The sequence below is a fragment of the Rhinolophus hipposideros genome (assembly GCF_964194185.1).
Source record: "Rhinolophus hipposideros genome assembly, chromosome: 11".
In the NCBI taxonomy this organism is placed as follows: Eukaryota; Metazoa; Chordata; class Mammalia; order Chiroptera; family Rhinolophidae; genus Rhinolophus; species Rhinolophus hipposideros.
Window position 1 is genome coordinate 66,085,275 of NC_138057.1, and position 114,264 is coordinate 66,199,538.

General features: G+C 48.0%; 1 protein-coding gene across 6 annotated transcripts; it reads right to left on the reverse strand.

Moving 5' to 3' along the window:
* Positions 1-8,978: 8,978 nt before the first annotated feature.
* WHRN (whirlin) lies at positions 8,979-92,202 on the reverse strand. 6 transcript variants are annotated; one of them, XM_081065149.1, is made up of 13 exons: positions 90,753-92,202; positions 66,347-66,565; positions 57,423-57,548; positions 32,537-32,739; positions 31,410-31,446; positions 30,011-30,223; positions 29,003-29,212; positions 25,993-26,025; positions 14,515-14,586; positions 12,759-13,272; positions 10,782-10,960; positions 10,148-10,270; positions 8,979-9,859 (listed from the first exon to the last, which is right to left on the reverse strand). In XM_081065149.1, exons 1-13 carry the CDS (start codon positions 91,368-91,370, stop codon positions 9,677-9,679), a joined length of 2,730 nt encoding a protein of 909 aa, XP_080921275.1. In that variant the 5' UTR covers positions 91,371-92,202; the 3' UTR covers positions 8,979-9,676. The 6 variants fall into 6 exon arrangements, with proteins under 6 accessions (XP_080921275.1, XP_080921274.1, XP_080921278.1 ...); XM_081065148.1 differs by having other exon boundaries at positions 10,782-10,963; XM_081065152.1 differs by lacking the exon at positions 66,347-66,565 and having other exon boundaries at positions 10,782-10,963.
* Between the last annotated feature and the right edge of the window lie 22,062 nt (positions 92,203-114,264).

A 114,264-nucleotide genomic window follows, 5' to 3' on the forward strand; every position in this document is an offset into this window, starting at 1 on the left:
CCAGTTCTTTAACTCCACTTGCCCACACAGGCAGAAATGCCGCGCTGATGCTACAGGGCACACGAGTTTAAGGCACATAGGCTTTGTGGGTAGTCAGAGACCTCCAAGCCCTCGCTTAAAAGCTGTGTGGCCTTGGGAAAGTCGCTTACCACTCTGAACCCCCGATTCCTTATCTGCAAGATGGGGGTAATACTGACGTCACAGGCTCCTTGGAATTGATAAATGAGACAACGTATGTGCCTGAAGTCCTGGCCTAGGACCCAGCTGGCACAGAGCTCACATATAAATGACTTTGGCCATATCCATGAATCGCCCAGATGGCTTGCTCCCTGCAGGACTGTTTAATTGTCCTGGCTCTAGATCTTTCCCAATATCAACCATAGCTCTAGCTCTGGGTCCTATACACAAAAGGAGAGAGCCAGCCCTCCCAAGTAGAGAGAAATGCTACTATCTCCCTGAGACCCCCTTCCCTGTGGCCCCCAAACCAGTTCCAGGCATCACTGACCCAGCTAGAAATGCATCCCCATCCTGAACACTTAAGGAGAGGAGGAAACAGGCCTTTCTCAGCCAACTGAAACGTGGGCAATAAGGAGAGTGTGGCCCTACTGAGGAAAATGCAGACATACAGACACACACACATTCCCAAACGTGTGCTCCATGAAGACAGAAACATGTGCACGTGCCAGGAATGCGTTGCTAACAGCAACACTACATTTACCCATTAAGTAAAGGCCTTTCCATGGATTTGGATCTCATAATTTAATTCTCATACCAGTCCAAGGAGGTAGGTATCATTATGCCCATTTCACAGGAAGGGAAGCTGGCTTCGAACCAAGCTGTCTGAATCCAGACAGTATCACTTAATCACTTTGCAACCGAACCTTGCAGTAGGTGAAAAGGTTGCAGTGTCCAGTATTAGGGGGTCACTGAAGTAAATCATATTTCCCCTCAAAAGAATATTATGCAGCCATTAACGATCATATTGCAGGAGACTATGAAGTGATATAAAAAATGTGATATGTTAAGTGAACAAGCCAGTTATAAAATCATATATATCTAATTTGAGTCCTTGAAAGAAAAAAAAAACACCGTAAAATGTGGAGGAAGGGAAGGGAAGGAAGAAGGAAAGGGGGAGGAGAGGAAAAGGAAAAAGAGAGAGAGGTGCTCTAAAATGTTTATAATTATTATTAGGTATGAGTTCTAACTAAGGCAAGTTTACTCTTTTGCCTTATGTGTATTTTCTAAAAATAACAGTTGCTTTAAAAATAAGAGTAAAATGAGCATTTACTATTCTTAAAAAGAAAAGCTACCACCACACATCTGTGTAGTGCTTTGTTCTGAGGAGACCTCGGACACACCCTTCTCGGTTTCCCCACCTATGCAAGCTGTGAAGAGTGACTGGGCTCTTTGAGGCCCTTTGCAGCTCTGACATTCTGGGGCACGCTGTAACTCTCATCCCACACCTTCTCTCTTCCTCTTTTTAAACTCTGATACTATGTGTTTTTTCCTACACATATAGCCATTATGCAATATGTAGAACAGGTGAAAATCACAAAAAGGAAAGGAAGCAGTCCCAGCCTTAGCTACTCAACATTTTAGGACATGGCATGATTGGATCCTCATAACTGGACATTTAAGGATAAGGAAAGGCACAGAGAGGTCATACAACTTGCCCCAAATCACACAGCACATTAGGGACAGAGCTGGATCTATATCCACAAGTACAGTGTTACCCTCCAAATGAATCCCTGACTTAGAAGGGCTGAGTGCAGCCTCCTGGACACTGAGGCCCTTCCCGGTCCTTGGTCCTTGGCTGCGGTCCCAAGATTCCAAAAGACTGACAGGTGGGCATCCACTCTGGCCTTGATGACTGGCCCCTCCTCCAGAATAGCCTCAGCCTTGGGATAAGGTAGGGGGAGGGAGAATGCCAGCAAGGATCTAGGGGCCAATGCTGGACCATCCTTGGGAGCAGGGGGCCTCTCTCCACAACCGAAATGGAGTTAGGCTGGCACTTGGCAAGAAGATCTGAGTCAAGATGGGACTGTAGGCTGAAATGGATGCGGGGATGGAGAAATTGAAAATGCAAAGGTTTTGGGGGCAGAAAGGCCTGGTCCAGATCTGGTAGCTCTGACCTTACAAGTGTTTCTGAACCTCCCCGATTATCAATCAGTACCCTTACTGAGTAAGGGTAACACTTTCCTCAGGGGTGTGCATGTAGGATAGTAGGACAATATGTTTGCAAGGCTTAGCACACAGAAGGTGCTCAAAAGACACAGGAAGGGTGCTATTGGCTCCCCGGGTCACCTAGCACCTCTTCCCACTGTCTCATGCCTGACTCACGCTCCAATCCCTTTGGCACATACTGTCAGATAAATCTTAGAGCATCATTCTGGTCCAGCCTTTCCTTGCTTAAAGACGATCATCGATGGCTGCTGTCACTTTCAGGTTAAAGGCCAGACATTTGGCCTGGAATGGAATTCAGGCTCCTATCTATCCGTTCCCAAATCAGAGGGTTGCTGCACTCTATACAACTCACAGCACAGATGAGGAGCCTCATCCATAAGGTTTCCTTCCCCAATTCCACACTTCAGGGGAGCTGCAGTGGTTCCCATTCTGGCCTGGCTCCCCTGGGGCTTCCTACATGGCCAGGAACCCTCAACTCCTGGCTGCCATGTAGAGTAAGACTGGCATTCCAGCCCCCAACACCATTCACATGCAGCACTCTAAAGAAAAGAATAGAACAGAAAAAAAAAAGTCCTGATTTGTGGCATTTACTGGTTTCCATAGTGTAAATACCCTTACTATAGTCAATTTCAAGCTACCAACATGATATCACTGAGCACAGCACTGGGAAGAAATGTGCACAACTAGCTCTCACCAGCTGACACACCCCTGCAACATTCCAAAGTAAGGACCACTAGCCCCAAAGAAGAGCTGTGTGACCTCAGGTGAATGACAACTTCTCTGAGCCTCAGGCTTCTCATCTGTAAAATGAGGACAGCAATCGCACTACTCTCACGGAAATGATATGAACACTAAGTGATATAATCTAGGCAATCAACAATGTACTGAACACCTACTATATGTAGGGTTCCATACTGGGCACTGGGAAGGTGACGGGAGACAAGATAGACAAGGGCTCCTGCCTTCCCAGACCCCGCTCCTTGCAGTAAAACCCTTGGCACAGTGGCTAAAATACAGTATTCAATAACCATTAGTTATTACCAATAGTAATATTGTTGTTATTCCCTTCCTCTGGGCTTCAGTTTCCTCATTTCCAGACTTAGAACGTGGGCTGCACAAAACTCTCTAGGATGCCACCTCACTGGAGCCTTAAAATGGCACTGAAGTGGTCCCTACCATTACCATTTCACAGATGGGAAAACTGAGGTACTCAGAACTTAAGACAGGCTTGTGATTTGAACCAAGGTCTTTTAATTCCTGGTCTCCAGGTCTGTTCTACCTTCCAGGGCTGAGAAAACATAAAAAGGACCTAGAATTCAGCTGGTGATTCAGCTGAATGCTTTAAAAATATTCTTTCTTCCCCCGCTCATAGGGGTAAATTGAAATGTCCTTGGCATGCACCAATTTTCCAAAATACCCTGTTAGCGTGACTGCCTCAATGCCTGGACCATTCCCAGGCTCTCTGGAAACCCCAACCCTTGCACCCCTGGAGGGCTGTGCAGGCTGGTGGGAGCTGATGAAATTTCCTTGCAAGAAATGGCCCAAATCACATGTTTTAAGTACCAGCCGCTGGACTCTGGAAAGCAAAGGCCCCACATGCGCACCTTCTGCCTCCTGCAGAAAAACTGAGACCATTCCTGGGAATAAACCCAAGCAGACCCCAACAGCCCGGGGTCCATCTCCCTATTGGTAAGTAAGCCAGACTTAGGCACCCTCAAATGGATGGGCAGAAATTCAGTTTTCTTGACAAAACAAAACCAATCGCCAATAAATAAAACCCACCAACTCCAGAGGAGGCGCCTGGAAAATTCTCTTGGGAAGTCCCTGTATGTATCTAACCTCAGTCCTTCATGCTTCAGTTTCAGCCATTTCTTCTCATTCTGTTCTAGAGGACAGGAACAATGTGTCTTTTCAGTGCAGTCTGTCTCAGCTTCTCTTCTCAGATCCAAAGTAGCCCCGGTTTGTTATCCGCAACTTTCCTTTCCAACTTGCTCACTCAGAAGCAGAAGCTTTTGAAACATAGGTAATGATCCGCTCCAATCTGTCATTTCTCTCAACAAAAACTGGGGAAAGGAGTCTCATCCAAGGTCTTACAAAAAGCAGAGCTCTGGCTCTGCCCCATCACACTGGAGAGAGGCCAGCTCTGCACCTGCCCTGCTGTGCGCCTTTGGGCAAGCCGCACCCCCTTTCTGGGCCTCAGTCTCCCATCTGTACCAAGAGGGGCTGGCCTTATTTCTGCTGTCTATTCCAAGTCCTACCACTGTCCATCCCCATGCTGGCCCTTGCTCTACCTCCCTCCCCCTTCCAAAAAGGGGAAAAGAAACTTGCGATAGGAGTCCGGGGAGGGCGCGCGGCTCCGAGTTGTCAGGGTGCGCGGGTTGTTGCCGGGTGAGCGAATCTCACACAAATCCCAGGGCAGAGAAGTCCCACCTCCCCGGTAACCACAGCTACCCGGCCACACCTCCAGCCCAAACACAGCCCGAGGCCCAGCCAGGGACCACCCCCGTATTCCCTCGGGACCGCTCCCCTCCCTGCGACCAGCCCCAGCCCCGGAGCGTGAGGAAAGGTCAACGCCCCCATTGTGCGGAGGTGGAGACTGAGGCCAGAGGGTGGAGGCCGCGGAACTCCGCAGCCGGCAGGGTTTGGACTCGGACCTAATCGCCAGTCCCAGTCTCCCTCCCGTTCCCGGAGCTAGGATCTTCTTCCTGTGCAGGGGGGTTTCCACGTGGGAGAGACCGAGAACAGCACTGTCCCTGTGGATCCGGGCCCATCGGCGCTGTCCACCCTCCCACCCCATTCCCGCGACCGAGAAACTGAGACCCAGCGAGGGGCCGGAACCCGCCCCGGACCCACTATGGGCCCCTCCCCGCCTCTCACCTGCTAGCCGCCGCCGCCGCCGCGAGGGGTGGTTTCCTGGAATTGAGCGGCAAACAAAGGCCTCCAATCCGGGCGCGGGGCGAGGCGATTCCTTTTTGCATAATCCCCGAGGCCAGCCTCTGAAGTGCGAGGTGCGGCCCCAGGAGGCGGGGCCTCGGGAGCTCCACCAATCGCAGACAGGCGGCTGCCTGCGGCCGGTCCTCAGAAATTCAGACGCGGCTCCGCCGCCGAAAATCTCCAATCTGGGGGATCGCGTGTCCCTCCTGGAGCCTGTCCGACTGCAGGCGCGATGCTGAAGCTCCGTGATAACACATGTGTGCAAGATCGCAGTGAGGAAGAAATCACAAACTCTCATAGAGGAAACGGACTGCTCCATAACAGTAGTAAAAATACTGTAATTAGCTTTTCTTGAGCACTTATTGGGGATCAGGCACGTGAGCTCTCACTGTGCCCAATCCTGTCCTATGAGATAGGTAGGTGTTGTCATTACCCCCAAGTATCTTCTAGTCCCAACCACCCTTAGGCAAGCGGGGAAACCCAGTCCTGGAGAGAGACAAGAACTTGCCCAAGGTCCCTCCGTGAACACAGGACAGCAATAATCCGTTGTCCACTAAAAGCGCACCTTGGAGGGGGGTGGTGTGAGATGTCAAACTGGCCTGGGCTCTCGCCCCAGCTCTGCCACTGGCTGCCACTGAGCTTCAGGTCAACGGAATTCACAACTCCTGCCTCACAGGGTGCGAGGGAAGTAAATAAACATAGCACCAGGTCTATAAGAAACAAATCAATGGCACTCATTTAAAGAGTTCTCCGAAGAATTCTATTTCACAGGGGGGGTTAATAGGCCCAGAAACGAGAAGTGACTTTCTCAAGGTCCTGCATCCAGCTGTGTTACAACCCAGCGCTTTCCTCTTGGCACAAAGCTCTTCCCAGCTCCCCCGGTTGCCAGTGATTCCCTTCACATAAATCTAATGGTAATCATAGTAACAGCTTCTATTTACTAAAGGCATTCTCTGTCTCAGAGACAAATATTTCAGCGAACCCTTAACCGTAACTCAAGTTAGATTAATATTATGTTCGCCATTTAAAGATGAGGAAACAGATTCAGAGAGGTTAAGTGACTTGCCCAGGATTACACAGGCAAGAAGTGGAGTGCAATTTGATCCTGGGTTTCAGATAGTGAGGTGTGGACTCTTTGAGCTGTGCCTTGTTCTCTGACCTTGTACTTCCCACACTGGGCTACTCCATTCCCCACCAAGCAGAGAAGGCTCCAGGTAATCTGAAGGCCAACTTAGCACTTGTTTGGGCAGGCCTCAGCTCAAGCCAAAATCTCGCCCTTTTCCTGTCTTCTTCATCTAGCAGCTGACCGTGAGACTCTAGCCGTACCACCCCCTTCAGCTCTGGCATCATGAGTAAAGATGTTAGGGTCACAGGTACATGTGTCCAGATGGACCTCTGGTCCCTCACTCTCCCAATATTCAAAGCTGTCCTAGCCCATGTATTGGGTCCCTTTAAAAAGATGACAGGAGGAGCCAGCCGGGTGGCTCAGGCGGTTGTTGCTCCGTGCTCCTAACACCAAAGGCTGCTGGTTAGATTCCCACATGGGCCAGATGGCTCAGTTGGTTGGAGCGCAGGCTCTGGACCGCAAGATTGTCGGTTAACTCCTCCATTCCCGCAAGAGAGGGTGGGCTACGCCCCCTGCAACTAACAAAGGCAACTGGACCTGGAGTTGAGCTGCGTCCTCCACAACTAAGATTGAAAGGACAACAACTTGACTTGGAAAAAGTCCTGGAAGTACACACTGTTCCCCAATAAAGTCCTGTTCCCCTTCCCCAATAAAAATCTTAAAAAAAAAAAAAAAAGAGAGAGAGAGAGATAGAACAGGACATGTGCCTGTCCTGGGGTTTCATGTTGTCGATCTCAGGCTGCCATGGGTTCAAATCTGTCCTCTCCCACTCACTAGCTATGCAACTTTGGGCAAGCAACTTGATCTTTCTAAGCCCACCTGCAAAGCACATTTTTTTTTTTTTTTTAGGTTTAAGATTCCATAGCCCCAGAGTCAGGCCCAGGGATTTCATAAGCTACAGTTCCAGAAACTCATTCTTGTCTTACTTTTTTCAGACTACAGACATGGGACCATGGGCATGCAGCTGCTGGGGGGATCTCCGTCCCCCGGGGACTGGAAAAGGGGTGGCGTTTATAAGATCAGAGGGCTCCTTTCTTCATTCACCATCATCCTGACTGCACTTTTCTCCCTGGGCCTGACTCTGAGCCTGATGCCGTGGTCCACACACAGCGTCCCGACCTCCATCAGGCAAGCAGCATCTCCATGGATTGGTTTCCTGTGGCTGCTGTAACAAATTACCCAGTTCATGACTTAAAACACTATTTTGTCCTCTTACAAAGAGAGGTCAGAAGTCCAAACTCAATCTCATTGGGCTGAAGGCAGGGTGTCAGCAGGGCAGGTTCCTTCTGCATGCTCTGAGAATCCATTTCCTTGCCTCTGAGCTTCTAGTGACCACTTGTATTTCTGGGCTCGTCCCTTCCTCCAGTTTCAAAGTGCATCACTCCAACCTCACTTCCATCATCACAACACCCTTTCCCCTTCTGTGTCAAATCTCTCTCTGCCTCTTTTACAGGAAACCTTGTGATTATATTGGGCCCACCCAGGTAATCCAGGATAACCTCCCCATCTACATGCCTGAGTCACATCTGCAGTCCTTTTGCCCTACAAGGTAACATTCACAGGTTCCAGGACTGGATACCTTTAGGGTTCATTATTCAGCCTACCACACCCATTTTCCAGATGGGAATTTAGGCTCAGCAAGGTAAAATCTCTTGCCCTTGATCACACAGGATTTGGAATCTGATGCCAGGAGATCTGGGGCTGGACAAAGCTCTCCTGCAGCCAGGTAAGGGTTCTTCTGTGCAGAGGTATTAGGACTAGGGAAGGGCATACAAGTCCCCTGGGAGGGGCTGGGGCCTTCAGAGATACTGGCTGATTCAGAGGTCAAGTGGAATCCAGGGCTCTGGCCTCAGCTAAGAACAGGATCTGGTGCAGGTCTGTGGAATCAGCTACGCCTAACCCACTTCTGGCAGGCCCCTGGACACAGAGCTAGACAAAGCAGGATATCTCAAACTCTTCTTGCCCCAGAGGAACCTGGGGATGAAAGAAATGTGCACTGGGACTGGGGAGCAGACCATTTCTTGCCACCACCCCCTCCCTGTCTCCCTTCATGTATTTTTGCTTCTAACACCCACTGCCCTTGGCTCCTAGAACAGTGTGGCCTGCAAAGGTAGAGGATGGAAAGTTATTGAGAGTTTACTGCCTCCCTTCTGTCCCCCAGGCCTTGTCCAAAGACTGACAGCATGAAAGCTCTGTCCCCTGGCCCTGAGTGGGGACAATTTTAGGCCTAACTTACACTCTGGTGTCCCTGAGGGATCACGGTGCAGCCACCCTCCCAGGACTATGCCTGAAATCCCACCTTTCTGGGTTTCCTCCGTTTCCCCTCCTGACCCCCTACTCCTTTACTGCCCGCCCCTCCCCCAATGAATCTTTCATACATATACTCATCTGAGTCAGTTTCTGGGACCTCCCCTAAGGTGGGCCACCTCTCTATGTTTTAATCCATCCACATACATTGTGAATTTTGCCCCATGACATACATATCAATGCCTTTTAATCTAAAAATATAATTGCAAATAACCTTCAGGTAGGGTGTTCCAAGGTGTGGGTGTGATTCCAGTGCGCTTGCACTCTCCCGTGGGTCCCAGATTGAGCCATGGGGGTCCGGGGGAGAGGGGGGTGGTGTGCGGTGCTCTGATACCTCCACCTACCTAACCCACCCCTTTCCATGTCAAGTAATCAAGATCCCAGCCGCACAGGCAGGCCACACACCACACTGGACCCCAACCTTGTTCAGATCGCTTTATTGAAAAATTAAAGTCATAAGCTCTGTATATAAATACACTGACATCGCTGGTCACCTGCAAGGCCTCTGGGATAGGCTGGGGGTGCAGTGGGAAGCAAGGATATTGGGGTCCCCAGGGGTGTGGAGAGGGAAATAAATAATAAATACCATGGGGTACAGGGAGCTAGGAGGAATGCGGGTGTGAATGGGGGAGAGGGGTGCTTGATGCTTATTTGTGGCACTAAAGGTCCTGCAAAATGCCCTCCTGGCTGGCGGCCGTCTCCATGAATTCTCGTGTGACCTCACTCCAGACAAAGGCCCCAGGCATCTGGGGATGGGCCTGGTCCTAGAAGGTTGGGGGGATAGCAGTGCCCCCTAACCAACCCAGAGTAACAGGCCCTGGCAGACCTCAGGTGAATGTGTCCAGGCGCTCCGCCCTTCCCCTTTCTCCCCTTCCTGAAACCCACACGTGTATTGAGTGCCTACTGTGTACTGGGCATGGTACTAGATCTTGACCTGACCTTCTGGTTGCCTCGCCCAGCTCCTTCTTCTGGTTCTCGCCCAGTGGGCTGGGAAGAAGTGGGGGATGTCTTCCTGCTACCCTGGCCACGCATGCCCGGCCCCTCAAGGAGCTTAACAGTGCGAGGAGGGAGGAGGGACCAGGGCCAGGGGGTGGGCAGCAGTGAGAGGCCTTCAGGCCTCAGCCCCTACAGCATCACGTTGAACTCGGTGACCAGAAAGTCGATGTAGTCACGCTCCTTGGTCTTGAAGGCCTCTGCAATGATGCGTGCGGCTTCCCGGTGCTCCTTGCCCCGAAGGGTCAGCCCATTCACTTCCAGGATCACGTGGCCCACCTTGAGCTGCCCACAGTTGTGGGCCGAGCCTCCGCGCTGCAGGGGCAAGACACAGGGCAGGCGCATGTGTGGTGTCCGAGGGCTAGTCTGGGCAGGCTTTGACCCCCCACTGAATCAAGCCTGACACTGCCCACCAGGTAGCTACAATCTGGTATCCAGTGCCCTGATTAGAAAAACTGAAGCTCAGTGACAGCAAAGGTGGCACGAGCCTGGCTCTTCCCTTGGAGGGTGGGTCACCTCTGGGGTGGCAAAATCCTGGGGACGCTGATAAAGGAACTTTTAGGGGTAGGGAGAGATGGTCAGTTGGGGGCCGAGGGGACATACCTGAATTGTGACGATCCTAGGCAGGGGCTGGCGGGTGTTGGCACCACCCTCAATGGCAATGCCCAGGGTGGCCGCACTTTTCTTCACACGAACCAGGGTGGACGTGGGCTCCAGGAGTCCGGGCTGCGGGTATGAAGGAGACCAGTGACTGAGGTCTTCTCAGTGGATAGGCCTGACCATGACACACCTCTAGGTCAGCAGGGCTCAGACTCTAGCCCCATGTTGGGAGCCTCCAGGATGCCAGGCAGTAAGATAAGCCTTTGGTGTTCTCAGCCCTCTAATTGCTACAGAAATCCCTGAGGCTCGGGAAGTTAAGGGGTAGCCCAAGGCTGCCTGGTGGGGACTTGAATCCAGGCCTGACTGCCTCAGTCGCCACATCATGTCAGAACTGAGCTTTAATATTCTCAGGTCCAAGCTTCAGTACTTGGCTTGTCAGAGTCATGGCACAGGTAGGACTTCGATTGGGCCTCCATTCTAATACAGTGTTCTTTCTGGTACCCCCATCCCTCCACTGAGGGGTCTGTCTCCATCCCTTGTGGTCACATATCAAGCTGAACCCTGGTCAGGGACTTCCTGTCCTTCACCTGGGGCCTGCCTTCCCCTTCCCCTCTGAGCCCCCTTCCTCCTTGCTCACCGGTTTGGTGGCCCCCTCTGTGCTCCTCTCGTTCCGAGGTGGCTCCTTGCTACTCCTGCTCTTGGTGGAAACCACCTGTCTTCCTCGGCCAGGGGCGCTGGCCTCTACCTCACCGGCATCCACACCACTGTCCTCGCTCAGAGTCTGCCCACTGTCCGAGAGCTGTGAGAGCGTGGAAGCTGCTGGGAGGGGGAACAGCTGGGGTCAGAGAGGGCTTCCTGGAGGAGGGGATGGGGCTGCAGGCTGGAAGGCTGGGAGCATTCTCTGGGCGAAGACTGGGGAGTGGGGGAGCTGGAAGGCAGGCAGACACTCCACCACACTTCTACCCACTGAGACCTGCCCTTCCAGCCTGGGCCTGGCCCCAAGGCTGCCACTTCCCAAGTCAGCCTTGACTGTCCCTGGTGTAATGTAATGATTAAAACAGAGGTCAGAAGGCAAACCCAGTCCACAGATGTGTTTTTAATTCACGTAATACGGTTAAGTTTTAAGGATGGACCAACACACTCAAATTAGGGGATTTTACATAAAAGTAAAATTTCTAGTTTCTCGAGGAAAAAAAAAGGAAAGTCTTCCATGCTTGCTCTGTACCCCTGCATGACTCCAGCTGGCCTGAGTTTAGTGTGGGCACATGCCCTCTGGTTCACCAGTCAACCCAGGCTGTTTCATTATGTGTGTAACAGCCTAGCCCCTGAGTGTGAGACCCTCTGTTAAGAACACACACTCTGGAGTCCGGCAGATTGAATGTGAATTCCCTCTGACCAGCTGTGCAACCCCAGGTGAGTAACATAGCCTCTCTGAGCCTACGTGTTCTTGTTCTAATCAGGAGCAATGATGCTTATCCAATGGGGTTATCATAAAGGCTAATAGATATGACGTATAGATTGAAGCAGCCAAGAGAACACACTTGGCCTACATTGCTTGGCTCCACGATTACTTTCTGTGCTTCGGTTTCATCATCTACTTAAAATAAGAATAATTACAGCACCAGCCTCACAGAACTATTGGGGGGATTAGAGGAGTTACTGATTCAGGCAAGGCGCCTAGAAGAGTGTCCAGCCCACAGACAGTGCTGTATAACCGTTAGTTCTTATCATCGTGTGTGTCTGGCTCAGGGCTCGGTCTAGAGGCAGCAGTGATCTGTCTGTAATAGTTAGGGTTTGTCACCACGTCCTGCTTGCTCTCCCCTTTGCTGCCTTCCCAGGGCCCCCTGACCTACCTGGCCTGCCACCTTCCCTGGCCACAGTGGGCCCTGAATATCACTTTAGCCACAAGATGGCAGCAGAATCCAACAAAATGTACCCAACTCGCTAACAGGAGGGCGGGGAGGGCTCAGGCTTTTCAGAGTGGAAAGCAGGCTCTACCCGTCCCTCCACTCCTCAGCTGGACATACTCCAGAAACTCCCGGGTGCCTGTAAGGCCCATCCTGTACTCTAATCCTGATCCCAAGTCAGGAGACCCACCGCCCCCCAGGGGTCCACCTTTCCCCCAGTACCTGCTCCAGGCCAGGCCCTGGGAGACAGAGATCACAGAAGCCACCTCTGTCCCCCAAAAGCTTAGTTTTGTGGGGGAGGGGGAACTGCTAGGTGAATTCAGTGTGCCCAGGGCTGGAGACGCTGGAGGAGGAGCCCAACCCTTACCGCAGCCTGGCAGGGCTGTCACTGTCATCTCCATTCTGAGATGGAAAAGCAGCTCAGAGAGGCATAGCAGCTGGTCCACAGTCACACAGCGGGTACATGGCAGAGCCAGGACTCACACTCACATCTCCAACTCCAAATCCCCTAAACGTGGGCTTAGAGCCTGTTTCCCCCGCCACCCCAACTCCAAGTGGGGAAATGCCTGGGGTAGAAGGCCCCTCACCAGGTAAGCACCTGCTTCCATTTTCACTGTGTTGATGGGCACATCAACCCAGAGGGAACAGGGCCTGTCAAGATCACACAGTGGCACCCTCGCCAGCCCCCAGGGTCTGCCGGTACTCACTGCGCGTCTGGGGCAGTGCCCTCACTTCATTCACGTCTGGCTCGCTGTCCGGGCGGTGTACCTCCACCATGACAAAGTGTTGGTTTGTGCCTGTCTGGTCTGGGCGGCCAGACGGGGAGGGTGGCGGGAGGCAGCCCCCAGCCAGCGTGGCCTCTGAAGGGGGGCTTTTCAGGTGTGGTGGGGACTGGACCCGTGGGAAGGGGCCAATGGGGTGTTGGGTGACCAGGGCCAGATGGGCGTCCAGTGGCCTCTTGGTGCTGGGGTTGGCAGGGGAGATGGAGGCGTAGATGGGGGAGGAGGGCGAGTCCTGTGCTGAGGGGGCCTCTGGGGTGGGCGCAGTACCCGCCGGCGGGCTGCGATTCTGTGGAGCCGAGAAGACGATGCCCGAGTGGGAAGACGCAGAGGAAGGAGGCTGGAGGTCCTGGTTCCCTGGCTTCCTCTGCTGGACCAGAGGTGGTGGGGGAGGCGGTGGCTTGTAGCTAGGCAGCCCCTCAGCCGTGGATTTGACATCATCCTGCCAAAAGACCCAACAGGAGTAGAAGGAGTCAGAGCCCATTGCTGCTGGAAGAGGGGAGACCTGACAGCCGAGTGGGCCAGGCCTGGCTGGAATTCTGTCCCCGCTCTATCGGCTCTTGGCCACACTGCTCTGAATAATGCAACACCAAGTGGAAAACTTCTCCCAGCATCTCGGCAGCTGATAAGCGTCAGGAGCCTGGCTGCGTCTCTGGGGACGGCACCATTACCTTTGGGAACTGAAGTTCTTGGCATCAGCCAGAGTTTGTCACAGGGAACAAGACTTAATGAGAGCTGGGATGTGGAGAAGGGAAAAACAAAAAAGGCATTGCTTTGGCTTTTGTTTTCAGGCTACGAGAGATGGGAGGTGTGACAGGCCTGGAGGGAGAGCACCGCATGGGCCAGGTGCTGTGTGGCCCTGGGCAAGGCACAACACATCTCTGAGTATGCCTCTGGGCAACGGGACTGCTGCAGCAAGTTGTGGGCATATAAGGAGCAATGTGTATAATGTGTTAGCAAGGTGCCTGCCACCCAGTAGGTGCTTGTAAGTGGCAGCTATAGACATTGTCATTACTATTCCCCTCTGCTTACGTCAACATCCAACACTTGCGTAGCTCTGATCGTAGCACTGACACTGTTCCAAATGCTTTACTTAAATTAACTAATTTACCCCTTAATTAATTAATTTACTCCACTGATGGGGTACACTATTCTTACCCCCATTTTACAGATGGGAAAACCGAGGCACGGAATGGTTAAGAAACTTGCCCAAAGTCACACAGTCAGTGGCAGAGGTGATATTTGAAACCAGGCAGGCTGGTTCCAGAGCGAAGGGCATTCAAACATTATTTGGGTCAGAATCACAAAGTGATACTCCCTAGGGTCTGATGTGTGCACATGGGTCTGAGGCCACATTTAACTTCCATGTCCAGCCCAGTCATATGGCCTCTTCAGGGACTTCTCTCTACAAGCTCCACGTTTCAGTATTTGCTCTGATAACGTTGAGATAACATATCAAAAATAACACCCACTGGGCAAACAGTCCAACAGCTTGACAGCCTAAAATGCCCAGAAGGAGCCGTCCTGGCCCCTGTTGGGGACGGTGGAGGGATGGATACACTTGTGCACACGCCTGGGGATTGGTCTGAGAGCTCACAGACAGGTTCTCTGTCCCCTCCCACTAGCTCTCACCAAGGACCCAGCCCCCAGGGAGGGCAAACGTAAGGGCTAGAGAGCCTCTTACCAGGGAAACATCTGGGAGAGTGCTCATATTGTTCTGGACGGCCTCGCCAGTTTCCTCTAGGTCCAGAGTGTTCTAGAAACGGAGAAGAAAGCTGTGTGAGCAAATATAAACCACGAAGAAAAAACCAGTTTGCTCTCTAGGACTCCAAAATCTACGGGCCCTGGGACACGTTCAGGTGGCTTATGTGATTCTGACATGCCCCACCCACTCTGTTGGAATTTATACATTAAAATGAATGTCAAGTTCCTTGTCAGTCATTTTGAAATCAATTTTTCTTCGAGACTTTCTGATTATTTCCAGGCCTCCCAGGAACTACCTGGAGATGCTGTGGGGTGGCTCTGGCCTGGATTGGGAATTCCTGAAGCTGGGTGCTGCTCAACGCCTCCAAATCCCAAAAGTTCTCTCTCCACTGCTCACTGACAGAATCCCAGGAAGGTGTGCAAATGGCAAGATGCAGAAGAAAGATGGATAGGGAAAGTTTCTCTCTCTCTCTCTTCTAATTTTAATGGTTTTAATAGTGATGGGGCTGGAAAGGTTTAAATGGACCTTGTTTTGTAAAAATGTCCATTTCCTCTTTCCTGTTCTAACTTACCAGAAGAAGCCTAATGTTCCCTCAAATGACACTGAGCTGCCAGAAGGTCACCTCTAGGGATTTCCTGGGAGGCTGAGCAGCACTCCCTCCTAAACTGATCTTTTCTGAGGACTTGGGAGAGCCATTTCTCCACCCAACAGAGCCCAGGATGTCAAAGCCTCCGCAACCAACACCTGACTTATGTCTCAAGTGCAGTTATCAACACTGAGCAGTTTCAATGCTCCAGACTGACAGGACCTGGGACACAGAGGTGAAATACAACCCCTGCCTTCAGTAGCTTAAAGATAGTGGGATTAACACAAACAAGCACGGAGGAGGCTGTGCACAGAGTGAGGAAACAGACATATAATGCAGCTGGGGATGGGTTACCAAGGAAGGCTTCCTGGAGGAGGGAGCGCGCCTGAAAGTTGAGTGTTGTGGGTGAGCTAGGTAAAGGAAGGAACAATGGGTGTTTCAGAGGAAAAGGTATTCATAAAGCAGAAAGGATAAGGGATGTTTGAGAATCTTCCAGCAGTTCCACATGAGTCAAGAATGACGCTGTTTGGACCTGAGCCTGAGGGCAGTGGGTTGCCATGGAGACTGGTCAAGTTTGCCTTCTATGAAGATGCCCTTTGCTCATTTCCTCTCAAGCCACACTAAAACAACGCAGGCAAGCCAGGGCCTCCACACGGCCTGTTCCCTCTGCCTGGAACATTCTTCCCCTCGGCTATCCACAAAGTATGCTCCATTGGCTTACCTCCTTCAAGACCTTATTGAAATACTACCTCCTCAAAAAGGCCTACACTGACAACTCACCTAAAATCACAACCCCCATCTCCCCTCCTGCTTTATTTTTCTCCTTTGCATTGATCACTATTTTTCACCCAGTGGCCAGGATATATGAGGTCTGACAATTAAGTTCGTGAACTTTTTGCAATGATGTTGCTAACCTTTTTTGATATCAGAGGGATTATTCATTAGGAATTTGTACCAACTGGACAAACATTTAACCAAGTTTACTATTGGAAGTGCTGAAAAGGCTGCGTGAAAAAGTTAGACAACCTGAACTTTTCGCCAACAATTCATGGCTCTTGCATCATGACAATGCACCAGCTCACACGACACTGTCTGTGAGGGAGTTTTTAGCCAGTAAACAAATAACTGTATTGGAACACCCTCCCTACTCATGTGATTTGGCGCCCAGTGACTTCTTTCTTTACCTGAAGAGAAAGGAAATATTGAAAGGAAGACTTTTTCATGACATTCAGGACATCAAGGGTAATATGACGACAGCTCTGAAGGCCATTCCAGAAAGAGTTCCAAAATTGCTTTGAAGGGTGGACTGGACGCTGGCATCAGTGCATAGTTTCCCAAAGGGAGTACTTTGAAGGTGACCTAGTGATATTCAGCAAGGGGGTATGTAGCACTTTTTCAAAGATGTTTGCGAACTTAATTGTCCGACCTCGTAATTCTTGAAACATAAGTCAGATTATGTCCCTCCCCAGCTCATAACCCTCCAGGGCCTTTCTCTCTTCCTTGGAGGAAATTCCAAACTCTGCACTCACTGTGCCTTGTCACTGGGACCTTTCCTGCTACTCCTCCAACGTATGGGACAGTCCTGCCTCAGGGCCTTTGCACTCACTGTTCTCTGCCCACACTGCTCCTGGCTCATTCCCTCACTTCATTTAGTTCTGACTTCAGTGAGGCCTTCCTGGACCAGCCCTGTCTAAAACAGCACCCCACCCCTTTGCAACACTGTCTAACCCGTTAATCTGCTTTGTTTTTCTGTGTAAGATTTATCACTACCTGATCTTATACTATTAATTTGCATACTGTCTGTCAGTAAGGTACAAATTGCTCAGAGGCAAGACTTGTGACCACCTGGTCGCTACTCTGTCCTCAGTGTACAGCATAATGGCTGCTTGATAAATATTTACTGAATATTGATAAATATTTAATCAATGAATTGATGGGGAAATGAATGAATCAATCACTCTGGCCATCACAGGGAGAAGCCTGAGCAGGCAGAGAATTGAGCAAGGAGGCTACCGTTTTCGTGGAGAGCAGTCATGGCGGCCTGCGTGAGGGGGAGGGCAGAGGGTCGGGATGGAGGACGACCCCCAACTCCACACCCCCTAGGGCAGAAGCTGCTGGGTCATTCACACTGAGCCCCATTTCCAGGGATCCTCCCGAGGCAAAGGGCCAGGATCCTGGAGACCAGTCATGGGAGCCCACTGACTGGCAAGATGCTGGGCCCTCCTGGCTTTGACCCTCTCACTCCCAGGGCTCCTCATCTGGGCTCACGATGCCTTTGAGGCAAAGTCAGACCCGGACAACTGCCCCTTTACCAACAATGCTGAGGCTTACATGCAAACCTCAGCCCCCTGACGGGCTCCTGTTCTCTCCTGCACACTGCGTCTCAGGAAGACGCTGCTGACAGCCTCAGCGATGCAAGGACAGGGGGAGGTGGAGCAACGGGTTTGCTCTCTCACCCACTGACTGGTAGCACTAGTTCTGGCTTCTCTGAGATCATATCCAGCTCTGCTACTTATAGGTGACCGATGCTGGACAAATCACTGAACTGCTCCATGCCTCAGTTTCCTCATCTGTAAAATGGGTCACAGCAGTTTCTCCCTCATGATGTTGATGTATTAACACCTAACAAAATGCTCAGCACAGAGTCTGGCATAACATATGAGGGGAGGTGACTGTTACACACATCAGAAGCCTGGGACCTTGCAAATGTCTTCCAGCAACGGAATAGCTGCAAAAGGTGCCCTGGCCTGTGTGAACACCTTGATGAAAAGGAAACGGCAGCCCTCCCATAAACCCCCTCAAAAATCCAACACCATAACGAGTCCAGTGCTCCTTGGAAAAAGTCCAGCTGGGTAACAAAGACCATCCAGAGTTAAGGTGAATGGTGAGGTGGGGCTGGTTACATGCAATGATCTCCAAAGACTTGGCCGTCGGAGTCCTGGTCTCAGCAGGAGGCAGAGAAAGGGCCAGAGGCCTGGGAAGTGCCCACAGCAAAGACAAGAGGAACCTCCACCACACTCAAATGTAGCACTGCCACCTGGCCCTGGAATCCAACCTGCAGGCACACAGAGGGCAGTTCATGGTGGGACCAAAGACACCGAATTCTGTCCTGTTCTAGCGCATCAGGAGTCTCAACCATGTATTTAGTTACTCAACAAGCATTTATCAGGTGGCCTTGACTTATGACGAAAGCTCATGGGGATAAAAGATGAGGAGGCAGGTCACTGCGTCTCCAGTGCCAGGCAGAGAACCAAGCACACAGAAGCTGCCCACGAACTCCTGTTCTGATGGGGCTGGCAGTTGTAAAAGAGCCCAGGAGAAGGGGAAAGGAAGGCTCCAGAGCCTGACAACACAAGCATGTCCTTGCTGAGAGCTCTACAGGGAGGGTGTGACTTTCTCGTAGAAAGAGGAGATCAGAGAACTACAAAGTGGAGGACCTACTGTGTGCCAGGCCCCCTGCCGGGTGGTTCACTTCCATCATCTCATTTGATTCTCAGTGTGAGGCAGGCACTAAGATTCTCCCCAGCTCACATCTTTTATACTTAAGCTCAGAAAGAAGTGACTGGTCCAAGGCCACGTGGTCATTCTCCAGCCAATCACGATTCTAACCCAGGTCAGGATGACTCCAAAGCCCATGCAGGCCTACTCGACCCCAGAACTGGATAGGGCCCTAGTACCATAGGAACCAGAGGGCCCCAGGAGCCACTCTCTCTGAACCAAGAGGGAACACAGCCATCATTGGCCCCTGGACTCAGACATTCTCTGCTATCAATGGCATCCTGGAGTTCAGACAAGGCAGGGATGGAAAGGGGGAGGGTGGAACTGGACAAACGTTCAGCCTGGGAGGGAGGCCTGAAGTGGAGCAAATGGCAGACGGGTCGGAACCCAGCCCTGCCAGACTCCATCTGCTGAATCCAGACGCTCAGGAGCCCCGAGTCCCCAAGCCATGTTCCTTGTGCATCTGAAATAGCTGCAGACAGCAGGCTAAGAACCCAGGGGATGCGTCAGCAGAAATGCTCACAGAACAGGCTTCGAGAGGAGGATCAAGGTCAGAGCTCACACAGGAGCCGGTCTATGCATCCTGGCCACCCCCACCCCCAGTTTCTTGGGGCCCCTTCCTCCTGCACCCACTGAGGCCAGAGCCCAGCTGAGGGATTAGACCCAGTAGCTCAATTAATTCTGCCAAGTGGGATCCTTCACTCATTCTACAGTTGAGGTGACTGAGGCTCAGAGAGGGAAGGCCACCTGCCCAAGGTCACACAGCAAGGATGGAGCAGGAAGCTGAACCCTATTTAGGGTCTGATTGTCATCCAGACCTCTTCCCACAAGAGCCAGGATGCCCCCAGGACCTGCTCCCCCAGCTTTTTTGTCTCCAATCTGTGGCAGTTCAGAAAATTCCCTTCCTTTCAGAGAAAAAAGAAACCTTTTTATCTGAGTTGGCCCAATCAGAGACTGGATATCCCCCGGGTCTGGTTTGAGGGGACCGTGGGGACAAAATGAAATGTAGTGATAAGGGTCAATCACCTGTGGACTCCTGATCCTGGAAATGGAGGCTCACATGGCCCAGGTGCCACCTCAGCAAAATGAGGCCCCTCCCTTCCCTCCCTCCTTCCCACCCTTCTCCCCCCTAGCCCAATTCCTTAGTTTCTAGGCCTTCATCCCCTCATTACAACGAGAGGGCTCTTACATAAAGGTGCTATTTTCAGCTCTTTGTTCTTCTTGCTGTTTTCCTCTAATGTCAGGACAACAGGCTCCCCCCACCTCTGCCTCAAAATGTACACGGAGAGGCCTAAGGCTGGGCAACCTCCCCCTTTTGGATACAGGAAAACTGAGCCACTAAGTCACAAAGGCTTCTGGAGGTCACAGGACACATGGAAAGAGAGGAGAGAAACCAGAGAGGGAGGAGTGAGAATGAGAGAGAAAAAAGAGAAGGGAGAGGATTAGGGGGAAAGAGAGGTGGGAGAGCAGAGGGAGAAAGAGAGGAAGGAAAGATGAGAGAAATGCAGGACGTGGTGGGACAACTAGAGCTGGGGCTCCGGAAGAGGGGCTTGTCAGTCCGGGAAAAGACGGGGTGGTAGGAGGGGCAGGACAGCCATGTGAGCTGGCCACAGCCAGAAAGTCCTGGCATTCCTTGGGGGATGGGGGTAGTGGGGCTGCCCAGAGTGCGGTGGACAGACCCTGAGGGTCCAAAGGGGTCATGGAGCCAGATGCTGGAGGGACTGACCGCCGTGGTGGGGCTGATGGGACATCCTGCTCCCAGCCTCTCCCAGCACGGGGTGGAGTGGAGGTCTGGAGGCTGACAGGGAAGGTCGCAGGAATGGACTGGGAGAGAAAGGATCCCAACGCGAAGGAATGGAACCCACAGCTGCTGGGTGGTTGGTACCAGGGGAACTGCCCCAACGCTGGCCTGTCACTAGGCCTTTTTACCAGCTTGCCCACTCCTGCTGTCATGTTTTACCACCAAACCACAGAAGCGGAAAAGTCCCTGGGAAATCTGCGTACAAAGCCCTCCTGAGACAAGTCCTTGTCCCAAGGAAGCCTGTTTGGTGTGGACAGACGGTGCTTCCTCTGACCCACTTCCTCTCCCTCCCAGTCGTCTTAGGAAAAGGCTGTCATTCCGTGGACAGAGAGTGTGACCCAGAATCTCCAGGGCAGGGCTGGAAGAGCCCTTAAGACAATCAGAAACCAGGGCTCCAGAAAGGAACGCAGGAGCCTGTGAACTTGGCTGAGAGAAAACACTGCATCCTTATTTTCATTAACCTAACTGAAACGTAGCGCTTCCTTCCGTTACGAATGGAGGCAACACAGCCCAGCAGAATCTTCAGTGCCTGTGACACTGTCACCAACCGAAGTCACAGATCTTTCATATCACATTCCAGTGGCTGCAGATACCACAAAAGCCCATATATGCTCATCAGGGCTTCCAATTACAGCCCTTGCTGAGCCGCTGCCAGACGTCATTATTGGGCGTACTTATAATAAAGCAGCGCACGTTTGACGATTTGTTTTGGTATTTTGAAAATGTAATTTCATTACAATTTGTTTTTTATGTAATCCTATGTATGTGTTTTATTTTTAAACATTTAAAACTGTTATTCTGAGAATAACAGTTGCAGGGCTTCGCCAGCCTGCCAGAAAGGTTCATGGCCCAGAAAAGAGAAAGACCCCCAATCTGGAGTCAACGCTTAGTCCAACTCTGTCCTTTTATTTATAGCTGGGAAAATGGGGGCTCCGAGAGGAGCAGGGGCTGGCCCATGTTCCAACAGGCTCTAGCCCCTGTGAACCTGGTTCTGTTTGGTGGAAACAGTTTCCATCACCCTCAAATCCCCACTCAAGGAGGCAGATGCTTGGCCAAGGACTGGCTGGAAGGAACGTTCCTTATTTCAGACCCCAGCTTGAGGCCAAGCTGCAGCCACCCTGAGGGTCACTAATGCCTCCGCTGAATTCATGATTCTGGGGCACAGGGGATACAAGCTGAGGCGTCTCAGGAGGGAATGGGAAGTTCTATTCCAGGGGAAAGGAAAACTCCAGCCTCGCCTTTACCCCATCAGGGCACTGAGCAGCTTCCTGGGATGGGGGTACAGAGCTAGTCTACCTGACAACGTACCTGCACCCCTGGACAGCACCTGGCAACATTTCTGCATACCTGGACAGCACCTGACGATGTACCTTCATACCCGGACAGCACTGATGATATACTTACATATTGGGACCCTCAGCTGATACCGTACCTGCATCCCTGGACAGGGTTACTCCTATCCACTTAGCCCTCTGAGCTCTCTCCACACACAGGAGAGACATCTTAAAAGATGCAAACAGGATCATGTCACTTCCTTGCTGAGGACCCGCGATGGTGTCCCAGTTTTAAAATTAAACCCAAGTCCCTGGCAACTCCTGTTGCTGACCCTCACCGCTTTCCCCTTCAGTCCGGGTACTCTGGCCCCACCTTCCTCCTGCTGTTCTTTCCATGATTCTCCCAGCTTAGGGCCCTCACCTGGCTCCCTAAGCTGCCTTGTTGGTGAGAACGACTTTAGATCTCAGCTCAGACATCTCTCCCCAGATGCCCCGAAGGGTCTGGGCCCCAATCCCATGCTCTCACACCACACGTTGACCCGCTTCTCAGAGTGTGAATTACGTAGATGATTTGATTGAACGCTGCCTCCCCGACTGGACTCGGGAAGCTTCAGAAGGGCAGGCCACCAGTCTTTTGCTCGCGGCCACCAGTGTCCCACTCAGGGTCTGGCATGTAGGAGGCATTCAATGAATGCCTGCCACATAAACAAAGGAACGGCTGAGTGAATGAGTGAATAGATGGGTTTGTCCTGCTCCCCACAGGGGCAGGGCGGAGGAATGTCCCCACACTGGACTCTAAACCCGTCCAAGCTGGAGCAAGGCAGGAAGTGGGAGACAGCCCTCTAATAGTTTGCTCCCTGTTTCTGGAAAGAGTGGGCTTAACAATCAGGTGTCTCTGCGGCTGGAGGGGCCTAAGACAGGCCTGAGCTTCTCCACCTTCCTTTTGGCCTGGATGAGGAGGGAGACATGGCGGTCATCGGGAAGGAAGCTGATACAGCAAAGGGCTGACACCCACACCCAGCGCCCTTCTCAGGAAGGCCTTCAGAGGCAGGGTCTCCCCCACATATTTGGGAAGGCTCAGGGAGCCCCTTCCCAGGCACATGATAAGTCTGGGGTGCAAAATCTGTCAAATCTAGGTAGTAAAGGGCAATCATTAAGGCCAGAGCAAGTCCCAGCTGCCACCCCCGACCTCAGTGGCATCTGCTCCGTGGGTACAAGGCTCGCCTTGACCCCTTTTCCTCTGTAATTCTCTGCAGTGCCCTTTGTTAGCTTTTAAAGTTTCAACAGAATCGACTTTCGTGGACTCCACACCAGCAAGCCCAGTCCCGATTTCACTGAATCTTCAGGACAACCCACAGATGGCCGGTCTCATCAGCCCAGTGTACAGATATGGAAACTTCAGTTCTGAAAGCTCAAGGTGACATGGCGACTAGTCAGGAGAGTCATATGTGGGATTCCAGAGCCTATGCACTTAAGCCCCTCCACCACGGGCCTGCTTGAATGAGATGAAGAATTCAAGAATTGTCTGGCAGGCCTTGCTTCTTGCGCTCAGCTCTCCTGGCTGACTTCTTTATGGGAGGGGAATGAGTCTCTATTAGACAAATGGGAAATAAACACAGTTTGTCGATGGGGGAAGGCTACATCTGATTTCCATTGATCGATTGTGTCTGGTTTGAGAGAAAACGGCTGTAGCAGGAGCCACGTTCCACCTGGGATTGATAACCATGCAGCACAATCCAGGGAATTCAGGCTAAATGGAAACTGGCTCCATGAGGGGCAACCCTCTGGGGCATCGGGGTCACTGATAGCCAGCTGCCTGCCACCTTGCCCATCTGAGTGCCAGGCAAAGGACATTTTCCTACGAGGAGGGAGGCAAATGTTTAAAAGTCCGGACGTTAGAGAAGAACCCTGAGTGGCAGGGAGTGCAGTTCCATTTTAATTTCTGCTCCACATTGCCTGGGCTCCACTCTGTTCTAGCCCCTGGCACTGGGGACACAGATGGGAGATAGATGTGGTCCTTGCATGCACCCTGCCACCTCTCCCTGCTTACTGGGGGAGACAAACTCAGGAAGAGATTAAAGCACTGTGATGTGAAAAGCACATGAGCTCCACAAGGACAGGGATTTGGGCCATGACAAAGAAATGTTTTTGGTTATCACCCAGATTTGAGGGTTGTTTGTTACTCAGCATCACTGCAGCAAAAGCTCACTAATACATGGTACTGTTGCAGACCAGCACCTGGCACTTAGTGGTGATTAAATATTATTTTCCACACTCTCTCTCTGGAGTAATGCTGCAGCCCTTGTCCAAATGCCCAGAGAAGTGGTGGGAAAATAGAGCTGCCATTCCTCGCCATGCCACCCCTGGAGAATTTCCCCACATCTCCCAACAGAGACAGGACTCTGAGTTAGAGGAGCCTTGATGGGGGTGGTCTGCCTTGCTCATACAGGTGGGGAGATTGGGGCTGACAGTGCATGAGGGGCTTTCTTGAGGGCGCACTGCATGGAAGAGACAAAGTGGAGGAGTGTGTAGCTCCTGGTGCCCTGTACTCCTGCAGGAGGGGCTTCCAGGAAGAGGCAGTTTCTGTCCTGTGGCTCCATACACAGGCCGCATGGGTTATCCAGTCTGAGACCTGCTGTGTGTGTGAAAGAAGGGGGTTCCCAGGAGACACCAAGCCATGCAGCGGGAAGAGCTGGTGCTGGAGAGCCCATCATCACATTTCTCAGCAGCTCAGGCTGCACGACCTCCCCAGGCCCTTCCTGCCACTGAACCTGCTCTTGGTACAAACCCATCCTCATCTATTCTCCACAATCAGTGGCCTCCTGTTCAAACTACGTCAGACCATGTTGGCCCTGCTGTAACCTGCCAATGGCTCCCATCTCAGAGTCAAACTCTTCAGCACAGAATCTGCCACTGCGCTTCCCTGCACTCACCGCGCTCCAGCCTTAGGGCTCCCTGGATTGTGCAGGACACTGCAGGCCTGCTCCTGCCTCAGGGAGCAATTGCTGTTCCCTCTGTTTCCGGTGCTCTTCCCAGAGGAGGGCGTGGCTATCTCCCTCACCTCTTCCTGGCCTCTACTCAGGTGTCACTTCCTGACCACCCCACCCCTTCCCCAAGTCCACGTCCTGCTTTGTTTTTCTCCTTAGCACGTTTCTACCCCTTATACTTCAGGTATTTATCTTGCTTACTGTCTGTCATCCCTGCTGGACCCTAAATTCCATATGGAAAGGACTTCTTTGTTGTTCACAACTGTATTCCAGCACCCAGAACTGCGTATCGCACACAGCAGGCACACAATCAGTATTTGTTAACAGAACAGAAGGATGAGGAGGGAGGGAGGAGATAGGCAGACAGACAGACAGACAGGTAGATAACGTGAAAAAGCCGCTGCCTCCTTCAGGAAGGCCTCGCAACCAGACGGGAGGGTTAACAGCAGCCACTCAGGGGTCAGCAGGCCTGGGTGGAATCCTGACTCCACCACTCACGAGCTGAGTGACCTTGAACAAGTCGCTTCTCCTCTCTGAGCTTCAGTTTCTTCTCAGTAAAATGGAGATCATAGCAGTACTTGCCACTCTTAGCTGCTGAGAGGGTCAAAGGTGATACAGTTGGAAAGCATTATCCCAGTACCATGGTGAACTCGGACAAATGCCAGCTATTGTTCTTATTAAGAAAGGTCCCAATTATTAATATGGACCAAGCTCTGTGCTGAGCACCAGGGATTCAGTGGTGCCCCAGACTCAGTCGCTGCCCGGGGCAGCCCCTGCTCAAGGCGGGTAACTGTCTCATTAGAATATAATGAGACCGGAGCCACCACACGAAGCCCGGGGCACTGGAGGAGCCAGTGGCTGAGTCAGCCACCTTGAGGGGATAAGGGAAGTGTTCTTGCAAGAGATGGCATGGAAGTTAAGGGCTGCAGTACACACAGGAGACAGCCAGGGCAAGTGAAGTGGGAAGGAAAACATCCAGACAGACAGAGAGAAAGGCTACGGAGTCTCTCAACAGCTGCACAGCACAGAAATTATTATTTGCATTTTGCAGATCCTAAACCTGAGCTCAGACAGATGAAACCACTTCCTGAGGTCACACAGCAAGGAAGTGGCAGAGCTGGGACTTCAATGGAGGGCATTCTCACTCCAGAGCCTGAGGAAACCTGATGAACTATTGAGCAAAAGAGAAAATGAGCACCAAGGAGAACGTGAGGGGTGCAGACGTGAGGGGGTGGCGGGAAGGGCCACAGCCCCCGACTTCTGCCTTGGCTAAGGGACGCCCACAGCCCCACCCAGCAGAAAGGACGGTACCTCCATCAGGTCTATAAGCCACAGCAGCCGCTCCTAGGGAGGAAGGGTGGGCAAAAGGCAAAAAGAAAAATACATCAAATAAATATTAGGGATGGGGTGGGCACAGCAAAACCCCCCAAACGCATGTGTGTGTATATGCATGCGTACACACACACACACACACACAAACACACAGACACACACACTGGCAAAATAAACAATTCTCTTTTCTCTTACTTTGAATGCTTTGGACAGGAATAAAGGAGGGATGGAAAAGAAAAGGCCCCATTGCTACAACCAGCACTGCTTCAGTCTAACTGCCTCCTTGAAGGAAAGCAGGGGTCCCATTACAGAAATGACTCTTGTCCCGGAGAAGGGCCTTCAGAAGATGGTCATTCACCTTGGGGCAACCCAGGGACTTTGTGGCAGGTAGGGCTAGGATCATTATTCACATTTGGCAGACAGAAAAACTGAGGCTCAGAGAAGGAAAATGGTTTGTCCAGGGTCACACCTGCTAATGACAGGCAGAGCCCGAAGGAGGACCCTGTTCAGAAGACTTAATCAGAAAAGTCCTAGACTTCCAAGAGGCCCACGCCCTGTGCAGGCGGAGGGCACCTAGAGAGGGATAAAGATGGGGGGGGCGTGACAGATCCGGCGGCATTTTCCAGAATCCTCCAAGTGTCTGCAAGGACCCGGATGCAAATCCTCAGGGTGGTTTCCCCTGTCAGATTGGGCGAGGACAGAAAGAACAGAGGCTTCGCCTGCCCTCAGTGTGTGGGCAGCGTCTCTGTGGTGCTGGCACTATCCAGGAAGTGCTCACCATTTAATCCTCCCAACAAGCTGGGGAAAGTGGCATCACTGCCTCAAATGCAAGTGGGGAAACTGAGGCACCAAAGGGTGAAGCGAACTTCTTTGCATACAGCCTCTCCTGCATATACAACTTTCTCTTAGAATCCACCCAAGGGCTCAACCTGGTCTTGGTTAGTCCGAATCTGACGTGCGTGTGCAATATGGTGGGTCACAGACTCCCACAGCTGTTCACATCTCAACAGCTTGGGAACCCCTTCTATATGTCCCCCAAAACTCCCTGCTCAAAATCTTCCCATGGCTTTACTGAAGTCTGCCTTCCCCACGGTGCTCTCTCCGGCAGGGCAGGGACAATTGCCACATCGGGGGCCGAGGCTGGCCAGGGGCAGCACCTCTCAGGTATGGGAGAGACCCCTGGGCTGGGCCAAGGTCACTGCAGGCCTGCGCTGAGCTGGGGCAGGGACCCTTGCTCAGAGACTCTGCCAAGCATAACAGTCACATGGACTCCTCCTAGTCCTGAAGCCTGACCTACCAACAGAGCCTCGGGCTGCTGTGGCCAGAGCCAGCACGGACCTCGGGCCATTTTACCCATTGGAAACTGAGGCCCAGAAAAGCTGGGTTTAAAGCTAAATCTCCTGTGCCCCCTGCTAGAACACACCCCATCCCACCCATTGGATCTCTTGTCCCCTCGGGTTTCAGAGCAGTGACTTGTGACTCCTGAAGCCCCACTTGGACATTATCAATGTACATCAGAGAGTACGCACAGGGTCCAACATGCAGCCCCAGCAGGGGGACAGCTTCCTCCGTTCCCCAGAAGTGACATGCTCATCCTGAAGCATGACAATGTCTCCCCTGCAACCATATCCAGAACCTGGAGGAATGCACAGCAGTTTCCCGGTCAGTCCAGGAAGGGACGAGGAACGAGGATGAAGGTGACTCTGGATGGTAGGAGTAGGAGGTAGAGGAGTAGAAGGTCCCCCAGAAACTCCAAGCCCCAGAGCTAAAAACAAAAAAGCCACGCTGGGAATTGGGATCTGCAAGGAAAGGCATGCATGTTCCAGGGCTGTTTCTCGGTGGCTGCAAGCTCATCTGTGCCCACAAACCACCTCTGCCAGCAACCCTGGACATCACCACACCCTCAGAGCTCCTCCTTCTCCAACAGGACAACTAACCACGTCTGTCCCAAGTCTAATTGGGATTCCACCCATGGGAGCTCCCGTTTCAGTGTCTGGGAGCTACATGCTTAAGAAACGTGACTTTCCCCTTCCTTTCCATAGGTGAGGAATGCTCCACAGGAAAGGAGAGTATGGGGCCCAGCCAGCCCTCCTGACCTCCGCCTGGCTCTTCCCACTACAGAGGCGATCATAACTGGTTGCTTCCCATGATGGATAATACGGCATTTTCTCTGCCCCTTTCTTGCAAGGCCTCCTGGGATTAATTTGCCTCTGAGCATCCTGGGGGCAGAATCAGGCCCTGAGATGGACCAGATGCTTTTCTGGGGTGGGAGGCTGACGAGTCTGGGAGAGAATCAGGCTGGGGCTCCAGGACAAGAGGACGTGTCTCAGGGAAGACCCAAATACCATGACCACTGCCATGAGTACACTGCGTGGTTCTCTCATGGGAGACTCCCACAGACTGTCATTATTTTAAATATTTGTCTCATCGCCTGTGTTTTTTTACCTTTCTACCCCCAGCCCAACCCACCGAACTGGGAGCCCTCCGCAGCAGAACCACATCTATTGTCTCCTAGCGTCCAGGCCTGGCACGCAGCAGGCACTCAACAATTACGAGGTTTCTACAGGTGAACAAACTCAGGATCAGGAAGGCAAGCAGAGCTGGTAAGTGGTCTCACTGCAACGTCAGCACAGTTGCCCCTCGGTGTTTGTGGGGAATTGGTTCCAGGAAGCCACACAAATACCAGAATCCACGGACGCTCAAGTCCTTATGTAAAATGGCATAGTATTTGCATATAACCCATATCTGCATATAGGCTACAGCAGGGGCTGCCTACACGTCGCAGCATTTGTGTGGCTTCAGCATAGTGCGTGGCACATGGCAGATTCAAGTTTTGCTTTCTGGAATTTTCTAGGATTGTTTTTTCTCCAAATTATTTTCAATCCACGGTTGGCTGAATCCAAGACGTGAAACCCCTGGGTACGGAGGGCCAACTGTATCTTTACTCCCCTGCTGGCCATCGAGCCAGGGCCGGGGCCAGAGCACTTACCCTGGCGGAGCTGACGGTGGTGGAGGTGCCGTGGCTGCCTGTGGACGAGCCCGTGTCACTGTAGGAGACCATGGAATAGGTGTCTCCAGTCCCAGGGCCTGGGGGCTGCCTCGCCTTCATCGACTCAATCTCCCGCCTCAGCACCAGGTGGTCGAAACGCTCCAGATCTTGGGGGGAGATGGTGCCTCTCACCTCAGAAAGGAGCGAGAACTGGAGGTGGGGACAAGTGTGGCACTCAGCAGGGAGCTCCACCAGCAGGTGGCCCCCTGCTGTCCCAAATGACCTGCATGCAAATTTGCCCACTGGGCTCCTCTCTTGAACCCTCTGTGGCTCCCCACTGCCCACAGAAGAAAATCCAAATATCTTCACCTAGACACCCGGCCAGCATCATCTGACTCTTCTCCTCCCTGGCATGTGATCGTGTACGCATGACTGCAACTCCCTGAACACGCCACAAGCCCATGGCTGCCCCTTCCACTTAGAATGCCCCCCTAGTTCTTTCCAAATTGCTTTATCCTCAGTGAAGTCTTCCCAAATGTAACTGCTCCCAGTGGATGTAATCACTCCTTCCTTCATGCAGCTTTGGAAACTGTTCAGCAGGGTTCTCAAAGCTGGCAGCACAGCCGTCACCTGGGGGCTTGTAAAAATTGCTGGTGGCCGGCTCCCGCCCACAGGTATGTGGAGTTAGCCAGCCCAGGGTAAGGCCCAGGCATCACTTTTTAAGAGCAATCCAGATGATTGTAAATGTGTACTCAGCATTAGAAGCCACTGTGTTAGGGCTCCCCTAATCACGGGGGACTTTAATTGACTGTCTCCCCAGGAGTCTGCGGGCTTCCCCAGGGCAGCGGGCTGTCTCGGTCACCAGTCTCTGTCCAGGGTTCTATTTAAGCCTGACCCCTTGTGGGTTTTCAGTACAGGAGGGGGACCAAAGGAGGCAGGGAAGGACGCACAGCCCTGGAGACAAGCAGAAGCCAGGCCCCACCAGCCTGGAGGAGGGGCACAGGTTACCTTGGCGTGGGTGTTGAGCAGCTCAAACAGGGCCATGACGAGGGCCTCCACGGAGACGCTGCCACCGCGGTACTCTTCCAGGTAGTAGGACATGGTGGCGCGTTCCTGCTCATTCAGCAGGTGCCGAGCCTGCTCCTCCAGCAGCACGCGCGCCTGGTTCCCCAGGCTGCTCAGTGTCACCTGGGAACCGGCTGGCCCCTTGTAAAATCCAAGCTGAAAGACAGGAAGACAGAGACCTAGGGATTCTGAGCTGCTCTGGAGCCAAGAGGCCAGGCCAGGCGAGCAGCCACACTGCAGAGGGAAAGGGTGGGTCTCTCAGTGGCCTCAGCCCGACCCTCAAACCCGCAGGAGACATGACCGGTGTGTTCTCAGGGTATGTGGCCTCCCTCAGTTGCAAAGGGCTTTATGGCCTACATGGCACTTTTATGTACGTTATCTCATCAGATCCTTGCAACCATTCAGAGGCAAGCCATATTATTAAGGTTCCCATTTCATTCTTTACATTTCAATTTTTCCCTTGGTAAACTGGGGATAATAGTAATGTTATTTCCAAAATACAGCTCAGACCAGCACACACACACACACCACCCCCTCCCTGCCGCTGTCTCTATCATCATCAGCTGTGTCTAAGATGCTATCCGTTCTCCCCTCTGCCTCTCTCTGAAAAGACCCAAATCTCATCTTGTTCCCTGCTGAAGACCTTCAACGGCATCCCATCATTTTCGGTTAGCTGCCAAACCTCTTACTCTGTGGTCCACAAAGCCCTGTGTGACCTGGCCATCCCACTTGTCCTCTGGTCCCAGCTTCCCCGCGCTCCCTGCACTCCCTCACACTCTCCTCTTTCCAATAGCCAGGCCCTCTGCCGGCCTCAGGGTTCCGGGACATGCTGTGCCCACCGAGGAAATCAGCCCCCTCCGGCCCCTGCACCGGGCTTTGATCTCAGTAACTCCTAACACTCACTTCAGAGCCCACATAGCACATCAGCCTTTGCCCTCTCCCCACCCCCATCTAAATTAGGCGTCCCCCCTGCTAGTCTCTCACATAGCACCCAGCACCTTGCCTTGATGGCACAGAATATCTTCTATGATTAGATGGGTGTGTAGGTGTGTTTTGTTTCATGTGTATCTCCTTCACTGGGGGTGGCCTCCATGAGGGCAGGGATCTGATCTGTTGTTTGTTGCTATTAACCCCGGTGTCTGGGGTGGTGTCTGGGACAGTGCCTGGAACCTGGCAGCACTCACAGACGTGTGTGAAACAGAGGGTGGACGGACAGGCAGCGGGCTGCCCCAATGGAAGAGATCATGGATGTCAGTCGCTCACAAACTCTGTCGGGCCCAGAGCTCCCCTCACTATGACAGATAAGAAGAAGCCAAGGACACCCCGGACAGAAAGACCCTACCTTGTCTGTCCCTTCTGTGGTGAGATCCCCAGGAAACCTATCAAGAAAGACAAGCATGTTCAGGAGCACGTCTGAGCAGTTCAGACAGGGCATGGGCGAGGGGAAAGCTGACCTGTAGCGGGATGAGCAAAGCTTTGAGAGAACCGTGGTCGCCACTCGCTGGGGCTACTCAAGGGAATATGAATCCCAGGACAGATGGGTGCCACCCCCGCTCAACCACAGGAACAGCACTTTTAAAACCAGGCAAGGCGGATCCCTGAGTTGTTTTCAACCCTATAGGACCAGGTAGGTAACATAGGAGCGGAGAGAATAAGGGGCAACAAACCTGAGGCCTTGGGGTCAGGCCAGTCCTAAGGAGGGTGGGACGGGTGAATTGGAGCTCTGGAGATGCAACTCTTGGGCGCAATGCAGCTCCAGCCCATGTTTTCATGAAAAAAACGAGGGCTCAAGCCGCCAGAATTTCTGATTTTTAAGAAACAGCTAGGAATGCAGTTCCTAGCTGCATTCCTAGCAGGGAAACCTGATATCTTTTTAAATGCTGGCAACTAATTTTAAAAATGTTTAATACTGTGCAGGTGAAAAGGGAAGAAGGGAGGAAGGAGGGAGGGAGGGAAAGAGCGAGGGAGGGAGGAAAGTGGCCTGGGTGGGCCACCAACCAGTCTGAGACTTTTGATGGAAATCCAAAGGTGATACATTACAATATTAGCAATTATTCATCCATCTGGGAACTCAATCTCATTTTATGATTTCCAAGGCCCTTTCACCCAAGTAACTCACCACATCCTCATTCATAGATCTGGGAGGGGGGCAGGGGTTACGACCCTCACTTTTCAAACAAAGCAAATAAGGGCCTAAAAATGTTAAATGATTTGCCTAAGGCAAATAAAAAATGAGAGAGCTGGATCCTGCAGTTCAGCTTTCCATGGGAAACAGGCCAGGAGAGGAGAAGGACATGTCCAAGGTCATGTCCGAAAATAAAATGGACTCTCATGTTGGGACCCCAAGCTCTGAGAACCGGTGTAATCTTTACAGCTCAGGATGTGGCAGAGGTAGGGGAGGGGGGGCCAAAACTGGCTTTCAGAAACGGCCTGGGGTCCTGCAGCTCAGAGTAAGCAGTGCGGCCTGACCCTGCCGAGTTCGTGGCGGTGTCCCCAATCCGGGAGCTGGCAATCCACTTGGTCTCATCCACGGTGGTTCGGGCATGGGGCAACCTCCCGACGTCCTTCACCGTCAGGATGAGGTGCTGGGATGACTTGAGCAGCTTGACCGCCTCGTCATGTAAGATGTTGAGAAAGCTTCGACCATTCACCTCCAGAATCTGGTCCCCAACCTGCCAAGACCATAATACAACACAGTTACCTAGGCTGTTTGCAGGATACCATCTCATGCCAGGGGCTTCCGATCCCCGATCCCCAATCCCAATTCTCCTGGCCAGCCTGCCAAGGAGGGCACTGAGGCTTGGAAGGTTATGTGGATGCCTGAAGGTCACACAAAACAAGTCAAGGTCAGAGCCAAACTTCCTGTCCTGATCCTAAGCCCATGCTCCTGTCACTAAAAAGGGCCACCTCCCTTTGACCTAGCAATGGCTTTAAGGGGTGGGTTTACAAGGAGAATCCCAAGGATCCCCTTCTCCAGAAAACAACAGTCATCTCAGAGGCTGGGGTAGAGAAGGATAAGGGGATAGGATGAAGTGAGCGGCATGAAGGCTAGGATGAGGTGAGTGGCATGAAGGTGTTCTTCTATTATTCCCTTCTATGTTTCCACCTTGTTAAGATTTTCCCCTCAAGCATGCATTCTTATTATTACCTTAAGATGTAAAGAACATTTTAATTTACTTAAGAAAAAGAACAATAAATGAGAAAACCAGCCTCCCATTAAAGCAATAACAGATTGCTTAGATTCTTACAAGCAGGGAGTTTTATTTTGAAATGCAAAAACACTTTTTTTTAATGAAAGGAATAAAAAATGAAAAACAAACAAACAAACAAAACAACCTACGCTTCCAATAAAAATAAATGTGTGACAAAAATAGAAGAGGTTGGATGGGAAGATGCTGAGTGAGATAGGCACGTCTGAAAGGTTTACAACACGTTTAAACACGCAGGGTCCGGTGCTTCTCTTCTTGTCACAGATGTGGTGACTGTGGTCCATGGCATGGAAGGAGCTGCCTGGGTCACCCCCTCACTGTGGCCCTGAAGGGCAGCCTCATAATGCTAGTTACTTAGGCTGCTGCTTCTTCTCCCCAGTTTCCCCGCCTGTGGATGGCACGTGATCAACCCCCAGGGGGGTTTTCCAGCATTTTTCAAAGCAAGATTTGGAAAAGGTGAGCCAAATGAGAATTTGGAAGAAAAAGAGGAGAAAAGAAGATGTGATGATGAGGCTGAGAACCAAAAACCCTGGTCCCCGGTTTCCTGTCTTTCTTTAACACCTTGCCTGCAGTTGGGGAGTTTCCAGTACAGAGTGTGGCTCAGACTTTCCGTCTTCCCTCTGCACCAGCACTGCCATGCTCAGAGACGGCCCTGTGCATCTCTGCCTCCATGACCCCACTCAGCAACACTTAATGCACACCTACTATGCGCCAGGCTCTGTGCTGGGATTCCATGTGAGCAAGACAGACCCGCTCCTGCTTTCACGCTGCTCCTAGTTGAGAATGAGCTCCGTTTTGTGCTATAATTGGGTTCCCCCATCAGCCTCTCCACACTGTATCCCCAGGGCCCAGCACACAGTGGGAATTCAATACAAATTCATCAAATGAATGAAAAGTAAGACACCCATTCCCCTCCATTCTTAGCTTTGGGACCATCTCTGCACCAGCACATTATAGCAACCTGAGGACCCAAATTTCAAACTGCTATTTACCTACCAGATGCTGACCGTGTGCCAGTTGCCTTGTTTGTCCCTCTACATATGTTTCTTATTTACTATCCTGCAGAGTAGGTATCATTGCTCTCATCTCAGCAGAGAGAACACGGAGGCTCAGAGAGGGTAAGTAAATCGACTGTGGTCACAGAACTAGCGGAGAGGACAGCTAGGATGCAGACCCAGGTCAGGCTGGCCCCAAGGCCCTGACACTTTCTCCTACTGGGCTGCTGTCAGGAGCTCTCCTTGGGGACATGTGCCATCACTTCAAATCCAGCTGGTCCAAAGACACCATCCTCCCAGCACTCCCTAGCCCTGCCCAAAATACCCGGATCTAAAAACCCACCCCCACGGTCAACTCTGCCTTGATTCCCCTGAGCAGATCCTGCAGGAAGACCCACCCAATCTTCACCTTCCTCCGGCCCCTCGGGCCCCCTAACCTGGGTCCCAGCCTCCTTAGGCCTGGGTCCCTGAGCCAGCACCCCTCAAGGCATTTACATCCAAACTGGCCTCAGACCTTGCACCACGTTAATTTTTCCTCAACTTTTTACTTTCATGACATCTCTCCCTGCTTAAAAACCTCCAATGACCCCCCACAATCCAGGAAGCAGCAAAGAGGTATGGTTAAGGGTTTCAACAGACTATCACACGGGGGTTCAAATCCTGGCTCTGCTACTTCCATGCCGTATGAGTTCCAGCGAATCCACGGGGGCTTGTGCCTCAGTTTCCTCGGGTGTAAAAAGGGGGTGCTAGCCCAGACTTGTCCTCCACATTCCTACAGTCATCAGCGTCTGTTTCCCCTGCCACCAGCAGTAGCACCGTTCTCTTTCTCTGTCTGCCTCATTCAGCTCCCTACTGAGAACCGTGGGTCCTTGAGCACTTAGGCAGCCGCAGCTGGACGCCTTGGAAAGGACCTGCTTGGCATCCAGCAAGTGCTCAATCAGTTGCTTACGCGTGAAGGTATGGATTTTGCCACTTCCCATCTTGCCTTGGAAGCCCACTCCCAGCCGGCTTTCCCTGATGCTAAGAAGCAGAACTGTGGTGAAGACTAGAGAGTGGAGGGGAAACTCACTTCCCACCGCTGGGCCCACGTGCACTCAAGTCCCTGCCTTCCGGGGAAAGCAGCGGCTCCAGCTCTCCCCTCTGCCCAGCTGCCCTCCACACCAGGAGCCCAGGCTGCACTTTTCATTTGCTGAAGTGCTCCGCTTTTTTTAGTATCCCTCTCAATAGCTTTGGCTTTTGCTAAGTGAAGGGAATCAATTTTAATCTACCCCATACACATGATTTCATCCCAGAGTTTAATTAAAGAAAGTAGCATCTGAGAGATGAGATATGTGAGGACATCCTTTTGTGGGCAAGCTTCTCCTTACAGGTCCAGACCCCAGGAGAACAAAGGAAAGGAGAACTCAATTCCACAAACATCTACCTGGCCCTCCGCAGCAATGTCCCAAATACTGCATGGGGTATATGCATACTAAAAAAAGGATTCGTTGTTTATCTGGAACTCAAATTTAAATGGGCGTCCTGTATTTTTAGTAGCTCAATCTGGCAACCCTGGGGTAGGGGTGTCAGTAACCTCTGGAGCAATGCTTCTTGAAGTGGGGGCTGATTTAGTGCTATGGTTTCCACACTTTGTCCCTTGCCCTGTGCCTGGCACCTGTCATGTAAGCAGTCCTGTGAATGACCAGCATACCACTTGCTTCTGCCTTATCTGAAACATTAATATCAGCGAAATCACAGGTTTGCTCTGCTAGTCGCATTCCCCCCTCACGTCTGTTAAATAAATACATCCTTAGCAGATCTGTGAGCGGCAGCGTGGGCGTCACGTGCGACCCACCTGGGGAACAGGCATGAAATAGTAGTCATACTTGGAAAACCCCAACTGAATGGGGGTATGTGAGCCCATCTTCCCAAACTCTTTCCAATCCTCTCCTGTCTTCTTCCTCCTGTTCTAGATGGAGTTGGCCTCGGGGTCTGCACACAGCCCTCTGCAGCACCTGGCTTGGTCTGAGTTACTCCCATTTCTCTGTGTCCTGTTCTCTCTTATATTCTTTACTTGCTGAAAAGCTTCCCAAGGTCTGGAGCTTTTTCAGAACAGGTGTCTGCACACTCACTGTTATTTAGAGTCCACAAACCACTTTCAAATAAACCTAGTGTCCCCTTGCTACTCACAGCAGACCCGTGGGGACAGTGGGCTATCGAGTCCCATCCCTATGGTGCAACATAAAGATGCCCCTAGTTCTGAAGCCATTCAACCAACCATAATAGCCATGTGGCCATGCACGGCATTCAAGTACAGCCTGAGTCTCAGTGTTCTCATCTGGCAAATGGGCATGATACTACCAGCAATTCCCAGTGGCTGTGAGAATCAAATGGTACGACTCGGCACGTAGCCTGACACACCACATGAGAGGCTTTCAGTAGCTTTTCATTTGCTTTCCTTCCAAATGGAGGAGACAGGTTGAGATGTCAGGTGATTTGCTCAAGGTCACTGGCCATGCCAGGAAGTGAACAATGAATGAGCCAGCATTGGGGCCCAGCTTTCTCACATTCTTCCTACCCCCGACCCCATGCCACCCTTATCCCAGCACTGTGCCTGACACAGGGGCGACACTTAGTAAATGGTGAAGGGCAGAGAGAGATTGTTCTTCCTACTCTCCCATTCTCACTTCCATTTGCTTCCCCTTTTCCTTTGGTTTGTGCAATGTAAAGTTAGACGTGGCACGTTTAAAGGTCTTGATCTGGCCCTTCCCTATCCCCCCAAAAAACTAAGAGCTCTGAAATGTTACTTTTTCTTACCCTCTGAAGCCAGCTCTGAGTTAGACGACATGGGACAACAAGGCAAAAAGTAAAGAGGCAAAGGTGCTGTGACTGTCAGGCCTTCCAAGGGGTCTCCTGTGGATGGGGAGACTGAGGCCCAGAAAGCACAGGAATGTGTCTGGGGCCAAAGCCCAGACCCTCAGGCTAATTAACCAAGAAAACAGCCACGCTGCCCAGAACTCATTGGGACATGACCCCCTAAAGAAAGGAGAGACAGGTGCAAACAGTGATCGAGTGTCTAATATTGCTCGGCTTGCCATCGGGGCGCCGATGGGGAGGACACGGAAGGATAAACGAATAAAGGTGGCTCTATTTTATTTGTCACCGCGGCATCCTATTTATCACTAGTGACGGAGGAGTGGAGCCTGGACCATGGGAATGCCCTTCATTTCAAGGCTGAGGAAAGACTCCTCCATCATCCACAGCCCACTGAGTGACAGGCTCAGATTTGGGACGCTCCGAGGAGAGCAGGAAGGAACTTCCGCAAGGGCAGGCCACTGATTTCCCCTGAACTTGCCCAACCACCAGGAAGCAGGAATTCACTTTCGCTGGGTCTGAGGCGGCACAGGAGCATTGAGGAGGTCTTGGAGCAGTGGAAAGTGCTCAGCAGGCTTGGGAGTGAGCCCACCTCGGTGAAGGGTCCCCTCTTATTCCCTAAGAGACCCAGGGAAAATAATTTTACTGGTCTAAGCCTTCCTTCCCTCAAAATGGGAATGAGACCACCAACTCTTATGCAGACTAAATGCCATCTGGTGTGTGGTTGTGAGCACAGACCCAGGAGCCAGCCCTCTGGGTCTAATCCCAGGCTCTGCCACTTATTAGCTGTGTGACCTTGGGTAATTTTCCTAACCTCTCTGTGCCTCAGTTATCTTCTCTGGAAACTAAGGATAGCATCATTTCCTACCTCATAGGTTTTAGGATTAAATGACTTAATAAACTCTCCAGTGTATCCCCAGTACCTAAAACAGCATTTGGCTTAGTAAATACTCAATGAATATTTATTATGTAGATACCTATAAAGCACGTAAAACAGTATGTAGCATATAGTAAGTGCTCAATAAATGTTAGTGCACTTTTGAAATACCAGGCTTATCCCTTGAGTGATCCCTCAGTCACTCACCAACCAAACCTTGTGATTCTGCCTCCTGAGTCTCATGAAGCCATAACCCTCACCTTTCTACCTGACTCTTCCCTAGGCCCTGACTTCAGCTTCAACATACCAATATACATATTGACCATGCTCAGGCAGGACATACTGTTATCCCCATTTTACAGATGAGGAGATTGAGGCTGGACGTGAAGTGACAAGTTCTGGGATTTGGCCTTTGTTCTGTCATCCTGCAAAGCCCCTGTTGGAACCAGTATCAATCCTGCCTTTACGAGAAGCCAGTCTATTCTTCCTCCATCTCTTAGGTGACCTCTCAGCTCTGGGCTTCCTGCCATACACACAGTAGACACTCTATTCATGCCTGACGCAGGAACTGAAAACAAGTGAGCCAAAAGAACCTGTGGCAGGATGGCAGTAGCTCCGAGCACCCTCGCCAGAGGTCATCAGGAGAGAAACCTGCAGCCGACAACTTGATCCATGTGCTAAGCTGGGAGACAGGAACCAGTCCTTCCAGGAGCCTGAAAGAAGCTGGTTTAGGGCCGTCTTCATGTCTCCCCAAGGCTTGATTAAAATGGATTTTGCTGCTCAAATCAGGATCCCACTGATTGTAGTATTAGCACAATGCAAATTCAAATTCTATTAAAGAGTTTTATTGCAATTATAAATCTTTAATAGTCTTCCATGTCAGGTATGAAATTTTAATGGGCTGTTTTTTGGGGGGAGGGGGAGGAATACAAGTGAGCAATGCAGTTTTAATGAGACAACATTCGTTTTTCCCTGCAGTTCATAAGTTAGTAAACCTTGTCCGTATTAAAAAAAAAAAAAAAAAAAAAAAAAAAAAGATAAAAGCTAAGAAGTGTCCTGGAGCAAGCTGGAGTGAAGGGCAGGGTCTCGGTGAGTCCTGCATACAACCCTCTCAGGTTTGGTACCTTCACATGGCAGAACCCAATCAGAAAGGCTATGTATGGAACTGCAAAGCCAATGCATACCAACGTCCATGAGGACTCCTGCTTCCTTCTGGTTCCTTCTTCTGACATTGGCATTTCCGTTGTCAGTACTTGCTTACTCTATTCAGGATATGGGCTGCCCTTAATGAAGGCCTATTCTAATCCCCAGGTCATCAATGGAAAAACTGAGGCCCAGAGAGAGGAAAAGGACTTAAGCAAGGTCGAGTCAAGGTCAGAGCTAGGGCAGAGAAGCCACTCTGAGTTCTTCCCACAGAGGAGTCCCACTCCCAAGTAAACAAACCAGAGCAATTACAAAAGTCAAATCCAGGAGGAATAACGGCAGTCCACCCCCCCCACCCCCCACACTCAGTGCCTCACTGGGTCAGCTACCCCATACAATTCATCTCTAAACTTAATAAGCACGACAAGGGGCGTGGAATGGCATCCTGATTTATACATGAGGGTAGTGAGGCTCAGAGAGGTGAAGTCACTTGCTCAAGGACACCCAGCAAGCAAGTAGAGCCCCAGACTCGTTATTTGCCCACTCAACATTTCAACTCAGATGACTCAACAGCATGTTAAACCAGCTCTGTCACAGGGACTTTCGGCAATAATGGAAATGTTCTGTATCTGTGCTGTCTGATACAGCAGCCACTGCTACTTAAATTTAGATTAATTAAAATTAAATAAAATTAAAAATTCATTTCCCCAGTCATAGCTGCTCTGTTTTGATAGCCACACGACACTACATGCTGCTGCACTGATCATGACCCAGACCGAAGCCCTGACCTTCTCCCATCCCTCTTCCAACCAGTGCTCGTCTGGGGCTCCCCATCTCAGGCCTCAAGCCCCAAACCCCCAAATCTATTCAGTCCATCATCATGCCCACCAGATTTTACCTTCCCCTTGGAAGAATCTCTAATCCGTTCACTCCCCTTTATCTCCACTAACTTTGGCCCTGGCCACCACAGCTTCTCACCTGGACCACTTGCATGACGTCCTGACCCACCTCCCTGCTTCCACCCTCAACATCCCTCAGACCATCCTCCTCTGACAGTTCATTTTATGTGTCAGCTTGACTGGGTTGAAAGATGCCCAGAGAGCTGGGAAATCATTAGTTCTGGATGCATCTCGGAGGGTATCTGGAAAAGATTAGCACTTGGATTGGTGAAGCGAGTAAAGATGATCACCTTCTCCAATGTGGGCAGGCGTCATCCAATCCATTGAGGGCCTGAAATGAACAAAAGGACGGAGGGAGGGTGAATTCACCCTGTCTGCTGGAGCTCAGACATCCCTCTTGCTGATCCTGGACATCGGCACTCCTGGTTCTCAGGCCTTAGGACACAGACCAAGTTTACACCACTGGCCCCCGATTATGGGGCCTTTAGATTTGGACTTTCAACATCAGTTCCCCTGGTTGTCAGGCCTTTGAACTTGAACTGAGTTAGTTACACCACCAGCTTTGCTGGTTTTCCAGCTTGCAGACAGCAGATAGTATTTCTTAGTCTCCATAATCGCACAAATCAACTCCTATAATAAATTTCTTATCTGTACCTATATATCTATGTATGTATGTATGTATGTATGTATGTATGTATCTATCTACCGTGTTTCCCCAAAAATAAGACCTAGTTGGACAATAAGCTCTAATGCATCTCTTGGAGCAAAAATTAATATAAGGGTATTGTATTATATATTATATTAATTATATTTATTATATATTGTATTATATTATGTTATATTATATTATATTATATTATATTATATTATATTATATTATATTATACCCACACTTATAGTAAAATAAGACCGGGTCCTATATTAATTTTTGCTCCAAAAGACACCTTAGAGCTGATTGTCTGGCTAGGTCTTATTTTCAGGGAAACATCGTATCTACCTATCTATCTACCTGTCTGTCTGTCTGTCTGTCTGTCTGTCTGTCTGTCTATCTATCCTATTGGGTCTGTTTCTCTGGAGAACCCTAATACACCTCCCTGTGTAGCAAAGGGATCGATTTAATCAATTTGACTATAAATCTGAGCTTCCACCCCTTTCTTAAAACTCCCCGCTGACTTCTAGGCTCCTTTACTTAGCCTAAGAGGGGACTTACCTTGTTAATCCATCTACATTTCTATCCCCCAGCTTTTCCCAATCTATCCACACTTGTCATCTCTCAATTCTATGAACAGATAGAGCCCTTTCCTACCTCAGGGCCTTTGCATATGCTGTTCCTCTGCCCAAAAGATTGTTTCTTCCATTCCTTACCTGGATGACTGCTATTCAACCCTTAGATCTCAACTCAAATGACACCTCCTCCAAGAGCCCTTCTCTGACTACCCCCTCCAAGGCAGGTATCCCCCTCCCTGCTCCGAACACCCTGCAGCACACCCCATAGTTCTCCTCATCATGTCTTGAGATCATACTGGGCTGTAAGCATTGAGTTCAGGGCTTATGTGCTACATTCTCCTTGCATGGCGCATGGGAGGCCTCTGACAAATGCCTGACAGAATCAGTGAACGAGTGTATAAACGACTAACTGAACGATGAGCAGACATACACACACAAGCTAGTGCCGTTGCCCCTTCTGGTTTCTGCAGACAGGCAGGAGCCATTTTCCATTTATGTAAAGGTTAAGTTTGACAAGGCCAGGGCATGTAGGGAGCTGGATACCCCCAGCGCGGCTCTGCACTGCAGCAGAAAAAGAGCATCTGATTTTTTCAGTGGAAGGCAAAGAGGTAAAAACACAAATCACAGTTTTGTTTTGGCTGGAATTACATTCTGGAAAATGGTGCACATTTATCCAGCCTCTCATTTTGGAAGAGAGAAAACTAGGGTGAGGGGCCAGTCCGTCAGGGCAAAGCTGGCCTAGAACCCAGGCCTCACACCTGTTTTGTGCTGCTCCACAGACCTGCAAGAATCAGAGGTCTCAAGTTCAAGTCCATAGCCTTCATATAAACAAACAGTGACTAGCTGGAAACTGTGCTAGAAGGGGAAATCCTATTTACAAGGTCTGACAATTAAGTGTGCGAACTCGCCACCTGGGCAGCACTGTACAAACTGCTCGGGAAAGTTTCATAACCTTGGTCTATCAGTGTCTCACTGCTGTGTGCGTGTCGACGTGTGGCGGTGTCTTGCTGAGTGGCGTTCATTATTGTGGTTGCGTGTTTTTGTGTGTCATCACGAGAATGTCTGAGCTTGGATTAGAGCAACGAACAAACATTACATTTCTTGTTAAACTTGGGAAGAGTGGAAGTGAAATCAGCGACATGTTAGTCCAAGTTTATAGGGATAATACCATGAAGAAAACGGCAGTGTACAAATGGATTACACATTTTTCTGAGGGGAGAGAACGTGTCACTGATGAAGAGAGGTCAGGGCGGCCAGTAACGAGTCAAACTGAGGAAAACATTGCAAAAATTCATCGAATTGTGCATCAATATCATTGGCTGACTGCAAGAAGCATAATAGACCAAGTAAACATTGATAGAGAAACAATTAGGAAAATCTTAACTGAAAATCTTAGCATGAGAAAGGTGTGTGCAAAAATGGTCCCAAAGGAGCTCACAGATGAACAAAAGCAGAGGAGAGTCGAAGTTTGCCAAGACCTTTTGGAGAGGCAAGATGATGTTTTGGACCATGTTATCACTGGTGATGAAACATGGGTGTACCAATACGACCCTAAAACAAAGTGCCAAAATACATAATGGAAGTCAGCCAATTCTCTATGACCAAAAAAGTTCTGTCAGTCCAAACCAAGTCAAAATGATGTTGCTAATCTTTTTTGATACCAGAGGGATTATTCATTAGGAATTTGTATCAACTTGATAAACAGTTAACTAAGTTTACTATCTGGAAGTGCTGAAAAGGCTGCATGAAAAAGATGAAAACGACCCGAACTTTTCACCAACAATTTCATGGTTCTTGTATCACGACAATGCACCAGCTCACACAGCACTGTCTGTGAGGGAGTTCCTAGCCAGTAAACAAATAACTGTATTGGAACACCCTCCCTACTCACCTGATCTGGCCTCCAATGACTTCTTTACCCGAAGATAAAGTAAATATTGAAAGGAAGACATTTTGATGACATTCAGGACATCAAGGGTAATATGACGACAGCTCTGATGGCCATTCCAGAAAGAGTTCCAAAATTGCTTTGAAGGGTGGACTAGGTGCTGGCATCAGTGCATAGCTTCCCAAGGGGAGTACTTCGAAGGTGACCATAGTGATATTCAGCAATGAGGCATGTAGCACTTTTTAAAGGATGAGTTCTCGAACATAACTGTCCGACCTCATAAAACACCAAGAGCGAACGCTAATGTAAACTATTGACTTCAGTTAATAATAACGTATCAATATTGGCTCGTCATAGTAATAAATGTACCACACTAATGCAAGATGTAATATTAGAGGACACTGTATGTGGGCAGGGTCGGGGAGAGGAGGTACATGGGAATTTTGTACTTTCTGCTCGATCTTTCTGTTGATCTAAAATTGCTCTAAGATGAATCCATTATTTTTTTAAAATGATATTTTTTAATTACAAATATAAAAATGCAAGAATGGCTATGAAAACCCTGATAGAGAAGGGCTTCATGAGGAGGTACCAGATGCTAAAACCTGCTTTAATGCTTCTGTAATTCCAACGGTGTGGCACTGACTCCTGAACAGGGGGACAGACGGGGAACAGACAAGAAATAGGCCCAAAGACACATGGAAATGCAGTATATGATGAAGGCGGCATTACAAATCACTGTGGCAAAGATGGGCTTTTTAATACGCAGCACTGAGATAACTATGTAGCCACTTGGAAAGAGATAAAATTGAATCCATATCTCACATCCTACGCCAGAATAAATGGCAAACAGATCAGAGATCTAAAGGGAAAAATGTATTTACAAGTATTAAAAGAAAAAAAAATGGGTAAAATTCTCTCTATCCATGGCACACGGAAAGGTTCTCTAAGGAGAACTCAGATTCAACAAAATAAAAGACTGATAATTAAACTAAGTAACAGTAAAACACTTCCACATTGAAAAAAAACCCACAACTCTATAAGCATGGTCAAAAGAAAATGACGATGGAAGAGAAAACATTTATATCATCATATATATGGGCCTGATTAGCCCTAGTATAGAGAGAATTCTCACATTTGGGGGGGGGGAGATCCATAATTGTAATAGCAAAAGAATAGGGAACAAGACATGCAAAAGTTACCAAAAAAGACATAAAAAAATAACAAAAAGACATTCGACTTCACTCATAATAAGAAAATTGCAAAAATATAGAGAGCTACATCAAGATACCATTTCTCACCTATCAGATTGGAAACAATTGAAAACTTGACAATGCCTGTCAGTGAGCTGTGGGGAAGCGGGCTTGCTCATGCATGGCTGGTGAGAAGTTGGGACAGAACAACACTTACCGAGTGGAATTTGGCAATACTGAGCAAACTATATATGTATTTACCTTTTGACCCAGAAATCCCACTTCTAGAAATGTATCCTGAAGATACACTTCCAAAAGTAAGAAAATACATACGCACACCGTTACTCATGGTGGCATTGTTTGTACTTGTACTGAATGCCCACACAGAGGAGAGGGGTTGAAGAAAGTAAAGATAGAGCCACACAGTGGAGCACTGTGCAGCTGACAAACAGAGTGACAAAGATTCTGTGCACTGGCATGAAGTGATTTCCAGGATATTATTACATTTTAAAAATTAAAGTGCAAAAGAATATCTGTAGCACACTGCCTTTTGAATAAAAAGGGAGAAAGTATACACATACCTGCTTATTTTTGCACAAAGAAATAGGAATAAACCAGAAACTGGTTTATTTGGTGCCTTGCAAGGAGTGGGTGAGAGTGGGTAGGAGAGACACAGGATAGAGGTGATACTCTGAGTTTACCTTTTTTGTATGACTTTGATGTTTTAGTCACTCAAAAAGTTCTATTAAATCAATAAGGATGGGGGTGGGGTGTGAATGCCAGCAGAAACAAATGAACCTATTTTCGGAACCTAAGATTCGGAACCTAAGATTTCGGAACCTACGGAACAAATGAACCTATTTTCGAACCTAAGACTCGGCAAGTGAGTATATATATTGAACCATTTAGATGACAATCAAGTACCTCCTATGGACCAGCATTGTGCTCGGTGATGGGGATATTGTATGTACTGTATTAGATTCCCACAGCTGCTGTGACAAATTGCTGCAAACTTAGTGACTTAAAAGAACACAAACTTATTATCCTTAAGTTCTAGAGGCCAGAAGTCTGCCATGGGTCTTACTGGGATGAGATGAAGACGTCAGCAGGGCTGAGTTCCCTTCTGGGGGCTCTCAGGCACAGTACATTTCTTTGCCTCTTCCAAGCTCCTAGAGGCCACCACATTCCTTGACTGTTGGCCATATTCCTTTACCTTCAAAGCCAGTATCGTCAGGCCAAGTCCTTCTCGCGTGGCCATCTCTCTGGTTCTTTCTTCTGATTCCCTGCTCCACTTTTAAGTACATTTATGATCACACTGGGTCCACTTGTACAATCCAGGATCATCTCCCCATCTCAAGGTCAGCTGATTAACAACCTTCTGTAATCTTACAACCTTCCTTCTGTAATCTTAATTCCTCTTTGTCATATAACCTAACATATTCCCAGGTTCTGGGGATGTAGACATCTTTGGGGCTCATTATTCTGTCTGCCACATGAGTGGTGCTCAAACATGGCATACACTTATGGATAGCCCAACAGAAATGAAACCAGAAGGCCTCCACCAGCCCATCTGGGTGAGGAAGGGTTAACAGGGCACCTTGGCACTTTGCCCGCTGGAGCACAACTTGGTTCAAACTTGCTAAGACATACTTGACAAAATGGTGCAAAAACCTTTGCAACTTTACTTCTAGGAATTAATCCCAAGAAGATCATCACGGTTATACAAAACAAGAAGTTACAAAGATCATTTAGATGCTTCCTAAAATTCCAGGAATTGATCGATCAAATATCATATGCTAAATCCATACAGTAATACCATAAAGCCATAAAAAAACAATGTTGTAAAATATTTAATCACATATAATGATGTTTTCCAATTTATTTTAAAAATTACAAAACCAATATAAGCACATAGCAAAAACAGTCAAACAATGAAAAAAAAACAACAGGTATATACAAACTCTAAAAATCTTGCCTCCCTAAAGCTCCCTACCCTCACAAACACATCTTAGGTCCCCAGACCATCTGAGGTCTCAGCATGAGATGAAGAAGTAACCACTATTAACAGTTTCTTGGGCATTCTCCCAGGAATACTCTTCACATATTTATGTATGTACAAATGAATATATGTATCTTCTTAAAAAAACAAACATGAGATCATTTAACACCACTCGGTGCCTTCATATTCTGCAAAGGTCTTTCTGCCATGGAAGGATCTTAATGCTGCATTGCCCTGGAGGGTGGGGGAAAGCATATAGTCTGATCCTGCTTTTCCTGAACTATTTTTATCCACATCGCATTCCATGTAAGCACAACTCTGGAAGGACATACAGCAACACTGTTGTACTAGTTTTTAACTATAGGATTTGCTACATCCTCTACAATGAACATGCTTTACTTCTGAATTCAGGTGTTTTAATATGATCTTAAAGGTGCTCATCTAATGTGGTCTTTAACTGCATTAAAGGAGCTGGGAAGGAATCTGCCAAAACGTTCATAGGAGTTGCCTCTGAGTGGTGAAATCCGGGCAATTTTAATTTCAAGCTCTTTATTCATTTTCTGTGCTCTCCTGACTGTATATGAAGACCATATTGTTGAGGGCAAAGAGAAAAAAAAATCCTAAAAAGAAAAGTAAAAATATGTGGGGGGAGGGCATGACATGAAACATCTCCCTCAATGTTTGGGGTCTTGGGAAGAGTGGGCCTGGGCGCTGGGCTACTCTGCTATGCCACCCTGGAGAAGCATCTTCTGTATGCCACCCAGTCCAATCCATGTCTCTAAGTAATTTGGGATAACTCATTCCTATCCTCCACGGGGCTCAGAAGCCTGCTGGCACAGATAGGCTTGGAGGCGGTTTAACCTCTTCTGGAAAGATCCTCTGAGGTTTCTCTTATTTGTTGCACCTTTTCAAACCTCATTTCAATTGGAAACGACTAAACAAACACCTGATTTCAAGGGAATGGTTAGGTACATTATAACTCAGACACAAGATGGAATGTTATCACGCAGCTATCACAAATTGCACTTAGGAGAAGTTTTTAATTACATGGGAAAAAGGCAAGTGAAAAATGTGGGATGCAAAATAGTATACACCATATAATACCAATCGTGTAAAAATGTGCAGAACAAGGAATGAAAGAAGGTACATCAAGATTCTAACAGATGAAACAACCCAAATGTCCATCAACTCACGAGGGAATAAACAAAATGTGGAATAGCCATACAAGAGAACATTACTCAGCCATAACAAGTAATTTACCAATACATGTTAAATGAAAGAAGCCAGACACAAAGGCCACATATACTATAATTCACTGATATGAAATGCCCCAAACAAGCAAATCTATAGAGACAGAAATGGAGAGGGACTGCTTAATGGGTACAGGAATTTTTTTGAGTGGGGGTGATGAAATGTTCTGAAATTAGATAGTGATGATGGTTGTGCAACTTGGTAAATATACTAAAGACCACTACTCTGTACACTTTAAAAGGATGATTTTTTATGATACCCGAATTATATCTAAAACAAAGATGCTAATAAAAGTTGACTTTAGGAGCCATGATGTCTGGGTCCTTTTACTTTCTGTATGTTTGTGTGTGTATTATGTATTGAACCTATTGCTTTAATAGCTAGAAAAAAATTAAAATTAGAAAGAAACAAAATTCCCCCAAAAGGTCTGGGTTAATAGCTCTAGAGCGCAGCCCCACCCAGGTGGCTGCACACCCTCACTTCTGAAAGATGCTGACCAAGTAAACGCCCTAATGAACAAGGGAACAGGCTGACCTCAGATCCAGCAAACCATGCACATCCTCGATGCGTTGGCAATGACCTTGGCATGGCCACGTGTGGAGCCAGAAAGGCAACTGACAACCCTCCTATATGAGTCAGCCACCACTCAGAAACTCCAGGCGCCTCACGCAGCCACATGGAAAGGAGATTAGAAGGAAGTCCGCAGCCAGCCCCTGCCGACCATCTGCCTCAAATGGACAGCAGGGTTCACAGGGCCCTGGGCACCTGAAAGAAGCCTCCCACTTTTCCCTGTGACCAAGGTAAGCTGCAGCTGGACTCCTCCTCTAACGGGCCTCACTGTAGGAACTACGCGTTTTTCTTTTGGACAGTAGCCTGCCTGGGAGTAATTACTGCCCTAGCAGGGGCCCCTTTAAAATCCAGATGGTAGGTCTAAGCAACTCAAATGTTTGTAACTTATTAAACACCCATTCAGAGGCCAGTTCACAAATCCAGCTAAGAGAGTATCTATCCTATGAAGGATGGAGAATGTGGTCCAGCTAGCGGGGAGAGGCTAAAACAGTCTCCCCACAGGTGCCGGGTTTCTCAGGAAAGAAATCACCTCCCAGCTTCTTGGGAAAGCTGTTCATCCTCAGTGCAGACTCATCTCATCAGCTACCTGACACTTTCAGATGCCATTACAGACCAGTCTCACCCACCAGCGTCCACGTGCATGTGGATAACGAAAATCACTCACAACAGTTAGAGCTCCCGTTTTGGGGGTGCTTATCGTGTGCCAGGCAATGGGCTTTACATGCATTGTTAGCTCATTGTGTCCTGACAATATAGTACCCAGGACATAGGTGGTGGTATTATTATTTCTTTTTAGAGAGTCTGGAATCTATAGGCAGCACAAATCCTCCTCCGCAGTCCCTGGGAAGGGAAGCAAGACGCCACCTCTGAGGCTCATGGTTCATGGACCCCTACCCAGGAGTTCAAGGTAACCACTGCGCCTTAGGGAGAGGCATCCCAAGGTAAAGCTCTGGACACGAGGCAAGCCTATTGTCTGAGCTGGAGCTCAGTGATCACATGAAAGTTATTGTCCCACCTCTTGCTTAAAGGGCCAGGGGATTTTCAAGTCCCCAAAGCAATCAGGGTCTGCTCTGCTATGATTCGCCCCAAACGGGCTCTGTGGGGCCAGAGCTGGCATGCCAGCGAGGAGCTGGCAGGAGCAGCCTTGCGTTTATTCCATCCCAGAGGGGCAACACAAGGACTGCTCCTTCACCTGGGAGGCAGGACCCATGGTGGAAACGACATCACTGGGTGTTCGAAGCCAGAGCCAGTCCTGCAACCCTAGCCAGCCCCTTCCTGGTAGGCGACCTTGGGCAAATCCCTCCCACTTTCTCAGCCCCATTTTTCTCTTCCACAAGCAGAACTAATGCTAGTTAGTTACCTTACAGGGTTATAATGAAAACCAAGAATATTTTTTTCAAGCCAGTGTATTTTGAATACTTTTATCCGTGTTAAGTGCTTTATAGAGATTCACTGGCTACATCCTGACACGTTCCTAGAGGTATTATTATCCCAGCTCTGCAACGAGAAAACTGAGTCCAGGGAGATAAAGTGACACAGCCAGGAATTCTAACTCCAAAGTGTCTGCATTTAACCAGCACGTGACACTGCCTGATAATGACATCACAGTGCTGGCACACAGTAAGTATGAGAAATGGCTGCTACTGTTATTATTGTTGTTATTATAAGTTTCCCCCCAAACAACACTTTCTTGCTGACGCACAGCGTTAGTCACACATTCTTATTTAAATAATTTTATTTAAAGTTGAGCTAGGCCCATGCTCTCACGTGGTGATGACACACATGCAACCATCTTGGCCACAGATCCCCTTTCCTGCCTCTCGCAGACACTCCTGAGCGAACCCTCACTTGAGCTAAGCGTTCTTCCTTGCAGAGCCCAGTTGCAACCACACTGTACAAACACTTCTGCAGCCACACTAAATCAACGGTGCTGGCACACAAGATACACATTTGTTGTCCTTGGGAATGGAAAGAGCACTGAACTTGAAGCAGATGGACATGGACAGAGCCCCTGCCAACATAAAATAAAAGCCGCCTGACTACCCTGAGGTATTCTGACTCCTATGTCCAGCTGTGCTTGTTCAGCCTTAATGCGCAGACATGAGAGCACGTGGCCTCGGAGACCCCTGCGTTCAATCACAGGTGGCTGCCAACTAAGAACATGCTTTGGGGCAAGTTGTTTAATCTCACTGAGTCTCAGGTTTTTCATCCATAAAATGGGGATGGTGACAATCAGAACCTCCTTTTGGGGCTGCGATGAGAACAGAACAAGATGATTCAGAAAGCACCTGGATGGGACTAGGGTGGCCATAAGTGGTCAGTAATTGCTTTTGTGCTGTTGTTATTATGTAGATTTCAGAAACATCACACTGTGCTGTGCTCTTCTGCCAGTTTGTTGGAGAACCATTTTGTAAGGGGAGGCCCCCAGCAAGTTCTGTAAGAGCCACTGGGGTTGGCCATAGGAGAGGGTGTGAGGGAAGAAGTGGGAAAAGGACTTCAGCGACTAAGCACTGGACCCGTCCAAGTTCCAGTCCCAGCTAATCCACCTACTAGCTGTGTGACCTTGGGCATGTTACTTAACCTCTCTGGGCCTCAGTTGCCCACCTCTAAAATGAGGATGATTCTAGTGCCTCATTGCTGGGAGGACTAAATGACTCACTAAGCACCCAGGTTGGTACAGAGGGAGCACTCCCCACATGCTGGTGATCACTGTTATTACTGTCAATTAGAAATAACTAGAAAACCGCTCTGCCTTAACTTGCCTCCTTCTATTATCATTATCAATGCCCTCATGCTGTGGTACCTTCTGCCATTTTCACCATGCTTTTACTTAAACACATTCTGATTAGCCGTAAGAATCCTCCAGATTCCAAGTCCAAAAGCAGAATGTGTGGATACCTTGGGTGGGTATCGCTACTGTGATGACAGAGGAACTGTGGAGGGCTGAGTGCCTGGCCACCAAGGGCTGTCAGACTGTTTGTTTTTTTCCATCACACAAGTTCAGGGTGATAGGTTCTCATGACTAACAAGAGGTTCTGGGGCAGATTCCCCACTCCAGCACCACTACTTCCTTGCTGTGTGACCTTGAGCAAGTGATGACTTCTCTGAGCTTCGGTTTGTTCATCTTTCAGTGAAGGATAGTGTGATGTCTGCCTCAGGGATTGTTTAGGGATTCATTAAGGTGGAACATGAAAAGCACTCAGTAGGCTTCCCGGCCTAGAGTTATCACTCAGTGAATGCTCGCTGTCACCATTTCTCTCACCAGTGCTCAGCCAGTACATCAACTGGGCCCCAGCAGTCTTCACTGCCTCTGTCTCCCACTCCCACCGTCCCCATTCAACACAATTATCATGCAGAGTACACGGAGGACCACAAATCCAGGTGCTGCATCTCACACACCTTGCTCTGTTCCCCGATTGCCAGCACCGATAGCCAGCACCCAGTGCCTGCGAGGCTCCACCCACAAAAAGGACCCACAGGGCTGGGCTGCCAGGGCAGGGACACGGCGAATCCCCTCTGCCATCCAGCCAGCAAGGCTCTCTCTAAACCCCATTCTAGGAAGATGAGAAAACAGACACACCAGGAGACATTTTGTCATTTCTCCTTCGATGTGTTTTCTCTCTGACTGCAGAAGAAAGAACATTATAGGTAATAAATTGCAATAGTGAAGAATGTTAATAACACGACCTCTAAAATACATGTTGACTACATTTTTATGCTTCTAGTTTTGAGGAAGTCCATCTCAAGACTCTGAAGTGGCAACAACTTAGTCAAAATCTTATAAATCAGAGCTGTCAGGTTTTGAACTGCGAAAGGAAGCAATTTTCTAAGAAACGGGATGGTTGGGCCATAAAAGGAACAGAATGAACAAGGAGGGTCCCCAGGACATTGTGCGAACAACAGGCCAGATGCAAAAAGGTCTGGAAGGACATGCCACCTGCTGACAGTTTTCACATCCCAGTGCTGGACAGCGGCAGGGGAAGAAGGACTGTCACTACAGCACAAGGCAGGGTCTGATTGGACTTTTCTACAAATAGCAAGTATTACGTTGACAATTAGAAAAAGAGGATTGATATTTTTTTAAAAAATATATCTATTATACTTGGCCAAGTTGGTACCTGCCAGGATGCTCCATTGTAAACTTAATAATTTTCTCTTGATAATTACAAAATATATTGGTAGAGATACTTTGAAACCCTGCCAAAAAAAAAAATGCTGTTTCCGCTTAAACTTCTGCCCACTCTTTAGCACCCACGGGTGCATTTTCCTCCTGGAAATTATTGCTGTAATGTAATGTTAAACGCTGATGTTCTCTCCCTTTATTCCTTCTACACTGTTTCATGGGAAATTTTCCTTAAGGAACAGTTGTCGCTCGCCGCCCCCATTTGTTTATTTATTTATTCAGCTCTTTGTGTAACTATACAGTGTGGTTATACTACACTGTATAGTTACACAATAGTCACTGCATTCCCCTTTGGGCACTGGGAGCTGCCCAGGTGAGCACTACACACATCTGATATGCTGACTTGCTGGTTGATGGATTTGGTAGCACACCTTTCCTTTCTGGTACCACGAGGTACCCCAGGCTCGTCTTGTACCTTCCCAGCCCTAGATATGGCACCAACCACTCCTACAAATAGCCCTGGTCCCTTTTATCTGGAGAATAGTCTTTAGAAACGAAGACGTGGGTGTTCAGCGTACCTATTTTTACTGGGGTGTCCCTGCCTGCAGCTCCTCTCAGTGGATAGAGAGGCACTAGACGTCTGTATACTAACTCGTGCATATACCCCCCCCCCCCACCCCGTTTAGGCCTGGATCTGTGTGCACATTCATACATAGGTTTTTCTTTTTTGGTAAATGAATCCATATTGATACTTCTCACCACTGGCAGAAATGAAATGGGCCTCCCACCCTGGGATGACCTCAGGGTGGATGGAGGTTGTGGGGCCAAGGCAGGATCTGGGACAACCACACTGGGCGATTTTTAAGAAGACTAAATATCCTTGGTTTCCTCTCTCTGTATTCTTTTGCTATTTGGTCAAATTAGGGTATTAAGGAGAGAGGAGAGCAAAGCATATGGTCTTTGAGAGTCCTGAAAGGCAAGGGCCAATCCCTGTGTGATCCTGAGCAAGTTACTGCACCTCTCTGAGCCTGAACTGCTTCTATCAATGCCCACCACAGGGTTACTGGGAGGAAAAAATAAGAGTGTTAGTTAAAGTGTTTAGCACAGTGCCTGATTCATAATAACTGGCCAATAAATAGCAACTGTTATCATCATTATTTTTAAATGCTAGTCAATCTTGGTTGTCCTTAAAAGAACAAACAAGATTTTATGGTCCATTCTTTGGTGGGGCCTGAAGCTGGGGGGGTAGGGTGGGGGGGCAGGTGCAAAGGAATAAGAGAGACCTAAAGATAAGTGCTGAAGGGGGAGTGAGCCCCTACTGGGAGGGTGGGGGAGTTCCTCATCCCACCTGGCCACCCCTGGAGAAAATGCTGGGTAGTGCCTGAGCCCACTCTAAGGAGCCTCTCCGCCTAGCACTTAATTTGTTCCTCCCCTGGACCCACCCCTGACCCTCGGAAGCTAAGTGAGCGCTGGAAGCCAGGCAGAAGGCAGCACTTTAACCCTGGGAAAGTTCTGCACAGCAGCAAGGAGCCCTATTGACAAATAAAGCCTGTTCTTGGCTCCACCACCCACACAGACAAGCCCCTTTATTCCATTTCAATATGCCTAATTCTACTGAAAATGCATTGGCAATAAACGGAATTAATCAGTCCTAGATGCCCAAGCGAGTGTAGGCAGGTATTTGCATACCCCAAGACCTTGGAGAGGAAAGTAAAATAGTGGCAGGGAATATAAAGTGCTTCCTTGTGATGGGCACTGAAGATGGAAAAGACTTTACTGAAGGCAGGCATTTTATGAGCAAATAAAGCTTTCGATTGCCTGCAATTGAGAAGCAACTAAAGTGACTGGAAAACTTCTATGGAATATGTTTCCTCTGCTTTGTTTCGAAATGGAAGTTGCTTTATTGCTGCTGTTTCCATGATTATAAAAGTAATACTCGCTCCATGCAGACACTGCATAAGGACATAAAGAACAGTGAAAATCATCCATCATCTCATCACGTCAAGATTATCACTGCTGACATTTTGGTATGAGTCAGTATAAATGTATCTCTGTGCATATTTTCCTGTACATACACAATACGAATGAAATCCTGTTAGACTGGTGATTTTGCATCATGTGCTTCCCACTTAATAACAGAGCATGGACATCCTTGAGATATGCACATCTCAGGCCAGAACCTAGCACGTCCTTTCTATCGCACACTCCCTCCCCCTTTCGCTTAACATGGATTCAATACGAACACATTCATTACCAACAAAGTATTTAACCCGTTCATGCGTTTCCTGTCACCAAAAACATGGCTTATGTCATCACACACAACATCCTTTCTATGAGGGACCAGATGAAAACTGCTCTCAGGCCTCAGGAAGAAGAATAACCAGGCTTCTCAAGCACAGTTGGTTTGTTTTCATCTTACAAATATCTCTCCTGCTTCCCTCTTTGTGTTGGCTGCCAGGAAACTCAGAGCCAAATTTGTGTCCTGCCTGTATCTGGGTTTGCAGCCCATATAGCAAGTGTTCTGGAAGATTCTCATTCCAGCTTTATCTCTTTCCCTCTGCCCCCATTTTCATTCCTCCCAATTTTCTCACTCATAAAAAGAAAATCTTTAGTCTGTGCTTAGAAAGTGACTTCAATCTGTTTTTGTGATTTTGGTGGGAAATAAATGGAATTAAAGGCTAAATGCAATGTGGTATGCTGGATTGGACTGTATGCTGGAACAGAAAAAGGGTTGTAGTGTGAAAACCATGTGAAATCCGAACAAAGTCTGTTGGTTTACTAGTATTCTACCAACGTTAGCTTCTCAGACTTGATACAGGTACCCTGCGTATATAAGATGTTAACATTAGGGGAAGCTAGGTGAAGGGAAAAGGAAAATTGTCTTTGCAACTTTTCAGTAAATGTAAAATTATCCCAAAGTAACAAATTTATTAAACACAATCTGCATACATAATAATACTGTTTATTATGAGATCGTTTTCTCTTGGAGTCCCAACAAGGTACCATCTTAACCAGCTGAGAGCACAGCCAGCACCCAGACCCAGGGCATTTCACAACCAACTAGATCCAAACAACCTTTGTGGGACACCTACTGCCTGCCTGATTATGACAGACCTAGAAGAAGAACCCTGATTCCTGGATGGGAATCGTGGCTTTACTGCTGTGCAAGTCTCTGAGTCTCAGCTATTGTGCCTGTAAAATGGGTTTACAAAAGGATGCGTTTCACAGGGGTGTTGGGACGTTTAAAGTACTTGAGGAAAAAACAGACTGTCTTAGTCAGTCCCAGCTGTATAACAAAGCACCCCAGACTGAGTGGCTTATAAACAACAGACATTTATTTCTCCCAGTTCTGGAGGATGGCTGTCTGAGACCAGGGTGCCGGCATGGTCGGGTTCTGGTGAGAACCCTCTTCCAGGTTGCGGACTGCCAACTTCTCCTTGCCTCCTCACATAGTGGAAAGAAGGCTAGGGAGCTCTCTGGGGTTCCCTTTATAAGGATGCTAATCTCATTATGAGGCTCCACCCTCATGACCTAAGCACCTCCCAAAGGCCCCACCTCCAAATGCCATCACAATGGGGATTAAGTTTCAACATATGAATTTGTGGGGGGGGGCACAAGTGTTCAGTCCATAATTTAGACACTCAGTAAATACAATCTTTGTCATTAATGTTATTGTTAGTTCATTTCTCCTTTCATCTTTTCAGTAATCCTCAGAAAGATGTGTTATTATGATTGCCTGGGAAAAGGACAGGAAGCTCACAGAGGTGAAGGGACTCTCCAAGGTCACACAGTTATTAAAGCAAAAGCAGCACGCTGGGATTTGAACCCAATCTTCCCAACTCCAAACCCAGAGCTCTTCCCACGACAGCATTTGTCCTCAGAGGACCTGACAGATGCCCCACCTTCCTCCCACTCCAGCCCATCCGCCATAACATGGCTCCGGCCGTGGCGGGGGCGGGGGGTCCCCTGAACACCACTCTGCTCTGCCATGACCTTTTCTTCTCATCTGTGTAGAGGATCAGGTTTCCCCACATTAGTCGGGTATTCAAGGACTTTTGTTACGGAAGACAGTCTCATCTCGTCCATCATCCCCCGGCCTCACATGCAGGCTAGTCACCCATCTACTCACTCACGGCCAAACCACATGGTTCCTCCAGTGACATCCTTTCTCCCCCAGTCCCTTTCCCTATCAGCCCCTCTCATCCTGCAAGTCCTGGCTGAAATGCCACCTGTACCCGTGGTCACTGCTCCAAATCACTGCTGCCTTGGCGTCCCTGGCATCAGGAGTTAGCCCAAACACATACTGCCATTTATTTAGGTGATCTTTGTGCAGGGTCCAGTGTCCTCATGGGCAGTCTCTGTCTTACTCCCCATTGTCTCCCCCAAAGCTCTGAGCGAGTTCCGGGTCCTCCTAGCAGGGCGGTGCAGTTTAGCAGCCAAGGCCATGGACTTTGGAATTAAGACAGCCTGGGCTCAAATCCTGCTCTGCACCCATCGGCTGCATGACCTTGGGCAAGTCTGTTTAACCGCTCCATGCCTCAGTTTCCCTAACTGGGAAATGTGGGTAAGAACAACCTACCCCACAGGGTAGCATGAAGTTTCCATGAAATGACACGTGTGACATCAACTACGAATGTTGGGCAGTTAGCCCTCTTTAAAACGTGAGCTAATAATATTATGTCAATAATTGCTGGTTGCCCTGGATCAAATGCCAGTCCCAAAGCTGCCCCAGTGCAACCCCAATGCAGCTTTCTCTCCTCTTCCCTCTCCATGCACTGTAAAAAACCCAGAAGTCAGGGTCATCGCAATCCATCGCAGTGTTTGCAAAAGAGTAGCCACGAAGAGCTTGGGCTGGCGGCTGCCCAGCACCACGTGGGAGGCCACCCTGATCTGAGGACAGCTAGGAGCACTCAGGGCGTGGGAGATGGGGGCAGGGCTCCTGCTGCTCTGAGCTGTGAATTAGAGGCGTGCAGCCAGGAGAGGGCTCCCAGCCGGGACCAGCCCAAAGGTGGGTGCTGACTGCTCTGCAGGAAGTCTGACGAAAAGCAGCCGCAAAGAGCTCCATACACAGGTCGTCCCCTCCCTCACTCCATGCATCCAGCCTGGCGCCAGCCCCACCTCCTCTCACCTTGAGCCCGCTGCTTTCGGCTTCAGAGCCTGGGTCCACGCCAGTGATGTAAATGCCTAGGCCGTACTCTGCTCCCCCGCGGATCGTGAGGCCCAAGGACCGGCCATCCCCCAGCACCAGGTTCACCTGCAGGAGGGACAGGACATACCATTCGAAGGCCTGAAGGGCACCATGACCTTTAGGGCCAGCAGGCTGTACAGCCCCTCCCAAAGCCCGAAGGGCACACTGATCCAGGCCTGCAAGATCCCCTGGAACATTCTGGTTTCGGCCCCAGCTCGGCCTCTGACGTGCCGAGTGACCTTGGGGAAGTCCCTCTCCCTCCCTGGGCCACAGTTACAAGAGCAGTAAAAGGGAGATGCTGAAGGAGAGGACCTTTAGAGACCTCCTATGCTAACATCTAGACTGCCTCAACACTCCAGGTGTCACATGTTCTTCACACCATGGGGGCCACACACTCTTTCTACCTCCACTGGCTGCCCTTGACCATGCCCTTCAGTCGGCGAGTACCTGCTCAGGGCCTGGGTCTCCACCCAGGCTCCCTCACCTTCCATCCTCCCTCCTTGGCATCAAGGCTGAGTCCAGGCTTGGGAGCGCCTCAACCCGCCATCTCAGGGGTCTCCTGCCTTCGCAGGGGCTTTCCACCTCCTTGGACATCTCGTGCCTTTCCAGTATCTCCTGCTCTGCCATCCATCCTGACGTACTATGACAGTGTTACTTCAGCAGCCCTTCATTCTACAAACACAGGGAGCGCCTGCTAAGTACAGGCCCAGTGCCGGGCCAGGGGACCTGCGGATGACCCAGACACACTCCTACTCGAGAGGATCTCATCCTAGAGGGGCAGCGAGACCAGTAAACAGTGTGTTCAAAGAATGGTGGGGCGGCTCAGGGGTTGTGTGGGCAAAAAGAAGGGGCAATGGTCCTGACTGGGGGTGTGAGTGTCAGGGTGGCTTCCTGGAGAAAGTGTCGACTCATGACATCGGAGGGTTAGCAGGAGTCACCAGGCGGGGCAGGAGGGGCTCTCCAGGGACACAGGATGGCACGTGTCACTGCTTTGCAGTGGGGGAGCATGCTTTGGTGGAAGTGAGTGGAGGTGAGTCACTGTGGCCAGAGCTGGGAGCGCTGGGGGGAGTGGGGAGACTGGGGACAGATGTGGGACGTACAGGAGACAGGCAGGTCAAGTGTGCCTTGGGTATGAGAGGGGAATTTATGGATAAGGAGGCAGCTGGAACCTGCCCTCCAAGGGCAGAAACCATCCTGCAACAAGTGAAGACCCAGGGATGGGTAAGGGACCTAAAGAGAGCCCAGTGTGCCCTCGGGCATCAGGGAAGAGCACATGTCAGGGAATTAGGGAAGGAGTACAACCTGCTTCCTAGTTCCCACAGGTCATTCACCTAAGGGTAACCACGGTTCTATACCAGCCACCAGGAAAAGCCTTTTATATGTAGGTAGTATCTCACTTCATTCTTCAACCACCGTGGGGGTCAGGGTGGAGGTGGTCAAGGCCAAACTGCCCAGTGAAGGGGCTCTGCTGTGCAACTTCGGGCAAGTTATTTAACTAACCTCTCTGTGCCTCAGCCTCCTAGCCTATAAAATGAGGATGGCAACATTGTTTGCCTTATAACGTTACTGTAGAGAGGATCCAAGTAAGAGACAAACATAGGCGAGTCTCTGGCTCTCAGTAAACCCTCCATAGATGTTAGCCACTGTTACTCCCCTGTTGCACAGGACAAAACCAAACAAGGCTACATGGCCACAGCTGACTCCTAGCGGCTGGCAGACCATCGCTGGGAAAGAGCCCAAGAGACAGTGACTCGATGGGGTTTGTTTCTAAGACTGCAGTCTCTGTGGCATGTCAGGGAGGCCCATCCCCAGTGGGCCAGGGCCAGGAGGTGCTGCCCAATGAGGTGCCTCAGGCGCATAAGTCCAGAGCCGGCTCCCAGTTTGCTCCTCAGACAGAAGATTAGAAAGGAGAGCACCCGTGAGGCCCCTGGGAGCTGTCACCCAGAAGCGTCAGAGATGCAGGTGTTCTCCTGACACCAGCAGGCTCTGAAGACGCTTCAGGTTGGACTTAGGAACAACTGCCCGGCCCTGTGATCTGCCCCTCTCTCCCCCAATATAGTGCCAGCTCCAAGGCTGGAGTAGGTTTGAGGTGACCTGGGTCCCAGGCCCACCCTGGTCCCTCATGACAAGCAGGTCTGTGTAGCTGGGAGGTGACAGTGTGCTGGTTACATGTGCAGGCTCTGCAGCCAGACTGTGGAGGTTTAATCTTGACAATAACACTTCACCTCCTGGGGCTTCAGTTTTCTCATGAGGAACACATCACCCCCACTTCACTGGGTAGTTGTGCAGGATGAATGGGTCCACTCATTGGAGCCTTTAGAATCGCACCTGGCATAGCAGAGGCACTCAGAAAACATGGGCTATTGTTATCATCTTCCAAAGGGCCCTCTCGGCAAGCCTTCTGACTAAGCTTGAGCAGGTACATCTTGGAAAGAAGGACAAGGCCTTCCTCATGGAGATAATGAATGTGGGCTGCTTCGTAGGCTGGGCCAGGCCACACACGTGTGAGCAGTCGATGGTGTTCCACCCAAACACTACCAGAGGCCCAAGGCAGAGCCAGGCCTTGTGCGGGGCCAGATTCAGAGGAGAATCTGACCAGGTCCTCAGAGGAGCCCCAGGGGTAGAGGCCTGACTGCTGACCGCTCACAGCTGAGTCCCTCCGGGGACCTGCCACACACATACACATACACACAGCCCGCCCGCCCCAGAGCAGCTTCCATCCTCACGACTAGGTGAGGGAGCGAGCCCGACCCCTGCCTCAGGACAAGTCTGCAGTCACCCAGTTCCAGAGCACCGTGGGCCTGGCCGAGGCTTGTGCACCGGGGGCACTGCAGCCCACTTCTCCCTCTGCTCAGTCCTGCGTGCCTCACGGCTTTATCGGTGTTGATCCCAGGGCACTACTGCTGCTGTCATAAATGACTACAAACGTACGGGCTTCAGATAACACAGATCTATTATCAATATCTTAGAGTTCTGGTGATCAGAAATCTGGTGTGAGTTGACAGGACTGCATTCCTTCTGGAGGCTCTTGGGGAGAACCTGTTTCCTTGCCTTTTCCAGCTTCTAGAGGTCGCCTGCATTCTTTGGCTCATGGCCCCCTCCTCCATCTTCAAGCCACCAGCATAGCATGCTCCCAGCATCATATCGCCTTTTTCTGACTCGGATACTCCTGCCTTCTTCTTCTAAGGACCCTTGTGATCACTGGGCCCACCTGGGTTATCCAGGAGAACCTCCCTGTCTCAAGACCTTTAATCACATCTGCAAAGTCCCTTTTGCCATGGAAGGTGACATCTTCACAGGCTCCAGGAACTGGGAGGTGGATGTTCCTGGGAAGTCATTCTTTTAACGCAGGTGCTTTCCTATAAACCTTCTCCAGGGAAATCTTGGCCTCAGAGTCCATTCCGGGGAGCCTGACCTCAGGCAGAGCCTCGTAGAAATACTACCTTAGAGTCCTGAAGGCTGAGGGGTCAGCCAGGGCAAGGGGAGGGCAACAGCACATGCAAAAGTTCAGAACCTGGACAGAGCACAGTTCCCTGGGGTTACTGAAGGGTTCTGTTTGGATGGAGCGCAGCAGGGAGGCAGGAGGATGGACAAGATTGCCTTGTGGGCTGTCAGTCAGGCCAGGAAGCCTGGGCTTTCAACCGGGGAGACAGAGGCTCAGGTTGGGATTTTGGGAAGACTACTGGGAGGGGGAACAGCGGAGGGGGCCTCTTTCTGGAGATCCTTCAGGAGAGGGTGTGCACCTTAAGACAGCAGTGGGGTGGGGGAGGCAGGGCTCAGACCTGGGGGAGCTCAGTGGAGCTGGCTGAGGACAGAGTGGGCAGCTCCCACTTGGAGCTCCTGCAGTGCCCGACAGGACAGACTCCCGACCTTCCGTGCGGTGCCTTCAGGGCCTGGACAAGCCCGACTCCAGCCCTGCTCACTGGGTCCTTCCTGGAGTCACTCCTTCTGCCCCCCGTGACCACACCCACTTGGTCCCTCCAGCTCCAGGACATAAAGATTCTGGGGGGGAGATCCCAGAGGAGCCCAGGAACACACAGATGGCAGCAGTCATCAGCTCTGAACACAAGGGATGAAAACAAACCTCCTGCCTCCCCGTCATCTCTGCATAAATCCTTTACTTGGGAATAAAACAGAGTCTTTATCACAGAACCGTAATAACAGTCTCATCAACCACAGGATAATCTGCCTCAATCACTTGCTGGAAATTCAACCAGTGTTTGGGAGGAAACAAAATTCACCAATGGGAAAGCACCCCAAGCTGTGAGAAGCACCCTGATACCCTAAAGGGAATACCACGCCCACTAACAATATGCATGTAATAATAATCACTCACTGAATTAATTGGTCACAAAGTGTGTTTCCTAAATCCCAGGTGCTGTGCTCCGTGCTTCACATGCATCACCTCATTTAAACCTCTTTTCTCCTCTTCTATGGTTTCTCTTATTATCCCCAATTTCCCAATGAGACAACTGAGGCTGGAGGGCCAGCACAGCACACTGATTCCCACAGCCCTGGTTCAAATCCTCCTCTGCCCTTTATTCCTGGGCAACCACGGGGCAAGGCCCATTCATTGCTCCTCTGATCTTCAGTTTCCCCATCCATGAAATGAGAATTGCACAACCTACCAGAAGCAGGCATTGCCATCCCCCTTCTTGCCTTGCCTTAGGACCCTGATCCTGCCCAGAAGGCAACGTGAGCAGCCGATGATGTCGATAAGCACGTTGGGGCAAAAAGACATGACAGGTGCCTGGCACCTAGATGACATTCAATAAATGTTGGTTGTCCCTGGAATCAACTGCTACGTCCTAAGCACTGTGCTCGGTGCTTACGCACTTGATTATTAATCCTTGAAACAGTCCCGCATGGCTGCTGTGACCTTCTCCAAATTGTGAAGAGGGAAGCTGAAGTGACTCACTCAAGGTTAAGTGATTCGTCCAAGGTCACACAGTCAGGAAGTTCTACAACCAGAGGCGATATTGTGATTTATAATAAGAAATAAATATATTTGGTCTTCGTCCCCATTCCTGGCACTGAGCTCCTGAAATCCTTGTAAATTCCTAAGTAACAAGAGCACGAGGAGTATCTTTTATTCTAATGAGGTGACTCTGGGTGGGCTCCTGGATGGCTCTTAGAGGGGGGCTGACCACCAGAAAGATTAAGCCAGGATTAAAAGCTTGAATTTTCAGCCCCACCTCCATTTTTCAGAGTGGAGAGAGGAGCTGGAAATGGAATTAATTGAGCATGCCTACGTGAAGTAGCCGCCATAGAATGCAAAACAGTATGGGGTTCAGACAGCTTTCGGGTTGGTGAACACGTGGAGGTATGGGGAGAGTGGCACACCCAGAGAGGGCATGGAAGCTCTGTGCCCCTTTCCACACACCTCGCTCTACACATCTCTTCCACCTGGATGTTCATCTGTATCCGTTATCATATCTTTTAATAAAATAAACTGGTAAATAGTCAGGAAACTGTTTTCCCAAGTTCTGTGAGCAGCTCTAGCAAATTAACTAAACCTGAGGAGGGGTCCTGGGAACTTACCAGTTATATCTCTAACTTCATAAAGAACAGTGTATAACACATGGGTCTGATCAAACAAGACTTAGATTTAAACCCAGCAAATGCTGACTGAGCCTCTACCATGTACCAGTCCGTTGGCAAGGTGTTTTCATTCTGATTCAGTCATTCATGTAATACATACTTACTGAGCGCCTATGCTGTGCCCAGCACTGATCCAGGCACTGTATATGTACCAAAGCACAGAACCAAGATTCTTACTGCCACGGAGCTTACATGGTGGTGGGGCGAGTAGGCCCTACCACTGTCTCCATTTTACAGAGGATGAAATCACGGCTCAGAGAGGTTATATAACTTATCCAAGGTCACACAGCTGGCAAGTGGCAGAGCCAGGATTTGAACCCAGGCAGCCTGGCTTCAGTGTCTTATCCTCCCTGCCACACTGACACTATCCCACTGAACCTCCCCCCCCCACACACACACAAATCTATTCCAGTTTATTACAGCTACAGAGGCTCAGGGTTAGCATAGAATGTGAAGCTGGAATAATGAGCAATTCTGCACCCTGTTCCTCTACTCCTCTGAAGATGTGACACTGTCTTGAGCGCAGACGGGTCTGAATTCCAGAGAGCTACATATGTTCTTCCCTTCTGTTCCTGCCTTCAGCCTCATGGGACGGTTCTCACACTTCAGTGTGGAGAAGAGCATTACTAGAAGGGATTCAAAAACCAGAACTAGCTTCACAGCTGGGGTGGGAGGTTCAAGGGGAATTTTGCTCTATGAGTGATTTTTATGTCACTATTGCCCCGAGAACTCATTTCCCTAGAAGGTGTGTCCCCACTAGAGCTAGGCTAGGATTTTTGACGTTTGGCATGGGAAATCCATCTGGGAGTCTGGTCACAGCTATTTGAAATATTAGAAGATGAGAACAGGCTGCTGGACAGAAGAGAATCAGGTCCAGGGAGCCAGAAGTGAGGGTTCCAGAGACATTTTCCCCATGTTCCTCTCCAACAGGGAAATGGGGGTTTTCACATTGTATCAGCAAGAGGAGGAACGGGGGGCAGGCAGAAGCTTCAGTCTAGAGCCGTGAGGTCTGTGAAGGCCGCTGTGGTGTGGTCTAGGGGATTTCCTGACTCCTGGGGTCCCTGACTCCTGACTCCCAGGAGCAAAATTCTCTCAGCCACTGCCTTGCGCGTTCCTACATACATCACTCCAAGATTCCCAGAGGTCACCATATCTCCTCCCAACCCTCCCACCCACTCCATTCCGGTGCGGGGGCCTTCTCTCTAAGCCTCGAAGATGCCACACTTGTTCCCACCTTGGGGACTTTGCATGTGCTGTCCTTGCTGCCCAGGATTTTCAGCCCTCAGAATGGTACATGGTGGCTCCTTCTTCCTCTCTCGGTCTCAGCTCAGAAGTCATCTCCTCAGAGAGGCCCTCCCTGACCACCTCATCAGAAGCAACACCTCATTCCCCATCACTCTATCCCCTCTCCTGATTTTCTTGCCTTCCATCAATCTTCACCATCTTCATGATCTTGCTCACTTATGTTCATTTCCGGATTATTGTCTTTCTCTTCCCATGACCTCCAAACTTACTGGAAGCTTCCCCAGAGTCAGGCCTCCTCTCTTTTGTCCATTTCTCTATTTCCACCTCTCATAACAGTGGCAGGCACACCACAGGCGTTCACAAAACACGGGTGACTCACCGAATGGGTCCTAGTTACTGAATGCTGAGTCTCGGATCCCTCATCTGTAAAATGTGGATGAGGACACCTGCATCACAGGGCGGCCATGAGGCCCCAGGACAATGCTGCAAGCACAGAGCCCTGCATCTGCTCAGCTCTCCTCAGCGATAACCGCTAGTCTATCTCATGCCCCACTCAGGAGAGGCCTGGAGAAAAAGATAGAGCAAGTTCTCCGCCCAACCCTGGAAGGCCAGCCTTGGAAATCACTGACTGCCACAAGTAGTGCTGCTTTCTCAAGGTGGCTAGAGAGCAGAGTCGCCTCGCCTAGCCCTGGCCATCTTGAAGAAGCCCAGGCAGCCCAGCGGTGCATACCAACTGGCTACTCCACTGCCTCTCCCCTGGCACAGATGCTGTGCTATCCTGCGTATTGATGTTTGAACACAAAGAGCACAAAACACATTAAATAAATGTTACAGGCTTATCGACAGGAAAGGAAAGCGGAGAAAGTCTCCAGAGGCAAGGCTTTTGGCTCAAAGCCCCAAGCTGTGTGGCCTCCGGGCTTTCAGTGTCAAGGTCCTAAAATACCAGAGAGCTGCTTGCAGGAATTACGTTCTTGGTCCCGGGAGCAACCAGGGGCAAAATGCAAACAGCGCCCAGAGTGAAGTTTTAAAACATCAGGGGACCATCTCTCAGTCTTTTAAAAAATATTTTAAGAAACAGTCAAGGTGTAGGGAGCGGAGAGCTCTGTAGGGGGCATGTATTGATGCCCCTGTCTCTCTTTGGTTACAACATCCCACGGTGCTTGGACAACAACCCCTCCCCCACCAGCTTCAGTCTTGGGTAGTTCTGTCAATCAAAGTGTCCAGCCCTCCCCACCAGCCAATCAGGTGCTCCTCCCTGGGATACAAATCTTGCGGGGGAAGAAGGCGGAGAACTGAAATGGTGGAGATCCCTTTCCTCCTGGAGGTTGCCGAGTTCCTCAGCTTCAATTCTGGAACTGCTCGTACCCTGCCAGTAAATTTCCACTTTGTGGAAGGTGACCCAGACCTGTTTCTGTTCTTTACAACCCAAGACCTGCAGAGCAAAAGGCTCCCTATAGAGCACGGAGTCCTGGCAGCTGAGTGTGGCCAAGCACCTGGGTCTGGACTGCTAAGAAGTTAAATCATCTGGAGTTTAAGAGAAGCTCTGCGCTTTCTCTCCTCCCCTTTCCACTCTCTTCCCCTTTATTCTCTTCCTCTTTCCACTTTAGGGGCTGGATGGGGACCTCGCTGGCCCAGCTGCAGCCATCAGAAGGGGGCGATCTCTTAGAGGATGGTAGTGGAGCGAATCCGGGTTCCAGAATAGGATGTGGAGCAGAGCTGCCGGACCAGCCCACACTGTCCCCTCTATTCTGCTATGACAGGGAGTGATAACCAATCTTATTTAAATCACAGTCCTTGGGCTCTTTTGCTGCAGCAGCATAGCATGCACTGTATGTAATACAGGCTGCACAGGTCAAAAAGAAAGGACAGAGCCCAGATGGAACCAAGACCCTTCTTCCAGCCTCTAAGAAGCTTCCCTGCTCTGGATTTGGCAAGAAGAATAGGGTCTCAGCGGCCAGCCTCCCTCACCGGCTCTCTGACTTAGGCCGGCCTCGCAAGGCTAAGGATGGGCAGCTCACCTTTTTCTCATCCCCGCCCTGCAGGAGATGCAGTGTGCTCCTGCGGTCTCCCTCGCGCTGCCTCAGGGCGCTGCCGTGGGGCTGGGGCAGGCCCGAGGGTGGGGAGATGCTACGGCCTTGCGGGTCCACCCAGGTGTAGATGTGGTTGGTGACATAGCCCCCCGGGACACGCCCCGCCGAGTACACCGACAGTACCAACTTCTTGGAGCCCTTGAGAGCCTGGAGAGAGAGGGATACAGGGTTAGTCAGCAGGAAGGGGGCACTGCGGGATACCCTCCCATTACCCAGAACTTGCTTCCTCTCAGGACCCACACAGAGGAGGTGTCCAGTCCCTAAATCCCTTTCCTTTTCTAGCCTTCAGTTTTGCCCTATAGAAATGAGGACATCTGTCCCATCCTTCTCCTGAAGTGGTCCAAACACAAGAAGCATGTCTCTCTTTACATACCTGTGCAGAAAAGCGCTAACAGAGCAGGCCCGGGACTGTATCCTGAGGAAGGCCTGCCTGGCTGGCATCTGGGAACTTGCATTCTATTCTCAGCATTCCCTGACTGACAAGGGTGGCTCACTGTTGCCCGGGCCATTTGTATAAACCATCTGGTTTATGCTGCATGCCTGCTTTCCTTCTGAGGATCTGGGATGTGGGTCCAGGCAGAAGGTGCTTATGTTACCAGCCCCCAGTAAAAACCTTTTTTAGACGCTGAGTCGCTAATGAGCATCTCTGGTAGACAACATTTCATACTTATTGTCACAATTCAGTGCTAGAGGAATGAAGCTCATCCTGTATGAATGCACAGGGAGAGGACTCGGAAGCTTGTGCCTCGTTTCCTGCAGACTTTGCCCCACAGACCTTTTTCCTGTGCTCATTTTGCTGTGTACCCTTTCACTGTAATAAATCTTAGCCACGAGTACAACTATATGCTGAGCCGATAAGCCCTTCTAGTGTCACAGAACCTGGGGGTGGTTTTGATGACTCTGATAAAACACAAGAGTCAAGAGAAAAAAATCTTGGTAACGACAGCCTAACTTTTATAAAGGGCCTATATGTATCAGCCATTCTGCACCTGGCATGCCTTATCTCCTGAAATCCTCACGGAATTCAATCTTGTGGGGAAGGAAACCCCATTATTCAGATGAAGAAATGGAGGGCAGTCCCCTGCCCACACAGCTGGTAAGGAGTTCCTTCCCCATAGCAACTAATTTTGAGTGTTGTACCGCCTTTATTCTACACTTTCCAGTCTGGGGATGGACCAACCACAAGGAAAGATAAGGACAAACCCTAAGCCCAGGGTGGAAGCTGAGATCGGCTATATTGCTTTCCCACAATGCACCTGTAGCTGAAATGAAGCGTTGTTTTGTTTCCCAGCAGACAGTCCTTTAGCAACGAGGATTAATAGCACACCCTGAAACTGGGGACCATTTGAGTAAATGATAATACCTACACACGAAAGTTCATGCTGCCATTAAAATCACATTTCAAAATCATTACAAAGAGTTTATAATGCCAAGGATATATGATCTATTTTAATGTTAACTGGGGTCAAAATGATATAAATCATGTCTGAAAAGTATGATCTCAGTTATGTTCAAAGAAAAATCCCACAGGAAAAGAAACAAAAACCTGAGGAGTAATGTGCCAAGATGTCAGCAGTGCTTCTCTCTGGGTGGCAGGATTACGGGTGATTATTATTTTGTTCTTCTTGTTTCTCAATATTTTTCCAAATGTTCCAGAATGAGGGTATATCAGAAAACAACAATATGCCTAAAAGGGGGAGGAGAGTACTTAGCTCCCCGGTCCCTTCACGGTTACTCAAATGCAGCACACACTCATCACTCCCCAGTAATCTCCAGAGAAAACAAGAACCAAGGACTGTGTTTTCATGGACAGTGGGGAGCCCTGGCTGGGCGGAGCCTGCCTGAGGAGGGCACTCTGACATCTGAACTTCTCCTGGAGGAAGAAGAGTGAGCAGGAAACCACTGGGTCCCTCAATTTCACAGCTAAATGCCAGTCCCCAATAGGGATAATGAGAGGATGGCGGCTCTCCAAAATTCTGCTTTTAAAAAAAGATTTCTGAGAAGATGAGCAGGAAAAGATTTGCCGTGTTTTTTTCAGCATTCCCAGGACTCCTCTGACAGAACAGCCAGGAAAATAAAAATCTCTGTTAAGTTTGAGAGGCAGGATGGAAGAAGCAGAGACCAAGTGGGCTTCTGCTGGAGCAAAGTGGGAAGTGGATCGCAGGGCACAAGTGTCATCAGCAGAAGCCTTTGAAGCCACTAAGCCCACCACACAGTCTTCCTGACCCCTCTTCCCTGCCCACTGCTCCCTCCTCCATGATGATTCCGCGGGCTGCTTCATGCTGTCCCAACTGGCCTGCCTCTTCTCTGCTTCTTCCCTTGACAGTGAGTCTGAGCTCCACCATTCATTTGATGAGGGCCAACGTCATGCCAGGCCTGGAGAGAACAAAGTGGCCATATCCTCATGGCACTTACAGCCTGGTGAGACACAAGGCTTTACCTGGCACACAGTTGGTCCTCAGAAAAGCAGGTTGACCTGACTGGGTGAGAAAGTAAATATGTGGCTCTGCAAGAAACCATAACATCCACAGGCACCATCCTTCACCCCCTTACTCATTTGATGCACTGGAATTAAGAACAGAGGCAAGTGCAAAGAACAGACTGTAGATCAAGGCAGTAGATTTAAGTTGCTTCTGTTACTTGTTAGTCGAGAGTCCTTGGGCCAGCGGCTTTCTCTCTCAAAGCAGCACACATGAAAAAAGAATAATACCCACTTCTCAGGGTCATGTGGATTAAATGAGACAATGTGCATGGGGTCCAGAGCCTGTGCACACAGTAGGAGCTCAGCAAGTGGTAGAGCGCACTCCCCTTTCTGCCCTGGCATGTCTGCATTGATAAGGGAAACCAGGTATAGAAAAGCTTTGTCCAAGGAGTTAAAAAAGAAAGTGGGTGAGAGAAGGAAATGAACGTGTAGAGCATGATTTGTATTCTGTATTGCTGGCAATAGTGGAATTCTATTGGTCAGTTCTATAAATAGGAAGGCAGCAACCTTGAGAACGGAGAGGAGGTTAATGTCTTTGATGGAAACACCACAGAGGGCTGGCGCCGGAGAGGGCGTGGGAGGTCACTGAGTCTCCCACGCATTGCCTGCCCCCAATATTTTACAGAAGGGGACACGAGATGGGAAGGGACAGAGAGGGTACAGCTATGAGAGACACAGCTAAGGACACAGGAGGCCAGCCCTGGGCCAGCCCCTTCCCCTCTGCCCCTCCGTTTCCCCATCACACGCCTGTGGGACCAGAAAATCTGACGGCTACTCAAGCTTAGACCATTCCAGAACCTCTGATATTGGCTTGTTTGGGGGTAAATGTGGGTTTTCAGTGGGTCTTGGAGGGCAAGAATATCATCATCCACTGCCACCTTCTTTATTTTTCTAGTAAAACTGTAGAAAAACAAGATTCCTGGCACAGGCTCTCAGAATATGGTCTTGGTGCCATCAGACGCTTGCTCCATCCACTGCTCTCTAATTTAACTAAAACACATGTGTGTCATGTGAGGAAGGCGTGGAGGTGGGGGGTGGTCTAGAGGTCGGTTTCTACCTTCTTATTGCCTTCTTGTCTCCACATTGATGACAACAGCTTGCTTATTTTAAAGGGGGGCACTGACTGGAGTTCATGCCTGGAGAGAGCTGGCCGATGCATTCTCCCGATAACCCTTCCACCAGCTTCCCACACTCACTTCCAGGGCCACCTTGATCCCTGGGGCTCCGGCCACATGGGGATTGTGCGGTCCTTGCTCACTATTAGGTGCACCAGGCCATCCATTTCTCAAAAAAACTAGGGCCTTTTCTCAGTGGAGTGAGCCTCTGTAGCAAGCAGCCTGAGGCAGCAGAGCAATTAGAAAGAGTTCTGTCCCCATTGTGCCACTGGCTTGCTGGATGACCTGGGGCTACAGCCTCCTCTCACCAGGCCTCTGTTTTGCCATCTGGTAATGAGCAGGTTGGACGCCCTGACTGCTGACGTCCTGCCCCAAGTTAAACTTCAGTGTCTTCTGGTTGTGGCTGCATTTAGAAGAAAAGGCTTTAATGACCTGCATGGTGGTCACAGGTCGAGGTAGCGAAGGGATCAGGCGCTTTGGGAAGTGCAGGGATAGATTCTAGGAAGGTCTGAGGGCGGCACCTCAGAGACTGTCCTGTTTCCCCGAGAGCACTCAGCACTGTGCTGCCTGGCTGGGTTGCAACTAGGTGCCTGAACCAGATCTTGAACCTGGGGGCTCTGAGGTTCCGTATCAGTTGGGAGAGGCCAAGAGGGTTTACGACAACACCAGAAGGGCCGATGGAGCATCTCAGATGTGGCAGGTTGCACAGTCTAACTCGGCAATGAAGGACCTTCTAAGGGACCTGCGGGCTGGTGAGATGCCCCCTTGAGGGGCCCTGCGCTTTCTAAGAAGCTGCCTATGGATAGTAAACCACATCCAACGCCCACCTTAAAGCAACCTCACGCTCTGCCTGTGCAGGTTGGTGACTCTGTCAGCCACGTCCCTCTCCCGCTGTGGCGACCGGCAGAACCAGCCAGTCTCCTGAATCAACTGTCAGCTGTGTCGCCTCATACAAGTTACCAAATCTTTCTGTGTCTCTCCTGCCAAATGAAGACCATAATTCCACTCTCTCTTTAGAAAGAGGAGACCTATTAGCATATTGCCTATCACTTAAGAATTCAGTGAGCTATGGCTAAAAAGAAAAACATCATGAGCCCTAGGGAGAGCCTACTGTGAGCAGACCGGTCAACAAGCACTGTGCTCCCATGCTTTTTGTCACGTTTACTGGTGAAACTCGACCTAGGGGCTTGCCTGCCTCCCACCAAGTCTGATCAGAGAAATCTTCATCTGACCTGGCAGCTAGCATGGCTAAGATACTATCCATCTCCAGATGATTATTCAGGCAGCGCATTATGATTGCGGAAATGTAAATTACATGTATCTGTCGTCAAACTTAACAACTTGCTACTTGGATTAATGCTCTCAGGAGGCAAATTTGCTTCACTCCACTATTCGGAGCTGACTCTGAAACCCCCAAATCATAGACCAGGCTGACATGATTCTCTGCTTAGCAGGGGACTGAGAAACAGACTGGAGGGGGCCAGAGTGCAAGGGTACTAGAAGGTGTGTGTTTACACAGATGTGCATATATTCCTGTGTTCAAAAACATGCACCAAAGTGTAAGCACAAAGTGGACCACAGGGTTTCATGATTACCAGACTATCATCCTGAGCGGCATATACAAAAGAAACGCTCTGGACACATAATGGTGAGTCATCCAGCTTATTTCAGGGCACAGACCTCAAGAGGCAAGCTTGTCTCTTCTCGGAAACAGAGATACTCAAGCTGAGACTCATGTTAGTATTTAGGAAGAGAGGAAAGGATGATGCGTGGCCGCTATTCCTGTCCTCACCTTGCCTAGCTGCCACTTTGGGTCCAGACACACTGGGGCACCAATCCTGGCTCTGCTGTTGACTTGCTGTGTGACAAAGGGCAAATTACTTCACCTCTCTGAGCCTGTTTCTGCATTTAAAATGCAACTGCTGTGCATTATTTACAATCACCAAGATATGGTGATTCACATGTCCATTGACAGGTGAATGGATAAAGAAGCGGTACACATATACAATGGAATATTGCTCAGCCATATAAAAGAATGAAACCATACCATTTGTGACAATATCTAGAGGGTAAGTGAAATCAATCAGACAGAGAAAGACAAATACCGTATGAACTCACTTATATGTGGAATCAACAAACACAAAACAAAATAAACAAACAAACTCATAGATACTAAGAACAAACTGATAGTTGCTAGAAAGGAGATGGGTTGGGTGGGGTGGATGAAAAAGGGACTAAGAAGTACAGATTGCCAGTTATAAAAATAGTAATGGGGATTAAAGTACAGCCGAGGGAATACAGTCAATAATATTGAATTATTCATTAATATAATATACTATAATGCCTTAATGTTGTACGTCAGCCATAATTGAAAAATAAATTTTTTAAAAAATGCAACTGCTATCTGGATAATTAAGATCATGTAAACTGCCTATATAGTACCTGGTACATAGTAGGTACCAAACGTATGTAAATTCCTTTCCTGAGTCTGCCAGCTCCTTCTCCCAAGAACAAGCCCTACAAATTCTCTAAATCTCTAATTTGTATGGACACAAATACATGGGCAGTTCTAGCTTTTCTCTCCCAACCTTCCTCATCTTCATACATGTTCTTCTTTCCTTTAATCCACCCTTCTTTGTATCTGCCCCATCTCTGACATTCAGCTCCTCTCCCACCACCTCCAGGAAGCCTTTCTGGATTGTGACTGACAATCCAAGAGCACCCAGCACACTTCTATGAATTTGATGCCATCTATGCAATAGGTCCTACATCACCTTCATACCTCCTGTCTCTAAGACTATAAAACAAGTTCCTTGAAGCACATTGCATATTCTGTTCTCATTATAAGTTCTCCCTGCTCCTTCCCAACCACTCCGTCATCCATCCATCCATCCATCCATCCATCATCCATCCAACAAGATATTTACTGAGCTTTCTATATGCCAGGAAGCCCCCAGGAATCTGTTCAAATGGGCTGCACAAAGAGCAATGCACTAGATTAGGGCTTAGGCATCCCATGCTTCCCCACACGCATGTGAACATACACACCTGAGATTCACATGGAATTTGGAGAGAGAAGCAGAAGAGGGAATAGTTAAGGGCTACCCCTCTGGAGTCAGGCTGCAGGGGTTCCCATCCGAGCTCTGCCACCTGCCAACAGCAACCTTGGGCAAGTTACTGTGCCCCAGTTTCTCAGGCATAAGACATAATAATAATGGCATTACCTCACAGGGCGCTTGTGAGCATTAAATTTAGTTAATATACATAATGTGTTTAGGGCCCGGAACACAGGTAAGTGCTCCAAGGGTTAGGTGTTATTATTATTAGAGAGAACTCAGAATGAAAGTCCAACCCACCATTCATGATAATCATTGCTACATTTTGGTGTTGGTCCTTCCTGACTTGTTCTGTTCATTTTACAAATGTGTGGCTGTGCATACACAAAATTGCTGTTGTCTGATGTTTCCATAAATGGACTCATACTTAAAATTGTCATTGCCATTTTTTCCAATTATAAAAACGTATTTTGAATGTCTTTCCTCGCCAGTTCAATGACATTAAGCTCCTTTCCACATTACATTACATTCTCTGAAAGATATGCAACACCGCTGAATTCCCACTCCCCTATTGCTGGACATTTAGGTTGTTTCCAGTTTTTCTTTTTTTTTTTTGTCAGCACACACAGTCAATGCTGTAATAACATGCTTTTATGTGCATCTTGGAGCACATGTGCATCTAATTCTCTGGATGGAAGAAAGGTGGAATTCCTGAAGCAGTGGGTAGTGTGTTTTTCATATGCAATCTCTTCCTGTTGTCGTTTTTAGAACCACCTGCAGGGGGCAGCACTGTACCATGTGGGGCTACAGATCTGAGTTACCACCCGCAGGGGCTTTCCAGTGATCTTTTCCCAAAGCAGAGAGCCACCCTGCTTGATGCTTTGTTCCACAGGCTCCAGAAACGGCAAATCTTGGCTCTGTCTTCCATCTTTATCTGGGGACTAAGAAATTGTAAAGCACCAAAATAAAAAGAAATCTTAGAGTGAGGACCCCCCAAGAGTTTGTCAGTAGAAGGTATACTCATTGGAAAGCCATTTCCAAAATTCCACCTCTTCTTAGCTATGACACTTTAGACAAGTTACTTAAGCCCTCTGGGCCTCAGTTTTCTCACCTGTTAAATGGGGCTCCTACCTGTTAAATGCCTACCCTTAGGGAATCGTCATGCAGACAAAATGAGGATTGAGGAGATAATGTACACAAAGCATCTTGCACAGGGCTTGGTGCACAGTAGGTGGCCAGCAAATGGTGGTTAATATTATTGGTAATAGTAACATTACAGTGATGACCACTTGGTTTATTCTTCCCATTACACAGATGAGGAAAAGAGACTCTCCTCACAGTAGGCGGTGAAGTATCTTATGCAAGGCCACAGAGAGGATGGTAAGAGGCAGGGCTTGGATCTGAAATTTGGACTCTCCAAACTTATGCCTCTTTCACCAACAGTTCAGGGAGATTTAGATGACACAAGGCCAACCCTATGTCTCGGGCTCACAAGATGAGCAAGGAGACAGGGTCTGAAGAGGGCACATGGGATTTGTAGGCTGTAAACAAGAAAGAGACTCTGGACTCCTGAACCCTGAGCTGGTGCTGGGTGCAGCTATCTGGGCTGGAAAAACCCTCCTCGTTCAGCCCCACTTTGAGGGAAGACCGAAATTGGTGATGTGAACTCTGCCCCGATGGCATATTTTAATGTCATGAGAAAGTAAAGCCCTAATTAGCCCTTTGTCTTCACAGGTCTTGTTCTCTGCACCACGTTTTTAATCTGTGTTAATTACCTTTTACAGGGACCACTAACTGCAACAACTTCCCAGCCTCCTCTCCCAGTCTCTAAAATCAGTCTCTGCACAGCAGCCAGTGCATCCTTTATAAAATGCAAGTGGACCCTGTCCCTTCCCTACCCCAAACTCTCCCATTGCTTCTGATGGGAAATGCAAAATCCCCCCAGTGCATCTCAGACCTATGTAGCTGGCCCTTCTTCCTGGCCAGCATCGTTGCCTGCCCCCGTCACCTGCCTTTTCTTACAGTATCAAGTGCTCCAAGCTATTTGCACGTGCTGTTCCCTGTCCCTGAAAGAACATATCTCAACATACTTATACGAGTGATTACTTACATCTTTCTCAATAAATAGAGAAGGCAGGGAGTTCTTCTGGTTTGGACACAGATGTATCAATAAATATGAAAGATAGGAGATTGTAGGTGATTCCATATAAAATGAGAGACAATGAAGAAATGCAGTTGAAATTGCCTTCCTCCTGAAATTGACTGCCTTCCTCTTGAAACCAAACACCAATGAAAAATTTTACCTCTTTTGAGGTGCCAATGAGTTCTCTGGTAGAATCTAATAATGTATTAATTTCCCTTTTTGCCTTAGTTGCTAGGAAGCTCACAAGTCCATTTAAATATAAAATACTATTCCTATTAAAGGCAACACACACACACACACACACACACAAACACACACACACACACACACGCACACGCACATGCATTCTTTCCAATATGGTTTCTGATCTCTCCACTTTTTTCATGATTTGCTTTTTAGGTGAAGTCACTCAATTATTTTTGAAATAGGAAGGAATATCATAACTATATTAACAATAGGTAAATAGGATATGTAGAGTTGAAAGAGGGTGTTAAATCATACCCTCTTACAAAAGAGGTGCTTAATAAAACAATTGCCCAGTGGATAATGAATGCTAAAGTACTCCTCAAGAATTAGACACCTTGTACAAGGAGCTGGAGGCAGAGAGATACTTTCCACAGACACTGGGGCAACAACTCTGCTTTCTCTTCCTACCTCTCACCCTCCACTCCCCAGAAATCCTATGCTGCTGCCGACTAAGAATGTATGTCATTTACAACATTGCCTTAAACAAATCGTGTTGGTCTCTATTCTGCTGCAATGTTGACATAAGCAGGTAGTGGTGTGGTAAGAACTCACTCTATCTCAAAGTACAGGGGCTTCATTGTGGTGTCCCTCACATCTGTGTGCCCATCACAGGGCCAGGATCTGGGGCAAGGCTGTGCCATTATGTGGCTCATGTGCTCTGGCTCATTCTTTGTAGCCACCTCACCTCCTAAAGCTGCAACCCCAGGGAAAACCAACCAGACTGCAGAGCAGTTGTGTGGGCCCAACCAGGACCCCCTCCCTGAAATGCAGCTCAACAGAAGAATCATGAAACACAACAACATATGTACGAAGCAAAGCTGAACGGAAAGAAGCAGGTGATTCAACCACTGAGGAAATGTGAATGCACAAGGATAAAGGCCAGGGGAGATAGCAGAGAAACGAGGACTAGTTAGGAGAGTGGGAATATCAGTATCTTCTCTTCCCCTTTTCAGTTTTCTTTAATGCTGTTTAAATTTGCCTTTCATTTCGGCCTTACAAAATAGATTTTAATAAAACCAACTGTTCATTCCCTCTGCTCTCTTTTCTTTATGAATTTGACCTTCTCGGTGTGAAGATACAGAAGGAAATCTTTGCTCCACTGCTTGCAACGCCAGGATCGTAGAGGCTGGAACAGGAACCTGATATTTTAAAGCCCTTGTTCTCCAGTATCTTTGCTTCTAAATGTCTTTGTGAGTAAAGGCTGTGCTACAAGGAAAAACACGAAGGATCAAAGAGCAAGAAATAACATTGTCCTTGGAGATAATGACACCAGAAATTTGTGAGATAGTGACGGAGTGACCATCCCTTTGCAAAACAACTCATAAGACCAGGAAAGAGAAGATTCTAGAAAGATACTGATTCCTTTTCAATGTAATTTGTCAATTATTCACTAAGCCTGGCTTTCAGTCTCTTATAATTTAAGTAAATTCCTTTACAAAGATTCTTTAAATTTTGTCTCTTTATTCTTTTCTTCTTTTCTTTAGGGAAAAATTATTAATAACTAGATTCTCGGAGTCATAAATATAATCACTCAAGATAAGCCTCGATGGGTTTGCAATGGAGTGTTTTGTTGTCTAGAATCAATGTCTATAGCACAACCATCCATCAGGAAAATTTGTTCATATCAATATCATTTTCTCGGTCCATGAGTGGATACACGGATGGGCTGTTTCTCCTCATTGACTCTTTCTTTCATTCCTGCCCCTCATCACTTCTTGTATGGTCTTCCTTAACAAGGGGAAAGCCTTCCAATTTAACTCACCCTCAGACTGAAGAATCTGAATTCAAGGTGAATGAATCAACCATCTCCTCAGCAGATGTGACAAAGAAAAAGACAGATAGATTTGATGGCACGGAAATGTAAAACACTTATGATTAAATGGGCATAGGACATCAGTAAGTTAGACAGCAAAAGTAAATGGATATGTTATAAATATGATATACATTATACGTGTATATAACAATATATAATATACACTCTTACATAGGCTATACATTTTATATAGTACATATCGTATATATAACTATACAAACCATAAACATGCAAAGGAGTGCAACAGCACTATTTAAATTATGCAAATTAAAACAGGATACTTTTTTGTCTATCAGATTGGCAAAAATGGAAAAGAAATATAATATCCAGGGTTGGCAAGGCTGGGGAAAAATGAGGTATCCCATACACTGCTAATGTTGATAGGAGAGACTGTAAAAATACAAACTCTTCCCCAAGAGCAATTTGGCAACAGTTACCAAAGCCTTAAAAACCCATCTATCCCCTGTGCCAATGCCACCTGTAGAAAGACAGCCCAAGGAATGATTAGAAATGTGCTTAAAGATTAATGTGAAAGGATATTTAAAGCAGCAATATGGATAATGTTTTCAAAAACAAGCCATTCAACAAGAAGAAATTACTTAAAGAAACCATGTACTTCTTTGCTAGGATACATTACATAATCATTAAAAATCATGTTCTAAAAACATTTATCAAAGTGGGAAAAGAGTCACTGTTTGGTGAAAGAAGCAGGCTTCGCAGCTATGTTCACAACAGCAGTTTTGTAAAAAATTCCCAATACAAATTTACACACACAGACACACAGGGGATTGGAAAGACAGGAATCAAATTGTCAATAGTGATCGTCTCTAGGTGGAGGAGATTATCAATGATTTGGGGATTTTTCTTCCTTTGTGTTTTTCTGTGGTTTCTAAGTTTTCTAAATTGAACTCATATTTCTTAGGTCATTAACACACACACACACACACACACACACACGCTTTATTTTAAAAGTCCAGCCTGACTCTTCTACTCCTGATGTTTCCTATGACCCAGGCAAAAATGGCCCTTTATTTATCTAGTCTGTGACGGGATGACAACTACTAGCTTTTTACACAAGGCCCAACAGACCCTGTTCTCATCCTGCCCAGACAGCAGACAGCGTAGACAGGTTCAGACTCCACCATTCAATGATATGATTTCATAAGTTATGGGTTTATCCTAACGAGGGTTGAATTGAGGTCACAGTTGAGTTGAGGTCACAGTTACCTATTTAGAGAATTTCCCCAGACAACGTACAAAATAAAATCCTGACAAAGGACAGGGCATGATGAAAGAGGTAAGAGAGAAGGAAAGATCTGGTTCCTTGCGGCTCTTCTTGTCGAATGGCTGCAAAGCCACTTCCATGAGGAAAAGAATCATGGAAGACAAACATTTACTGAACCCTGGCTCTGGCCAGTTTCTCAGTGAGAAACAGTCGAGAGACAGTGGCAATGAACACATGCTTTGGAGTCAGGAAGACCCGAGTTCAAATCCTGGCCCTGCCACCTCCCATCTGTGCACTGGTGACTGGTCACTACCTCTTCCTGGTGGTTCAGGTTCTTCTCCCCAGGGGCTGTGGTGAAGAGTCGGTGGGGGAGGAAAGGGATTCACACGAAGCCCTAACAGAGCTTCTGGGGGCACAAAGACCCTTCCTGCTGGCCACGTTTATTAGTGTGCTCAGTATCATAAGCATCTTGTGTGTTATGCATTTTATACCAGGAAGAGCGTCGTCCAGGAGGAAAACCGACCCCAACACAGTGGTTTGGACATAGTGGTATTGAGTCAATGTTCAGGTTAACAGATCACCCAGTGCTTTAACACGTTACCTATATGGCCACCAGTATCCCCACTTTACAGATGAAGAAATTCAAAGTAACTTGCCTGTCACTTGACTATTATTGTCCTTATAATTTCATTGATGAGCAATCTGAGAATCAGAGAGGTTACGAGGTTTGTTTAAGACACCACAGGTACAAAGTGGCAGAGCAGGGCTTCAAACACCAGACAGTGTCTGTCTTCAGGGCCCAGGCTCCAGCGCTGTGACATGTCACCTCTCTCTGGTTGTTGGAGGGAGGGACACATTCCCTCAGGTCAACAAAACCTTGGCCACTTTCCATCTTTGTGACAACAGGCAAAGGACTAACTCTTTGCAATTTTGTAAAATGAAGCGACAAAAGCAGCCCCTACCTCAAACCTGATAGGGTTGTCGAGAGATTTAAACGAGTTTTTATACATAGGGTACTGAAAATGGTGTCTGGCTCATTGTCAGCCCTCAGTACAAACGTTATCATCGTCCAAAGAGTAACCCAAGAAAACACGAGGACATGTATTACCTGCATCCTGACAGAGTGAAGCAGGCCACCACACTGGGGGAGCTGAGGGGAAGGAGGATTCCAGCTGCCCCCATCTGTGGGCATGAGGGCACATTTGCTGGGAGCTTGCATTGGGGCCGAACCCCACAGGGGCTATGGGTATCTACAGGCGCAGAGAAATAAAGCCTTATTTCAGAGAACGGTGTGTTGCTGGTCTGGCCAAGTGTGGACAGAAAAGGGCATTCTGTGGGTTAACAGGGATCAGATTATGGGCAGCCCGAACATCAGGTTAAGGGGCTCAGCCTCGGCCCTGCAGGCCCCCAGCTCCAGTGCAAAGCATTAGGCGTGGCGTGGTTTGATCAGATACACATTTAGAAAGTTAGTCCTGCCGCCAGGGTGCTGAATGGACTGGTGGGCAGATGAGCAAGAAGAGAGACAAAGAGAGTGAGACGGCCACTGTAGTGGAAAGTGGCAGCAGTGGGGAGGAGGCAAGTGATTTCTGAGACATGCTGGGGAGAGGTCAAGCCTGGAGGGTCTACGCCAGTGGTGTCCAAACTGCGGCCCGCGGGCCAACTGCGGCCCATGATCCATTGTTAATTGGCCCGCAGCAAATTCCAAAAATATATTTAGTTTACTTAAATAAACCAGGTGAGGCAATACATACTTCACCTCGAGTGAGTGGCCTGGCTGTGTATTTTACCGCATATGGCCCTTGGTGAAAAATGTTGAGAAAAGTTTGGATACCCCTGGTCTAAGCGCATCATCTCCCCGGTGGGGAGACCACAGAGAAGAGGAGCAGGGCAAGACTACTAACTTGGGAAATGTCCACGACTGGAAGGCGAGAGGAGAGTGTCATCAGAGGGTCAGCCATGAACTAGGACTTCCAGTGAAACTAAAGATTGTTTCTAAGACTGGACAAGAGTTGAAAAGAGAAATAAAAAAATAAAGACACTCAAAGGAGGCACAGATCCTGTTCAGAGACAGTAACAGCAAGAAGATGGGTGAAGATACTGATACTTGGGGGCAGTGAGGAAGGAATCTGAGGGCCATCGGAACATCTTAACCTTCCCAGTAGACTTACAATCTCAGGATTGGAAGGACTCTTGGAAGCAGGAGAGGATTAGGTGAGTTGGGAGAACTCTGGGAAAGGCTTGGGGTCCCTAGGGAGAAAGATGAGGGAGGCAAAAGAAAAGGATGGAGAAAAAGGATAAAGGTCACGCTAGGTCCAGATATAACAGAGGACGTCACACCCTCATCCTCAGAAGGATGGAAATGGCAAAAGAATCCCCACCTCCTCAGGACTTCCCTACTACATGGACGTCAATTTCTGAAAGCTGGACCACTTTCCTTTTCTTAATCAGGAACCTCTTAATGAAGGCTGGCATACCATTTCAGATGTGGTTCAAACAAACTACAGGACTTTGAAGTGCAGATGCCCATGTTGTGAAACCACTGCTTCCACCTGCATTAATTACTTCTGCAAATGGCTTTCTCTCTCCCTCATCCAGGGCCCCTGGGGAGCAAGCTCATCAGGGAAGGATGCTGGAAACACGGTTCAGGAAGCAGCCGGTCAGGGATAACGCTGTCACACACTGGCCTCTGTGCCACGGATCTGTCTTGCTTTCTCATATTTTTAAGGGCGGTCGGTCAGGACATACAATTCCATCCGCGGTCGGTCAGGACATACAATTCCATCCCACCCCTGGGCTTGATTACTGCTGTGAAACGACCATGCAGAAGCCAAATTCCAGATAGGAGACATTTTTAAAGAAATTGTCAACGTGGGAATATCAACTACATTTAGTAAATGACTCTGCAATTCAAATCTCTATGACGAATCAGGAGGGCCCCAAGTCCCAGTGTTTCTTCTAATGGCACTTTATTTTTTTATCCCCAACTAAGCAGGCACAACCGAAGATTTTCAAAGCCAAACGAATGCAGTCAATAACATTTTTCATGACAATTCTTGCAGCGGCACTTCCGCGGCCGTGGTTTTTAAACTTTGGATGTACAATGGCAACAAGGACCGTTTGTGAGGACTATGGGGTAGAATCAAGGGTACAGGAGTCTGAGACACAGAGAAGCAAAGGGAGCTGCTCCAGGTTACAGCTAAGGACACTGTCAGATGACCCCAGGTCCATCGCGAAAAGCCATCTCTAACCTCTTGGGTACAGACCTCCCTTTCCTTGATTCTCCAATGTACCAGCTGACCTTGCACATCTGGAATCCTACTCCAGATCAGCTAAGGACAGGGACAGCGTTGGCCTGCTTCTCTGGTCAAGTCTATGTGGATAAATGGGGGAAGGGAGAGGATTCTAAAGGCAGGCAGCGCTTCCCAGACCTGGGGTGGTCAAGATTTGCCTGGGGTCTTATTAAGTTTCAGGCGAGTTGCATTTGTGAATCACTACCTCTAAGGCCCCAACACCTAGGCATTTGGGAATATCCCTTTTGATGTCACTTCTCTGTGTTCCTCCCTGTAGCCTGCAGCTTCAGAAGTAAAGAGGACATCTTAGGACTTGTTTGTGGAGGCTCAGATACCGTGTTTCCCCGAAAATAAGACCCAGCCGGACCATCAGCTCTAATGCACCTTTTGGAGCAAATATTAACATAAGACCCGGTCTTATTTTACTATAAGACCAGGTCTTCAATATAATACAATGTGATGTGATGTGATATGTGATATAATATATAACATAACATAACATAATATAAAATAATGTAATACCGGGTCTTACGCAATATAAGACCTGGTCTATAATATAATATAATATAATATAATATAATATAATATAATATAATATAATACCGGGTCTTATATTAATTTTTGCTCCAAAAAATGCATTAGAACTGATTGTCCGGCTAGGTCTTATTTTCGGGGAAACACGGTAGTTGCTTTGCATTCAAAGTTGAGAGGATGCTGATATTACGAAAACTCAGGTAGAGAGGAAACAGAACTACAAAACTGGCTGCCAGCTGAAGCAAAACCACAGCCAATTCAGCAGAAGAAACACAAATTCTCAAAGGGGGCGGGGGCTGGAAAAGAAGAAAAAATAAGCCCATTTATGCATTCTTGGTAGAGAATAAAGCAGCTCTTAAACATACAACTGATTAGCAGGAACGTGGCCTTCACCTGAAATGTTGGGGCTTCTTGAAATCTGAACAGCGTTGTTGTTGCTTTGAAAAACAAAAAGCCAGAAGCTATACCTCACCCAAACTTGGTTCATTGATTGCTTCAAAATAGAATAAATGATTCTATTTTGGAATCACAGGCACAGTCAGGCTTGGTAAATAACCCATTTCTGGAAATGTGGCTTTCAAATTAAGAGCGAAGTGACAAATGAAATAACCAAAGAGGTCTCATAGGGTAGAGTTTCACTGCAGAGGATGAGGAAAGCTGTTGCCCACCCAGGCACAGAGCACATATTTTTAAAGGCCTTTCACTAAAATACAGTTGACCCTAAAACAACGCAGGGGTAGGGGCGCTGACACCGTGCATTTGAAAATCTAAGTATAACTTAAGCCGGCTCTCCACATACTTGGATCCCAACCTCCCATTAACTCTTGAACAACGCTGGTTTAAACGTCATGGGTCAACTGGAACAAAATCCATCCATAAGTGGATCTGTGCAGTGCAAGCGACATTGTTCAAGGGTCAGCTGTCGTAGTAGAGGGTTTCCTATTTACCAAATTTTTTACACCTATTAAATCATCTGATCACCTCAGCCACCCCAGGAAGGAGACAGGCGGGAGGCAGCAATGCCCATTTCACAGCCCCAAAGACTGAGGTTCAGAAATGTTACGTGATATGCCCACATAGCCACACAGCCAGCTTCATGGTAAAGTATACACTAAAGCCTCTGGCGTTCCCCAATTTTCTATCCAGCACCTACTACATTGCAACACACAGACTTGCTCCCGATATCACACGCAGGAACTAGGGCATTCTGAACTCACTAGCACTGCCTTGGGAGCAGGATCATTCCATTCATTCAGGAATTATTTATTTATTAATTAAAGCACCTACACTGTGCCCAGCACTGTGGAGGTATTGAGGTATGTGAGTGAGCAATGCAGATAAAATCTCGGTTCTCAGAGCTTATTTGCAGTGGGGAAAACAAACAGTGAAACATCCCTTTAGGCAAGTGCACTGAAGAAAATTGAAGCAGGAGGGGTGGGGTGGGGTGGGGATGAGGGGTGCTGTTTCGAAGAGGGAGGCAGGGCTGCAGAGGTATGCAGATGTCACAGCACTTAAAACACTGTGTGACCTGTGGCTATGAGTGGGTCCACGTGCCCCCCTCCCCCAATGGTTCCCCGAGGGCAGGGACATGTATCATTCAACTCTGACTTCCAAGTACCAGCCTCGGGCCTGGCTGTGGTACTGCTCAGAGCAGTGTGGTTAAATGGTTCTGCATGACCACAGGCTAACACATGCCACTTTCCCTTGATGTGTGGGCATCAGACTCCCCACTTAGTAAAATGAAGCCTTTGAATGGTTCTTAAAAGGCCCCGAGATATCTGGCACAAAAGGTGACGCCTGCCTACCCTCCAGCAGGAAGCTGGCATAGTCTTCCAGGAGGCCGGCTACATAACCGTAGCGCTGGGTTCCCATAGAGGGTAAGGCAGAAAGGCCACCTAGTTCCTAATCCCAATAGTGGACCTGGGCTAGTCCATTTCACCTCCCTGAGCACCTCTCTGCGTCCCCTGGGAGGGCAAAAGCACATGGCACATAGTAGGTACTCACTAACGTCAGCCTCCTCTCTTCACAATAGAGTTCCAGGAAAGCAATGTTCAAACACATGTGCACTGGCCTCATTGTACCACCTCCTGCAGCTGGCACCAGAGGTACCCGGGAAACAAATGGAGAGTCTGATTCCTGCTCCTTGCACCCTTTCCACCTGCTGTGCTATAAAAGCAAAATGGAAACATCTGCAGCACAGGAATCTAAAAGGCAGCCCCCACCTTAGAGCAAAATTAGAAGTCGGCGGAAGCTTAGTGTTAACATCAGCTTCTTGCTTGGGGTTAAAAAAATAATAAAAAGGATTGGTTTTGAAAATTTTGTATTTCAGCCTCCATCGACCTCCAGCCATTTCAATGCCATTCCCTCTAATCAGAGTCTCTGGTCCTTGCTGGGTACTAACTAGTCTGGGATCCCTGAGCAGTGGACTTACAGGCCAGGCCATCAAAGAACCTTACTAGAAAACCAGCTGGAGCCTAATCCCCCATGGACGTCTGCTTCAGTGCAAAGCCCTTTGCAGGGCAGAGGGAGGATGACTCGGAGTTGCACATGTGCTGTAAGCATGAACAAACAAGCATTTGAGGGGCTGGCATGCACTTGACAGGTGTGTACTGGCTGTGTGCTGTGAGGCTGAAGGGAGGCGGAGGTGGGAAGTGACAGCACACACAAAATCCAATTGGTCCTGGGTTAAAGGATCATACTTATCTTTGCAGCGCCATCCAAATGATGACTCCATGGCAGGTAATAAACAATGCTGGGTTTGTCAGAAGGGGGTTGGGGACGACAGAAAAACCAGAAGCTAGCGCTGGAGTGATTCTATATCTCTTTCATGCCCAGCTTCAAGTCAGGAGGCAGGCATCTTCTACTATAAAAATATCAATTCTTAAAAAATAAAGGCATTCCCTTCTATCCTACAAAATGCTTCTTTGACTTGAACAGTAAATCACCAGTTGAAAGGATTTTTGTCTTGCATACTGTGTTTCCCCAAAAATAAGACCTAGCCGGACAATCAGCTCTAATGGGTCTTTTGGAGCAAAAATTAATATAAGATCTGGACTTATTTTATGATAATATAAGACTGGAAATAATATAATGTAATATAATATAGTATTATATAATATAGGGTCTTATATAATATAATACCCAGTCTTATATTAATTTTTGCTCCAAAAGATGCATTAGAGCCGATTGTCCTGCTAGGTCTTATTGTCGAGGAAACATGGTAGGTACCATCATTTTCTGAAACCTTCAGGATCAGCGTGAGCCAAACAGACAAGACTAAATTTAAAAAATGGACCCTCTCAATGTACTGCGTCATACTCTAGATCCAGCACCTAGCATCTATTCAAGAAAGGGTTTATTAATAGTGAGCTTTCAATGTGTCACTGCTGGCAGGACCCACAGGACCCAAGCAAGAGTGCAGGGCCCAGGAAAGTCTGTGCACACCCATGAACGTATTACCCATGCTTTCCAAATTGGAATACAGGAATGACACCAGAGGGAGAAGCTGTGTTTCAGACACAAAGTTGGAAGTGGTAATGATTTGTAATGGCTTCCGCTAGCCATACACAATGGGAAAATCACAAATGTGTCATTTAGAACATGCCAGGCCAAACACAATGGTTTAGATTAATATGGACAGATTCTTCCCAGGTTTTTATGCAAAGGAAGGGAGGGTGTGTTACCTCTAAGTAAAAAAGGCTGGTCACTGTTTTTGACTGCTGGAATGTTTCAAATTCTAACACGCACCTTGGATGTACCCAGGGGGACGCAGAGACTAATGAAGCCGTTTAATTCCTACCGAGATGAAACACACCCATACGTATATACATTCCAGCAGCACCCTAAATACCCCATGTTCTGCTCCCTGCTACCTGCAGAATCAGGGACTCGGAAAGCAAGCGGGTAAGTGAATGTGATTTTGAGTGCTCCCAGGGTAGTGTTGTGCATGCCACAATCCTACTGTCATTTTCTCATTTATTCTGGAATGGCAGCAGGGTCGGTGTTCTTGGGTCGACGGACAGCAGTCAAGTTCTCGTCAGTACAGTGCGTAACCCGTCAATTTCCTGATTTAGTAGGATGCGACACAGAGTGCCAAGATTTTCATCTCTCAATCCTTAGCCAACTTTCCTAACTCTGCCTTAAGCGAAAGCAATTCCAAAAGAACAAGAAAACATCACATTAGACATTCTAAACACATTCTATACAGCACTTACTAAACAAATCAGACTGTCTGAGCTGGAAGGGGCCTTGGGAAGCCCCTTGCCCACCCATCCTGGGACACAAAGAGGGTCAGTGACTGACCCAAGGTCACACGGCAAGCATGTGGCAGAACCCAATGCAGCGTCCCTGGTCTGTGGACTCCTTAGCCAATTTATTAAGCACTTTTGGCTGAAAACCTTTGAAAGATCTCATTTTTTATTATTATTGGTTTGGCTCCTGTTCATTCAAGATAGAGTTTTCAAAAATCAAACGTTTCAACATAATTGCAAATAGTAGCTGGCTTGCCTTATCTGGACCTAACACTGCTGATTTAGCAAACAAGCTTCAAGAGAGGGATGGGCCCCCCACTGGACAGAGGGTAAAATGCTCACTGAACTGCTCTGGGTAACAATGGATGTTTGACTTGTCAGAGAGAGAAGTGCAAACACTTTGTATGTTCAATGTACTCTGTTCACTGACTGGAAGGAGGAGAACCTCTCTGACTCACAAACTGTTAAGTCTCTTGATTCCTAAAATTTAATTTTCTTTTTATTACACACACACAATCTCTCCTTTGGGAAGCTCAGAAGATCTTTTCCCCCTTTTCCTACCTGCGGAAGAAAAATAAAGATTTTAAGATTGAACACATCTCCTTAATAGCTAAAACATGGAAACAACCTAAGTGTCTACTGACAGATGAATGGAGAAAGTGTGGCGCGCGCACACACCCACACGCCCAGACACACAAGAATATTATTCAGCCATAAAAAAGGAAATCCTGCCATTTGTGACAGCATGGATAAAGCTGGGGGGGGGGCATTATACGAAGTGAAATAAGCCAAACACATAAAGACAAGATCTCACTTATATATGGAATCTGAAAAAGTCAAACTCACAGAAGCAGAGACTAAAAGGGTGGTTGCCAAGGGGTGGGGGCTGCGGGACAGGGGCCAATGCTGGTCAGAGGGTACAGACTTTCAGTTGTAGGACGAAGAAGTTCTAATGCACAGCAAGGTGACAACAGCTAACAACTCTGTGCTACATACTTGGAAATTTGCTAAGGGAGTACATCTAAGCGTTTTTAGCGCAAAAATAAAATAACTGTGAGGTGATGGCTACGTCAATTAGCTTGATTATGGTAATCACCTTACAATGTATAGGTATGTCAAATCATCACATGTATACCTTAAATACATCAAATTTTTATTATTCAGGGATACCTTAATAAAGCTGGGGGGAGGAAGCAAAATAAACAACAAACATGGTCAGCCCTCTGTATCCTCAGATGCAGAACTCACAGGTAAAAAAAACAGACTCATAGGAACAGAGACCAACAGAATGGTTACCAGAAGGGTGGGGGTGGGGGATGGGTGAAAACGGGGAAGGGAAATATACAGTTAATACTGTGGTAAGTTTCCACGGAGACATGATTACTAGAATTAGTGGTGGTGTGAGCACATTGCAAGGTATAAAAACACCCTACCACTATATTGTACACCTGAAACTAATATTACTAATGTAATGTTGCATATCACCTAAGGGTATGTTTTGGGGGTGGTGGGTGTTCTGGACCCAATCCCCCATGGATACAGATGGATGACTATAAATAAATAAAATTGAGGAAAAGAAAACATGTCTTCTACTAAATGCAATGTGGTGTCCTGGAACAGAAAAAGCATATAAGCAGAAAAACTGGTGACATTTCAATGAAGTTGAAGTTCAGTTCATAGGAATGTAACTAACTGCACCTTAAAACCCCTGACACCATGCCCTAGAGCACTGTGGTTTATAAAGAGGGACTGGGAGAGAAAGAAAAAGAGGGGCTGGGAGCGGAAATGCTGGTTAAGGGCAGTCTGCACTTGGTAGAGAAGTCAGGCCTCTTTTGGCTTTCAGTTAAGGGACTGAATATCCTTAATTTTGTGGAAATGTGTCAAGTGCCAGGTGTTCTTCTCCACTGTCCCTGAGACTGCCTGCCCATCCTGCAACCCAGAGGCGCTAGTGCAGGCCACAGAGACAGGTTCCGCCTCCTCCTCCGTTTTAAATTCCACCACAGGAAGCCTGTCCCCCTTTCTCCCTGGAGTTAAGGTGACACAAAGCAGCACTCATTTTGCCTGTTGCTTCTGAAGGGTCAAAAGGGAAGCATTCTGGGCAGGTTATGTGTCTGGCGCTGGCTGGAAGAGGGGCACCCCTAAGTAGAAGCTCATTCTGCTTTAGCAGACACGTCTGGAGGAAAAGTGACGGGGACAAAGGGGGCTGCTCAGCTCATACAGGCTCCCACACATCCAAGGACAGTTTCTGCTCCTATCAACCTCTCCCTCTGGCAGGGATTAGTTCTGGGGCTTCAAAAACCATGCCATGGGGAACTTAGGTTTTCCTCGGGAAGCAACAAGAGTAAGTAAGACCTGGTACTGCTGAGAAGTCACAGAATTAACAGCACCTTGGAGTAGTTCAGGGAGGTTCAGGCAGAAGGTGCAGAGTGTCCTCCCCGAGATGTGAGAGGGCTGAACTGAAACTCTCAGTCAAGCAGCTCCAGCCTTATAGGCATGACTGAGTCTGGGGGTGATTTGAAGGGAGAGTCTGCGTTTTTAATGTCCGGGTTACTTGAGGACTTCTCAAAGTCTATCACCTTGCGATGATTAAGTTACCCAAGTCTTTCTGTTTTTCAAATGGTCACTAAAATTGAATCCACGTTTATAAATGACCTTTTGGTTCAAGTATCTTTCAAGTATAAATTTATCATTTGGGAACTCCAGACCTTTTAGGGACAAAGGCTAATGGATTTTTTTTTTAAAATAAATATATGGAATGTCAGTCAAAGGGAAAAGATTGATGTGGGTAGGATGAGACAGAGAAAATATGGGTGCATGGAAACCCACAAGGACCGCTGTGCACTGCAACATCACTCCTTCCAACAATATAAGCCAATCAGCCTTTTTCCAGAAACAGCAAATATGTTTCCAAAATCCTCAAGGGCCTTCCCCAGGGGCAGGTTGGCTAGGAAGCAAATAAGGGAAGCCAAGGTCATAGATGAGATGGACATGTCCTAGGAGAACAGTCAGGAAGTGAGCCCAAGACACACCTGGCCATAGGTTACTGAATAACACACAGGAAGCAGCGGTGGACCTTTGCTGCCTAAGAGTTTCCCAGCAGCCAGCAGGCCCTCGAATGGAGTTCAAAACACCTGCACTGAGAAGACCGGAAGCAGAGGCAAGGGGTGGGCTGGTGAGAAGCTGGGTCATCAGCAGGCCCAAACCCTAGGAAGCATTTTCCCCGCAGAAGCACTTTCCTTTTCCCCAAAACTCTTCACTTCTTGAACACAAAGGTCGTGTGTGTGTGTGTGTGTGTGTGTGTGTGTATGTGTGTGTGCAAGGGAACCTTGAATCCACACATAGACCAACATTATTCATCTCATATTCCAACTGGTTTGCAATAGCCCTGGGTGTGAGATTAGCAAACACGCAGATTCCTTTAGACAACACAGTTTCTAGTGATTTAGACAACACAATTCCTAGGAGCTTGTTGTCATAAGGTTATTTTTCTCAATTAACAGACACAAAAAGTACAACTACTCTCAAGGGAATGCGGGATTTGTTTTTGACATTTAGGCAGCGGCTTCATGTCCAACAAGGTTAGGGACACTTATCTGGTCCTGTTGCCTCATTTCCCAAGTAGAGAACGAGAGGTTCTGAGAGGACAAGTGCTTTATCCTGGGATACACAGCCTGGTCCATGAACAGCAGGGTCGGGCCAGAGCTCTGTGGATGACCAGAACAGCCTCCTCGGGCCACTTGGAGCTAACAAAACTTTCTGGGGCAAAATCCTACGGAATAATGAGAATAACAACAGCAGAAGCAGAGGACACTCACTGATTACTATCCATATGCCAAGCAGAAACCTTCTCTTTTTTAATGTTCATAAGAATCCACAGCCACTTTTATACTTTGCGATCATCTATTCGCCCAAGTATTTAATAATGTGTGTCTCCCACACACTACTAGCCTTTATGCCTAACAAAGGCAGGGTCCATGCCTGCTTTGCCCATCACTATATCCCCAGTGCCTGGCATCTATTTGCTCAATAAACTAGATGCTCCTGTTTTACAGAAACACTTTGAAGAAATGGAGCCCAGAAAGGTCATATGATTTGCCTAAGGACACACAGCACGGAGCTACTGCCACCATGAGTAGCTGCATCACTCTGCCTTGAACTCATCCTCAAACCAGAGCCCTACCTTGACGGCCTCAGCATGAGTCACCCGGGACAGGGACTTGTCGTTAACACGAAGAATCTGGTCCCCGATTCGCAGCCCTTCCTTCTCAGCCAGAGAGCCGGGCTCCACCAGCGATACATAGATGCCCACGCCATGCTCCGAGCCCCCGCGGATGCTGAAGCCCAAGCCCTCGTGGGCTTTGGCGCGTCGTAGGCTCACCAGGCGCACCTCCCCCAGGCCCGCGCCGTCGGGGCCGCCCCAGGCGGGTTGCCTGTAGGGGGCGGTGGCGGGCAGGTAGAGGCCCTCGGCGGTGTACTGGTCGAAGAGCAGCTGGTCAGAGCGCGGTATGACCAGACGCAGCATGGGCAGCAGGCGCCGCTTGACAGGGCTGTCCAGCAGCACACGCAGGGTGCTCACCAGGTCGAAGACGTTGCGGCGCGCGTGGTAAGCGTTCAGGCAGTGCGTGAACTGCTCCCGCTCCGCCTCGCTTAGCAGCGCCGTCAGCGCCTGGTGCAGCTGGCGCACGTTGGCAGACAGCAGTCGCAGCCCCGCGGCCCCTCGGCTGCCAGCCCCGGCCGCCGAGCCCAGCGAGCCGGTGGAGGACGAGCTCACCGACAGACCGTCCAGCTGCGCGTTCATCTCCCCGCCGAGGCCCGGGTGCACTCCGGGCGCGCGGTGGGGCAGCTGCTGCCCTCGCCAGCGCCGGCGCGACAGCTGAATCCCCGGGAGCGCGGAGATCGTGGCTGAAGTCTGGGTTTGAGGGCGGAGCGGAGGGCGCTGAGGCAGGGGCTGGGTCCCTGGAGACGCAGAGACGGCGGCTGGAGACTGGGTTTGGGGGCGTAGAAAGTGTCCAAATCCTAGGGGTATCGCGGAGACCGCTGCCGAAGTCCCCGGCGCGCGAAGACAGAAGGGGTCGGGAAACTGGAGTCGGCGGGGTGCAGAGACGGCGGCTGGAATCCAGAGGACGCGGAGACGGCGACGGGACCCGGGGTGACAAGGGGTTGGCGGCTGGAGCCCGGAGGTCGCGGAGACTGCGGCTGGAGTCCGGGGTGGGGGACGCAGAGAGAACAGCTACATTCTGCAGGGCACAGAGACGACGGGTGGATGGAGTGGGGGGCGCAGCAAAGCTGTCCTCCCCGTCACACCATGCCCGGGGTTCCCCCAGCCAGGCCGCCCGTTCCTTTCGGGCTGGGGGACCCCAAAGTCATAAGTTGGGGTGGGGGGCGCTCTAGTCCCAGAGCCCCACGAATGGCAGCCGGTGGAGCCGCGCGGGCGTCCGGCAGGGGGTGCGGGGCATGTCCAGGGCAGCCCCGGGATGCAGCAGCCCGGGGACCCCCGCGCCCTGCACCGCCCGGGCGCAGACCGAGCCGCGCGGCCGCGAACCCGGACTTTGCGAACTGTTGAGCCGCCCGGGGCCGATCTTCCGCGAGTTCCGACGCCGTCGCCGCCGCCGGCCCAGCCTCGGCCCCGCCCCTTGCCCCTCCCCCTCTCTCACCCCCTCCCCCGCGGGCTCTTCAGGAAATGACGTCCCGCCTCGCGCCTGGCGGTTGCCTGGAGACGGGGTGAAACAGTCCAGTCCCAGGGAAGAAAGGGGTGAAAGTGGAGGTAGGGGTGGGAGGAGCTCCGGGGGCTCTGTGAGCCCCTTCCAGAATGGGGAGTGAACCTCAAAAACTGCCCTTCCGCGACCGAAGCTTGTGATCAGAATAGCTTTGGAGCAATTAGCCAGCGAACTAATTCAAAATTGTGGGGGCAAATAGTCAACTTTTTGCCTCTAAAATATTCAATGCTTCAGGCTAGGTTTTACTTTAAAACGTTGCTCTCCCTTCTTGCACGCACTGACATACAAGTTCAAGTGTTTATGAAGACGATTGTTGGGCACCTACTGTGTTCAAGATATCTATATCTATATATCTATATCTATCTATATCTATCTATATCTATATCTACCTATCTATATCTATATATCTATATATCATCTATATCTATATCTATATCTATCTATATCTATATCTATATGCATGTACCGATGCCTGTGGGAGCCAACTCTTGTGTAGAGATAGTTCAGACTGCCTTCTGCCCGGTCTCCAGCAGGCGAGAAAGCCGCTTTCAGAAAAATAAAGGGTGCACAACACACACACGTGCATGCACACACACAAATGCATGCATATAAAACTGGTAAAATCTGAATAAGGTGGATGGATTGTATCAATGTCAATGTTCAGGTTGTGATCTTGTCCACACTGGGGGAAACTGGGTGACAGGTGCATGGGATGTCTCTGTATTATTTCGTACACCTGCATGTGAATCTACCACAATTATCTCAAAATTTTAAATATATATATGAAATGGGTTGGGGAAAAATATTCCATGCTCTTCCATCCAAGACAAAATGGGAAGATACTCCAAGGCATGGCATAGAGCCTGTCACCTCCCATCCTACTCCCCTAAATACAACCTAAGTGAAAGCCTCTGCTTTTATTCAAAGGTGGCTTTCTAAGGAGTCAGTAGTGCCCCCCCCACACACACACACACTTCACACATATGCTCTCCAACCTGAATTGCCTCTCCTAAGCTATTTTCCTATGGAAAGCTATATTTTCCCTTAAAAATATTCTGGAATTGCCATTGCATAACCATCTGAGTTTTATCTGGGGGAGGGAGAGATGGTGTGCCCTTGGAAAAAGTAAGTTTGAGCTGGACCCCAAAGGCTGAAGCATTCATTCATTCATTCATTTACTTATTTGATCACTCTTCATTCAACATTTTCCAAACACCTATTCTGTGATGGATCATGTGCTGCATGCTGAAGACTCCTGTTAAAAAGGCGAGATCTCTGACCTAAAGGAGGCCACAATCTAGCAGGAGAGAAAGACCACATAAATAAAATAAAAAACCAGTATGGTAATGGCTGAGAGAGTCCAGGTTTAGAGGATAAAATGGTAAGGACTTTATCAATTAAAGAGGTAACATCTGAATGAAGGCGCCTAAGGGGAAAGGACTTTTTTTTACACAATGGGGAAACATGAAGGATTTTCAGCACTGTTAGCTTAGTGCATTCCCAAAACTAAGGCTAGGAATTGAAGGTATATTATCCCCCAAAATACTCAGTTCTCTTCTTCACTTCCCTAAAAGAGATGTAGGTTAAATTAATGCCCAATAAACATGTTTGACAGGGTGTCTTAAATAGCCAATTCGGCTACCTTTGGACATCTGTCTTACAGCTCTAAGTTTAGCTGTTAATAATGTGTATCCTTCCTCCTTCTTTACTGCTATTGAAGCCTTTGATGTAACCAGCCAAAGATATTTAAGAAAAAGATCAATCTTCCCCACCCCAAAAATATATTAATGGCATACTTAAAAATGCCACCCAGCAGGGCTTAATTGTGTGCAGTTCAGGTTTACTGCAAATGTATTTCATGCTTAGCTTTCACTTAGTTTGTGTTCCAATTATAATTACTGTGATTGGCTTGATAAATGCATCCCAGGAGCTAAGATCCCTATTCCCAACATTTTATTTCTGTGCAAAGAATGTTTGCGAGGAGGTATTTTGCTTTAGGCAGCAGAAACTACCTTGCACACAGGTCTTAGCAGAAAAAGAAACACTTTCCTCTGCAAACATCAGAGACCATCTGGGATGCCGTGTTATTGTTTAATTTCATAGAGACCGATTTGTGAGGGCAGACAAGTGCAAGAACATGGAAAAAAGCACTCAGTGGGGTTTCTTCCATCCATCTTGCATAACCACCTTCCTATCAGTTTGCAATGTGCCTCAATGAAAGGCAGCATGTAACCGTGCTCAAACCTCAAGAATCCTATTTCATGTGTGAAGATGTGCTTGTCATTCAGAAGTAAGCTCTTAGAAATCCAAGATTCCTGGGCTCCTGAGGGCTACCTGCTTCCATCCTGCCTTCAAAACCTGGAAGGAAACCCTGAGTTTGAGCAGGTCTTGGGTGCATACTACCCTCCTCAGAAGGAAACTATCATTCTCCCTTGTATGCTGCAGGCTCTCCTTTGTTGTCTTAACCAAAGCCACTTTTAATAGTTCATTATTGTTCACCAACTCTGGAAAACCAATGCCCTTCTCCTATGGATGTTCCTGGAAAAGCTTGCACACGGTGGAGCAGTTGAAAAGACAGAGGAAAGAAGAATGAATTACACTCAGTTCAGAAGTGCCCTGTGTTGAGCTGGATTTTTTGTTGTTTTAACTGAGATTCAACATACGGAGCTGCATTGTGGATATCATGCAGAAAACCATCATTCCACTCAGAATGTCCTTTTACTAGTTGAGTGACCCACAGCAAATGGCTTCCCTTCTCATCTGTGAAATGGAATTTCTAAACCTTTTCTTTCTCCCCAGAGGTAGCTACAAGTGCCATGTCCTATGCAGTAAATGAAAGCATGCTGCTGCTCATAGGGTGTCATAAAATTGTTAGCTATTTTCTCCTATTTTTCATGGCAATCTTAAAAAGCCTCTTTCTATTTCATAGTCATTTGTAGCTTCTCCCCTTCTCTCTTACCTATTGGAATGTATCCTTACAAGGAAATAGAGATTAATTTAATTTGAAATGAATTTCCTATGGGACTTCTAAAAGAGTATAGTTATTTATTGATTGCCAAACACTGTTTTAAACACTTGTATTTTAATTCACTCAATCCTCCCAACTACTCTGTAAGCAGAGAGACCACCACCACCACCACCATCATCCTGGTGGAACAGCCAGGAAACTGAGACACAGGGACACAACTATCCCCAACGTTACAGAGGTAGTTAGTGGAAGAGTTGGGATTTGAACCCAGGCAGTCTGGCTCCAGAGTTCTTATTCAGCCATTGTGCTGTGCAGCCTTTCAAATGTTTGGTTCAAAGATGCTAAACAGTCCCAGACGAGAATTTTATGAAGATCACATTTTCTTAAAAGTTGGGCTGGGAATGTCTGAAGTTAAAAAGTAGCCACCCACTAATGATCCCTGATTGGTAAGCTGACATTTTATGATGGGGACAATGAGCAGGGGTTTCATAAAGGAGGAGGAGGCTCAAAGCTGTCTGATGTAAGGCATCAGGGGGATGTTTTCCAGCTCTGGGATCCCTAGAGAAAGAAGGTTAGCAACTGGAGTTATTCATTTCTGCTCCAGGACCACAGCCTGTCTCTTCCCAGCAGTGTCAGTGGGGATGGTATCAGTAGAGAAAATGGAAATGTTCGCCTCTATGACTGATAGATAATGCAGACAATATTGATAGAAGTGCAGGGAGATAACGAGAAAAAGAGAAAACACAAAAACATCAGAAAAAGAGGAGACATAGAGGTATTTATCTTGGCCTGGGTGTAATCTCCAGAGTGTGTCTCTGGTCACAGAGAATCATGTGATGTCTGTGCTGGAAGGGTGTTAGAGCATAGAGTTGATCTCCACGTTCAAATTCCATCTCTGATATTTGCTACCAGTGTGACTTTGCACTTACTATAAAATGGAGACAGTGGCATTGTCATCAGTGTTATTAGAATATTGATTGAGCTCATGTATGCAAAGTGCTTATCGCGAGGCCTGGCACGTACCGGGCGCTCTCACAATGCTTAGCATACATGTTGGTTAAAGCTCTCTTCACACGGGAGGCCCTTGAGAACAGGACCTGAGCTCCTTTATCTCTGTGTCTGGTACTCAGCCCCGGGATGAGCCCCTTGTGTGCGCTCAGTAAGTATTGGTTGAATAAATCCATCGTTCCCTCCCTCTCCCACCTGTGTTAGAGATGGGACAATCACGGGCCACAGAGGATCACTGTCTTGTCCACAGTCCCAATGGGAGCCGGTGGTGCCTGTCCCAGATTCTCTCTTTAGTAGCGAAAAGGAAAATGTACTGAGTGCTTGTAGAGAGCTAAGTACTTTACAGATATTGGTTCCTCACAACAATCCTGTGAAACAGATATTATCATTGCCTTTCTTTTACAGATGAGGAAGCTGAGGGCCTGTGCTCTGAGGTGGTTTCCCCAAAATCTGTACTGTTAACCACCCACCCTACTAGCCCACTACACATTCCCATTGCATCTTGTATGAAGACAGATGTGATTGAAGCTGACATCTCTCCCACAGCTTTGGGGGAAATAGCAAACTATAACCATTGCAATAATAAATAGCAGGAAGCCCATTTGTGGGCTGGAAGGAGGCAGAGCTGTGAAGTGACCTTATCAGGCCTACTGTGTTGTGATCCGCTTGCTACGAAGTCTGGAAGAGCTTCTTTAATTGGGGGATTATAAAGTGGTTACGCTGGGACACTCACTCCACACATGGCTTGGTTCAGATTAGATAAGCCCCCGAGGGAAACGTCCTTGCCATGCACACCTCAGCACGGTTAACTAGGGCATCCATTCACGCATTCACGCCCTTTCCAACTTTACTTAGCTCCTCCTCCCTTCTGCCAGGCACTGTCGCGGGCATTTAGCAGAAACAAGACCACCATGGCTTCTGCCCTCCGGGAACTGATTGATAGTCAGGAGAGGTTGTGTTGTGCGCATCCAGTGTGCTCATGGGTGGCTGGACGGGGCCATTGTGAGCTCTGACGTGAGGGTGCGTGGCAAGGCTCCCCAGCTGGCACCTCCTTCTCGGGGCCTCAGTTCCCACTCCTATGGGCATCACAGCAATGTGGTCACTACCACAGACAGACTTGGTTAAATAACTCCTGGTTATGTAACCTTGGAGGAGTCACGTCACCGCTTGGAGCCTCAGTTTCTTCATTCATTAAAAAAAGAGCTGTAAGAGATGCTATAAGAAGAGAATGGCTGGAAAGGTAATGAAGGTAATACGTACAAAATGAGTAGCACTGTGCTTGGGACCAGGGCTGCCCGGGGGTTCTTAAGAGTTGCTTTGAGGAAGTAACTCCTTAACTTTGCTCATATGTATAGACCCTGTAAAACTTTTTTTTTTTAATGGCAAGGTGCCAGAATTTCTGATTGATTGCCTGATTTCCTCACTGAGCCTCAAGGAAGTTTTTTGTTTTGTTTTATTTTGTTTTTATTTTTATTCAGTGTTCAGGGGATTCTGAAAAAGAATACTGTCCTCAAGACCGTCTGTATACTGCCGGCTAAGTCTTTTCTCTTGTGCCTCAGTCTTCCCATCTGTACAATGAGGGCCTTGGAGGCAGTGATCTGCAGGCCTTTTGAGCTCTGAGAATTATGTTTTTGTTTCTGCAGCAGAGGAGGAGAAGGGGAGGGGAAGACAAGGATGAAGGGGAGAGGCATGAAGAGTTTTCTGGGGGTTCTGCACAAATTTAGATTTCGAATTCTGTCCCTGTCTCCATGGCTGACTGATGACTCTTCCTCTGACTGGTTTAAGACTCAATGTCTCTTTGCCTCCGGGTTTCAAATAGCTTCTAATGGTCCTAGCTGCCTTTCAGCCGGTTTCGTGATTTTGCCTCTGACTTTGACCATCTTCAAAGACACTCGGCAGACATTGTTATTACATTTACAGGGCCCAGTGTGCCCAACTGCTTGGCAAATTGTGTCAAAGAATCTATAACTGTTACAGAAGAATGCTTGCTCTCTGCATTCTTCTTTATTCCTTGGAAATTTGATATTCTCATTGACCTTCCATGAAGGTAACAGTAAATGGAGTTTCAACATCCTAGAATTATAGCGATTTTTTCCCCCAAAGTCAGGTGGAAATTTAAAGATCATATTCCTTTATTCATTCAACAAATATGTATCAAGTGCCTGCTGTATTCCAAGCACTGCCTGGGGGCTAAAACAGCTGAACTCTAGTCCTCATCTAGTTGGGAATAACATCTGAGGAATAATACTGGCTATGTGTTGTAACTGAGTACGAGTTACCTATTGCTCTGTAACAAATTATTACAAACTTCATGGCTTAAACAACACACATTTACTATCTTACACTTTCCATGGGTCAGGAGTCCTGCATGATTTAGCTGGTTCCTCTCATAAGGGCTACAATCAAGGTATTGGCAGGGCGGTGTCTTCATTTGAAAGCTTAACTAGGGAAGGATCCTCTTCCAAGCTCAGTTAGTTGATGGCAGAGTTTATCTCTTGTGACAGTATGACTGAGGTTTCCACCTTTTTGCTGGGGGCCACTCTCTGATCCCAAAAGCCACTCACAGTTTTGTGCCGAGTGGCCCACATGGCAGTTGACTTCTTCAAAACCAACAAGGGAGTCTCTCTGCAGTCTGCTAAAATGGAGTCTTTTATAACATAATGTAGTCTTAGGAGTGCCATGCCATCATCTTTGCCATATAAAGGAATCTAATCAAGACCGTGCCATCCTATCACCTCTGCCATACACTATTGGTTAGAAGCAAGGGACTGGTTCTGCCCAAATTGAAGGGGAGGGGATTACACAAGGGTCTGATCCATTGTAGAGGTCACTGTAGGGTGTGTCCATCTTGAGGAAGATGGAAAAGTGTAACGAATACCCACGGAAGGAAGCCCTGATTCTTTCAGGTGAGGTCAAGAAGGCTTCCTGAAATAGGGGACATGTGAAGGGTTACACTTCACGGATGAGTAGAGATCGCCAGGTGGACAAGGTGGGAAGGACATTCTAGGCAGAAGGAACAGCATGAACTAAGATATGGAGGCAGGAAAAAGAGCAAATTGTTTAGGAAACAGCTAGGAAGGTCTGCATCATTAGATTCAGCAGGTATGCGACCAGAGACTTAGCTGGAGAGTAGGTGGGCAAAGGGCAAATCATGACAGACATGGAATGCTGGGCTAAGATATGTTGACAGTATTCTAAAAGCAATGGATCCATTAATTTGCCATTGCTGATTCTAATTCTTCCTAGAGGAGCATCAAGCACCTTCTCCAACAGCTCTCGAAGATTTACAGAAGCACTTGTACTCCATAAAGCATCCTCAGTGAGGGTGGCACTCTTTCAGAATACAATAGATGTCAGGGCTTGCTAAAAATATGTCTGAGCCTCCACCATGTACCAAACCCTAGATTGGAAGGGATTTTCAAAATTCATGTAGTCAATAGCTGCCTTTTCTCCTCATTGCAACTTGATGCAGCTTGGCAATGTGTGGCAGGCATCAGAATCAGAGGGACCTGTGTTCAAATCCTGGTTCTGCCACTTGCCAGCTGGTAAGACCTTAAGCAAGTGACTAAATGCAGTGAGAATTAAATGCAGTTATATATGCCAAACACTCATCTGGCATACAGTATATGTATGACTTAGCTTGGGCTACCATAACGGTACCACAGACTGGGTGACATAACCAACAGAGATTTTTCTCACAGTTCTAGAGGCTGGAATTCTGAGATCAAGGTGTTGGTGGGCAGGGTTGGTTTCTTCTTTCAGATGGCCATCTTTTCCTTGTGTCTTCACATGTGTATGTCTGTGTCCTAATTTCCTTTTCTTATAAAGATTCTAGTCATATTGGATTAGGACTCACCCTAAAGATCTAATTTTAACTTAATTACCTCTTTAAAGACCTTATTTCCAGATATGCTTACATTCCGAGGTACTGGGGTTAAGCCTTCAGTATATGAATTTTGGGGGTAGGGGACACAATTCAGCCCATAACAGTATATTCTCAACTAATGTTAGATGCTTATCCCTCCACCTCCAATTAGTGAATATCCTATGTCCTAGTTCCAGGCACGATTTCTCAGCCCCTCCTATTCTAGCTATTTCATGAGAACTAGTTTGTCTCATCAACAACCTTCCAAAAGGACATACGTTCTCTCCTCACTCTGTAAATAACAATAACAGCAAGGGTGGTCATGATGCCATCCCAACACCACTAAAATATGCCTAATGAATCAGTTGAATAGCGTTTCTTTGATTTAATCAAATGGCAGTCATTTTCTGTAACACACCATTACAAGGGAGCAGTACGATCTCCAGGGTTTTTTGATGCCTAATTAAAAGTCACTGTAGCAAGAAGGATATTGCAGTTACATCTCGGAATCACAGTGTTCTTGTTCTGGAGTTGGAAGAAATGAGGAGTTTTTACTGAACTGCGTGAGGAGATTGGGCAGAGTGGCCCAGGAAGACTGTGGGGGCCTCTGCTGGTCACGTGGAGAAGGTTTTGTGCCATTGTTCTTGCTTGTCAGAAAAAGCTAAAGTCATTCCTCTTTCCATATAGGTGATGGATGGACCAGGAAGGCCTGACCATAGACTGAGACCGTCATTGGTCAAAGAATTTCAGGGAGAGATGATCCATTTTCAGTATTAATTCATTCAGCAGCACCCTCTTATCGAGCATTTATTAGGTGTTGCTGATGGTAGACATAACAATAAAAATAACTGCCATTTATAAATTATGGGTTCTTAACTTGGGGCTCTTGCTTCAGTGCATTTGTGAAGTTCCTGGAATTGTGCACAATATTTTATGTGTCTGTATCAGTGCTTTTTCTTTCTAAATTCTGTGGTCCATGGCCCCAAAGCATTGACTTCCCTATTCTCCATAATCCTTGCTTCTATGTATTGAGAACTTACTATGTATCAAGTACATTATGCTCCTTTCTTCACTGAACACTCATGTCAACTCTCCCAGGTCTCTGTATCCTCCCATTTAACAGGTAAGGAAACAGAGGTTGGGAGGCAAAATCTTTAAGAGGCATAGCCTGGATTTCATCCATCCATACAACAAACATTTATTGAATACACACTAAGTACCATTCAATATTCTAAGAACCGAGGATGCAGTGGAAAATAAAACAGAAAACGTCTTTGTTGTCGTGGAACGTACATTCTAGGTGGATTTGAATACACTGTTGAGATTATAACCACTAGCGTGAAACATGTTTTCATAGTATTTTACTTTTATTCACAGGATAATATGTAATAGTTATCAGTTGCCATGATAATGCTGCATAAGGAACAACCACAACATTCCGTGGCATACAATAATAAACACCTATTTGGGGGTCAGTTGAGTGACTCTGCTGAGCTGAGCCTGCTTGGCTGACCTTGGCTAGGCTCACACATGTGTCTGTGGTCAGTGGGTAGGTTGGTTGGAGAATGACAGGCTATGCTGGCCTCAGCTGGCGTGCCCTTCTCTGCTCCATGTGATTGCTCATCCTCCTGTAGGCTAACTTGGCCTGGCTCTTTTGGTGCAGACAGCAATGAGAGAAAGAGAGAGAGAGAGAGAGAGACAGACAGAGAGAGACAGAGAGACAGAGAGAGAGAGAGAGAGAGACAGAGAGAGAGAGAGAAGAACCCCTCTTGACACCTAAGCTCAGAACTGAAACTCCACGGCTTCCACCACATTCTTGCTTTGCTTGTTGGCAAAGCAAGTCACAAGGCCTGCCCAGATTCAAGGTGGGAAAAAGGGGAGTAGATGCTACCTCTTGATGGAAGGATTGAAAAATCACACTGCAAGGGGCATGGGTACAGGGAAGGGAACAATTGGGATTATTTTTGCAATCAGTAAAGTGCTGTAGTGGGTTGAATAGTGTCCCCCCAAAATTCATGTCTATCCCAGAACTTCAGCATGTGACTTTATTTGGGTCAAGGTTCTCTGCAGATGTAACTAAGTTGAGGATCCTGAGCTGAGATCATCCTGGATTTAGGGTGGGTGCTAAATCCAATGACTGGTGATCTTATAAGAAACAGGAGAGGGAAATTTGACAAACACACATACATGGAAGAGGGCCTTGTGAACACAGAGACTGAAGTTAAGCTGTCAGAAGGCAAGTAACACCACAGATTGCCAGCTGCCAACAGAAGCTAGGAGAAAGATATGTGATGGATTCTTTCTCAGAGTGTCCAGAAGGAATCAACTTTGCCAATGCCTTCATTTTGGACTTCTGGCTTCCTTCTGTGAGTAAATAAAGTTCTGTGGTTTTTAAGCCACTCAGCTGGTGGTACTCTGTTACAGCAACCGTGGGAAAGTAAAATACATGGTTAACAATAATCATTTAAAGTTGTTGTGTTTCAAGTGTTATTATATTGGGGTCTCTCCGTTTTAGAGATGGGAAAGCTGAAGTTAAAAGTGGTATGATGACTCCCTCAGGGTCCTAAGCTAAAACAAGTGGAGGCGGGCCCCACTTCGAGCAACCTGGCATAGGCAGCGCTTCTCACACTTAGATGCACACTGGAATCTCTCCGGAATCTCACCTGTTAAAGTGAAGATCTCAGTGGTACATCTGAGAGTGCTCCCAGGAGACTCCAATGCTGTGGTCCATGCCCCCTCCCCTGAGCAGCAAATGGGTAGTGGCTGACGTGCATCTCGTCTGAAAATGGATTACTGAAAATCCAGATTCAGTATTCTGGTCCTGACTAGGAATGAGTGGCATAGTCACTTCACTTATCACCATGTGAGTAAGCTGAGGATGTTAATTCCCACACCCCTCAGATTAAATGAGGCGGGGCAGGATGAGCAGGATAGACAGTGATGCCTATGGAAGGTTTTTTCAAGGACAATTTCCCTTTCTCTGAGTCTCAGTCTCATATTCATACATGCAATATGGCCCCATGATTAAGAGTAAAACACAGGTCTTAGAATCAGACTGACCTTAGATTAAATCCAGACTCAAGACATCTCTGAAAGCCTCAGTTTCCAAATCTATTAAATGGAACTATCTTCCTCGTGTGGTCACTTTGAGAATTCAGTGAGATGTGCATATAATGTGCTAAGCACAGTGCCCCTGACTTGGTTATTCCACAGTAAATGCCACATAAATATAATATTGATTGATTTAGTTATTATTATTATTATTATTATTATTATTGCTAAATCAAAATGAGTAATGAACTTGGAAGCACTTGATACACCTTAAAGAGAGCAAACAAATGTGAAGAAAAATGGTGCCAGAGTAAGTGAAGTGGATTCCTATTTGTTCTTTTGACTTCTCCTCTCAACTGCTCAGAAAGGAGGGCCAAGAAAGGGGATCACTAGGGGCCTGACACTGAGCTGGTTGGCTGGGTCCTAGAACAGGGTGTAGGGGGTGGGGCTCAGGCACTGGTTCTCTGTTCTCCTAACCCCTGCTTCAGAAGGGAAGTTAGACAATTACAACACAGTGAGGAGGGTATTCAAATAGAGGGAGGTGAATGGAAAAGGGGGCACCTAACCTAACATGGGGGTTGGAAGTCAGGAAAGGCTTGCTGCAGGAGTCAATGCCTGAGCTGATTCTTAAAGAAAAAAGCAGGTGACAAGGGTTGGAGAGGACATTCTGGAATTGAAGCTTACTTTCTTCATGTATCTTAAAGAATGAATGTCGGCCACAACAAGACGGTGGAGAAATGGAAACCTGACTGAGGTTGTTTCTTTGCAGAAACCACGTTCAACCAATAAACTTCAGAAAAGATATTCGACCTGACTTTGATCATGGAATTGCAGATTAAAACAACAAGATACCATTTCACACATTTCACACCTAAAGGACTGGCAAAAATCGAAATATCTGACCTTACGTCATATTGGCAAGATTGTAGTACAAGAGAAACCCACCTACATGGCTATTGGGAGTGTAAACTGGCATGACCACTGTGGAAAACTACTTGGCAATATCTATTAGACGTGAAGACATGACAAATCTATAACCCAGCAGTTTTATAGCTGGATATATTCCCTGGAGGAACCATCACACATTTATATCAAAAGTGTATCAGTTAGTTTCTGCTGCATAACAAACCATCTCAAAATGCAGCACCTTCAACAACAATCATTTACTTAGTTTATACTTCTGTGGGTCAGTTGGGTGGCTCTTCTGGTCTGGCCCAGCTTGATTGATCTCTGCTGGGCTCTTTCATGTAGGAATGGTCAGTTGGAGGGTCAGCTGGCAGCTGGATGATCTAGGATGGCTTCACTCACATGTCTGCTGGTTCGCTGGCTGTTGGCTGGGGTGATAGAAGTAACTGGGCCACATGTCTCTTGTCCTCCAGCTCCATGCCACAATTAACAGCCTTGCTGGGTACAATGGATGTCCCTAATAAATGGAAGCTATCATTACACTTGCCTGCAATATGAACTGATAACATGAGTTAGGAAAAGACTTTATTCTTTTTCTTTTTTTATAACAGCTTTATTGAAGTATTATTCATCTATCATACAATTCACTTCAAGTTAACAATTCAAGAGTTCTAAACATATGCACAGAACTATGAGATCATCACCATAATCAATTTTAGAACATACTCAGTCACCCCCCTAAAGAAACTCCATACCCTTTAACCAGCGACCCCTGTAATCACCACCCTCTGGAGTCCTGGGCAACCACCATGCTATCTTCTGTCTCTAAAGATTTGCTTATTCTGGACATTTCATATAAATGGAATCATGCAATATTTGGCCTTTTGTGACATAATACATGCTTATTGTATAAAAATTAGGAAATAGATATAATTCAAAAATAATTAAAACACATTTTTTTCCAAAGCTCACCCATAACTTCACAACCTACAGAAAACGAATGCTGACATTTTGGTTTATAACTCTTTTCATTCAATTATTCATTCATTTATTTGGTAAATATTTATTGAGTAGCTAGCAATTGCCAGATACTTTACCAAACTCTTTGCGTATGTACTCGTATATGTACAAATATCTACATCTTTCCCTACAACAGGCAGGATTATTCTATATGTACTTTCTCATTTAAATTTCCCTACCATTCCAACAATATGTTGTAAACCCCTTTCTATAGCGATACATAAATCCACATTATCGTTCTTAATAACTGCATAGAATATGTCATTATTTATTTAAGCAATCCCTTATTATTGTACACAAATTATTTTTAACTGTCCCTATTATCAGAAAACAATTGTATAAATATAATTGTTGGATAAAAAGTGTGTTCTTTTTCTAAGGCCTTTACTGATACATTTTGCCAATTCACCCAACAAAAAAACTGTACAAGTATAGCCTCCCATCAGCAGCGTATGAAAGTGCCTATTACCTACCCCTCGTGAATGTTCTACTAAACCCTGGGGAATTTATTCTTTTTATTCTTTTCTAACATGAAAAGTAAAAAATGGTTTTATTAGTTTCCTAGGACTGTTCTTACAAAAAACCCCACAAACCGTGTGGCTGAAAATAATAGAAATTTATTGTATCTCAGTTCTGGAAGCTAATGTTCCAAATCAAGGTGTCAGCACGGCCATACTCCCTCTGAAAACCTGTAAGGGAATCCTTCCGCCTCTTCCTAGCTTCTGGGGCTTTGCTGGCAGTTTGGTGTTCCTTGGCTTGTACTGCATAACTCTAATCTTGGCCCTCACCACATGGCTTTGTCCCTGTGTCTCTGTCTTCACGTGGCCTTCTTATTATAAGGACACCAGTCATATTCCATCTTACTCCAGTATCTTAACTAACTATACCTGAAATGACCCTCTTCCCAAATAGAATCACGTTCTGAAGTACTGGGCGTTAGGATTTCAACAAACCATTTTTGGGGGGTAGGGAGGAAGCGAGCACCATTCAACGCATAACAATGGTATTATACGCATATATTTAAATTATTTTCTTTTTTTACCGGTAAAATTGGGTATTTTTGCATATGAACCGTATGCCATTTTTTTTTTCTTACAGGGATGTTTGTCTTTTCCTTGCTTATTTATAAAACTTCATACCATAAAAACAAAACCCCAGGCTTTTCTCTTTTACTCAATTTCAAACACAGCAAGATCTGTCCAGACTTCGGGGTATTTGTAAAATTGCCAAAGTGTGTAGCTCTCTGGGTGCAGTTGTCTGCCCACTGGCAGAGTGAGAGAATCCCCTCCTAATAGCCCGGCTGGAGGAATCTGATGTTCATGGCTTCTGTAGGAGTCAAGGTAGACTGGATTGTGCCACATAAAAGAGTGACCCCGGAAGTCTCAGCGGCTTGCTGTGCAAAGGTTTAGTTCTTGCTTAGAACATGTGCCTGCAGACTGGCCAAGACTGCTCACAGCATTCGTCCAGGACCCAGGCTACCAGAGGAGCTCCCATCTACTAGGACATCAGGGTCAGGAAAACAGGAAACCACTCTGTTGTTTTAACAGAGAGAATTTAATAAAGGGGAGTGTTGTAATGAGTACTAGAGGACCGACACATCAAAGGGAACTGTGAGGTGATGCAGAGAGAGTCCTGCAGGAGCAAAGACCAGCCCTCGGTCTGGGGAACAAAGGGACTGGGCTGGGGCTGTCAGAGCCTAGCTGCTGAGGCGGGGCGCACAGAGCTGGTGCCTGGGACACTGGGGAGTGGTGGCGGCTGCGGCTGGCTCCTCACAGGGGTGCACTGAGCCTGGCTCTGGGAGAGGAAGAACACCTAGACACTGGAACTAACTGTTAGCACAGAACCAAGCACTGGCAGGATCGGCAGGCGGACAGGACTAAGGAAGACCCTTCTCCCCTCCTCCAGCCTTGCCACCTGCCCCAGTGCCTACTAACGGTGTCTTAATTTGGGCTGCTATCACAGAACAGCATGGCTTCAGTCACAGAAACGGATTTCTCACTGTTCTGGAGGCCAGAAGTCTGAGATCAGCTGCCAGCACAGTCAGGTTCTTGATGGGCTCTCCTCCCTGCCGTATCCTCACATGGCAAAGGGAGCAGACCTTGTCTCTCTTTTGTTTTTTATAAGGAGGCCCCACCCTCATGACCCAAAGGACGCACTCCCAAGTACCATCACATAGACGATTAGGGTTTCAACACGTGGATTTGGGGCAGGAAACATTCAATCCACAGCAAACGGCAAAACCAAAGGGAACCACTAACAAAGATGTCTCAGCATTACAGAGCAGAGAAGAGAAGGGCGAGTTTGGGGCTAATAACCAGCACAGCCAGCCCTGTGGCCAAGTAAAAAGGGAACACGCACTGGTACGAACCCCTTTATCAGCAGTGACACCCCCACAGCACCCCTCCAGAGCACATCATGGGCGGGAGAGCCACGTTCTCCTCCACGAAGGGCCATCCAACAGCATGAGCAATACACCCAAACCAGTCCACCACAACTTCAACTCCTGGATTCTAGCAGCTTTCTCCTGAGAACATTCCATCAGCTTTGTTTGGATCTCCCTTCGACTATGCCCACTACCTGGTTCTAAGCCAGTCTACAGCCGGATTATCCAAGGGGGGGGTCCAGCCCCACCTAGGAGCTCCTGAGTAATGCAGCCTCTCAGCCCCACCCCAGACCTGCTGAACCACAATCTGCAGTTTTACAAGCTCCCCAGGTTTGAGAGGCTCTTCTCTACAATACATCCTCCCTGGCTGTCTCATTTTCCTGGACCTAAAGGAGAGTATACTTTGCATTTAAGCCTGGGTGGATTTTACCCAGTCCACACGCACCAGCAACCTTGAATTAATGCCAGTTCCTTGAAGATTCTGACCTTAATTTGGGAATCTATCTTAGTTTCCCACATTGGTGGGAACTTTCTTTTTCTCTTTTTTCCTGCCTCGTCATAAAGATTTTGGGAGAAGTTGGGAGGGACCCCACTGGGGTTGCCAGTCAGTTGACACTTTTTCTTTTCTTTTTGCAATTTCTTGACTTCCGCGTCATGGCTCTGACTTGCCTGGTCCCTGGTTTGTAACCTCATTTGAAGCCCCTCTTAAGAGGCTTTGGGTTGGATTAGTGTCCTAGGGCTGTCATTACAAATTACGACCAATTTGGTAACAACACAACAGGAATTTATTCTCTTACAGTTCTGGAAGCTAGAAGTCTAAAATCAAGGGGTCAGTAGGAGAATGCTCTTCTCGAAGGTTCTGGGGAAGAATCCTTCCTTGCCTGTTATAGCTTCTAGTGGCTGCCCACAATCCTCAGCATTCCTTGGCTGGTAACTGCGTCCCTGCAGTCTCTGACTCATCTTCACGTGGTTTCCTCCTGTAATCCCTGAGGGTGTCCCTTTCTCTTCTTATAAGGACACCAGTGATTGGATCTAGGGCCTACCCTAAACCCAGGATGATTCATCTCCAGATCTTTAATTAATTTCATTTGCAAGACTATTTCCAAATAAGTTTAGCTTCTGCGGTTCCAGATAGTCATGGATTTGGGTATTCAATCTACTATAGGGTGAATGTGGAGAGATCCCTGGAACTTACTCCATGACTTAAATCCCTTTGTTGGCTCCATGGTTCCTCTGCACAGATGCTTCAGAGCACCCTGGCCTCATGCCCTAACTCTAGGATGAGGCGCTGCTGTGATAAGCGTGTCCGCCTGCAGCTGAGATGGCACTAAACCTCAAATCTAAATGCCGTAAGATAAATTAATTAAGAACAAATCTCTCTGCCTTTACAGCATGCAAATCCATGGATGTCTGCAGAAATTGACTACACAAAGCCAATTGTTTTAAAAAGTGCTTTTAATTTCCCATATGCTATGACTCTCCTCAAAGCAATAGCCTTGGCCAGCTTTGAGTAGCAAGGCAGTTGAGGCCGGTCATTTGAGTATTAGGATAAGCTTCACCCTTCCTCAGGGCTACACCCAGAGGTGGCACAGTTATTTGCAAACAGAGGACCCAGAACCATGTGGTCCCGCCAGACTGTGAGCTCTCGGATACCAGACACCATGTCTTACTCCTTGCTGTGCATACAGACCACTTTCCAGCACACGGCGCTTACTCAGCTGACTTTGGTCAGGTTCCCCATAGGGAAGAGGAGGGAGCCAGCAGCATCAAGGCTGGGGGAGCAGAGTGAGGCACCCAGGGTGCAAAGCTAAACACTGCAGAGGTTCATGCATGAGCCTGAGAGGCAGGGTCCTCTTAAATTCTGCGCCCCAGTGGCTTCACTTGCCTCTTCCTAATCCTAGCCCTCTGGGCAAGAATGTGGTTTCAGACAAAATCCTTCAGAGGGCAGCTTCAGCCTAATCCTGCGGGGGACCTTGGAGTGTAAGTTGCACCGCACCGTTTTCCTGATGAGGAGTCGGGATCTGGAGTTTTCTGACTCCTGCATTCCGCAGCTACTGGTTAAAGGCACCCTGGGGATAAGGAGGATGTAAATTCCTAAGGCCAGTCCTAAAAGTGCCATGGGTGCAGGTGCAGCTGTTGGCAGGGAAGATGCACCTAAGGCGGGTGTTGGGCCCAGAAACAGTAAGGAGGGATCTGGGCAGGGCATAAATAATATGCTTCATCAACGTTTGTTGAGTGAATGAAAGAAGCAAGGAAGAAATTTATGAGCAAAGTACAAATAAATGAATAAATTCACTAAAAGTTGAGAATGCTCACAAAAATCCTGTCCTTCAACCAACTCCGAGCTCCCACCTCACTCTGCCTGTGGACTACGTGGAGCTAATGTTTATTTAATGCTGGGTAGCAAGACTAATGTTGGGTGTTTCTATAACAAGGTCCATCTCTCCGTCACCAGGCAATTTCCCATCACTGGTGCACGCACAGAATGCCCACTTGACACAATCCAAATGCTGGTGGACACAGCAGCCAAAAAGAGAGTAGGGCAGAGTGTCCTTCCTGGGAGCACCCCAAGAGAGGGGACTTATTAGTGCCCTGGCTGGTGGGCTCTTGCGCTCCCAATCCCTCCATCCTGTCCAGTAACTAGGCCTCCTGAAAGCAGCCCAGCATATTGTATCATCATTTAAATCCCATCACATCTCCCTGCTGACTCTCATTCCAAAATATTCATCTGATGGCTCAGAATAATTGCCTCAGTCCCCCATCTCTGAGACTGGCTGAGCAGAGCAGCAGATAATTCCCATCCTTGCCTAGCTCTCCCGCTGCCAGGTGGGCAACATGAGACATTCGAACACTCAGCCCAGCGCAGCCCCTTTTACCCAGAAGCACTTTTCCTGTTCACAGGCTCATTTTCTGTCAGGGAGGGCCATCGTCATTGTCCTAGTGACCCAGGCTTAAGACTCAGGGTCACCTATTAATTCATTCAAATACTTACTAAGCACCTACTTTGGGCCAGGCTTTGTGCTACGTCCTGACCCTGTCCTTGGGCTGTATGGCAGATGACGTATACATGAGTGCCTGTATAAAGCCAAGCATAGAGAAAGCTCTAAAAAAAAGGTTTGTTAGATGGCCAAATGTATTGATGAAAAAATAGATGGATGAGTGGATGGATGGGTGGATGGCAGGATGGTGAAATCTGTTTGTTATGTCACTTCAGTATCCTGTGTACATTACCTGTGATTGGTGAGGCCGAACTTGACCCCTCCCCTCACATTCTCCACCCTGACCATGTGTCTCCAGCCTAACAAATCAGACTATTCCAAACTTCTGACCACAGAAAGGTTTTAGGCAAAGACATGAAACACGAGCCAGATCAAAATCCTCCTGGGGACATTTTGGGTTGGCACGAGCAGTAAACAACCTCTTTTCCCTGGGTTGCTAAGATGTTTACGTAGGGCTGCTGGAGTCCGTTTTACGTGCCACAAGGAGAGACCCTGACTGAAGGATGGGAAGATGAGAGGTGGAGGAAGAGAAAAAAGAGAGAAAGAGGAGGAAGAGGAAAGAAGAAGGAAAGGAGGAGGAAGATAGACGTTTGGGGACATGATTTAAGTCCCCAGTGTGGGAAGCCAGCAGAACTCTTGGACTTTCCAGATACATGAGCCAATGAATTTCCTTTGTCTGACTTAAGACAGCTTGAGCTGTGTTTCCTTTACTTGTACCCAAGAGAATCTTGTCAGTGCAGAGTGGCGGAGTGAATAAATGAGTGAATGCATAGTTGAATGAATGAATGAATGAATGAATGAATGAGCTCCATAAACATCAATCCCATCAGTGTTTTTTCCTCCTTTCGGAGCTAGACCTGAAAATATAAGGATTTAATTAGATGTCCCTGCTTTCTACTGGGGCCTATCTGATTGCTTCTATTTTGTCCAGTGTTGATTTTTAACTCTTGAAATGTAACTGAAACGTGGAAAGGAGGTAACAGCCCACTAAAATTAATGAATTTCTAAGGCAGGCATTCAACTGGATGCAGATTTCAGTCTCTAGGAGTTGTTATAAAGGGAGGACTAAAATAAAAACTAACAACATTCAAAATTTTCCCAAAGGTTTCTTCCCCACCCTCCCACCTCCATGCAAGCGGAAGTAGTGGGAGCAAGCGGGCATTGCAAATGTGATCGATCGCACATACAGGTCCTCCCATCTCCCCTGCCCCTACCTTCCTGACCGTTCTCTCCACCCAAAACTTTCTAAGGGCTCCTTAGTGAGTGACAACAAGCACAGCCTGAGGATTCATGGAAGGCTTTCCAGGAGAGGGGAGCCAGAGCTATATCCTGTGGACTGGAATGGTGGGAAGGGCTTTGTACACAGGAAAACAGCACAACTAAAGTCACTGAATGGGAAGTCCTGGATAAGTATAGGCAGTGGGAGTGGCCAGAGATAAGGTTGGAGAGAAGCTGTAGGGGTTTATAAAATTATTTTATGCATCCAGAATTTGTGTGTTTTCTTAATTGCCTAAGTGTAGTTTGCAGAATTTGGTGTTTCTCTAATTGTCCTACGTGGAACATCTGGAACAAGAGCTCCTGGTGTACTTTTAAACAGTACCAGTCACAGGCCCCCACTGCACATCCACTTAGGATAGAATCTGTTGGGGTGGGGTCCCCACTCTGAATTTGTATCAAGTGCCCCAGTGATTTGGACACTCCCTAAAGTTCATTAACTGCTCTTCCAGTTGATGGGAGAGTGGATCAGTTAGGACTGAGTCTCACTTCGGAAATAGAAACGGAAATGCAATTACTTAACAACATAGAGATTTCTTTTCCTCATGTAACAGGAAGGTTGGAGCCAGACAGTCCTGGGTTATTGTGGCTTCCCCAGGAAGTCATTAAGAAAACAGGTTCCTTCTAGTTTCCTGCTCTACCAACCTTAATGTATGACTTTCATCTTCCTAGTGTCAAGATAATTTCTCCTCCTCCAGGCATCAATCTGTGTCAGACAGAAAAAGGAAAGAGGAAAAGGTGTTTTATACCAGTTGAATCCATCCCTTTTCATCAGGAAAACCAAGGCATCCTTAGAAGCTCCACTCCATAGACTTCTGCTTACCTCTCCTTGACCAAAACCTGGTCACAAAGCTTCAACGGAGTCTGGACAATAAGGTTTTTAACTGAGCACATTGCTGCCCCAAAACAAAACTGGGACACATTAGAAAAGGAGAGGGTAGATATGAGGTGAGTAGGAAGAAGGTCGTATAGAGAGCCATGGAAGACCTGTCAGCAGGAGAGACTCATGGGTGGATGTCAACCATCTTCACTGCAGAGTAGAGAAGGGGTTGACAGTGGACAAGGCAGAAGCAGAGAGACCAGGGGAGGCTGCTGCAGCCCATTGGGTGAAAGATGACAATCTGCACGGGGTCATGGCTTTGCGGATGGCTTCAGGAAATACTGAGCAGATAAAATTCACTAGACTTGATGAATTGTATGGGATCAGAAGGGGGGGATGGGCAGGATGACGGATGATATGGAGTAAAGAGAAAAAGGAGGCCTCAGGGGTATCAGTAAGGTTTCTGGCTCCAATCCCTGAGAGAATGAGGCCATGCAAGAAATGAATGTACAGCCACAGAGAGGGGAACATTTAGTTTGGGACCAGCTGCTTTGTCCAGAATTATGAAATCTTAGCATCTCATGTGGGAGTTCAAACTTCAGAGGTGACTGAGATTGCCAAGGAGCATAAGGCAAGAAAAGCAGTGGACACAGAACTTACACACCCCCTACCGAGGCTGCTTAGGCCTCCAGACAGAAGTAGAACCATTTTGCATTTTCCTTGAAACCCGTAGCGTGCAGGGAGTAGAAGCAGAAGGTGCCAGCTTCCAAAGCCCCACCTTCTCTCTGGTCCAGGGACTCATCAAGTGGCTTCCAACCCCTCTGGGAAACCATCTAAGATGTTGTCTTCCTCTGCACTGAAACAACTGATAATGATAGCTAACACTGACGGAGTGCTGCCTCTGAGCGATGTGCTACGTACTTTACATGTCTCACCTGGTTTAATTCATGCAACTGCTCTCTCATCCCCATTTTACACAAAGAGGAAACCACTGGGAAATACAGTGACTTTCCCAAGAACACACAGTTAGTCAAGGCCAAAACCAGTAGGTGAATGCAGGTCTGACTCCAAAGTTCTAAATCTTAACCCCTATGCAATACAACTTTCTAGCCGTAAGCATTTCTTACCATGAGTTCCAATTATTTACGTCCTTGTCTTATATCCCTTATGGAACTGCAACCCTCTAATAGGAGGTTATCTTAGACCTTTCCTTAATAACTGCTGAATAAAAGAATTAGTGAGGGCTCCAAGTTACGGCCCTAGGTTTAAGTGCAGACATGCTTCCTGAACGTCGTGGATTCTTTCATACCCCATCAACCCTCAGACACCCTTCAGGACCAGACTTGATCCTTTTCTCAATGTATCGCGATTTGTGAAAAGTCTGTGATCTCGGTTTCGGAGATGAAAAATGACAAATGCCAGTTTGCTAATGGAACTGCAAGTACGGTTATGAGAAACCGGTGTACCAGGTGGTCACTGATTCAAGCATAAAAATTTTAGTTTTAATGACAATAAAACTACTTTTCTTAAATGAGAAAAGGCAGAACAAGTGGGCTCCTACTCCATAAGGGTGTTGGGGGCATCAACAAGCCCTAGGTCATAAGTCGCTGCACCACTTGGGCAGGATGGAACAGTGGGGAGTAGACCCTGCTTCTGAGGACTGAAGCAGGTGAGAAGGCA

What these genes read in the sequence shown, in the direction of transcription:
- WHRN (XM_081065148.1), bottom strand. Translation starts at nt 91,370, where the DNA reads ATGAACGCGCAGCTGGACGGTCTGTCGGTGAGCTCGTCCTCCACCGGC. An exon ending in CCACAGAAGGGACAGACAAG is followed by an intron (nt 30,224 to 31,409) that starts GTAGGGTCTTTC and finishes CCTGTCTTTCAG; the next exon opens with CTTGGATTTTACAAGGGGCC. An exon ending in CTAGGATCGTCACAATTCAG is followed by an intron (nt 9,860 to 10,147) that starts GTATGTCCCCTC and finishes TTGCCCCTGCAG; the next exon opens with CGCGGAGGCTCGGCCCACAA.